The sequence below is a fragment of the Ictalurus furcatus genome, chromosome 7, assembly GCF_023375685.1.
Source record: "Ictalurus furcatus strain D&B chromosome 7, Billie_1.0, whole genome shotgun sequence".
NCBI classification, from domain to species: Eukaryota; Metazoa; Chordata; class Actinopteri; order Siluriformes; family Ictaluridae; genus Ictalurus; species Ictalurus furcatus.
In genome coordinates this window covers 20,109,106-20,251,575 of record NC_071261.1, presented here as the reverse complement: position 1 = coordinate 20,251,575, position 142,470 = coordinate 20,109,106, and the positions used below count along the sequence as shown (strand labels likewise).

At 39.8% G+C, this 142,470-nt stretch overlaps 4 protein-coding genes across 5 annotated transcripts in view; 1 reads left to right on the top strand and 3 right to left on the bottom strand.

Annotated features, from left to right (window-relative positions):
- stim2b (stromal interaction molecule 2b) overlaps positions 1-14,394 on the bottom strand; it is a 65,610-nt gene extending 51,216 nt beyond the window's left edge. The window contains exons 1-2 of one of the 2 annotated variants that reach the window (XM_053629231.1): positions 12,795-14,394; positions 3,227-3,319 (exon numbers count right to left, since the gene is read on the bottom strand). In XM_053629231.1, coding sequence (XP_053485206.1) covers positions 3,227-3,319; positions 12,795-12,921 — 220 coding nt within the window. In that variant the 5' untranslated portion in view covers positions 12,922-14,394. The remainder of the gene's footprint in view (positions 1-3,226; positions 3,320-12,794) is intronic. The other variant, XM_053629232.1, reaches the window with a different exon arrangement.
- A 7,499-nt stretch (positions 14,395-21,893) lies between these two features.
- Positions 21,894-58,418, bottom strand: tbc1d19 (TBC1 domain family, member 19). Its single transcript, XM_053629230.1, has 21 exons — positions 57,644-58,418; positions 57,431-57,503; positions 57,250-57,295; positions 48,324-48,399; positions 48,115-48,189; positions 47,215-47,278; positions 43,292-43,338; positions 41,161-41,271; positions 40,963-41,035; positions 40,320-40,358; positions 39,700-39,812; positions 34,997-35,071; positions 32,894-32,956; positions 31,496-31,580; positions 30,346-30,390; positions 30,158-30,190; positions 29,297-29,406; positions 29,109-29,200; positions 28,102-28,217; positions 27,764-27,834; positions 21,894-25,479 (listed from the first exon to the last, which is right to left on the bottom strand). The coding sequence occupies exons 1-21, from the start codon at positions 57,737-57,739 to the stop codon at positions 25,405-25,407; spliced, it is 1,578 nt and encodes a 525-aa protein (XP_053485205.1). The 5' UTR covers positions 57,740-58,418; the 3' UTR covers positions 21,894-25,404.
- Positions 58,419-68,219: 9,801 nt separating this feature from the next.
- Positions 68,220-78,407, top strand: cckar (cholecystokinin A receptor). Its single transcript, XM_053629229.1, has 5 exons — positions 68,220-69,238; positions 71,082-71,333; positions 73,136-73,397; positions 73,612-73,739; positions 75,746-78,407. The coding sequence occupies exons 1-5, from the start codon at positions 69,097-69,099 to the stop codon at positions 76,345-76,347; spliced, it is 1,386 nt and encodes a 461-aa protein (XP_053485204.1). The 5' UTR covers positions 68,220-69,096; the 3' UTR covers positions 76,348-78,407.
- A 4,845-nt stretch (positions 78,408-83,252) lies between these two features.
- rbpjb (recombination signal binding protein for immunoglobulin kappa J region b) lies at positions 83,253-130,145 on the bottom strand. The gene is made up of 11 exons (XM_053629228.1): positions 130,002-130,145; positions 107,132-107,170; positions 96,165-96,260; positions 93,080-93,245; positions 91,475-91,649; positions 90,512-90,649; positions 89,360-89,472; positions 87,526-87,666; positions 86,682-86,837; positions 85,090-85,193; positions 83,253-84,131 (listed from the first exon to the last, which is right to left on the bottom strand). The coding sequence occupies exons 1-11, from the start codon at positions 130,019-130,021 to the stop codon at positions 83,849-83,851; spliced, it is 1,431 nt and encodes a 476-aa protein (XP_053485203.1). The 5' UTR covers positions 130,022-130,145; the 3' UTR covers positions 83,253-83,848.
- Between the last annotated feature and the right edge of the window lie 12,325 nt (positions 130,146-142,470).

Here is a 142,470-nt window from a genome sequence, read left to right as displayed (position 1 = left end):
TACTCACAGCAGTGATGCTCATATGCTAGTGTACACTACGTGGCCAAAAGTTTGCGGACACTTGACCTTGTTGAACATCCCATTCCAGATTTAGGGCATTTTCACACCTGGGTCATTTGGAGCGTTTGTTTCGGAACCTGGGGTATTTTCTTCCTTGGTTCGGTTCAACACGACAATCTCGCTCAGATCCACACCAAAACAATTGCAAACAAACTCTGGGGCTTGTAGTGAGAAAGCAATCTGACCCAACGGACCAAGGAACCTACCTGTATAGCCATGCATGATGGAAACTGCGTTACTTACATAGGATGTTTGTTTTGCTAATGGCGCACAACATAAATCGCAGTTTAACTTGGACCAAAGTTAAAATTACCAGGTAAAATGCCTCCTTGAAATTTGGTCTGACGTACTTTCAAAAAACGCATAAAAACACAGAGGTTTACAAGGTGTTTAGCGGGCATCTCGAGGAGATGGGTTTTAATTAGAGATGCACCAATGTTTTTTTCACGCTATTGCAAAGGCAATTTTTCATGCTATTGGCCAATAGTTTAAAAACGTCCGATAATCAGGGCCGATTATATCCGGTCAATCAAAGCGGGCAGGAAAACACATGGATTTCGTGCTGTGTAAAGATGTCATCTCTTTTGTGGAATGACGACAAAACTGCAGTTTATTATCTCTGTAAGCTCTGCACTGCTAAAATTTTACACCAGAATTGAGCAGCAGTGAAGCGGGAGTTTCAGCGTCAAGTCAAATTATTATAATTTTTCCCCCGCGCTGCCCGCTCGCCCTCATGCTGAATTAAAGTGCCAGTACACCATTGAAAGATTTAAATGAGGATGAGTTGACAAAAAAGTATATATTGCACAGAAAAATTTGTTTGTAGAGTGGTATATTTCACATCCAGTTAATATCCAGTTTAAAAAAGTTTATATTACATATTACCAGTTTGATGTCAGTGATGAAGTAGAAATGCTTTTGTTTGTGGTGAGTGAATGTGAGACTAACAGGAGGTTTTTTAGAATTCAGTCAATGTTAATATGAATTAATAACATTCAATAAGTTAAGAAATCTTACTTTAATCTTCAGAATTTAGTTCATGTGTTAATGTTAATTTAAGTAATGTGTTTTCTGTTTATGAGACCAGTTACTGTGAAACAACTTGCTGAAATGGAGAGAATAAAGTTTTTATTTACATTTCTTTCAGAATCCTTTTAAATTAATTATTATTAATTTATAAGAAGGCATAAAAGACAGAACTATCTGTAACGGTATCGGCCAATATCACTCTGAATAATCGGTTATTGGTATCGGCTGAGAGATTTAGTATCGGTGCATCTCTAGTTTTAATCACACTGTGAAACATATACAGTCATGTGAAAAAAAGTACACCCCATGGAAATTGTTGGCTTGCTTTTTGTTTCTACCTAAAAGTTCCATCTGGGAATTTTCAACTTCAGACCTGCACAACTAGACAAGCTAAATAATAAATAATGACACACACTTTGCTAGGAGTTTGTTTTAACCAGAATTACAAATCATTATAAATAGTTTGTAATGAGTTTCTTTTAGTATCTCAGATATGGCTTATACATTTCTCGAAATCAAATTCTACCAAAGATAAAGCATGCGTTAAAAAGAATGTTAAACAAGCTGATTTTAAAAGCAGGAGAGCGCAGCATTTTATGGCCCGGGGTTTATGAAACCATTCAGTCATCATGTTTGTCAAACACTACACCAGTGTTAAGCATATGATAGTGTCTCCAAGCCAAAGTAACGAAACAGGCAGCAAGCAAACATGCGCTCCAGTCCTCTCCTCGCACTTTAGAGAAGAGTCAACATACACTGTGGCTGCACCAAATGTTGACTTTCCTGTTCAAATAGCCTCTCTTATTACTCTAAAGGCTCCTCTGACACGTAAACGCACATCTTGTGTTGGCAGATAAATAATAAATATCACGTATTCAATCCCTCCAGAATTTTGCGATCGCAGAAATTAACGCAAACTCAAGCAAACTCCACAATATTCAGAGAAGCTTGCAATTTTTCAAAATTTACCTCTGATTTTCCACAGATTTGGGCCAAGACACGTCATGTGACGTCATCACAACGCGCATTCAGCCAAAACCCTTCTTCAACTCACATGCCTCGAATATGAGTACAGCTAAAAGGTCTCATTTACCCACAAACATCACTGTGAAAGACCGTGCAAAACTATTTCGTGCGATTAAAAAAAATTATAAAAAGCACAAAAAACTCCACCATTGCATCGCAAATTTTTTAAAAAAAAAATGCAGCAAAATCAAGCATTTTTGGCCGCAACAATCACATAAAAAACGGTCAAAGAAATGCTGTACGGACTGTATAACATAATCATTCTAAACAGCATAATGCGTTGAAAAATGTTACTGGAGTCACTACATCACTGAGCATCCTGTGGTTAAAGATCTTTGTGTTTTTAGAATTAAAGGAAGGTTTTCCATGAAGGAAAACTCATCTGGGAGTTCAAATCTCACTGCTGGACCCTTGAGCAAAGCCTTTGGATAAAAATGAGCTGCAGAATTATGTTCTTCCTCGTGGGCTGCAAAGTAGGTGGTTACACACTTACAGCTCTACACTGCCTTAGGATCTATCTCCCTGACAATGTTTTTTTAAACTTACCATTGAAAATTAATACCATGATCATTTATAGAGTACTCTGCTCAGAACATAGGTTCAGCGGTTAAAAATAAAAATGATTAATTAATGATGAACCTGTTGAATTCACCTAAAACGAGTCATACATTTTTAAACAATCTTTCCATGAATCTGAAATGTGCCTGGGCTGACATGAGAAGAGGGGGAAGAAAAAGGGGAGAAAAAAAAAAAAGGCACGTAAATTTAGTGTTAATTTTGCTAAAGCAAACGGTCTCCTACCACATGCTGAATCGTTTAAGACTTGTTATAAGACTCGCAATCGTGAGTGTATGAAGTGGGGTCACGTTATAAGTGTTATAAGAGATGGAAGATAAAGACTCACCTCAACAGCATGCTTTAATAATGGGTAAACTGTTCGTTTAGTTTATGATTACAGGCAACTAAAGTGCCAAGATAATCATTTAATATAGGATCAGGATATAGGTTAGGACAAATGAGCTTCATACTTCAGACCAGTCAGACAAGTCAGTGAAACTAGAAAGTGGTTCTTAAGTATCAGTCTGAATCAGTCTTGACAATAAGACAATACCTGGCTTCTGCGGCACCTCCACTTCAACTGCTGCTTGACAAGAGAAAGCCGAGCCGCTCTGAAGGGGATGACGTTGCTCAAATGCCAGAGAGGCTATATATACAGAGTAAATAAAACGTGTCACAAGTTACAACAGGTTATGGGATAATATGGTAGAACTGAATGAAGGAAATCAGGGAACTGTAAATGTGAAACTCAATACACAATACAGACAAAAAATAAACAGATAAAAAAAAAATAAATAAAAAGTGTGTGTGTGTATAAAACCATCAGTACACCATAAATATGATATGAATCTGCCTTGTACATTAGAGCAACACAGTTGTCATGGATGAGAATTCCCAATTCCCAAAAAGGTAGAAGAAGAAATTGTAAAGGAATACAACCACTCTGAGCAATAGGCTCAGAGTGTTGTTTTTATTTCTTGCTTATATATATATATATATATATATATATATATATATATATATATATATATATATATATATATATATATATATATATATAAACATATGTTCTCTCTGCCTTTATGCAATAGAGTAGTAGTGTAGTGCTGCTGCTAATGTTTGCTCTGTCTACAATAAAATGATAGGCTCATTAATATTCCGATGCATTAGAATGCTAAATATTTTAAGTAAATAAATTCAAGGGATTTTAGGGTACTAGCTCACCATGTTCAATTTCTAACACTGTATTTTTATGGAATTAAATTTGTGCCAAAAGTATTGAAAGCAACTTTTCAAGAAACAAACAAAAATATACAATGAGAAGGAAGAAAAACTCTCTGAAACTGAAAACAGTGAACTCAGTGGCAAAACTGTAATATGGTCCTCAAATAAACAGAGTTCTTTGTTAACCGTTTTCTAAGCTTAGTTTGTGCTGATCATGGTTTATGAATGCGCTGCCAGAGTTTTCATTTACGCTTTCAAATTTTTTGTTTACGCCCCACAATTTACATTCGCCATTGAAACATCTCGTGTGGCGGGGCTTAACAGTGATTTACTCTCAATAACTGGTGGCATTTGGAAGGACAGCTCGAGTGTCCAGCTGAGGAGGAGGACGATGACGATGACAATGATGACGACAAGGGTGCTCTAAATGTTATCTAAAAAGAATAGTCATATGAGACTAACTAAACCTCAAATATCAATTTCGAACTAATATACTGGCTAAGTAAGCGAGTGAGTAAGTGAGTGAGTGAGTGAGTAATTTTCACTACAAAGTACAAACACTATAACTAGACAGTAAACCGCATCCAGAACTCTGTCCAGAATTCACAACACTGAAGTCGTCTCTACTTCCTGGTCAGGGAGCTGTTCATCCAAATCTCACTAGCTAATGAGAGTAAATCATTGTTAAGCCCCGCCCACAAGTGAGACTTGTGCCAGAATTGCGAAAGTAAATTGAGGGGCGTAAACGAAAACTCTAGCAGCGCATTCATAAACCATGATTAGCAAAAACGAAGCTTAGAAAACTGTTACAGAACGCTGTTTATTTCAGGACCACGTTACAGTTTTGCCACCGAGTTCATGCGCACTGTGATGTTTTGAGTTTTTCTTCTCTCATTGCATATTTTTGTTCGTTTCTTGAAAAGGTACGTTCAATACTTTTAGCAAAAATCTAATGCCATATATTTTTAGCATTTTTGTTTAAATGACTTCATTTTAAATACTGTAAGATGCTGCTGGTGAAAACTTTGAGTGACTCAAGAAATGAATTAAATGAGGCCAAAATTGTTACGATTCTAATGAGGCACATTGTGTTTTACTGTTAATACTAGCGGTCTAGGAGTATTTTATCTATAGACTTTAATAACTCTTATTAGGATCTCAAAGGCCACACACACTGACGTTTCACTCACAGCAGTCACTGTGATAGGCATCGAGAGCAGCACAGGAAATTCCATCAGTGCTCAGAATGCAACCGGGAGCCCTTTACTGACCAAGTTCCCTTATTTACATATATACAAACAGTCACTCTCACGTGTTCTCTCAATCAGCACATACCCACACACACTTTTGCTTTGTCCAGTTCTCATATACTCTAAACACGATTTCTTTTTTCTGAGGCATTAGCAAACACTGCAACACACACACACACACACAGTGGCACTCAGATGACCCTTGCAAAGTGCCGGATGGGAAATGGGTCATTTGGTGAGTCCCAGTAGGCCTGAAAAAAAAGGAAAAAAAAAAGACACATGCCCAAAGGGAAGTGTGTATCTCTCCGAGTCATAACACACACACACATACACACACACACACACACACACACACACACACACAGAGAGAGAGAGAGAGAGAGAGACCAGCATTCTACTAACAAGCATTAATACTAAAATTGACCAAAAATTCCCTGGCTGATGCACTGGGCTCATGCGGGAGCTGTAAACACACACAGAGTGTAAAATGACTGAGTAAACATGTCAAGTAATGAAGCCTGATAAAAGAGTGGGAATAAAACCACAGGGTTATACAACACATCTCCAGCCATTAACAGCCATTTCCATTCTAGCCCAAACCTCACAGGCAGCTCTGCTCTCAGACATAATGCTGCGATGCCTCAGGAATTCCCTATGATCTTTAAAAGGATATGTTAATCTTTGTTTTGACAAAAGGAGGCTTAACATTACTTCACACGTAACAACAAGGCCAGCCTGAATGCCTTTACACCTACTACTTGTTTGGCCCAATTTGGGTCTTTGAAAAAAGAGCGAGCAATACAAGCGCAACAACTATTTACTCACATACATAACAGCTTGATGACAAATCGCAAAAACATTCTCTCATCACTCTGTGCAATTTTTTTTCCTCCAACCATGCACGATGTCTTTTTGTATGGGTGAGCATGACCTTGAGCAAAAGTTCAACATGTATCTTCTCGTGCCAAAAAGCCAGAAAATAGATGAAATCCATCAGAAGATGCTAGAACGGACTTCAAAGGTTTCACTCAAGTAGAAAAGCTTACATTTACAGTACTTAAAGTATCGTGGCATCTTGGTGGTCTTGTGGTGGGGGAAGAAGGAAGGAAGAAGGCTGACCAGGAAGTAAAAACAATGCACTTGCTCTTTAATTGGCAAATGAACATTTAAAGCACAACAAAGCCTTGGTGTTTAGCCACAGAACTGCTAAGCTAGGGAAAAACGATTGGAGGTAATAAATGGTAAAAAATGATAAACCCCCCGTAGTATGGCTGGTGTAAACAAACACCAAAAAACAAGCTGGAGTAACACAGCCGGAACAGACATCCCGTAAACAGTAAACACTTAATCTAACAAACAGTGGAATAAACTACCACACTAACGGCAGCCACAGGGGCTTAGGGCTACGCAAATAAGCTCCCGCTTTGCAAAGGTGCGGCAACGCTACAGTGTGAAAGAATGAGAAAGTACATGTCGGCCTCAAATCGTACAATGATTGAAGTTACCAATAGTAAATTAGTGCCCATTTTACCAAGAACCAAGGAAAGTGGGAAAACACTAGCAAATGCTAACTAACAACAGCTTTATCGCTAATCTCTCGAGTGTTAACTAGCAATCACCAGGGTGTCCCAAAAGTCTCCATACACAGAGGACTGTGTTTGCCAGAATCACGCCGGTTGCGCCTTCATCAGTGGATGTTCGTGAATTTGTTAACAAGTTTGGCAGCGGAGTCATGTGTGATGCGCTTGCCATGTTTTACTGTTAAATCCATCGCAACCACGCGACAGCTTCCCAATCCAGCCATGAGAATGATTTCAATGTTCTTATTTTGTCAAAGGCATTCCTATAGACTATATGAAATTTATATATATATATATATATATATATATATATATATATATATATATATATATATATATACACACACACACACACACATATATATATATATATATATAAATAAAGACTAAATGTGATAAGTAAAAGTGAAAAGTAATGGATATTAAAAACTGAAGTGAAGTACAGATAGGTACAGTAATTAGTCATTAGGCTTGTGATTCCAATTAAAATAATCGACAATGAATTTCATTATGGATTAGTTGGTTTGTGACATCACTGGATAACCCAGTCAGTGGCGTCACTTACCAATGGTGAAAAACACATTTCTATGAATAAAACGCATGCCCACAACAGCGTGAGCTGCTGCGGGAAATGTGCACGATCCAGGTCGTCCAAAACATGAGAATGTTTTATATTAAGCGTTTCAAACAAACTCGTAAGTGTATTAACGTGGCTTGTCATGTCAGATGCTGCGACAGCTATTCAACGTGTTCCAGACATGTTTTCTTCAGTGCAGAAATGACATTTTTACCTTTATATCCTTATCTGTGAACGTTAGAAATTTACGCCAGTATTTCCATTTTACATGAAGACTCGTCCTGACGGCGAGTGAGTCTCTGTTAAACTTCTCTGAATGAGCGCGAGTCCACACACGCCCGTCAATCAAACAGCACGCAATAGAAAGGAAGCGCAATAACTCAAATATTTATTATTCATTATGAATATTTATTCATTATTCAAATATTCATTATGATTAAAATATTCATTTTGATCAAATATGTTGTTTGACGCAAAATTTAGAAACAAAAGTAATTGTGTTTTTATGAGAGCAGTAACTGTAATGGAGTTAGAACATGTAATTGTAAAGAAATGTAAGAAGTGTCGTACATTTACAGAATAAAGTAACATTACTGTGTTCAGATGAGAGAATGTGTGTGTTACTGCAGAATATTCAACCTCGTACCAGTTAACACTTTAGTTTGTGCTCTTGATTTTCTTTTCTTTTCTAATATAGCGATTTAACTTCTGCTTTAAAGCTTGTGGACAATCAATTGTGTTTTTGTTTCCAAAATCTAATGTTAATATTTTTACAAATCCTTTGCACAATGTATAGCATAGCCCACAATACTTAAAAGGCAACATTGCACAGAATGTGAAATAAGGTTTTTTTGGTGTGGGGTTTTTTTTTTGGGGGGGGGGACACGGGGGGACAGAAAATAAAAATTGCCCTTTTAATCCAACTAATCGATTAATCAACGAAATAATCAAGATTAATCGATTATCAAAACAATCGTTAGTTGCAGCCCTAATTCCCACCTCCACCATGCATGCATGGAGTTTGCATGTTCTCCCCGTACATTTACCTCTCTCCTCCCCCAGTCCAAAGACACGCGTTGTAGGCTGAATGACATTCTAAATTCTCTGTATAGTGTTAAGGTGTATGTGCGGTTGTGTCTTGCGATGGATTGGCACTCCATCCAGAGTGTCCCCCGTCTTGTGCCCCGAGTCCCCTGGGACAGGCTCCAGGCTCGCCTGTGACCCTGTGTAGGATAAGCGGTACACAAACTGGATAGATGGATGGATTCCATTATTTATCTGAAAGCATATTATTCAGTTACTACAATGAAACTATCAGGAAATGCAAATGCGAGTGAAGAATGCAAGTTTGGACGCACCAGCAGCGCCCGGGGAATTTAAGGGGTTGATGAAGGCATAGTGGTGACCTTTTCTTGGACATACATTTGAAAACTACAGTTTTTCTGAACTCTTTTGCATGTCTCTAGCACTACAAATTCTCGTTATCCCCAAAAGTGAAATCTCGAGGAAAAAAAAAAAAAAAAAAACTGCCACTGCGGTTCAGGAGTAGAACAGACATTATCTGATTACATTTCTTTTGGCTGTTCTCCAGAATTCTACCACAGCAACAACTGACCGGTTTACCTGCCTCACATACACTACAACCAGATTTATGATATTACAAATACCTGTGGCACAGATTCATTGGAATTTTCCTGTCCCAACCCGTATCTCCCATATGATTCTTTTTTTTTTGCATTCGTTCAAATTTCTGGTGAAGCTGAGTATCCCTGATTTAAGAGGTGCTGCTAGACAGCTCACAATCCAGGTGCATTAACCTGACTTAGGTTCTGACTTACTCATCACAATCACGCTACATCCATCACACTAAATGCTTTTAGCGAATACATAGGACTTTAACACCAAACGAGGATCAGACGAGCATTAAGGAGGTCATCTATAAAGTCAGAATAAGTCATTACACAAGCTACATTTTATCATTATTACTCATTTTAGTGTTTTTTTTAAAGCAGTTTTGGCTGCAGGTGCAGTCTGTGGTAGTCGTATAGACCAGTGGTTTTCAAAGTGGGGGCCAGGGGGCGCCCGGGGGACCTCAACAATTTGGTGTGAAAAATAAATAAATACATGATTTTCTCTTTCTTACTTTCAGACAATCACACACACACACACACACACACACACACACACACACACACTCAATTCCTAATCTAATGAAATGTAAAGATGAAAGATGTAATTATTAAGAAAAAAAAGTGGGGATATATTCAGAAGTCTGTATTTTTAATGTGTTTTAAAGACATCTTGCAAAAGGGGGGCCTCGGTTAAATGTTAATGCCATTCTGGGGGGCCTTGCCCTGGAAAAGTTTCGGAACCACTGGTATAGGCAATGGTGAACTATTCCTGTGCTGGAGATCGATTAGCACACCAACTGAAATCTAACAGTTTTGATAGTCAGGATTTAGATATAACCACCTATCTAGGGTGTGTACTTGGCAGGCTAGAGGGGGTTCCAGCTGGAGAGACAGCAATCTGTCAGGTCAGCCTGATCCGGGCCAGACAGCTAAAACGATACACTGTCATTAAATCCTGGCCCGGGATTGAGAAAACAGCTGTGTGTGACAGATCTAGCCAAGACTGTTGAGCTGAATCTGTGCCACGTACGTTCAGCCATGTTAGCCATGAATCTCACTGTCCTAATCACATTCACGCACTTCCAGCATGGCATACCCTCACTACACAGTGCTATAGTCAACGGATCACTCTGCAGTTACTGTCCTTCTTTAAATTACACCTGCATATGCTTTCCTTCAGTAATGTAGAAAGCACTGAGGGCTCCAGCATTCCTGCAATTAAAAATGATCTGGCTTTATGATTGATTTCTTTTAGCTTTTTATTTTGGGAATGTGTACCGAGTACATATTCTCACTTACAGGCTCCTGGAGTTGCAGCACCTCAAGAGAAACTTGGGCTTAAGTGTTTTAGTGCTACGTGTTACAGCAGAGATCGGAGCAGGAACATCAGAAATCAGCAGGCATTTCATGCCAAAGTCTGGATCCCCGACCTAAACAAATTTCAGAGCTGGAACCCTCCCTAACCCTTGTTTCATCTGGTCATGTTCCACAATCACAGAGTAATCAAGCCTGTATTTTAAGAAACGAAACACACACACACACATTTCAGTCGAGCTTTTGCTTTGAGAAAGTTAAAACCACAGAGAGTTTTTTTTTTGACACCCAGAGACAAGATGGGTGTCAAATGCTGCATGTTAAAGTTAATTCTGCACATACCGTTCTGTGCAAAAGTCTTAGGCACCATATTTGTTTTTAGTACAAACTTTGTTACAGATTTTTATTTTATGACTTCTACATTATCGAGTCAGTAGAAAAACATGTTAGATTCCCAAACATTAGTTTTCCAGCACAAAATGAAATGTAACAGAAAAATGTTTGTATGTCAGTAAAGAAAGCAGAATATTAAGTGGTAAGAGACACTTTTCAGACAAAAACAATGAAGGCTGCTGGGTTTTGCTGCAAAAATAAGAAGTAAGTGCGACAGTCAAAGTCTCCAGAAGAACCGTAGCTGGTTCTGCAAGATGCTCAATAAAACTTACAGCTCATTTCATTATAAACCTGCACTAATTCTACCCGAGACTACTTTATTTTTTTTAAACCAAAGGGTCATCACACCAAATATCGACTTTGTTTCATTTATTACTGCTTACTGCTCTTTATAGTGTTTTTTTAATTGGAGAAACATTTCAATTTCATTAAGTTTGAAGGCATCTTTGCTCTACAGCATTTCTTTGCATGTGCCTAAGACTACTGCACAGTACTGTATGTTATAAGACCGGAGATTTTACTGGATTTGGGTATTACTATATAACTCACGAAAACCAGAAAAGAACCCATGAAGCTCACAGTGGTAGACACAATTAGTATGTCAGCATGGACATAATTAATCCAGCATTAATTACGTGCATTTAATTAATGGGATAACATTCAGGTCTACATGACTACATCAATTATCAGATTCATTGTTAAATACATACTATACGCACCTTTATAGCGATGTTTACTGAACTACTTAGTGGTTTGTTTTACATAGAGTAACTTTATTGCTTTACTGGCAAATATTTATTTGATTTATTTACACTGCTCTGGGGAGGGGGGAATAGATCAAATTCAGGTGTCTTTGCTGATATGTGACACTGTAGTATGCAATTGCATAATCTGGTAACTGTCAAAATGAGATAATTATCATATTATTATTATTATTATGTTGTGTGTATGTAAGCACAGACAATAGCTATGTTTCCATCCATGTTGCTTAACTTAAGCAAACATTTGGAATATCACATAAATCATTTGCAAATAAAGCACCGTTTCCATCCCATGTGTTCAAGAGAACAAAATCGTCTCTTCCGGGGAAACTGCCGCATCTCACACTCTGCCATTTTTACTTTTCTGACCCAATTATCCAATCCCACGCTTTGCTAAGGCATAGTCACATGACTTTTTTGATTAGCATCGAGGAATTTATTCAGGACATGCGTTTCCATCATACTACACATGTATGTCTTCGTAGCAAATTAATAAAGAATCATTATCCGCCTCAATTCAGCACCTAAGTTTTTTTTTATGCGCACTTTGAAGATTTTATTCGCACCTGGTGTTTCCATCTGGCTGGTTTTTTTTTTTTTTGCAATATCCCAAAATTCACATAAAAAAATTAACATAGCTAATGTGATCTGACACAAGGCTTGAACTCCTACATATAGTCAACTCTTCCTCAACTCAAGGAAGAGTATTTCCTCCGGGTTCCCCGATTTGTTCTCAGCTCTCAGTAGCATGCCCTGTGTGAACGCAGTGTGGTGTGCATGGTGCCCTGTGATGGACTGCCATCACATCCGTACTGGATTCCCCCAACGTGCCCGTTGTTGCGGGGAGAGAATCCGGATCCGCCACGACCTTGACCGGGATAAAGTGGTTGACTGAAGATGACTGAATGGATCGGCAGAAGATGATGCAGCAGGACGCGTTTAGTGATTGGATGGAGGGGGTCTGCATATTGCAGCATTTTGTATTAGTGTTGCAAAGCTCCATCAGACAGTAGGCGGTGTGTGTGTGTGAGAGTGTGTATGAGAGAGAGAGAGGGGGAGGAATCCCCTGCACTGTGCTGGGAATCCTGAGGGAAGGATGGGGTTTACCTCATCACTCCTGCTCCTGAAAGAGCTAGACCCTTGTCAAAGCAATGACGGCGTGATTCAAAATAACAATTAAATTAGGGTCTACTATAAGATGTAATTAGTAGCTGATGGGAATCTCCTTTTTGTCTCTCTCTCGCTCACACACAGGTGATCCTAAACCACACCGAACCTCCTGCGGCGGAGCGATTTTCAGCTTGCACCCAGGACCGCATCTGGCCTTTTTTGAGCAGCATGGAGGAGTACAAATGTTTACAAAAATAGCCTTTTTGGAGGCTTTAACTTACCTGGAGTTGACACAATGGTGGTGTCCGGAGTAACCAGAGCTCCTGAGAAGCACAGCTCTAATCCCACAAGAGCACAGATGAGGAGTCCACGTAGCAATGCAAGCGCTAACCCAGACAAGTGAGACATGATGGACGACAAGCTTTCAATTCCTCCCACGGCAGGAAAGGACACACACACTCTCACTCTCTCTCTCTCTCTCTCTCTCTCACTCACTCTCTCTCAGAAAAAAAACACAAGTGAATTTTCTGGAAAAAGCACCAAAAAATAAAAATGTTTAAAAATGAAGCCAGCGTAGCGTCCAAAGTGTCAGGGAAAGTGTAGCCTTAATTCGGCAGACAGTAAGGCCAAACACGAGTAGACAGAATACCAGCGCATGTAATATTACACGCTAACGCACAGTATATCTCTCACCGACTTCTACTTGAAATAAATATGTCTCTGTTTCATACAAGTCTAGGCTATTAAAAATAAAAAACATTAAAAGAAGGTTTTTTTTAAAAAAAAAAAGCCAACGTCCGTCAGAAATGGTTCATACTGCCTGCTCCAGGCTGACTGAAACAAATCACCACATTAATGACTAACCGGATTAGAGGTTTATGTGCTAGTTCGATTTAAAAACAACAACAACAACAATAATAATAAAAGCCGGTCTCTTTACTAACACCTCAGTTACTTCCTAAGCCATGTCCAAAAAACCCAAAGACAACAGTGTGAACTGAGGAGGGACATCCCTTCCAACCAGGTGAGAGAGAGAAAAAAAAGAAAGAAAGAAAGAAAGAAAGAAAGAGGCTACAATCCCTCCCTCCCCAAATCAAAGCCGGGTAATTAATATGTATCCAGTGCGTGGAGTCAAACAGAATAATGTCTATAGTTCCACAGAGAGGAGGCGAACATCATGTGTAGTCCCTTCAGCATGACGAACTGAACACACAGTGTCAAGAAGATCCGCCTCCAGGAGTTACACTGTCACATCCCGTCCTCGGAGTCCATGCAAATCCAAACCGAACAGATCCGAATAATAATCACGGGCTCCTAGGACACATCTTGCACGGATCAGCAAGCTTGCGTGTCGGCTCGTGTGGCATCAGCGTGTGGCATCGTGTCACCTCCTCCAGCCAGTCGATGCAGAAGTGAAAGGCAGGGGCGGAAGTCCTTATGCAAATCGCTTCACAGGTTTTTTTCCGAGGCGCTGCGAAGCTGGAGCTGTGACGCCGAGATCAACACGAGACAGTGTGCCCTTTTACCCAGCACACATTTAAAGCGTAGAAAGACTTCTTCTCTAACTCATCCCCGCCAGAATGACCGCGCAGCGCGGCATGTAGATCTTTAAACTGATGTCTGGATGCGGTGAAGCATGACAGTGTCGGAATGGGAAAGAGAGGACGCGTCAGAAGTTGTGTGTTGTGGGAATCCTCCTCCTGGAACCCTGACACGGAAACACACCTCGCAGCGCTATTGTCCAACACTTCCCCTCCTTTATCGCTCTCGGAGGCAAACGTGCTGCGTGTTACATGCTTCAAGAACCAGCATGTTCGTTTCAGTCATGTTAGGATCAAATGCGACGCTTTTCGCTCCAATAAAACGGTCGGAACTTCGCCCCAGCATCTACACAATGCCGCTTGGCAAACCAGACAAGTTTTCCTCCATGAGGTGAGCTATGATTGGTCAAACTGTCCCAACATGGCAGGATCTGATTGGCTGCTGCTCGGAGACACACGAGCGCGTTCCAAATGCCGAACGCGGGAATATTAACGTCCGTTTTCATTGCAGTCCAGGTTTCATTTTGTTTTATTTTGTTTATTTATTTATTTATTTATTTATTTATTTTTACTGTTGAGCTATTCTTAAATAGGTTAAAGTGCACCTATTATGGTTTCAGATATTACCTTTCATGTAGTGTGTTATAGAGCTGTTTGTGAATGTAAAAACGTCTGCAAAGTTTCAAAAATCAAAGTGCACGACCAATGGAGTTGCAGTTATTGACTCCCAAAAGAAGGAACCGATTCTGAACAGCTGAAACGAGTCGTTAGTAATTCCAGACTTACTTCCTGTGCTAACCTATGTAGGTTTGCAATAAAAAAAAAACCCACCTATAGTCTTCATCTGAAACTCGTCATAATAGTGGGCGTTTCCTTTTAGACCCACGCCAACAGCGTAGGCCAATCACAACAGACTTTTAAAACAAAACTAGGCATGTTTCAAAACCATCATAGGTTTTCAAAACCATCATTTTAAAGTAGCATTTATATATTTTTTCTTTTAAAATCTCACACATGATGTATTGAGGTGTGTATATATATTAAACACAGCGTTGTACCTTGTTTTAGATCTACTGAGATATATCCGGCTTCAACACTGTAACTGCTTAATGAAAAACAAAAATGTCCAGACAGGGGTGTGGTCTCCACTTTTCAGGGGAAACTATAGCTAATCCACACTCAAACAGTTACTAGAAGTGGCCAGATGATGCCATTGACTAATTGCATATTCACTGAATCATCATGATCGTTTGCATATTTGAAAGTGTTATGTTAAGGAAGATTTTCTTAGTGGTTAGCATGTTTGTCTCACAATTCCAGGGCTGGGGGTTCGATTACCGCTGCTGTGTGTACGGAGTTTGCATGTTCTCCCCGTGCTGCGGGGTTTTCCTCCGGGTAGTCCGGTTTCCTCCCCAGTCCAAACACATGCATAGTCGTGTTGCACACGTTAAAACGAGTAATGCAAGTTTGGGGTAATGTAGCTTCTTTATTTGCTCACCATTGTCTTTATGTTCTGTAATTAATTACAAGACATATTAATCGTTAGAGACCATAACACGCTGCGCCAATAGTGTGTCAACACCCCGAGCAGTGATGTTTTAGCTCTGTGCGTTCGCGGGTGTTTTTCCCCTATCACTGGTCATCAGCGCCCTCTAATGGTATGAGTACCAAGTTCTTTCTGTCTCTCATCACGACTAATATTTAAACGGTAATTGTTCAATAATTATAACAACAAAAATTACAGGCCTCCAGTCTTACTGATCACTGCCAATACCAATAGCCAAAATAATAGGGGGGGTGTCTTCTTATTAACAGTTTCTGGGGGGTGTCTTCTTATTAACAGTTTCCTCACACCCTCACAATGTAATGGCAACCCGACATTCGGCACTTTCTGGACCATAATAGAAATCTTGCAGTATTACACCACAGAGGTATATACATAGACTATAACCAAGTAGGAGTCAGACCAACAATACTGTACTGTAACCAGTAACCCATATAGCATTTATCTCCTGTTCATGCCATAGGTACGTAGTAGCTGTCGTTGTGGACGATGACAATCCACCGCCTCCGCCTTTAGCGCGGGTATCTGTATCGTTACTGAGTAAGTTACTTTAACAACAGGATAGTCTACAATCTTCCTATTTATACTGTGAAGTAAACCCTGCTGATGTAAGCAAGTGTCAGGTGCCTACCGCTAAAAAAAAATATTAATTGTAACTTCTTCCCTTTACAGATAATAAACCCATTACGAACCTAACTTATTTATACAACATAAAGAACAAATACATATTTCCTATCGATCAGCCATCGTAGGCTGTCCCAATCTATGGTAAGTAAACAACTTCTTTTGTTTTCTTATTCTCAAAGGAATTTCAGAGAAATATTTTTTTCTTGGACAGGTGAATGGTCAGCCTCCTCTTGGTCACTGTCCCCAGATGGCTCATCTTCCGATTGAGGACCTAGTATTTCACTGTGCTGCTCCTGCCCACTCTCCTTTCCATCTGGTGGTACTACTTGTTCTGTGTACTTCTCCCCAATCAGATGCCCATCTCTAGCCACTCCATTGTCTGGATCCAACCGGGATGCTTGTGCACTCAAATGACCCTCGACCTCTTTGCTTGGCGTATGTCTGATGATACATCTCCAGTCGTCCTCATCTTCTGAGTTTTCTTCTTGTTCCTTGTCTTTTTGTTTTTGATGATTTGTCTTCCCTTTAACCTTTCTAGGTACAGTAGGTACCTTTTCCTTTTCTAAAGGTAGGAAGTCACATGGCAACAGCAAGTTCCAGTAGATTATTCTAATTCGTCCTTGGCCATTCTCAGTCTTCAGTTCATAGAACAGACTGTCAGGGTGTTTCCTCTTTGTTATATATACTTGTTATATATACACATATACTTGTTCTTCCCAGAATGATCTCAGCTTCCCTGGCCCTCCTTTCTCATTCATATTGCAAATTAACACTCTGCCTCCAGGTTCTAGGTCAACACCGTAGGCCTTCCTGTCATAGAGTGTTTTCCCTCGCACCCCTTCCTTGCAGGCAGATTCTGAGGCTAATCTGTATGCCTCCTCCATTCGGACTGTCCATTTCTCTGCATACTTTTGGTGGGAGGAGCTTTGATTTTTAGCTGTTAAACCAAACATAAGGTCAATCGGGAGTCTTGGGTTTCGACCAAACAACAGGAAGTAGGGAGCATAACCAGTAGCCTCACTGCGTGTACAGTTAAAAGCATGAACCACCTTGTTCAGGGAAGTCTTCCAGTCTGCTTTCGCTGAGTCCGTTAGGTTTCTGAGCATAGCCAGTAGCATCCTGTTGAAGCGCTCTACCTGCCCATTCCCCTGTGGGTGGTAGGGTGTAGTGCGGGACCCTGTGACTCCAGTATATTCTTCCAGCTTGGCGAACAGTTTGTTCTCAAACTCTCTCCCCTGGTCGTGATGGATTCTTGTGGGAAATCCAAATCTCAGAAAAAGGCTCCATATATCTTTTCAGCAGCCGTTTTTGCAGCCTTGTTCCTGCAGGGGTAGGCCTGGGCGAACCGTGTGAAATGGTTCATAATGACCAGAATATATTCATATCATCCCTTACACTTCTCCAAGTGCAAGAAGTCAATGGAGACCAGTTCAAATGGGTATGTGGTCAGAATATTAGTGAGCGGAGCTCTTGTTGGTTTATTTGGTCGATTATTTTTCAAACAGCTGCATACCTGGGTGATGTAGTGTTCTATGTCCCTTTGCATGTGAGGCCAGTAAAAGCGGTCCCTTATAAGATGCCCCATATCCTGATGTAGTTCCTTGTAAACCAGCTCATGGAACTTTGTTGGTAAGACCAGTTGAGATCTGTTTGCTGTTTTCCAATACAACAGTCCCTCCTCATCAACATGTAGTGTTTGCCTCTCTCTTATCAGTGCAGCTACCTCGTTGTTGCAAACTTGTTCTCCTCTTTTGGGCCACTGTTTTTTGGTCATGTGTTGCAGGACTTTATTGATCACTGGATCCTCTCTCTGGCTCTTCACGAATTCATGTCTGGGTATTTCTGCTACGGCTGGTTGCCACTCACTGTCGGTCAGCTTAGTCATCAGGGTGGATATGTTCACTGGACACAGCCATGGTTAACTTTCCTTCAATTGAACAGCCACAGCTTGAGTCATGTTGTTCATGACCTCACGTTGCAACCCTTCTAAGTAGGTCTGCATGTATATCTCCCTATCCATGGGCATGCTTGAAAGGCCATCTGTGTCGCCATTAACTTTACCAGGGCGATACTTGATTGTTAATTGGAAGTCAGATAGTTTGGCCATCCATCTATGTGTAGTTGCATTGAATTTGGCTGTGGTGAGCACATAAGGGGGTTGTTGTCTGTGTAGACAGTGAACGGTGGTGAATAATAGAGATAATCTCTCACATATTGCCCACGAGGAACTCCAGCTTTCCTGAATGGAGGTGGTAATTCTTCTCAGGTGCTGTCAGAGTTCTCGATCCATATGCAATCACAACCAACTTGTTGTTTTGCTTCTGATAGAGCACTGCACCAAGCCCTTCCTGTGAGGCATCACAGTGAAGGACAAATGGTTGTTCAAAGTCAGGATATACCAACACTGGTGGCTGAGAGAGACAGTCTATCAACTGACAGAGTACCTGATGCTGTTTTGTTGACCATGTGACTGGGTGTGATGATGGCAGTTGGTCTCTGCTTTTCTCTTTTCTTCTCTCAGTCCTTGGTCTTGGATCTCCTTTCACCGACTTATCCGAGGTAAGTACGTCATAGAGAGGCTTTGCTATTTTAGAAAAGTTAGGGATGAAGGGCCGGTAATATGACAGGAATCCCAGGACTTTCCTCAGCTCTCCAATGGTTGCAGGTTTCCTTTCTTTCAATACCTGGACCAGAGCGATGTCAGCCGGGTCCAGTGTATGTCCGTCCTTGGTTACAAACCTCCCTAGAAATCTCACCTCATTCTTAAAGATCTCACATTTCCTTGGCATCAGTTTAACACCATACCTCTGATAACGACGCAGTATAGCCTTTAAGTCCTTGAGATGGTTGCCGAACGTCTGGGAGTGTACCAGGTTGTCATCCAAGTAAGGCTGGCATACTTCGTCAAGGAGGCCGGCTAGACACTCTTCCATCGATCATTGAAACTCTGCAGGAGCAGATGATAATCCAAAGGGAATGCTCACCCACTCATATAATCCCCATGGCGTGATGAAGGCAGTGAGCGGGTGGCTTGACTCTTCCAGGAAGCCTTGGTGATATGCCTTTCCCTGATCTAGGACAGAAAACCAGTCACTTCCTTTCAGGCTGTCCAGCATATCCTGTATGCGTGGAATCGGGTGGCGGTCGGGGATGCACTTCCTGTTTAGGTCCCGATAATCACAGCACAGGTGGAGACTGCCATCCTTTTTCCGCATGCAAAAGATGGGACTGGAGTAGGGAGATTTAGATTTTTGAATCCAGCCCCTGTTCAGTAGGTCTTCAAGGTATTCTTTTACCTCTTTATGTAGCGGCTTTGGTACTGAGATATATGTTCGCCGGACAGGCGTGGAGTCATTGAGGCGAATCTTGAGCTGGAGCGATGGAATGCTCCCAACATCATTCCCATCCCTTGCAAAAGCACTACTCTATGCTCTCAGCAGCTGTTTTACTTGCTGTAGTTGCACTGATGGGAGGTGATCGAGGTTAACTGGGGGATCCCACAGGTCTTCCCTCCTTTGTTCTGGACTTGGAGTCGATATCTCCGCATGTTGTGCTCCCATTGGTTTAACAGCTGCAGGATATATGGCTTTGGCTCTCTGTGTTCTTCCCAAGACGGTTCGTGGAGGCAGTATGATATCATGAGCGGTGTTGTTTGTGACTGGGATGGCCAGGTGTGACCAAAAAGAAAGAGTGGTAGTAAGTAACTAGGAAATAGAAATAAAGAAAACTCTTACAGATGGAATACCACCCTTTTTATTACTTGTAAACATTGCAAAGAAAATAAACAATGGTGAACAGTTATTGGTTAATGGGGCAATAGTTATCAGTGATTGGATGTTGGGAACAATGATGATAGGTGATTGGTCATTGGGAACAATAATAATCAGTGATTGGTCTTTGGGAACCATGGTGATCAGTGATTGGTTGGAGTAATGGTTATCAGTGATTGGTCATTGGGAAAAATGGTGATACGTGCTCGGTCACTAGGAATGTAGGCTTGTGCAAGTGCAACTAGTGGTGAGTCAATAAACCCACAGTTTAGTCTCAACTCACAGAACCAGCAATAGGAATAGCTAGGAAGCTATATTGAGTGCAGGACAGACACCAACATCTGCTCAAAAAGTCACAAGATTTGTCACTTGGCTTTTTTCTTAAGGCTCTACAGATGGCAACACTGAACATGGTAGCACAGGATGGCTTGCAACTCTTGCAAGCCTTTCCATGTTAGTTGTTACCCAAAGTCTGACCTCAAATCACATCTCTGAGAGGTTTGTCTCACCATTTGCAAATCATGTACACAGTATATTTAGCTGGTGTTGATGTAATTCTGGTGTAATGCTGGATTATGGGGTGAATAATGTTGCCAGATTGGATGCTTTCCCCCAATCTTTCTTCACTTAATTTATGCTGGAAAACAAGCATCATTAGCATCATAAGCATCATATATTACCATGGGTGACCAATGATTGTATATAAGCATGGACATTGTAACAGGGGTTTAAGAATTAAGCCAAAATGTCTCTGAGGCACTCTAGTACAATTTCTAACCTCGTCCATTGCCATGTTAGTGAATGGAAGAGAAGAATAACTTACATTTTAAGTATTTAGGTTAAGTGTAAACGTTGACTGCTGTTTACCAGTATAGTTCAGCTGGTACATTAGTTACTTGTACTTACATTACTTTGATTAACATGATGATTTAGTGAGTGTCACCTAGCTAGCAAATGGTAGCTTTAAAATCTTTTTCTGACAATTGTAAAATCATACAGTTTAGCATTTTACATATCAATGAATAATGCTGTACTTACCGCATTCGATGCGCCATCTTACGTTGCATTTCAGGTAATAGCTCTCAAAGTGCATTTAATAGCTCACAAAATGCACTACCGGCATTAAGCAGGGGCGTGTCCACGACCAATATGGGGGGCGAGAAGTAGACGCATTGTCCATCCAGCCAAGATGGACTCGGACAACATGGCGACATTCAATTTGACCAAAAAAAGGCTTTAAAACTGCACAATGGGATTTAGTGGCTACAGAGTAAATCACCACATTGTAAACTATTATATAGAGTCATTGGAATGTAATCAATTTAATTTGGTTTACCCACAATCCAGTACATTTAAAAAATAACACTGTATTGCTTAACTATTCATCTTTAATAACAGAGCCCAGCTGACATCTTTCTGCACCTAATAGGCCTATTAGATTAAACCTTTGTCATTTTATTCACTTCTGGTGAGAGAGCGTATCACACCCACTAGAACTGTTTTTCAACATCCACATCCGGGTTTAATTTTAGTGACAGTGTTGTTTGTAACCTTTAATAGTATAAAAAGCTTAATTTATGGTTCTTAATTATGAAACTAAAATGAAAAACACAAGAAACACAGAAAAAATGTAAATGACTCTGATCTCATTTTGGACTCAAATTTGTTGTTGTTTTTTAGAACGATTTTGAATGGCGGGCTGAAAACTACCAAACCCTCTAGGCAACGCTAAGTGAAGTTCAATACAAGAATTACAGAGTTTTAAAAACTAGCAGGGATTCATAAGCGATAAGCAGGTCATGGCATGGGAAGCTGCACAAACAGGTGGCAGATGGGCCCAGAAACGCCACCTTGCAGAGCCTATGTGTATGTGTGTGTGTGAGGCACAGGGAGAGAGAAGCAGCTCAGAAAAATTGAAGACAGGCATAATTTGATATGAGCACACAGGCAGGAGCGAAGGAGGCAGACAGCCAAGCAGCTAGCAGGGGGATATAGACAGGCTAAGCACATGGCAAAGAAGTTAAGAGAGTGCTTTACTATAAGCCAGGGTGCCTTTCTGCTAAGTTAATGATGCTAACATTAACTAGGTCTAAACCTACAAACGAACTAATTAAATATTTTGTCAAAAAGGCCAACATAGGTATGTAAGCAATGGCTGATGTATTATTATTCATAGCATGCATAGTAATGTTTTCGGTCATAGCCAGTGTTAGCCAAATGTTGCATATTATTTTCTTCTATGAATTAGTATAGTATGAATGATTTTGGGCAGTCAGAGGCAGTTAAATAGGCTAATTATTTTTGAAATCCTAATTAGCATGAACATTGATAAATATATGATATGATAAATGCTAATGACAAATATAAGCAAATGTGCCATACAGAATTCTCGATTCTGACTGGTCAGAGGATGTTGATTCATTTTCTATAACAGTGACTCTGACAATAGTCCTGGCTCCAAGGTAAATTACAGGTTTATATTAATGTGATGATTTTAATACGTTAACATTTCGATAGTAACAGGTAATTCATAGGGATTTGTTTGGTGGACACACAAACAAGTAAAATTTAAAAACCCGTCACTGTTGATAGTGTAAAGTTTTCTGTGAGCAGACATTTATTTAGCATTTTTGGAACAAGAATCCAGTGTCAGAATTTTTAAGCATTTTTTACAAGACAGATCTTTGTGTTTTTTTCTTTTATTTCATTTTATTAAAGCCTTGTTAACTTGTTAAAAAAAAGGAACAGCTGTTTATCGCTGCTATAATGAACTGAAAACAGGAACTAACTTGTTCAGCAGATATTCCACAACATTAAACGTAACCATAAACAGATACATGTGTACAACGTGTCATTCCTAAACAGATTAAAAAAAATAATAATAATTTTGGCAAATTGCCGTGGTATAAGAGGAATAGAGCACTTGCAGATGTGCTTTTATCTGACAATAATAAACTATGGGGTGGTAACAGTAATGCTGCATCACGCCACCTCAATGTTGATTATTTTCCTATAACAGCATAATGTTTTATTCCGTACATATAATTTAAGCTTCTACAAGATAACAACAATAAAAAAGACACCAAACTGTCTAAATTACATTGTAATTGTAAATTAATAAACGTGTATGGATCTTTATAACAGCTTTCAAACGTGTCATTCTGCAATAGTCATTCTACAAACCTAAACTTAAAAGTCTGTTTAAAAATCGTATAAAGAATAAAAAGGCATTCTTCATTTGTTGAAGCTTGGAAAACAAATACTGAAGAATAATCAAAGTAGTAGTGTAGTTTCAATAAAACTTCAGAAATGTAATTATTGACATGTTGAACATATTGACATTGTGCAGCAATACAACATACAGTAGTAGGATCATTCCTGTTCTGAGAATATATGATGGGGGTTTTATGTAATGACCCAGTACAAGCGAAATCTGCATCATAGGCTTCAGGCAGATTTACATGTCACGTAATAACATGCTTGTTTTTCATAACTCATATAATAATGTGACTTTTTCAAGCATATGCATATGGCCCTTTGCTTACATATTGTGCATCACAAATAAAATAAAAAAAAAGGCCTAGATATGTAATAAAGAAGCTGTGAACACAATAAAAACAAAATGTTTGCACTTAAAACTGTAACTATGTACATACAGGCATTTAATAGAAAGCTTGTTTCATCTTAGGCACACGTCTAATCAGTGTATACCTTTAAAATGTCTGGCACTATATACCACAAGTGAGTTTATGGCGCTAATGAATTATCAGTGACATTATTTCCTAGTCTTCTGTATTACTGCATGGATTTTCTTCTTCCACTTCTGGAAACAGATTATAGCATACTTCATAAATGTTTGTAATACATTATTTAAGCCTATTATTATAAGCGTACTGTTATTTATAGTGCACCCTTCATAGAAATGAGGAAAATGAACAATATAAAATAAAGACAATACACAAAGATTCCACTCAAACAACTGATCTGATGAAAAACATTCCCATAGGAACTACTTTTTAAATGATAGTATTTCCTCTCATAAACGTGTGAAGGGGGGGAAATGGTGGCTTAGTGGTTAACATGCTTGCCTCGTACCTCTGGTGTTGGGGGTTCAAATCCCACCACCACCCTATGTGCATGGAGCCTGCATGTTCTCCCTGTACTGTAGGTACTCCAGTTTCCTCCCCCAGTACAAACACATGGTGGTTTGTATGAATGTGTATGCGATTGTGCCCTGTGATGGGTTGGCACCCCCATCCAGGGTGTCCCCCACCTTATGCCCTGGGTTTCCTGGGATAGGCTCCAGGCTCCCCTGTGACCCTGTGTAGGATAAGCGGTACAGAAAATGGATGGCTGGTAATAAGCTTTTTATTCTTGAAAAAAAAATTCATTCCTTGCTTCATATGCAGTAACCGCTTTATCCTTAAAATTGTCGTGCTGGAGCCTGACTGAGCGTGAGGTGGAGATACACCCTGGGTAGGAGGACATAAAGGAGGTCTGTTTACCTCGAACATAAAATATAAAACCATTCTGACATCCGTCAACAGGGATTACAGTCAGTGCTGTAATCAGTCTGTACAGGATTCAGCAGAGTTTTTTGTGATTGTTGTGGCCAAAAATGCTTGATTTTGCTGTGACTTATTTTTTTCAAAATTTGTGATACAACTTGCGGAGTTTTTTGTGCTTTATTTATATTTTTTGCAGAAAACTACTTGAATTGGTAAAATAGTTTTTCGCAGTGATGTTTGTTGGCAAACGAGACCTTTTAGCTGTACTCATGTTCGACGCACATGAATCGAAGAGGGCTTTGGCTGTACGTGTTTCGTGATGACGTCACATGACCCGTCTTGGCCCAAATCTGCGGAAAATTTGCGAGCTCCTCCGAATATCCTCTGAAGATCGCGAAATCCTGGAGGGACTGTGTAATAATTAAACCGCAAGTGTGCCACAATTTTGAAACAGTGTTTTGTTTTACTGAAAAAAAAAAAAAAATGCACTACTCATGAAAACTATATAGTATCCTGTATCACTTACTACATATATTAATTAAGCTCATTTTCCAGAAATAATTCTGAAGGGCACTGTAGATCAGTAATACATCTGTCACTGGTGAAAGCAGCTGTTATTCCCATACTTGTTACAAATACTATTAAGGATGTAATATGACACAATCCATCATGAAGGTATGTCAGTGTTAAATCCTGTAAAGCAGTATATTCACTATAGACCTGCTGGAACATGCAGACTGATTAAAAGCCAACCTTTTTGATTTCATGGCACGGAGAATTCATACACTGCCACTTCTACATCAACACGCTTGTCACTTGACTTGGTTGTCATGGACACAGCTGATCCCTTCGAGATGACACGCATCCACACAACATGCTCCTCAGATGCCTGTAGCAAAGAGGAATATCTGCAGGAGGGGCAGGACCTTAAGGGTAGAAAGGTCAGCAAGTACAGCCTGTGACAAAAAAGGACACGATAAATAACCAAAGGAGACGTTAAACCGCCATTTCAATGCAACATTTATGAACAAAACATTGATGTACAGTATGCCACAATGGGGTCAGGGCACACAGGGAAAGCTACTTTACACAAAAGCCATTTTATTCTTTATAATGAGGATCTTCAAAGCACATCACAACAGGATGTGTTAGGAATTGAACTGAGCCATGTTCAATTCATTGTATGAGTTTAAGCTGTTTGCGTTTACTCAATTCTAATGCTATGGGTGTGACACAAACCCCCTTAAAAAACTTCACGTCTATGAAATACTGTTATACCACCCTGCTGTCGAATTCCCAAATCAGAAGACAGTGATTCATTCTATATAAAAGAACGGCACTGACTACAGTTCTGGCGGTAACAAAAATGGCAGGTTTATATTAATGCGCTGTTATCGTTTCTACAATAACAGCTCATACACAGGGACTTGTATAGTGGACACTCCACGTAAACTAAGACTGATAATGTGTTTAAGAAAAATCTCGTTGCGTAACAAAGAAAAGTGCATAACTGTTGATATGGACAATTTCCGTTAGGAGACATTTCTGTAACATTTATGGAAGGAGTCTTCAGTGTCAGTGCTTTGTAACAATCGGTAAGTTTCCAAACATGGGGGAGGACAGAGTATCTTACTGTTCATTATGAATAAAACTATTCCTCTGTGGTGTAAGACACATTGGTATATGTGTCATTGGAAAATAATCCATTTCCAGAGGGTAGGGATGGGCGATATAGACTTAAAACTATATCACGATATTTCATGGCATATTTTGCAGTAACAAATATGAAGAAAGTAACATTCAACACTATTTTTTTGGCCACAAGTCACATGAGTATACAGTGGTCTGTGTTTTTGCTTGTAGGTCGTGGAACAAATTTGATGCGTTTCCACCCTTTGTTCATATGGGTTTTACAAATCACAGACGCACTTTACAAATCACAGACGTTTGATTCACATCTGAACTTCTGTATCCGAACCACTTCCATATTACAGAGGAAACTCCTTTTGGGGGGATTAATTCTTCATCCTCGTGTAGGGCTGGAACCTTGTCTTCCGCCATGCCTGTTCTCGTTCTATATGTGAAACGCCCACGTTGCGGCATGTAAACACGTCATCAACTATATCGACATTATCGCAAGATGACAAATTATTATCATGGGGAGGAACTGTACCAGTATATCATGGAGGATACGATACGGCCCAGCCCTACCAGGGGGTAACAGTGTTACACCACCCCGTCCTTGATCGTTTTCCTCAAACAGCACACCTGCTCATGTTTTACCCAAGATAATAAATGTTTTACTTAATTTATAATAAAGTGTTTTACTTAAATCACCTCAAAACCATGACGTTCTGTTTCTGCTTCAGAAAACGGTGTCCAGAGATGCCACCCTAAGAGGGCATAAATGAGTAGGCACTGCAGGCTCTGCAGACCCTGATGCTGAACAATGGAGGAAGGTGTGGAAGTGCAATCAATTCATCTACTTGCCATAAAGCCTAAAAGGCCAGAGCTTGAGAATGGGTTATGCATTCTACATTAGCATTCTCAAGCTCTGGCCTTTTAGGCATGGTGGCAAGTAAATTTAGAGGCTCCTATCATGTTTGCAGGCTTCTACAGTTTCAGACCCCAGGCCCTAGGTGCTAAAAATATTGTATATTATGATATGTTCTTCAGCAGGGCCAGGTGCTATGTGAGCAGGCAGATAGAGCGCAGCAGCATCTTCCCTTCTTCGCCTCAAGGCCGTGCGTCAGTGTGTTATGGCCACCGCCAGCGGCTCAGATGAAATTTTACTACAGCTGTCAATCCAACTGTCGCCTGAGACAGCAACAAATGATGCTGTTCTTAAAATGCTAGCTATTCATGTGACAGTCCACTATGTTAAAGTGTTACTAATTAAAAATATTGTAGGAATCTTTTTCGAGTCAATGGGAAAACACTATCCATACACACATGTGCATTCTACATTAGCAGCAAACTAAACATAATCCGTATAAGCCTCGGAAATAACATGTTAAAGAAACTTACTCTCTATAGAAAAACACACAAATCTGCTTTTTTGCAAGCAGTAATGCATTTGGATCTAGACACTTGGGGCCAGGAGGGAGGGTGGTCTGAATTTAAAAACGTCCAGGCCAGCGATTCTAAGACGTGCCTTAGGGAGACTGGGTTACTGATGCTGGCTGCGAGTCAACACGCTATTTCAGTACCTTTCGCCTTCTCTCATGCACACACGCTCACCTCCGCTGAGGCCAGTGACGTCACCTCCATCAGATTTTCAGCCCGGAACATGAAGACGGCAGCCGCCAGAACTAGAAAGGAAATGAGAAGGACAGCCAATCAAATGTTAGTGTACAAATGACAGGCTTCGTTTCTGTACCATTTATAAAAGGACAGCACATTGAAATTCAGGTTTTAAAAAAAAAACAAAAAAAGAAAAAACTGAAAGCTATACAAGAAAAACATTATGAATATATTTATTTATTTATTCAGAGTCTGTCAAGAAAAAAGTGTTAAAAGTGATCCGTATACAAGTTTAAGCAAATAGTTTCTGACTGTAAGTCAAAGGATTGACCCACCTGCTACTAACTCTAAGGACTCGTAGCCAAGGATACGGTCCCATAGCAACAAGAGTTGGTCAGTGGATAGATAGCCAGAGAAAGCCCGAACCATCCACTTAAAGGCGATACGCAATCTGAGGGGGAAAACTTAATTTATCACCAGTATGAAAGCTTAGATATTTTTTCAAAATGTCGCTTTTTCAAAGCTCTAATCCCAAGTGGCTTGATGGCAAAAGTGTTCACCCTATTGTCCAAAGATTGTGAGTTCTTCATGTGTGTCCCATGTTAGTGCCTAGGTCTGGAAATGCTGTGCAATAGTTTATAAAAAAAAATAATAAATTAAATAAATAAATTGCTGGTGGGACAAACACTAGAAGTAAACTGGGTAAAAATGCCCAAAACGTAATTTAAGAATTTCTGATATGTTTTTTTTTTTTTTTTTTAATGAGGCGGAGAGACTTGTATGTGCACGTCAAAAACACTAGATGGTGCCATTTGAATAGTGAATCCAAGAAGATGGTCTTTTGCTTCTGGGACTGATTGTATCTGACTAGCCAGAGTATGATGAAATATTAAAGCAATCTTTGCAGGTCATGTAATAATAAACAAACATATAAACATCAGACAGTACTATTACTCACAAAAGGTTTCTACTAATGGTCTCTAATGCAAATGTAAATCTAAATTGACTATCAATACACTGACCCAGTATTAGAGAAGAGAAAAGAAGAAGCCTTTATTTGTCACATATACATTCCAGCACAGTGAAATTCTGTGTTTCACATATCCCAGCTTGTTCGGAAGTTGGGGTCAGAGCGCAGGGTCAGCTATGATACAGCGCCCCTGGAGCAGAGAGGGTTAAGGGCCTTGCTCAAGAGCCCAACAGTGGCAGCTTGGGGGTGCTGGGGCTTGATCCCCTGACCTTCTGTTCAGTAACCCAGAACCTTAACCATTGCATAATATATTCAATGACCCACAAAATACTATACAACACATAAGGGGGATATACTGTGCTTCAGACTTACGGTTGGGCCCCGATCTCTTGTAAATGATAGAAGAGCTGGGGGAGATGGGTTTGGAGTAACCTCTCAAACTGCAGACAAAGAGAAACTATACCCTGTGCAACACACACACAAACACACACGAACATTTACAGACCTTGAAAAACACACCTACCAGCCACATAATGAGACGTTCTGTAACATGTGCTTACTGAGGGGGAGGAGGATATGGAGTGCAGTCTGAAGAAGTAGCGCACATACATCTCTCTGAATACGCTGTACAGCTTAGACGGCTCATTGTACAAGAAACACAGGGGAGCCACTGCATGACACACACACACACACACACACACACACACACACACAGAATATACTCAATGGTCAATTTAATAACACCTGTAATCTCTGCTCATTCATGCAGTCAGCCAATCAACCAATCATGTGGTAGCAGGGCAGTGAATAAAATCATGCAGATAAAAGAGCTTCAGTTCACATCAAATATCAGAATGGGGAGAAAATGGGATCTCAGTGACTTTGACCATTACACGATTGTTGGTACAACAGGATTGTTTGAGTATTTCAAAAAATCTCCTGGAATTTCCATTCACAACAGTCTCTAGAGTTTCAACAACAAGAAGTGATCAGCAGTTCTGTGGCAGGAAACGCTTTGCTGATGAAAGATCAGAGAAGAATAGCCAGACAGGTTTGAGCTTACAGAACAGCTACGGAAACTCAAATAACCACTCTGTACAACCATGGTGAGCATAAAAGCAGCTCAGAACACACAGCGTGTCGAACATCGAGGAGGAAGAGCTACAACATCGGATTCCATATCTGTCAGCCAAGAACAGGAATCTAAACGTACAGTTGGCACAGCATGACCGAAATTGGACAGTTGATGATTGGGGGAAAAAAACATCACCTGTTTTCTGGACTTTATCCAATCTTCAACTGTCCAGTTTCAGTGAGCACATGATTCCCTGATTGCGTAATTGCACAAATGAGCAGGTGTTCCAATTAAAGTAGCCAGGGACACAGGTTTAATGCACAGAATGAAATGTCTTCAAACTCACCATACATTGAGAAGCCATGGAATGGGATAACACCTAAAAGAAAACAGTTGAGAGAGTTGTTGCTGTTGAATAGCTGCTGCACTGTAGTTAAAGCGGCACTGAGTAGGAGTATGTATTATGGCTATGAGAGAAACCCATTACAGGTGAAACAGATATTTAAAGCAGGGAATAGATAACTTGAAAAGTACCATTTGGAGGATACACCACAGCAAACTCCTCTGCACCAGTCTTGCCTGAAGAAAACATATTGTTTTATTGATTAGGAGGATAACTGATACAAAAACAAAAGACACACAACACAAAGTACAGCACAGTGCTGGTGAGTTCTCAATTCTGATTGGTCCGAAGGTGGTGCTGATTAAATTTCTATTACAGCTCGACTCAGACACTTAATGCTGGCTGCAAATCACAGGATCTTATTAATGCACTAATTTCAATACATTATTGTTTGTATAGTGACAGCTAATTTTCCAGGAGCTAGTATGCTGGATTATTTTATAATCTCCAACATGACAAGCTGCATTTTTATGTCTTGTTAATTTCAAGCCAAAGTGAGGAGCTTCCATAATGTAGCTTCTATAATGTAAGTGATAATGTAAGTGATAACAGGACGTTTCTTGTTTTTTTTAACTACTAAGTTAAAAAAAAAAGAAAAAAGACATTCATCCATTCTCTGTACTGCCTATCCCTGGGCACAAGGCGGGGGACATCCTGGACAGGGTGCCAATCCGTCGCATGGCACAATCACACACACACACTCACACACTTCGGACAATTTATAGATGCCAATCAGCCTACAACACATGTCTTTGGACTGGGGAAGGAAACTGCAGTACCTGGAGGAAACCCCTGCACACAGGGTGGAGGAAGGACTCAAACCGCTAACCTGGAGATGCGAGATAAGTGTGCTAACCTCTAAGCCACAGTACTGGTGAAATGCATGACTTGTTAAAAATAGTAACTGTTGACGACCTGCTGCGGTATAAGAGGAGTAAAACACACCGAGATGTGCTGTTATAGTAAAAATAATAATCAAATAATAATAATAACGTTGGCATGGTAACACTAACTCAATGTCGCATTGCGCCACATCACAGCACCCAGTCGTGGATCGTTTTCCCATACTATAACAGTATGCTCATTTATGTTTTATTCCTTAATTAACACATTCTTTGTTGTAATACACTAACACAATAATCTAACATAATAATGTAACTAGGTAACTCACTGTGTTACTCTAATACAGGCAACGCACAACACCACACACTAATGCACTCTCTAATGCACATTCAAACACACACACTCAAATTGAGAGACATGCACTTATGAGGACATTACCCTGGATGTAGGATTTGGGAGGAGTGGCACTATTGTAGCTAAAATGCTCCAGAACTGCATTGTCTCGAGAAAAACAAAGGAGAACCTGTTAAAGAACACACAAATTGTCATGAATTACTATCATTATGGGTACATTTTGTCCTCACAAACCTGCATACACACACACACACACACACACACAGCCAAGTCTCATGGCTACTGAATTCTATTTTGAATGATTTCTTTTACATCTATGGCAAATTGCTCAGGTGCAATTTGAAGAGCGGTGTACTTAAGATCACATGCACAGCCTCCAGTAGCAGATGTCATTCATCATTTCCCAAGATCTCTAGTAATAGGAACAAAAGGAACAGAATTTTTTTTCCCAGGTGGTGCATTGCCGGTCATTTCAGTGCTTTTACTAATCAAATGCTTTAAGCACAGAAAGCCTATTGAAAAAGTTTGTAAATAAATAAATAAATAAATCTATAAATTATTTTAATTATAAGTGAAACACGTGTGCAACTCAACTGTTGAAATACTGGCTGTAAACAGCATTGCTATTACACAACATATCAAAAGACAACATGATTTTATCTATTCGGAAACTTCGTACAAAAATCAATATTTATGCTCAGCCTGCTGCTGTTAATCATTTCACACCTGTGGCCTGGGATGGATCTGCGCTTGCGACATTTCTCTATTTCTGTTCAGTGCTAAAGTTTCACTACACATTAGTACTTTTAAGTACCAGATTGATCTTTTGAGTTGGTTCTGCCATCAGCGCTGACAGAATTAATTACATACAGCTGAATTTGGGTCAGATATATTTAAGCCACCAAAAAAAAAAAAACAAAAAAAAAACACGAGTTTAACTATAGGTGAAACAATCCATGAAAATCCCAATGTCTGAGTCTTTATCTGTGACTGAATACATTTTAGGCTCATCCACTTTTTGGCATTGCGCAGGCCAGCATGTTCTGCGTATCATCATGAGGTAAGAAATGTGAGCTTGAATGGATGTCCTTTAGAAGTTAACATGACACACACATCTCTCTCTATGGCAAAAGAAAAGTTATGAAAAGAAATACAGTGTGCATGAACATAAATTTCATCAACTGTTTTATTAAAGCAATGTAAAAATATTGGTTACAATGATATATGAAGTCAAATACATCACTTGGAAGTAGTCTAAAAGTAATGTGATCATATTACTATTTGTTTTTTCCAGATATTATTTGTGTGTGTGTGTGTGTGTGTGTGTGTGTGTGTGTGTGTTTGGTAGGGGTGGGATAGGAATATCTGACAGTTTTGTCCTTGTCGGGACATTTGGTTGGTCCCCAGCCAGATTTTTTTTTAAACTGCAGGTTGTATTTATGTTGGGAAAAGACATGTGCTGTGAGTTCAACTAACTCTCACCTGATACAGAAAGTCTTCAAATACAAAGTAATAGTCATCATTACTTGCAGTCAGCTTCACATCCTTAGATCAACAGAAAAGAAGCACAATTGCATTGTATTTTATTTCATTAAGCATTATATTTAGCTCAATTATCAGGCTAATTATCAGTCATGATTTGATAATTGCCTAACAAATCTAAATCAAGATCACATCTGACTACCAACCACAGAGAATACTAATATTGAAGTAATAAAAAGTGATTTTAAATCTAGTAAAGTGATTTCTCTAATAGCTTCTATCACATACAGTATTGGCACCCTTGGTAAATATGAGCAAAGAAGGCTGTGAAAAATTGTCTTTATTGTATTCACAAAAATTCTCTGCTCTCATGGATATCAAACAATTTTATCAAACAGCTTTAACAAAAAATATATCTTTGTTAAATATATGTGTGCAACAATTATTCGCACTCTTTTAGTCAATAATTTGTGCTACCTCCCTTTGCCAAGATAACAGCTTGAGTCTTCTCCTATAATGCCCGATGAGGTTGGAGAATACATGGCAAGGGATATGAGCCCATTCCTCCATACAGAATCTCTCCAGATCCTTCAAATTTCAAGGTCCACGCTGGTGGACTCTCCTCTTCAGTTCACCCCACAGGTTTTCTATGGGTTTCTAGTCAGGGGACTGGAATGGCCATGGCAGGACCTTGATTTTGTGGTCAGTAAACCATTTTTGTGTTGATTTTGATGTATGTTTTGGATCACTGTCCTGCTGGAAGATCCAACCACGGCCCATTTTAAGCTTTCTCGCAGAGGCAGTCAGGTTTTCATTTAATATCTGTTCATATTTGATAGAGTCCATGATACCATGTATCCTAACAAAATGTCCAGGTGTTCTGGCAGAAAAACAGCCACAAAACATTAAAGAGCCACCATCATATTTAACTGTGGGCATGAGGTACTTTTCCATATGGCTACCTCTCTGTGTGCACCAAAACCACCTCTGGTGTTTATTGCCAAAAAGCTCTATTTTGGATTCATCTGACCATAGAACCCGATCCCATTTGAAGTTCCAGTAGTGTCTGGCAAACTGAAGATGCTCGAGTTGTCTGGATAAGAGTAGGGTTTTTTTCTTGAAACCCTTCCAAACAACATGTGGTGATGTAGGTGACTTCGGATTGTAGCTTTGGAGACTTTCTGATCCCAAGACGCAACTAACGTCAGCAATTCTCCAGCTGTGATCCTTGGAGATTTTTTGGCCACTCGAACCATCCTCTTCACAGTGCATTGAGACAATATAGACACACATTCCAAGTTGATTCATAACATTTCCAGTTGACTGGAACTTCTTAATTATTGCCCTGATGGTGGAAATGGGCATTTTCAATGTTTGTGCTATTTTCTAATAGACACTTCCCATTTTGTGAAGCTCAACAACCTTTTGCTGCACATCACAGCTATATTCATTGGTCTTACCCATTGTTATGAATGACTAAAGCAATTTGGCCTTTGTGTTACCTCATATTTATACCCCTGTGAAACAGGAAGTCATGGTTGAACAATTTCCTGTTCCTAGTCACCCAGGTGTACTAAAAAAAATGTTAACTATAAATGGGATTCTTCAAATATATTTTTTATATGAATTCATAGGGATGCCAATAATTGCCATACCTATATTTAACAAAGTTTTTTTTTGTGTGTATATTTGCAATTGTTGCAATGATATCCATGAGAGCAGAGAATTTTTGTGAATTTTTTTAACAAAAGATCAAAAGGTTAAACAATAAAGACAAATTTTCACAGCCTTCTATGCTCATATTTACCATGGGTGCCAATATTAGTGGAAGGCACTGTAACCTTTGTCCAGATCTAATCTGCGTTCATACGTTAAAAGAGCCATTTCAAGAAAACGTGACCTTGGAACAACAAATGACTCCAGACTTTGGTTGAACTATAAACCTAATAAAGAAACTTTAAAAGGCTTACTTTAAGCAAAGACAAAAAATATTACAATTCGCCTAAAACGTCATATAAATCAAGCAGCCACAAAATCTATTTTTACTGAATAAACTGCACCTTTTAAAACTTCTCAAACGTGTATGAGTGTCTGCATGTGTACCTTATATATTAGATTATCCACCAGCAGGTCATGGTGGATGACTGCTGCCTTCAGTTGCTCATAATGCATGATGTCCTAGCAAAAATAAAGAAAAGGCAGGTAATTGAATTGAACCTGAATGATGGAATACCATAAAGCTAAACCTGAAGATGCTGTGATTTGTCTTTTTAGAAAGAATTGTGAGGTCAGAAACTAAAGTGGCTGAAAGCATTACCCACAATTCCCTGACAAACATTACCACCTTTTAAAGCTGCCCCCTTTTTTTCCAAAAGCAATTCAAAACAAATAGAATAAACAACCAGAGTATTGTTATACACATTATAGAATCACCTATACATAACTGGACAACCTTTCCAATCACATACATGTAGAGGACTCAATATTAGATATGGAGGCCAACTTTATGATTAACATTAATTTTCTAACAAGTCAATGATATAATTGCAGATAATAGCACACTAAAAAGTCTTGCAACGTCAGGAGAATTACAGGTAATCAGGATATCTATTATCTTGGCCAAAGCATAAAAACAAACAGGGAGCAGGAAGTAACAAGAACATTTCCTGTTCTTCTTTGGCAGCAAATGAAGGATGAACATGAAAAAGCAAGATGTGGAAAACTGACGGTACAATTTGCTCATATCCAGACCTATAAATTACAGCCATCAAGTGTCTGGTTTATGTCAGAACAGCACAGTAATTCACCAAAGGAAAAAAACTTAAAAGTAGTTAACGGTTTTCGGAGTTCTCTCAAATACAGGTCTTGTCACCTGATGTGAAACAGTGCAAGAGGAAACCAGCCAGAGCATGTCAAACCAGGCTAAACATTCCTATAATTAACAGGAAATGTGTCAGATCACTGCACACTTGAATACAAGAATAGACAGGTTTGGATTTAGACTGTAAACTCAAAGATCTTAAGATATTAGGAAATGTCTTTTTTTGTGGAGCTTACAGTTAATTCAATGTGATGTACATTTAAAAGTTAATAAAACTCTGCTGTCACTGTTTCCATGTCTGAGAGCCATAGACATTAATGGTTTGTAGAGCTGCACGATTATGGCCAAAATGATAATCCCGATTATTTTGATCAGTATTGAGATCACGATTATTTATCACGATTATTCATTGATTTTAGGGACAACATATTTTTATTGCACTTTCACATTTAAATAAACAGACCGCTGCTTTCACCTCCATGTTTTGCTACATTCCTGCTAAAGTACAAATCTTGGCATCAAATTAGACTGATCCTTAAAGTGTAGCATCTCGTAGAAGCGAAATATAATTAAAATTTTACCCAAAATATAGGATGAGTAAAAATAAAAATGCCATCAACCAAATGAAAATATGCATCAAATATAACAATATGCAACCAAATGAAAACAATACAGACGTATGCAGAAAAGGCAATAACAGTGTTTACAGGAGGAGAGACGCAAGACAGTTTCTTTTAGGAGCACTTGTGCACCTAATTACAACAATTAGGAGCACAGTTGAAGTTTTTTTTTGTTTGTTTGTTTGTTTTTTTAGAGATGGTAACATTAATGTGCCACAATATAACACACAAGTAGGTATGAGAAAACTTGAGCTGGTCAATTATGACAGAATTTAGGAACATAGTGTGAGCCATGACACATTAATTTACCTTCTGATAAATTAAATGTAATATTTTCAGTTCATTTTACAGACTGTATGCAAAAAACAACCGTTAACCTGTTCCACCTTATAAACAAATACAATAAACATCAATGCTCAGTCTTTGAAGTCTGCTCCTCTTAAATATATTTAAAGCTACACTATTAGAAATTTTCCGCTGTCATGGTTCTTGGCTGGAGTCAGTTCTCCAACCGCTCTGTGTATTGTATATATCTGAATAATCTCATATAGGATGTGATTGGGTGAGTTCATTTACCCGTCAGATGCAAAGCGCTTTAGTTTAACGGTGTTCATTACTGATGCTCCAATCAGGATTTTTCGACCGAAACTGATCCAGATACCAGTCTTTTTTAAATTTAAGCTTTAATCAGGAGGTCTGTCATAAACAGTTAAATGTAAGCTCTCTGCTCATGGTCACTGTTAATTGAGTTAAAATAATAGCAATGAGAAATACTGTTGGTTAATTGATAAATAAACAAGCATGAAATATTTATTTTTAAATATCTTGAACAATAAAGAGTCCCAGTTAAAAGTAGATTAACACAAGCATGACCCATATTAGGAAAAAGGCTAAAAGCTTTCTAAAGAAATAGCTTACTAAGCGTAATGTCAAAATGATATTAAATGCAACCCATAGTAATTAAACATTATTTTATTTCTCATTTTATTTATATTTTATGAAGTTATTATAATATCTATTTTTTATATTAAATGATTTCTTTATAACTAAGCACATTTTCTTTCTTTACATTTTATTAGTTTTCTGTTTGTTTGTTTGTTTGTTTGTTTGTTTATCAGTTGTTCTTTTTAGATGGGTTCCCCCAGTACAATGTTGCCATGTCTGCTGATAATATTGTGTTTTGGGGGACTAAATCAAAACATGGAAACTGGAGCTGACTTTTCTAGTGATATCTGGCAATCCTGAGTTTAAATGAAGTGAATACGCTATGTATTTGAGTTACTGAAGAGCGTGAAGGAGAGCAGCAGCGTACTCCTTCCAAACAGTTGCTAATCTTGATTATGATTGGTGAGGAATTATTTAATAAAGAAGTTTGAATTAAACCCACCTTGTAGCGTTAGCATTATTATTAATTTACTCCGCCCGACGCCGCTGTGTCTACAGGAGCAGGTTAAAGTTCAGGTTATTTTGCGGGATCAATAAAAGATGGTGGTTATGAGATTGGGAATTTGAGAGAAGCAGATGATGTTCAGTGTTACTCGTCATCATAATGGCTTCTCTGCAGTATTTCCACACTTGTTTGGTTGACTGAGGAGATGAAAAGCAGTGTGAAAGTAACTGCTGCGCGGTGTAGATGCATTTTGGACTTCCTGTAGTTTTTATTCCGATTGTATTATACAACTCCGAACAGGTCACTCGCACCGGTGCGAATAAATATTTATTCACACTCACACAAAGTACTTTTCAGTCGCAAATGCGAGTGAAATGGTCGCACTGTAGAGCCCTGAGTTTATCTGTAAAGTTTGTTCCTGTTCAGCGTGATGACGTTTAATGTCCCAGACAACCTCTGTAGTGCAATTTAGCATCATGTTAATGTCATGATTTTCCCCTCGCAGATAAACTGGCAGCTCGAGCGCTAAAATGCTAAACCCGTTTATGGGTTTAGGCACTACAAAATGATGTCACCCCTTCGCCGCTCTATGTGATTAGCTGTAAGTGTAGGAAGCGCTTGATTTGATCTGCAGCGGAGTTTTCTATTAGCAGAGGACGAACTTTAAACGTTAATATCGCAGTCGATCATGTTCATTTAATCGTGGGCAGTCAACATCACAATCGCGATCGATATCCGATTAATTGTGCAGCCCTAATGGTTTGTTTTGTTTTCTTTTTAAAGCAGACATTTGTTGGTTGCATAAGTATTCAACACCGCCCCCCCCCCCTCCTCCAGTGTACCTGTTTTAAGGTGAACTGCTGCCACATATTCAAGTCTCTTGCAGACTGGAAAAGATTTTCTTCTAGCATGAACCTGTATTTGGCCCTCAACTCTGACCAGTTTCGCAGTCCAAGTTGATGAAAAGCATCCACACAACATGATGCTTCCAGCACCATGCTTCACTGTGGGGATGATGTTCTCATGGCCATGATCAGTGTTGGGATTCCACTAGAGATGGCATCGATCTGATACCCGTTATCAATATTGGACAAATACCAGCAAAAAATGGTGGATTGGAGATCAGAGAAAACACATTGAATATCGGATCCTGTAATAAATGGCATTTTGGAATCCAAAGATTGGAATGGAATTGGGAAAATAAATTCCTTTTTCAGAACAGGAAATGTTTACTGTGAAGATTGATTTGATTATTTTTATACTTTAAACTTTATTAATTATTATATATAGAATGTAAGTGATTTTTGTGAAGTGCATCAGTTTAAAAAAAAAAACTTTTTAAAGCTTTCCACCAAACATAGCATTTTGTGCTAAAAATGGGAAAAGTTCAGTTTTGATTCCACATGTTTGCTGAATCAGAAGTTTTAAAACACCTGGAATTTCTTTTGTTTTATTATAGTTTGGATCACTACTATTATCACAGACCATGACATGGAATAGTAATTAAAAGAAACTTAAATCTTTATGGAATTAACTGGTCATTCTCAGATCCTAATGGGACTCTTGTGCTTTATTAAACGCAAGCACTCTTTGTAAACTCAATAAACCTACAGATAAAAAGACAATAATAGATAGGACTCATGTCCTTTTCTGATTATATTAGATTCTAGATTGTTATATAAAAAAAAAGTAATTTCTAAAATTTCTCTTCAATAAGAAATTAGTAATAAACATTTACTGATTGACATAACTATTCCTTTTTTTAATTTTAGAGTATTTAAAATGATATTATTTAACCAACAATAAGCTATAGAGTATTCAAAAGTTTTTGACTGGCAGTGAATATACTTGTATATCTCCATACTACATATATCAAAGGCACTCTCTGTATTTTTTGTCAATGGTTACATTTGCTTAGATTATTAACTATAAGCTTAACTGCACAGGGAAACCTGTAGCAAGAAATATGTGTTACCTCTGGTTCATTAGTGGCATTGAGGATCAGAGCCCATAGCTGCGCTCGAAGGCCAGTGGGACATCCCTGTCTGCTGTAGTGCTGAGCGGCTATGCTGTCCTGTTCGCTCAACACTAACACACAGAAAAACACTCTCATACATACAGTCTTAAAAACGGTATGTGAGCGCTATAAAGTTAATCTATACACTTCACTTTCATGGACTGTATGAACAACAGGATGAACCAGTATAAACACACAGTCACTTTTCCTCCTCTCCTCTATATTATTAATAAGATGAGAGAGCTGAAGGTATGTGTATGTTGTTCTTGTGTATTTAAAAAATGGATGAATATGTTAGAGAAGTGAGAGAGAGAGTGTACGAGTGTGATGCACATGTGTATGTCTAAAGAGGATTGTGTATAAAAATAAAAAAATAAAATAAAAAAAGGCATCTCCGTTTGCTCTCTTTTCGAAATACCAGGTAACCAGCTGTGTCATGTATAGTTAAAACTGGGACGACAGACATTACACAAATACTCTCAGCAAAATACTGACATCCACCAGCTATTAAACAAAGATCCACTTAGGAACAGATTTATGTAATCCTTGTGCTTTGTTGTTGATTTTTTTTTTTTTACCTTTCTTTCCAATATGAAGGTGTTCATTTTCAAACAAATCTGTGTGAAGATGAGAAAAAAGAGTAAACAGTAAGCACTTTGTGTGACTGAGTAGAAATACTGTAGGCACTAATCATATAACTACTGTTATATACAAGAAGTGATCTTTTTGTTCATATGCAGTGCTTTTAATTTTTGGATAATCCCGCCAGGAATCAGTATAAAACTTGTAATACTGTCCATAGAAGTTTTTATTCTCTGACCTTTACTTGTAATTTCACAGAAATCATTTACTAAGGGTCACTGTTTGGTTTTTATACATAATATCATCATTTAAAGTCCTACAGTAACTACAGTCCAGCTACCAAATACTCACTATTTCTTTAGGTGTCCTATAAGAAACAGGGGATTTATAAAAATAACAAACAATCACTAGAATGAATTCCTGTTTTTGAAGTATTGATGAAGTCCTGGTAAATATAAGCTAAAAACAATGCATGCGGCATTTCGAAAGAGCAGAGAGACTGTTTTTCATTTTGTGCTGTGATCTCAAGGACATGCTTTAAATGACTACGCTGCACGAGACAAAGAACTGGATGGATTCAGGTCAAAAGAAGTTAGACGACAAGCCAGTCGCAGATGGATGGGCAGAATGACAGAGTACCTGGGGGGACATGCGCATGATCGTCTATTCCAAGTTGGCCGCAGTTCAGGCTCAGTTCTGGATAAGCCTCTCTCTAAAAACACATGCAGGACGTGAGTTTTCTGCTTTGTGCAGTTAAGGAAGATTTACTCTGATCACTGTGTGTAAAATGGGGAAGTTAGTAATTTGAAAGAAAAAGGAGGAGATAAAAACCCTCACCATCTGTAGGAGATCACGGACATTGAGGGAGATCTGAATAAGTCCCCAGTGGCTCCTGGCTGTGAGCACCTCGCTACAGTCGTGATTGGGGTTCTTCAGACTAATCAACATCTTCAAAAGAAGTCAATTGGGCATATACAGTCATGATAAAAAAAAATTAAATACACCCCATGGAAATTGTTGGATTTTTTATATATATATTTGGACAAGCAAACATTTGATCCTCTTTGAAACAGTGTCTATTAATGAAGTTGATATAACTGAACAAACCCACAAGGGAAATTAGCTTTTTTCAATTATTTATTCAATAGAAATATCAATAGATGTGATGTTCTTCTGTGGAAAAAGTAAGTATACCCTTGGCCTCAGAATCTAGTATTGCCCCCTTTAGCAGAAATAACTCCTTGTAGGCGTTTTGCATAATCGTCCAGGAGTCTCTGACATTGGCTTCCTGGAATTTTTGACCACTCTTCCATGCAATATTCTTTCATATTCTTTCAATATCCACCCCCCCCCCCCATCACCCCCCACCCCCCTACACACACACAACATTTCAATGGGATTCAAATCCGGGCTTTGACTAGGCCACTCCATAACCCTCCATTTCTTCTTTTTGAGCCATTCCTTGCTGGATTTTCTTGTGTGCTTAGGATCATTATCCTGTTTAACCTGCTTTGGGTTCAACTTCAACTTTCAGACAGATGGCCTCACATTTTCTTCAAGCACTTTTTCATATGATGCAGAATTCATAGTTGAATCAATAAATGCAAGCTGTCCAGTCACTGAGGCAGTGAAGCAACCCCAAACCATGACATTTCCACCACCGTGCTTCACCGTTGGTATGAGGTGCTTCTCCTGAAAAGCTGTCTTTGGTCTGTGGCCAAACAACTCCATCTTTGAGTTGTCTGGCCAGAGCACATTATTCCAGAAGGCCTGGTCTTCACCTATATGCTCATCAGCAAACTGTAGTCTTTAGACTGTAGAAAAAGCAAAGGCTTTTTTCCTGGCATGCCTCCCATGCAGGTCAAATTTGTGCAATCTCTATCTGATTGTAGAAGCATGCACTTCAGCTGCAAGACTTACTAGCAGATCCTGTGATGAAATTTTGGGGTTCTTGGAGCCTTCTTTTTGCATCAGACGGTCTGCTCTTAGGCTGAATTTGCTGGGACAGGCAGTGCTGGACAATCTGGCAGTTGTTTGAAATCTCTGCCATCTGTAGATTATTTTCCTTACAGTGGAGTGATGTATTTTAAATAATTTGGAGATCTTTTTAAATCTCTTGCCAGACTCATAGGCATCCACAACCTTTTTTCTGAAGGCCTTACAGAACTCTTTAGATCTTGGCATGATGACATCACACACCTCAATAGCAAAGGGAACACAAGACGCTAGATATGAGAGGGAAATAAATAAGACAGGTTGCACCTGCACTCCCTAAGCAGGTTCTAATCACTGGCACCCAATCGTGAACACCTGACTCTAATTTTATGGATTTGAAGATGTGATAAATGTAGGGGTGTACTTACTTTTTTTTCCATATGGCTGATCTGTTTTTTTTTTTTTGTTTTGTTAATTTAAATTATGAAAATTACTACAAAATGTAAATTTTATGTGTCATGTGATAGAGTGTATCACCTTTATTAAAAGGCACTGTTTCAAAGTGGATCAAATGTTTGCTTGTCCAAATATGTCAACAAAACCAACAATTTCCATGGGGTGTACTTATTTTTCACATGACTGTATTGTCCATTAACGAGCTACATTATTTATTTCACAAGATGCAACACATATTGCATTTAGCATGTGCAGTAATATAATAATATGATTTATTCTGTTTATTGGTTTACGGTCACATAATTTAAAGCGTTCCTTCATTCCTGCCTACACAACATTATGCTTTGACCATAGAAACAGTGTGCATGTAGATGTGGCACATTTATCACTGGTAATCATAAGGGAAGTGGGTTTGCATGAAGAAAACATCCTGTCATCAGGAAGCATGTATCTGTGCCTGTCAATCACAGACAGCATCTCTCAGGCTATTTCCTCCTGGAATCCAATCAGCAATTTCAAACCCATGTCCCCCAGTCTCTTTAACACTAGCAGATGTTCTTAATCAAAAGAAACTCACCTCTAGGAAATCTTTGGGTGCATATACAGGTCTGAACTTGCTTAGATCTGCAAATGGAGAACTGTAATGTTTAGACAATAATAACATATTTATTCTAAAAACAGGTTTGTATAAGAATAGGTTGTTTAAGCAATATATTTTACATGCTACACTACCTTAATACAATAAGTATTAAATAACTGATATGGTAATGATAAACCTAACTCAGTGTAAGGAATCTGTTCTCCAGTGGCCATGTTCTATTTTTTATATTCAAGACAAGATGAAAGAAAAACACAGAAAAAGAGAGAGAGAGAGAGGTAGGCAGTGGTTTTGGGAGGTGAGTGCTGCTTATCGGGACTCATTCCAACAGTCTGGATATACTCCGGTTTCACAAGCTAAGCTGTTTATGCCAGTGTGCAGCAGACAGCTGCAAATGTTATCGTACACGCAGTGGAGTGATAACACTGTTATATTCCACAAGAGAACTGTAAACAAGCAGAGGACGAAAAATAAACACAGGGGGATACAGTCATACACACATGGGGAGGTAGCAATACTAATGTGTGAAAGGAGTGTCAGAGACTCTGTTGGTGTAGAAAATGACCATCCTGATGCTACTACTGCATACTTAGCACAGTGCCAGAGCAAAGAACACACACTGCCTCTGGTGAATAGATGTTTAGTACATATAAAATTAGTTTCCATTACTCGAAATGGTCAAAACGCATTTTCTCAATATTAAAAATAAAAAGAATCATATTTTTACGTTTGTCAGAGATTATGTTCAGCTCATCATGTAAAAGCAACCCATTTTTCTAAATATGAAATAGAAAGGGGTTTTAATCCCTGTCACATCACCTCCGTTGATCATTTGCACTCACACACACTTCCATTAAGACCATTAGACACCAATGTCTAATAAACTGAATACTAAAATCATATTCCGATAAGAAAGACTTGACCTGGAGTAGCAGATCATTTGTTGCTAAGTAGTGAACATAAAAATCCTAAAAAGCACTTGAAAACATTCACATCCTTGGAGTTGAGTCCTCTTTGTCCTCAGCTCATATAGTTGCACGTTTATTATTTCAGTAGCACTGAATTCTGCATTATGGACTGTCAGACACATGGACAACACAATTAGCTTTAAATTAGGCTTTAAATCAATTTTCAGCAGTTTTTCAACAAATTTTAGGCGACCTTTCCAAAGGTAAACGATTCCAAAGGTATCCATTAAGTAGCTTATATCAGGCTCAAATAAAATCCTATTTGAAATGAACACTTATCAGATGGATAGCCACATCCAGAAGTGGAAAAATGCTTGTGTAATTGTACTTCATTACTAGGGTTAAATAATATTTTGGTGTGTTTATATTTTACTTGGGTTTTTCAGAAAAAAAAGTTATTGATGCTCATCAGGCTGGAAAAGCATACAAAACCATCTTTAAAGGGTTTGGACTCCACCAATCCACAGTCGGACAGATTTTGTACAAATGAAGGAAATTCAAGAGCACTGCTACCCTCCCCAGTAGTGGTCCACCAACAAAGATCACTCCAAGAGCAAGACGTGTAATAGTCTGCGAGGTCGCAAAGGAACCCCGGGGAACCCCGGGTGTCCTACATTGGCTAATGTTAATGTTCATAAGTCCACCATCAAGAGAAAACTAAACAACAATGGTATGCATAGCAGGGTTGCAAGTCACTGCTCTCCAAAAAGAACATTGCTGAACCTCTGTAGTTTGCTAAAGATCATGTGGCCAAGCCAGAAATCTACTGGAAAAATGTTTTGTAGGCAGATGAGGCTAAAATAGAACATTTTGGTTTAAATGAGAAGTGTTATATTTGGAGAAAGGAAAAAACTGCATTTCAGCATAAGACCCTTATCCCATCTGTGAAACATGGTGGTGGTAGTATCATGGTTTGAGCCTGTTTTCATATCACAGCAAACCAGTGACTACATTTCCCATCCTGCACTGTGGTCTACAAACATGGCCACCATGGACTGCAATTCCCAGAACACTCACATTCATTCTAATCACACACACCTGCATCAAATTCACAGCACTCACAACCACTGTATAAAGAGACTGCTTGAACACAATGGCTTTGCAAAGTATTAGTGTTATCACCATACCAAGCGATTATACTCTGTTCCTCGTTTTGTTTCATGTTCCTTGATCTTGTTCCTCGTTCTCGATTCTAGCCTTGCCCAGTTTATGCCTGTTTGCCAATCGCCTGACCCTTTGCCTGTTTCTTGGCCTCACTATTGTCTCGTGTATAAACGCTTATCTGCATTTACATCCGTCCTAACCTTCATTAGATGGATTACGTACACCTGTTTTGCTGCATCTGGCCAAGAACTGCATGCCATGCATTGCTGTACATGGGGGTCACACCAGATACCGAAAGCAAAGGTTCCCATACTTTTGCCACTCACAGATACATAATATTGGATAATTTTCCTCAACAAATAAATGATAATAATACCAGATTAGACTAGTATTGATTTCAGTAGCTAATGTAACTGGCTAGGTAGCAATTCAAATTCTAGCTAATGGCAAATAGTTATTTACAGGATATTTTACTTCTGATTAATTCCTAGCATTAGTCATGCATATGACCAACAAACTTACAGACATGGAATGATGTTTTCAGGCAAGACGGTACAGTTGCTTATAACAGTTATAGATAAGTAATAAAAGCTAGTTTTCATGTTAAAACTTGACATTACTATATTTCATCAGTTAAAAACATTTACTCTTTCCTTTAATACTTAAGAACATTTAAAAGCAATTTTTAGACTTTCACTTGAATACATTTTTGACACACTGATACATTATTTATACTTGAGTATCATTTCTCAGTATTTGGGGCGGCTGTGGCTCAGGTGGTAGAGCGGGTTGTCCATTAATCGTAGGGTTGGCGGTTCGATTCCACATGACTCCACATGCCAAAATGTTCTTGGGCAAGACACTGAACCCCAAGTCCAGATGGCAAACTAGTGCCTTGCATGGCAGCTCTGCTACCATTGGTGTGGGTGTGTGAACGGGTGAATGCGAACCAGTGTAAAGCGCTGTGTAGAACCGCTAAGGTTAAAAAACGAGCTATATAAGTGCAGACCATTTTCCATTTACCATTTGTCCAACCCTGACCACATCTGTAAATACAGATGGCATGGATTTAGGAAAAAGGTTTGCTTTATTTGCAAAAACTATCATTTACAGTAATATCAAATAGCAGCTGCAAATTAAACAGCCAATTGTGCAAATAACAAACAGTACTGTAATTCACCTAAACAAGAAGATTAGATTCAAACACAGGTTTGTTTTTTCTTTTTACAAGGGAAGACAGTCTCTAAAATTGTACTCATGCTTTATTTATTCAAGCGTTACCCCTCTGAAGTGTCCAAACTCTTTTACAACCGGGGTCTGGAAAACTCACTCCACTCTCCACACATCACCAAAAAAGACAGAACACAAATCTCGTGCCACAATGTACAGTGGCAGAATACACTACATTACACTGTAATAATCAAAAATCATATTCAAAATCAGAACTTTTGCATGACAGGTGGTGGGAATCTCAAAAATGTTTTGACAAATGGTTCACTTTGAACTTTATTATGTGCCTTTTATAGACCTCCTATAGACTTTGGAATCCTGTCACGACACACAAGAAACAGAACTCGGCATTCAAGTCATTCAGGGAAAAATGTTGAAAGCTGACTGTGGGTTTGGTGTCCAAATGTTTTGTCACATCCTTTTTGTGTTTGGTGATGCTTCTGTATACCATAACAATAAAAAAAAAAAAAAAAAACGTAAGATAAAGCGGTCACGTGTAAAGCTGTCATGTTTAAAAGTAGGGCTTTAGGATTGTCTAAGTGTTGCATTGATGTGCACTGATAAAAGCAAACTAAAAATGAGATCATATGTATGTGTTACCTGATTCATCTGTGCCCATCTCGTTCCATTTGTTTGTTAAATGTCTCTGTTCTGCAACAGGCCGCTGTGGAATAAATGTCATATATATTATTTATTTTATTTTTTTACTACTTTTATTCTTATTTTTCTATTCCTATTGTATATATTTTTTAGACATTTTTTTCAATTCTATTCCTATTTAATGTGTATTCTTTCCTATTTGTTTTTTGTGTAATTGAGCTGCTGTAACGAGGGAATTTCCCCAGAATGGGATCAATAAGTTTATCTTATCTTATAAACAACACACAACAGTTTTGATTCAGTAAGAAGTTAAAGCTAAGGTTCTACACTTATTGGGGGAAAAAACGTTCCATTAAGCAATTTCTATGGTTTGTCTTATTAAAAACCCTTACATGTTCTATGTAGAAACATACAATGAATGTATGAGCAGTTACAGATTATATAAGGATATGTACATAAGGTTACATTTATAATGTATACAAGTTAAAGCATTGGTTCTATGACTAGGTTGAACTTTAGTTTCTATGAAAAATCAAAGTTTTGGTTTTATAAGAAGTTAAACATATAGTTCTATGACAAGTTAGAACTTTGGCTTTATGAGAAGTCATAATTTTGGTTCTATGAGAAAGCAGAACTTTTGTTTTGTGAGACATGAGAACTTGCAAAGTTCTAATTTCTAAATTCTAACCATGTGAAGTTGCTTTGGGTTTATGAGAAGTTAAAGCTTTTGATCTGTAAGAACTTACATAGCTCTATGGGAAGTTAGAGGTTTGGTTATATAAAAAGTTAAAGTGATGGTCCTATGACAAGGTAGAGCTTTAGTTCTATAAGAATTTAAACATGGTTCCATGAGGAGTTAGAGCTGTAGTTCTAGCATGAGTATTTTTGTGTGGACTGTACCTTGCGGGCCAGTGGAACCCCCAACTCAGTACACATGCTGTTCAAACTCTTCAGGATCCTCTTCTCCCAGCATGCCTGTGAAAAACCCCACACGCAAACACACACAAGCACACACGCGAACACACAGTGGTGCAGATGTGAAGTGAGCACAGAGGGATTTGAAGAAGAAAAGAGGAGTGAATGTGGAGACTGATAGAGAAAGATTGTACCTGGGCTTTGCGCATGTATTCCAGTGGCTCTTTTGTGTGCTCAGGGGTAGCTGCAGGGTGAGCAGGTGGAGGCAAACTACACAACACACACAGACATGTCAAACTGAAAGTGTTCATGTTACCTAATAAATATTAGAAGCGTCTTGACTATTGGTTTTATACTTTGTAATTTTTGTTGATACTGCAATATTCAACATGTGCTACTGTTTATGGACAGCACATGCATACCTTGATAGAGTGGATATAAAAAGTCTACACACCCCTATTAAAATTGCAGGTTTATGTGATATAAAATGAAACCAAGATAAAGGTCGTTTTTCACCTTTAATGTGATATACCAACCAACAACATTTGGGTGAAAAACAAATAGAAACATTTCAGGGAAAAAAGAAAGAAAGAAAAAGAAAAAAACATCTTTATCCACTCACTAGTGCAACGACGGTATCCACTGACGTGGTAGAAGGATTCCTGCGTGTTTCTGTCTTTTTGAAGCGATGTGGATACATTTAGATGATTACATTTGTTACTCCAATTCTGTTTGACTCTCTCTTATATTAAATATGACTCCAATTCCAAAAACATCAAGGTTGTATTTATTTCCTAGTTATTTGTAGATCACGGATTTGATCTGGTACATTTGATTAATTGTGGTTTATTCTATACTTTACATTGTGCTCGTTCATTCGGATTCCATGTCGCTCAGAGTCTCGCGCCGGCAGTGTACATGGATCTCACGGTCACAAACTCGCCAGTCTTGTTCATTAGACAGAGGTAATTGACTAATACTATTTAGACGGCCGCCCATGCTTACCCTTTTATCTAAAAGGTACTTTGTTTTGTCCCCTTAGATAGTAACATTTAATTATAGTAACATTATTTCTACTCAGAGGTCATGATCGCTAAAATTTACAGAGATAGACCAACATTACCTACGTTAAAAATAGCTTTATATAATCATGCCATTGTTTCCTATGTACACTTAATTAGAAAAATATACAATAACCAGAGATTTCACCTTGTTTAGGTTGGTCAATCAACTTCATGTTGTCCTAAAAGGAAATTCCCTATCAAGCCTGTACACTCTAAGTATACTTAACTAAAACCAAGTTGTTAGCCTGGACTCTAAAATCTCAGTTGGCGTGCCCCAATGCTCCACCTAAACCTGGATTTTAGCCTGTACTAACCTGGTCACAGATCTGCGGTAACAAGGACTTAACGTAATCTACTAGAGCCAATAATTTCAGAATACATCAGAATATAATCAAGTATAATAATTTATTTAACCAGGTATGAAAAATCCAAATCCAATAATACTAATAATAATAAGAGGAAGAATTACATTCAGTATTACTCAACATTACCAATCAAATTCAAAACTTAATAATACAACATTAAGAAAGTCAAAACTTGCATACCTGCTAGAGAAAAACTACACACAGCAATTGGGCAGAAGATCTGTCTAGATTCCCTGAATCTTTGGCCAGTTCTCCCTAAATAACCAGATACTCTGCAGGTCAACCAAATAGTGTTGTTTGTGGTTAGAATTGGAATTTGGGCCTGTTGGCATTTTGGATTGATTGGATGTCTGAAGGATGCACCTTATTTACATACAGGAGGTAATTTTCTCCAGATCTTAATAGTGATTTGAACTGCTGCTGAGGGAATGAGACCATATTTCCAGATGCACTGAGACCTTTTGAATGATACAAATCATTTATACAGTGAGGGAAAAAAGTATTTGATCCCCTGCTGATTTTGTACATTTGCCCACTGACAAAGAAATGATCAGTCTATAATTTTAATGGTAGTTGTATTTGAACAGTGAGAGACAGAATAACAACAAAAAAATCCAGAAAAACGCATGTCAAGAGCTCTCCAAGGATGTCAGGGACAAGACTGTAGACCTACACAAGTCTGGAATGGGCTACAAGACCATTGCCAAGCAGCTTGGTGAGAAGGGGACAACAGTTGGTGCGATTATTCGCAAATGGAAGAAGCACAAAAGAACTGTCAATCTCCCTCGGCCTGGGGCTCCATGCAAGATCTCACCTCGTGGAGTTGCATTGATCATGAGAACAGTGAGGAATCAGCCCAGAACTACACGGGAGGATCTTGTCAATGATCTCAAGGCAGCTGGGACCATAGTCACCAAGAAAACAATTGGTAACACACTACGCCGTGAAGGACTGAAATCCTGCAGCGTGCGCAAGGTCCGCTGCTCAAGAAAACACATATACATGCCCGTCTGAAGTTTGCCAATGAACATCTGAATGATTCTGAGGACAACTGGGTGAAAGCGTTGAGGTCAGATGAGACCAAAATGGAGCTCTTTGGCATCAACTCAACTCGTCGTGTTTGGAGGAGGAGGAATGCTGCCTATGACCCCTGGAACACCATCCCCACCGTCAAACATGGAGGTGGAAACATTATGCTTTGGGGTTTTTTTTCTGCTAAGGGGACAGGACAACTTCACCACATCAAAGGGACGATGGACGGGGCCATGTACCGTCAAATCTTGGGTGAAAACCTCCTTCCCTCAGACAGGGCATTGAAAATGGGTCGTGGATGGATATTCCAGCATGACAATGACCCAAAACACATGGCCAAGGCAACAAAGGAGTGGCTCAAGAAGAAGCACATTAAGGTCCTGGAGTGACCTAGGCAGTCTCCAGACCTTAATCCCATAGAAAATCTGTGGAGAGAGCTGAAGGTTCGAGTTGCCAAACGTCAGCCTTGAAACCTTAATGACTTGGAGAAGATCTGCAAAGAGGAGTGGGACAAAATCCCTCCTGAGATGTGTGCAAACCTGGTGGCCAACTACAAGAAACGTCTGACCTCTGTGATTGCCAACAAGGGTTTTTAAACCAAGTACTAAGTCATGTTTTGCAGAGGGGTCAAATACTTATTTCCCTCATTAAAATGCAAATCAATTCATAACATTTTTGACATGAGTTTTTCTGGATTTTTTTGTTGTTATTCTGTCTCTCACTGTTCAAATAAATCTACCATTAAAGTTATAGACTGATCATTTCTTTGTCAGTGGGTAAACATACAAAATCAGCAGGGGATCAAATACTTTTTTCCCTCACTGTAGTCAACATCTTATTCACATTCAACATGTTATGTAATGCATATAGACCTAGCGTGTGTTTAATGTGATCTTAACACAGAGAGAGAGAGAGAAGGGTGTGAAGAGAGAGGAAGAGGGAAGCAATATAAGGTGTGATCTTCTCATCTCCACCCAGTGTGATGCTTTAGCTCGGGTGAGGATGCTAATTCTGTGGGACAGAGTTCGACTGTTAATTCCTGGAAGAGCCCTTTTTCCTCAGAGAGCAGTTCTCTCCAGGTTCAGATATCTTGGTGCCACCCTTACAGTGACAGTATGTGACTGTGCTCAGAATTAACCAATCACTTTCAAACTCATGTTCAAAAGTAATTATAGTACACAGTCATCAATGAAGTGATTAACCCCAAATAAAGATCAGCTGTTTCTGTAGGATCTTCTTGGTTTCATCCAACTGCTGAAGCCATGGTCCTCAAAAAGCTTAGAAAACATGTCCGGAACCTCATTGTTGAAAGGTGTCAATCAGAAGAGGGGTACGAACGCATTTCCAAAACATTAGATTGTACCATGGAACACCGTGAAGGCCATCATCAACAAACAGAAAATGGGGCACCACAGTGTCATCAATAAAATCTTAGAGAGGCTGCCAAGGGACCTACGGCAACATTAAAGGAGCTGCAGAAATATCTGGTAACTACTGGTCATTCCCTGCATGTGACAACAATCTCTCATATTCTTCACATTTGGGCTATGTAGTAGGGTGACTGTGATCTGTGATCCTTCACAAGACAAAAAAACATCCCAGCCAGACTACTTTTTTGCCAAACCATGTGGCAAAATGTGTCATGTTCTCATGAGACCAAGGTAGAACTTTTTGGGCATAATTCTAAAAGATATGTTTGGGGCAAAAACAACACTAAAGCCACAGTGAAGCATGGTGATGGCAGCATCATTCAATAGGGCTGCTTCTCTTCAGCTGGGAATGGGGATAGAGGGAATCATGGATAGTTCCAAATTCCAATTTATTTTGGCACAAAACCTGCAAGTCTTTCTTAGACAGCTGAAGATAAAGAAAAATTCTACCTAGTGACCCAAAATACAAATCCAAGTCAACAAAGAAATGTCTTCAGAAGAAGATGATCAATTTTGGAATGGCCCAGTAAGAGCCCAAATCTAAGTTCTATCAAATACCTGTGGAATGACTTGAAGAGGGCAGTGCATAGGAGATCCCCACGAAATATGATAGATATGGAACATTTTTGCAAGAAAGTGTGGAATAAAAATGACCAAATCAAAATGTGCTAAGTTCACAGAATCTTACCCAAAAAGACTGAGTGCTGTATTACAAGCAAAAGGTGCTTTTGTTAAGTGGTGTACAAACTTTTTTTTTTTTTAAAAAAACAAAACCTTATGTTTGTATACCCCAAAATATATATCTATTTGTTTTTACACTTGTATTTTGTTGGTTGCTATATCACATTAAAGGTGAATAAAGATCTGACAGGAGTTTTCTTGGTTTCCTTTTTTTTTTTTTTTACACATCACAAAAACTTGCAATTTTAACAGGGGTGTGTAGACTTTTTATATCCACTGTATATGTCCCACATATTAAACTTAAGTGCAATCAAACGATCAGGTATTAATCTCTGGTACTCCTGACTCGCTGTCATGCTATTGTACTATATATGTTTGGAATGACTTCTCCAACATGGCCTTGCAAGTCAATATGTGCTGCTTTTTAAATTCTATAAAATAATACAATCAAGTTGATTCTTGAGGAGAAGCCTGGTGGTTGCAATACAGAGTACAATCTGGCATAGGGACATGTTATAGTCTACCAGCCTGAGGTCACTGTCTTGGGGTGAGGGTTGCTGTTACTACTCAGGAAGAAAACAAGCTAAGGGGGAAATTTCCTTAGGTCCTATAAGGAAACCAGCAAAAAGTTCCTCTACACATTTATAGAACAACAGCTACATAGGAACCATCAATATTCTCCTGTTAACTATATGTGAAATCTCTAAGCCTGTGTGTTTATTTCCAGATGAGTGGTAGGGAAATACTGTAGGATAAGTATGTGATTTTGGGGGACTTGTGGGTGGTCACACCATTAGATTTATTAAGCCTAACTTACCACCTGTCAGGGAATAAACAAACCAGCTGCTAGATTCACAGCTATTTATGCTTCACTGGGGTAAAGAGTGGAGACCAACACCGTAGAGCCACAAGAAAATGAGCATGTAAATTGAGAAAGATATCCTAAAGAACAAGTACAGTTAACAAGAGAATACACACTTTCCCTTTCTAACTGCACCCAGACACACACGCACACCCAATCAACACACACACACCTAAATATGGATCAAAAGGGTTTTAAAACTATTATACTAAAACTTTTTATAAAGATATTCTAAAGATTCAGTTTTTATTTCGTTTACTGTAAACATATTTTTTAAGCATAATTGTACTGGAATCACAATCCTGTGATGGACTAATGTCCTATTCATTGCATGCATATTCCCACTTGTGCCCATGTTCCTGGGATAGACTCTGAATCCACCACAACCCTGGGAACTGAAGATGAATGAATGAATGTAATTCTAGCCAATTTTCAACAACATTTGTGCAGTAACACAAGAGAAAACCATGTCTTCATGGACCTTGCTTTGTGCACTGGGGCATTGTCATGCTGGAACAGGTTTGGCCCTCTTAGTTCCAGGGAAGGGAAATTGAAATTGTACAGAGCACAAAGACATTCTATACAAATGTGTGCTTCTAACTTTGTAATAACAGTTTGGGGAAGACCCAAATATGGGTGTGATGGCCAGGTGTCCACTTACTTTTGGCCATAGTGTATTAGAATGAGTACATATAATATAATTATAAAATAATTATCAAACTGATTTGCCTTACAGCCAACACCATTGTCAGAGCCATGCTGCTATAGAAAATCAATCATCACCTGAGCAATCAGATTCGAGAATTCAACAGCACCGCCATCAAAGAAATTATAAAGGGCTTTCTTTTATATAGGCGGCAACACGCCCCCGAGTACTGCTTAGAGATGTGATCGTCAGTGATTGCATTCCAGTGTGTCATTACTGCAATTGAAATGCAATGCAATGGGAAATGCATTCACACAAATTCAGCTTTTAAATTTTTAAAAAACAATACCCTGCTGATTGTTTTGCATTGTAAGATCAATGCTTTTCTGTGTAGCATGTTGTCCACATGACACAAATGAAAAGCAATACCATTTGGGTTTCATGTAATTCCACTGGTGTGATTGCTTTTCACGATTGGCATTCTCCACAGTCAGTATCAGCTATATGGAGTTATGCTGTTATAATAACCTCCACTCTTCTCTCTTTCCACTAGATTTGGAACGTGGCTCTGGGGATTTGCCCATTCAGCCACAAAAGTGTTAGTGAGGTATGTACAGGACATTTGAGTTCTTCCACACCAGCCTTAGCAAACCATGTCTTCTTGGAGCCCGCTTTGTGTACATGGGCATCGTCATGCTGGAACATGTTTTGGCCCCTTAGTTCCAGTGAAGGGAAATCTTAATTCTATAGCATACAAAGATATTCTAGACAATTGTGTGCTTCCAACAATGTGGTAACAGTTTGAGGAAGAACCACATGTGGGTGTAATGGTCAGGTGTCCACAAACTTTTGGGCACAGTGTAGTCGCTATACAAAAACTCAAAGTTTAGTCCTCTAAAAATCATCCACATTTTGATAGTTAGCAGGCAACTGGCATTTCCTGCAACGTACTGTAATTAAACAGAAATCAAATTACAATTAGTCTAATAATAATACTGCGTATTAGGTGTTTTATAGATGGATGATAAAAATATGTAAAAGGTGTGTCCCTGTTTTAAAAAAGCTCCTTTGCCGTGTGCGCAGACGAAAAAACTTGTCATCTCTTGTCATACTTAAACCCTCAGTGACAGTCCAGGAGTATAAACAGCCATAAATAAGCTACAGAAGGAGAACACTCAACATTTTTATATTGTGTGTGTTTCTAGGAAAATCTTAATTTTCCAAGAACAACTATCCTATCTTCTAAAAATCATGAACACTACACACTTTGGCTAGATAAGACATGATTCTGGCTGTTAATAACGTTAGGAAATGAACCATATTTATACATTATATATAAGGGGTTCATAGCTCCAGTTCCAGAAAGCCACTACCCTTTTTATTTTATACTTCATGATACTACACATGAAGACATAATAAGGTAATTTGCTGAATCAGAGAAGGCGAGAAAATGCAGGACTGCAGCTAGGAACCCCTTTGCAGTCAAGTGCAAAAGTTTGTATAACTATCCTGTTATCGACTAACATGGCTGGATGGAGACAGCACTCACCTTTTAATGTTTAAGCATTAGTGGTTAGTTTATCACAATAAATAAGATATCAATTCAGAGTGGTTATGCTTTGTTTAAGTTACCACCTCTGACTAGCACCACATAGATACAGCCTCTTTTACAAATGCCATGTTGCCAGTTCACTAATCAGACCAGAGAGAAAAAGAAAATAAAACCTTTAAATTGGTAAACTCTCCCCTTTCTGAACTAACGCCTCTAGCCCCATAGTTAGTCTCTGGTCCAATGAGTTGCCTTCAGTTAAATCATTTACATAAAGGCATGTGATTGACTGTTTCTTGACATTGAGGTGTATCAAGAAGAAGAAACTAGACATATATTATATGACCAAATGTTTGTGGACATCTGACCATCACACCCATATGTGGTTGTTGAACATCCCATTCCAGATTTAGCCCACCGTTGCTGTTATAATGACCTCCACTTTTCTGGGAAGGCTTTCCACTAGATTTTGGAGTATGGCCGTGGACATTTGCCCACTGTCCCACAAGAGCATTAGTGAAGTTAGGTACTGATGTTGGACGTGGAGGACATGGAGGACGTGCAGTCGGTGTTGCAGTTTGTCCCAAAGGTGTTCAGTGGGGTTGAGGTCAGGGCTCTGTGCAGGACACTCGCTCGAGTTCTTCCACTCCGAGTTTGGTAAACCATGTCTTCATGGACCTCACTTTGTGCACATGCTGAAACAGGTTTGGGCCTCTTAGTTGCAGTGAAGTGAAATCTTAATACTACAGCATACAAAGTCATGTTAAACAATTGTGTGCTTCCAAATTTGTGGTAACAGTTTAGGGATGAACCACATATAGGTGTGCCAATCAGATGTTCATTAACTTTTGGCCATAAAGTGTGTCTCATTCAACTAATCAGCGCTTCCTGTGTTCAAGTGCGTGTAATAAAAAAGTAAAATGTGCAGGACAGGGAGTGCACCTGCACCAGGGTTTTGATGAGACCATATTTCCAGATGCACTGAGACCTTTTGAATGATACAAATCATTTACAGTCAACATCTTATTCACATGAATCATGTTATGTAATGCATATTGACCTAAGGTGTGTTTAAGGTGATCTCAACACAGAGAGAGAGAAGGGTGTGAGGAGAGAGGAAGAGGGAAGCAATGTAAGGTATGATCTTCTTGTCTCCACCCAACGTGATGCGTTATCTTGGGTGAGGATGCTAATTCTGTGGGACAGAGTTCGACTGTTAATTCCTTTTTGATGCTGTGGTGCTACCATCAAGGGTACAACTTTTGTATCTTAAATGTGTATCCTTCCTGTGGAAAAATGAATAAAACCTACACCACATGCATCTTACCTAGATACACGACACATACTATGGTACATAAAGCTATCATATAGCTATGATGGTTCCACCCTAGCAACAAATAAAGGTTCAGTTTGTTTACTTTATTTCTGACAGTGTGTGGTGTAACTAATAATTCTTTTTTTTTTTTTTTTTTTAGATAGATTTCAACTTACATGTGCAATTCTCTATACACTGCATTTTGCAACTTCCTCTCCCAACCTAACACAGAGAGTGAAAAAGGATTAGCTTCATAAAGTAATTCTTTAGACAACGCAGGGAGGAAAAACCTCAGCGTCTCTCCATCATTCTTGGAGTGAGTGTCTCTGCAGAACCCGGATGATGAATCCGGCGTACCTGAGCCTCTTAGGAAATTCCGGACGTCTTCTTTTAAGGTTTCTAGCTTTACCTCCGGCCTGTGTAAACATTCCTGTCATAAATAAAAAGGAGGCATATTTCAGTGAATACGTCTATGTGTTGTACGACTGCTGACAGCTAGCTAGCAATAAACACTGGAGTGATGTAGGTAGTAGCACACAGCGGTCGGTCAGGCTAGGCTAGCCTACTCACTCTGGCTTGTTTCTCCAGCTGAGAGTGTAAATGAGTTCCTCTGAGCCGCTGGACAACTTGAGCGATGGTGACAGATACCTCTGTTCCTTCGTCCATCTTAATACATATTAATCGTCAGAAACGTCAGTGATTAGTTTAGCGTCATTCAGTAGTGCAGCATCTAAAGATGTGAAGCGCCGTATCTTAGCAACTGACGAGCGCACGCGAGGGGAAACAAGGACACCGAAACATGGTTCCTACCTCCAGCGTCTTTCATATACACACTCGTATCATTCAGAATGTAGCTCATTAATTACAACAACAACAATAATAATAAGCCTGTTCGTAGTGGTTAACATGTTCGCCTCACACCTCCAGGGTTGGGGGTTCGATTCCCGCTGCTGTGTGTGTGGAGTTTGCATGTTCTCCCAGTGTTGCGGGGGTTTCCTCCGGGTACTCCGGTTTCTTCCCCCAGTCCAAAGACATGCATGGTAGGCTGATTGGCGTGCCCAAAGTGTCCGTAGTGTATGAATGGGTGTGTGAATGTGTATGTGATTGAGCCCTGTGATGGAGTGTAACCCACAGTGTACCCTATGCTCCCTGGGATAGGCTCCAGGTTCCCCGAGACCCTGGTATAGAAAATGGATGGATGGATGAATAAGCCTGTTCATACTGACACATCATTTCTGTGAAATGAGTTAAAAATGATAAATAATATTTATTAGAAATATTATCAATATTACTTTGTAGGCTTGTCTGTATTCGCCTAATCATCGTTCTCAACCCTGTAAAATAAACCCCAGGCAGTACAGATTTATTTTATGAACGTTATTTAATTGTACAATCATATTTTTGTCTATTTATTGGAGACATAGAGATTTCTATTCCTGAGCGTTCCCCAACAGAGCACAGCAAGTACAAGTTGGCAATATTTATAGGCTATTTTATTTTGAGTTACTGAGGTTTGGATTAAACCCATTCAAATCAAGTGACTATTAAAACAACTATTGTAACTCTGTGATAAATATAATAACGTTTGTAATCATAGGTCATGTTTTCTACCCCTGGAACTACTAAAGTGAAAATCACAGACCTGGCTTTACTTCACACACCTCTCCACTTTTCTACTGTTATACTGTGCCACTTCAACTACAAGATTTACACTATTGTCACGAAAAAGTTTTATACAAATCTGGAAGTATAGTTTAGCCCACTAATGAGCAAGCCAAAGGTGATAGTGGCAAGGAAAAGCTCCCTGAGACAACACGAGGAACAAACCATGACAGAAACTAGACTCATAAGGGAACCTCTTCTGGATGTACACTCTGTGGGCATGTTATAATCCACCTTGTAGCTGCACTCATTGGCCATTTTATCAGATAAGTCTACAACGTATATACTGTAGAGACACGTTGTAGATATACAATTACTGACTGTAGCCCATCTGTTCTTATGCCCTGCTGTACCCCATTTATAACTACAATCTGATTACCACTGACCAGATATTATTTGAGTGCATCATTCTCAGCACCAGCACTGACATATTAGTGATGTTGGCACTGTTAATGTGGCACTGATGTGAATGTACAGCGGTGATTCCATGATTGAGGTGCCATTTGTGTCCCACTGCTATTACATATACAAATATGTATATAAAGTAAACGTAAAAGACAACAACAACCTATGTACAGTTTTGAGATAAATAACTTTAATAAACATTAATAAAAAAAAACCTATTAACAACCCTTAGAAAACAGCCTACTATAACTTCACTTCACCTTGAAATAGGCTATAAGAAGATATTAACATATTTAAAATGTTTATTGTTTTTTACATTAGTGTGTGAATCCATTTAACATCTCATTACTGAAACATTCTTTTCCATGTGTCATCCATTATAATTTATGAAAAATATCCCAAAGCTTTCAATCCTGGTACTGGAACGCATTTACCCTTATGAATAATTGGAATTTTCCATAAGTCAAATGTTTAACAGGAAGTTGTTTAATCCAAATATCCTGAAGCTCATGGGAAGAAGAAAATTGTTGGGTTTTTTTTATTTATATGTTTTTCATTATTTTCAATTATATTATGATATTGACTTACAGGGTCACTTTGAAAGTGTTACCCAAAAAAAATTAGTCATGTCACTTAGGAGTTGAGAACCAGTCCAAAAAATATCTAATGAAGGACTAGAGGACAATTAACACAAATTTGTTCAAGATGAGCTACAGTCTCTAGTTCCATCCAGTAGTTTAAAGCACATGCAAGACCTCAGAAATGACAAAAAAATACTCTGACTAACAAGAGAGAGGTGTGAAAGAGGTATGAAGCATGAAGTGAGTGCACTGGAGCTGCGGCAGGATATAGATGACAGAAAGAAAACAAATGACACCTATTAGCTGGAATCGGATTAATGACGTGTTTTTAAAGAACTTTTCTGTCACTGTCACTGACAAGTTCATTCCTGCTAGTATATTTGACAGAACACTGAGATCTGAGTCCATGCCAAAATGTCACTGGCACTTATTTAAATTATGACACTAATTGTGTTTTTATTCAGTCAGATCAATCTGTTCAGTCTCATGCTGGTTACACTACCCTGTATTAAACTTATCCTTTTTTTAATATTTTGAAACCTTCTTTGTATCAGGGCCGCCGGAGCAACGGGGGTGAGCTGGCATTTGACCCAGGACTTTTCAGACTACCGGGGAGGTGACCCAGCACTTTAGGCAATAACATACAGGCCTGAATCAGTTGAAAGGCCAATCAATTCAGCTGGGGGGGTGGGACATTTCTCCTAAAGGAGATCTCCTATGAGTGATAAAGTGTTAACTGCACTTTGGTGCTCACTACTGCTTAATAAAGGTGTGTTGAGTCAGTAACGCTAACGGTTCAAAATTTTAAGTGACATATGCACATATTTTGTATTCTGAATCCATTACAGGGACATTCCTCAAATTACATCCTTCACATAAAGTAAATAAGGCTTGCTGGGAAAATGTTTAGTGAAACAGACAGTCACAAACAGCCTATCGCAGAACATGAACATGTCTTTGATTTTTAAAACATATTTTAGAATTAGTGTTATCTTCTGACTTTGTTTATCTGACTTTGTGACCCTGGCTCCATAGCAATCAATCAATCTATATATATATTATATAGTTAGTCTGTATGTTTTTTATAGACAAATGACAGATGTGCCTCTTCTAGTACGAGTAGTGGTGCCTCTGCTTTGTAGATATTATTTATTGTAGGGCGTTGAATTAGCATCAGATGTCTGAATCATTGTCTGAACCTTAATGTATTTTTTTGGCAAAAATACTTGAGTGTGTTGTTGCCTCTCAACTCTGTACTCATCTTACAACCAATAACCTCTTTGAACCCCTTCAGTCAGGTTTTCGTAAATTTCACAGCACTGAAACGGCATTGGTCAAAGTCACCAATGACTTGTTGATGGCCTCTGATTCTGGAGCTACCTCACTTCTTATTCTTCTTGACCGTAGAGCCGCCTTCGATACTGTGGATCATGGTCTTTTAATTACCCGCCTTGAAAGTGTTTTTGGTGTGTCCGGGACAGTTTTAAACTGGTTTAAATCCTATTTTACTGACCGTTCCCAGTTTATTTCTATGTGTGGCTTTAGGTCTGACACTTGCTCGGTGCTCACTGGTGTTCCTCAGGGTTCAGTTCTAGGCCCTCTACTCTTCAATATTTATCTATCTCCACTTGGGCATCTGCTGCGATCGCTTGGCCTCCATTATCACTTTTATGCCGACGATACCCAAATCTACATTCACTCTAAATCTGGTGAAAACATTGATGCTTGTTATCTTTCTGACTGTATTTCTGTGATAAAAACATGGATGAACAATAACTTTCTGTGCCTGAACAGCGGGAAAACTGAGGTTATGCTTATAGGTTCCCGTCATCAAATTCGCAAAGCGGCTCCACTGTTTCTGTTTGTTGATGGCTCTGTTTTAGAGACCCAAAGTAAGATGAGGAACCTTGGTGTAATTTTTGAGGCCAGCCTCACTTTTGATTTTTTTGTTCAGGGCACTGTGAAGGCATCCTTTTTTCACCTCAGAAATATAGCCAGACTACGCCCAATGCTAAACTTATCTGTCGCTGAAAAGTTTATTAATTCATTTGTTGTCACACGGCTGGATTACTGTAATGCCATTTTAGCCGGAGTTTCTAAAACCGCAATAAACAAACTGCAATATGTATAGAACTCTGCCGCCCAGATCCTGATGGGAACCAGGAAATGTGACCATATTACTCCTGTTTTGAAGTCCTTACACTGGCTCCCGGTCAGGTTCCGTGTCGATTTCAGATCATGATGTTGACATACAAGGCATTACATGGATTGGCTCCGCAATACTTATCTGGTTTATTAATCCCTTACACCCCAAATCGCAGACTGCACTCCTCACAGTGTAATCTGTTAACTGTTCCACAAACACACCTAAAATCTATGGGTGACAGGGCTTTTTCTGTCTATGCTCCTTCACTTTGGAACTCTCTTCCTCCTGAACTCAGGGAAGCCCAGACTTTTGGCATTTTTAAAGCTCTTCTCAAGACACACTTTTTTAAACTTGCATTCGACTGCTGATGTCTTTTTAGATTGTTTTATAATTATTTTTATTATTAATGTTGTTGTTTTTGTTCTTATTAACTTTTATTTGTTTTATTTTTCTGTGGACTGTGAGTTTATGTACAGCGCTTTGAGAAGCTGCTTTAAAGGTGCTTTATAAAATAAAGTTTATTATTATTATTATTATTATTATTATTATTAATGTCATGTAATATCCGAAAAGGACTAGAAGTACGTTTCCCATCAGCCACTGCTCCATGTCACGTGTCTCTTTCACCTGTTTCACATTTAGCTCATTAACACTGGTGTGTATATATAGTCCGGTTCAGCACTGCACTGTTGTCTTGTGTTATTTACACAGTTCACGTGTATCATGTTACTCTCTGCCTTGTTTCATGTAAGTCTTGTGTGGTATTTTGTTTGCTAAGTTATTAAATATTTCACTGAAATTCTGCAATTGCATCTGCCTCTAAATCAAAATACGTGGCACTTAACTACCTATGCAGCCTCAAACAAGATTTAGGCTAAAACATTCTGATCCTCTGTTTTAGCCTTTTTAAAGTGATTCTTCAGAAACCAGGCTATTCTAGCCTAAAAAAGCTTTTTATTTAAGTATTCAGGATTTTGTATGCTTAGTTGAGACCAGGAAAACATTGATTTATTTATTATTTTTTCAACACGATATTAAAACGATCATGTTTCATAGACTATCTAAGAGCTAATAATATTACAATGATACTGGAAGCATAAAGGGTGGAAACTGTCTAATTAAAAGATTCGTCTGTCAAGGGATCCAATTGGATTTCAAGCTCATTTTCAAATTGCCTCATACAATTTCATTTCATATCATTAGAGCCGCCTGTTAGGAAATGGGTAACAAACACTGCATGCATTTTTGCAATGATCAGCCTTTTAATCTGTTTTATAATTTATACTAATTTTGACATATTTGGCATAGATTTAACCAACACGTGTTTATTGAGTAAACATAAAATCATTTCAACCTTGTGTGAAAACAATTACACAATAATTTTCCACTCTTTGTATGCAGAGTTGTTAATCTAAATATTTATAATGAAAGTATATTACTTAACCACTAAAATAATTAGGTAATACTGTAACTGGCTCAAAGGTAAAACACAAATCTGTACTTTCATTTGTTAATTGTGTCTTCTTCTTTAAGAATACTCTTCCTGGAATAATTTCTGTAATGTATTATGGCTTGGCACTTACAAGCTGGAAGCATTTTTGTTCCATTTTTCCACCTGTCAATTATCTGCGTCTCATTCTCCTGCCCAGGCTCTCATAACAGAGCTGCTTACTAAAATTCCTGCTAGCTTAAAGGGTATCTATATAGTTTGTTATGATTAAGTGTTTTGCAACACATAATGTAATTTTCAACTCATTCTCATGCATTAAAAAATTTTCCTGGCTGATTTCACAAATCATCAGCACTAGCTAGGAAACAGATAGGGAAAACTGCAGGCATTTAGAGAGGCACATTTGGATAATGTATCCTGGGAATGGATATAAGCCTATAACTGTATAATCTACAACCATATTAAATACATTCTTACACTGGGTTAAAAACAATCCAAATTTGGTTTGTTAACAGCTGAGTAAATATTGGAAATAACACATTTTGGGATAAACTAAAATGGGTTGTTTTTCAACCCAAAGGATGGTTTCATATTTAGAAAAATGCTGGGTTAATTTTTATCAGAAATGGGTTAATATTTTCAGAGTTATTTTTACCCTTTGAAAATGTCAAATATACCACATTACAAACAAATATGTCAACATAGTATCTCCTTTATTTATACACAAGAAGGTGTTCAGAAATGTATTGCTAGAGCTGCTAAAGTGGTGTTTATATATAGACTTTGAAGTCAATGACTCAAATAAGTCATATATTTAAGATGAAAACGTCAGATTTTGATCAAAAGAGACGTTTAAAACATAAAAAAAAACTCTGCGTAACCAACTTATGATCCAGTGGGCATTACAAACAAGTAAACCAAAGCTAATTGATTGCGGGGCATTTAATGCCATGTAAACTGGACTGTTATCGCACATTTTTGCTTTTTCTAGTGTACAGTAATGGTTTTATGGATAAATATATTGATACAAACATTGTTTCTTTAAATAAATCTTAGTCTATCCGTGTGAAAACCTCCACCTCCACCTGAGGTGAATTCAAACAGTCTGCACTGAGACTGGCGTAAAGTTGGCTTGATGTTGGAGATTCACAAATTATGTAAATGTAAAAATTGCCATGTATTTCACTACCGAATGGACTCATACACATAATAACATATGATACACTCAAAACATATGCAATAATTTAAAGCTCAATAGCATTGGAGAGAATGACTTACAGTCATAAAACCAACTGTAAAGTCTTCGTGTAGGTGTCAGCTATGATGCACACCTTTTAGATTTTTGATATTTAACCCTACAATGCATGAACCAAAAAACCTACACGAATGTGTAAAGGGGGTCAAAATGACCAGTATTGGAATTAATGGTGTAATTTAATGCGAGCTTTAAATTATGGCATATGTTGTGTATGAGCACATTCAGTAGTGAAATACATGCCAATATTTTACACATGATTTGACATTTTGTTTTAATAATTATCAAAAATCTAAAAGAGGTTTGTTATAGATGACACGTACATGAACACTTGGTGGAAACACAGTTGGTTTTGTGGCTGTAAGTCATTCCCTTCAAATGCTATTGAACTTTAAATTATGGTATATGTTGTGTATGAGCACATTCAGTAGTGAAATACATGACAAATTTTACATATGATTTGATAGTTTATTTGAATAAATATCAAAAATCTAAAAGGTGTGCATTATAGCTGACACCTAGATGAACACTTACAGTTGGTTTTATGACTGTAATTCATTCAAATGCGATTGAATTAGAAATGTCGGGGTGGGGGAGGGGCAGTGGTGCCAATTTGGGGATTTTGTCACAATTTTAGCAACTTTCTCATTGTTGCTGCAACTTCTATTAATGTTTTGCAACAGGAGCTACTTTGACTATGTTTAAATCGTATGTATGTATATATATATATATATATATATATATATATATATATATATATATATATATATATATATATGTATGTATATATATATATATATATATATATATATATATATATATATATATATATATATATATATATATATACAGTGAGGGAAAAAAGTATTTGATCCCCTGCTGATTTTGTATGTTTGCCCACTGACAAAGAAATGATCATTCTATAATTTTAATGGTAGATTTATTTGAACAGTGAGAGACAGAATAACAACAAAAAAATCCAGAAAAACTCATGTCAAAAATGTTATGAATTGATTTGCATTTTAATGAGGGAAATAAGTATTTGACCCCTCTGCAAAACATGACTTAGTACTTGGTGGCAAAACCCTTGTTAGCAATCACAGAGGTCAGACGTTTCTTGTAGTTGGCCACCAGGTTTGCACACATCTCAGGAGGGATTTTGTCCCACTCCTCTTTGCAGATCTTCTAAGTCATTAAGGTTTCGAGGCTGACGTTTGGCAACTCGAACCTTCAGCTCCCTCCACAGATTTTCTATGGGATTAAGGTCTGGAGACTGGCTAGGCCACTCCAGGACCTTAATGTGCTTCTTCTTGAGCCACTCCTTTCTTGCCTTGCCCATGTATTTTGGGTCATTGTCATGCTGGAATATCCATCCACGACCCATTTTCAATGCCCTGGCTGAGGGAAGGAGGTTCTCACCCAAGATTTGACGGTATATGGCCCGGTCCATCGTCCCTTTGATGCGGTGAAGATGTCCTGTCCCCTTAGCAGAAAAACACCCCCAAAGCATAATGTTTCCACCTCCATGTTTGACGGTGGGGATGGTGTTCTTGGGGTCATAGGCAGCATTCCTCCTCCTCCAAACATGGCGAGTTGAGTTGATGCCAAAGAGCTCCATTTTGGTCTCATCTGAGCACAACACTTTCACCCAGTTGTCCTCTGAATCATTCAGATGTTCATTGGCAAACTTCAGACGGGCATGTATATGTGCTTTCTTGAGCAGGGGGACCTTGCGGGCGCTGCAGGATTTCAGTCCTTCACGGCGTAATGTGTTACCAATTGTTTTCTTGGTGACTATGGTCCCAGCTGCCTTGAGATCATTGACAAGATCCTCCCGTGTAGTTCTGGGATGATTCCTCACTGTTCTCATGATCATTGCAACTCCATGAGGTGAGATCTTGCATGGAGCCCCAGGCCGAGGGAGATTGACAGTTCTTTTGTGTTTCTTCCATTTGCGAATAATCGCACCAACTGTTGTCACCTTCTCACCAAGCTGCTTGGCAATGGTCTTGTAGCCCATTCCAGACTTGTGTAGGTCTACAATCTTGTCCCTGACATCCTTGGAGAGCTCTTTGGTCTTGGCCATGGTGGAGAGTTTGGAATCTGATTGATTGATTGCTTCTGTGGACAGGTGTCTTTTATACAGGTAACAAGCTGAGATTAGGAGCACTCCCTTTAAGAGTGTGCTCCTAATCTCAGCTTGTTACCTGTATAAAAGACACCTGGGAGCCAGAAATCTTTCTGATTGAGAGGGGGTCAAATACTTATTTCCCTCATTAAAATGCAAATCAATTTATAACATTTTTGACATGAGTTTTTCTGGATTTTCTTGTTGTTATTCTGTCTCTCACTGTTCAAATAAATCTACCATTAAAATTATAGACTGATCATTTCTTTGTCAGTGGGCAAACGTACAAAATCAGCAGGGGATCAAATACTTTTTTCCCTCACTGTATATATATATATGCGATAAGTTGGGGCAATTAAATACTCGCACTGGTTGGCCACACACGTTCGCGAATTTATTGTCATCATTAGCATCAAGATGGCGGAGAAAAAAAATATGAGCAGCATTTCAGAAATGGTTGGTTGCAAGAACCTGCATTTAAAGACTGGCTTCAGCTTGTTATGGGAAATGCATCAAAAGCTTTTTGCAAATACTGCAAAGTCATACTTAATGCTAAGAAGTCAGATCTAAATAAACATTCACTGACCACCAAGCACATCACAAATGCAAGGCCTTTTTCCAGTCAGAGGCAGGTGCATATGGTCTCATTTGCATCACCTAGAAATCTCTCTGTTGCGGAAACTGAATGCCCCTTAGCACTTTACACTGAACATGGATCAATCAGCAGTGTTGACCACATCAGATTTATGCAGAGCACATTTTAAAGATGCTGCCGCCATCAGATTACACAGGACCAAATGTTCTGCCTTTATTAAAAAATGTGATTGCCCCCCACTTTATCAGTGAACTTGTCGCAGACCTTGGTGAAGGACCTTCAGTCTTTTAATAGACGAATCAAAAGACATTTCATACCATGACAATGGCATTGTGATCTACTGATAATCCCAATGAAGAACTTCTCGGACTGTTTTAGATAATGTAAGCACGCATTTACTTTTTACTATATACAGATATGCTATATGAGTGGGAATTTTTTTTATTATACATATATGCAGAACTGTATGTACTTTGTTTTCATATTTGGTGACTTTTTGTGAAAACTGGAGACTTTTGAGGGTAGTTCTAGAGATTTTCAGAGGGAGGAGTTTAGCAACACTGACACTGGAAACTGTATATAAACCTGTATAGAAACCTGTATAGAAACTGTATAGAAACTGTTTGGAAACTGTATATAAACCTGTATAGAAACCTGCATAGAAACTGTACAGAAACTGTATAGAAACCTGTATATAAACCTGTATAGAAACTGTATATAAACCTGTATAGAAACTGTATATAAACCTGTATATAAACCTGGATAGAAACCTGTATAGAAACTGTATAGAAACCTGTATAGAAACTGTATAGAAACTATAGAAACTGAGGGTATTTTGAAATGCTGTAGTAAACCAGATGGACAAGCCAAAAAAAAAAAAAAACCCTGCAAAGATTAGATTTTACCTTTTTTTTGGGGGGGGGGGGTTATTTAGTATCCCTGCTGTGAAATCCAGCTTAGTCAGATCCACTACCAGCTGTTTAAAAAACGACAACAAAGCTGTCAAGCTGGTAGACTTTTGATAACTTTGATCAGTTATTTTCCAGTTTACTTATTACTCAATGAAATTGATCAGCAAATGTTTGAGAATGTTTGAGATTTTCTAAATGCCAAGCTGTTATTTAGGCTCTGTAACACTGGTCATGGTAATTCAGGAACTGTTTCCTTTCTACCAGCATTTACCAGTTGCTCATGATGGTCTACCGGTTTGGGGTTTTGCTAGCTGCTCAGACCAATGACATTTTTTCCCCTTTTCTTTCTTTTTTTTTCTTTTTTTTTTGTAGATTTAGAGTTTGGATGTAGCCATTCATTGATACATTAATTGCTGTCTGTACCGGAGGCAGTAAAAGTCGAGGTAGATGAGCTTCATGCACAGAGGACTGGGAGGATTTCTTCAGTAAGGCGGGGTCTGTGGTGTCCCGCGTGCGCGCGCTGCTGAAGAGGGGAGATGCCGCTGAACACTACACCTCCACCACGTTCACTTCACTATACTCCTACACCTTCACATGCACATCTCTCTCCTGTGGACACAGCCTTCCTGCTTCGCTAATCCTCGATCAAACCATTTTCTTTATTATTATTATTATTATTATTATTATTATTATTTTGCTTGTAAGAAATGTTTTTGCTGTATTTCTTTTTTAAGAAATAAATGATGCCCTGACCCAGAATAGCTGCTGATGGAGAAATTATGGCACGTCAGCAGTCGCTGTTAGTCTGTTTTCCGTTTTCCAGTCGATGAAAAAGGAAACTGTGGGTTTTTACCCCTTCGAGATCTGGACAGACAAGAACCCAAGACAACATGGAGACATTCACTATACATGACATGCTCATTAACAGCACGGATATTTATAAAATATTGTGTGAATTCGCCTTCAGGAACATATCCGAGTGCGAGAACGCCAGCGACCCGGGGACACACGCGCTAACGCCGGAGCCTAAAGGTACAAATAAAGCTCGTTCTTTACTGTTCTTCACTGTTCAGGAGTCAATTTTGTGCTATAATATCATTTTAATCTTGTGTGTGACATAATCTTATTTCTAACTATGGAAAAGAATTACGCATCCATGTGCGAAATGATCGCGTCACCAAAATTACGCACAAATGTCCATTGCGCGCAATCGCAGGTCCCGAGCTACTGTAAAACTTAGGGATTTTTATATATATATATATATATATGTCAGCTGATTAACTTCTGCTTATATTTATATAGTTTTACACATACATTTATATCGAGATATATATATATATATATATATATATATATATATATATATATATATATATATCGAGATATATATATCGAGATATATATATATATATATATATATATATATATATATATATATATATATATATCGATATAAATGTATGTGTAAAACTATATAAATATAAGCAGAAGTTAATCAGCTGACACGACTCAATGGAATCATTCAAATATAAATCTATTCATAAAATGGCTAACTGAAATAAAATCTGTAACAGTTGTTCCAAATATTACTTGCTGACCAATAAGGTTTCAATAGCCGAGTTATGTGTTTATACTACGCATGGAAATCATTGTTTATTTAATAAATACCCTGCGCTCTTAAAAAAATTATCTAGAACCCTTAAGCATTCTCTGGTTTGTTTCCAGAGTTTCTATACAGGTTTCTATACAGTTTCTATACAGGTTTCTATACAGTTTCCATACAGTTTCTATACAGTTTCTATACAGGTTTCTATACAGTTTCCATACAGTTTCTATACAGGTTTCTATACAGGTTTCTATACAGTTTCTATACAGGTTTCCATACAGTTTCTATACAGGTTTCTATACAGGTTTCCATACAGTTTCTATACAGGTTTCTATACAGTTTCTATACAGTTTCCATACAGTTTCTATACAGGTTTCTATACAGTTTCCATACAGTTTCTATACAGGTTTCTATACAGGTTTATATACAGTTTCCATACAGGTTTCTATACAGGTTTATATACAGGTTATTATACAGTTTCCATACAGTTTCTATACAGGTTTCTATACAGTTTCCATACAGTTTCTATACAGTTTCCATACAGTTTCTATACAGTTTCTATACAGTTTCTATACAGTTTCCATACAGTTTCCATACAATTTCTATACAGGTTTCTATACGGGGTTCTCTAAAAGTTTCTATACAGGTTTCTATATAGGTTTCTATACAGCTTCTATAAAGTTTCTATACAGTTTTCTCAATCAGAGAGGGTTTCAAGTAGAACCAATTAAGCAAGCTAAGAACCCTAACTATAGAAAGAGCCCTTCAGGGTTCATATGTGTTTCTTGGTGTGCAGATAAAAATGATAAACTGTGCGTTTGATTAATAATGCCTTAAAAGAAAGCATATTTGATGAGTAGTGGTGTCAGTACCATATGGCCAGCAGATTTTACAAGCATTGGAGAAGGTTCCAAGTAAAAACCCTTTTATACAAGCCTAAAAAAAGAAAGAAAAAAAGAGCCTTTGAGCAAATGCTTTTCTTTGCATGCGGATAAAATGTGTAATCCCCTACAACAAAACATATGTGATGAGTAATGTATCGTTAGCATATGGCCACCCGATTTTACATGTGTTCATTTAAAACAAGCTTTTATAATTTATTTATTTTCATTGTTTAATTTTTTCACATGCCTGCGTAAAGAGTGCATATATTTAAACGTGGAGGGATGAAGTTGAGAAAACCTTGTGCCTCGTCTGCACCATAATAAACATAAACATAAACCTTCTTCAACAGTTCATATTTGTCCTTTCCCCTGTTTGGAATGACAGATATAAACCAGACGGTGCGGATCATTCTCTACTGTGTGATCTTCCTGCTGAGTGTTCTGGGGAATAGCCTGATCATCGCAGTCCTGGTGAGGAATCGGCGCATGCGAACCGTCACCAACCTCTTCCTGCTCTCTCTGGCAGTCAGTGACCTGATGCTGTGCATGTTCTGCATGCCCTTCACCCTCATTCCCAACCTGATGAAGAACTTCGTCTTCGGCAGCAGCATCTGTAAAGTGGCCACCTACTTCATGGGTAAGTAGCGCTTATGGATGTATTGGACACAGGTGTAATAAAGTATTCTGTATCCTTGGAGTAACTGCAGTGTAGAGTTACAGCAGTTGCTCTGGGAATAGTGGTGTTTGACAGGATGTATGAATCAAAGGTGGATGAAGAGTCTGTGGAAGGAGGAAATCTGCTGTATACAAAGTTTCTTGAGGAGGCCTTTGCACAGATGATGAAATATCTCTGTCATTATGTGTGCTGGCTTAGCAAGTGGAGTTAGAGGGGATTCTCAGGGGTCATAGCTAAGTAATAACAAATGATTGTCCTTTAGTACATTCTGTTCTTGCTCAGCATCTGTGTGGTCAGTTCCGTTCATGAATCTATTGATAAAGATCATGAGAATATATTGGTGAACTGGAAATGCAACACACTTCCGGTTTTGCCAGAACAGACTTGTTTGGAGATCGACAGCTGAACTATACGTACACGTAACAACTATCCTCATGCTTTATATGGTTAGAATACCCTAAAGTAGGATGCTAGCTTATGATAAAGCAGCCTGGATTTACCAGCCACAGTTTTAACCATGTGGGTCTGTCATGGCTGAGAGTTAACAGATCATTTTTTTGATCATTCATAAGAACAACAAGTTAGATCAGAGTCTGGCCAGTCCTGAACTAAGTAATGTCTAACATCAGAGGCTCTTAACATACCGAGTACAGCATATTTTTAACATCAGCTCATATGGTTATTATAACTTGCAGTGAAACACTCTGGTCTAAATATGTTCAGTGTAAAATCTGATCAGTCAGAATGTTTACATGGACAACAATAATCCGATATTAACCCGATTAAGACAATACTCAGATTAAGAATCTACCATGTAACCAGCGATTATTGATTACCTTAATCTGATTAAAGTCATACTCGAAGTAAACACAAATCAAATTAAGACATGTGGAGTATTCCTATTTTAGTCGCATTGTTGACGTGAGTTACAGACATGTAAACACCTTAATTACACTATTAACGTCGTGTGGGAGTTTTCACAGCATTCTGCGACAGGACACGTACACATATGGCAGCGCTCAACCGTTTTACGAAAAACAAGAGAGCACGGCTGCGTCCGAAACCGCGTATTTACCTACTATATAGTAGGCGAGATACAGGCATTTCTGCTACTATATAGTAGGTAGGTATTTGGTTTGGGACGCAGCCCACGGCTTCATGCAGTCGTCTATTTACACGTATAGCAGGATAAATAATTAACTGCACTCGAAGACTTTGTAAAATTAAAAATGAAACACCCAAAACTGTATACGGTCCCATAACGAAGACGAACTGTATGTTGATACGTGCAATTGTGGAGGGAACGTCGGACGGCGTGGCACGGTGACGTAATGACGTGTGCCATTAATCGATCTATGTTCTATAACATGTAAAACAGGAACATATAAGGAATATTCGAAAAGCAACTCACGTAAACACCTTAATCACAATATTGTCTTATTCAGAATCAGGTCAATAATTAGATTACTGCTGTCCATGTAAACATAGTCAATGTTGTTGTATTTATAAATGTTTTGTTTAGCCAGCTTTCCCAATAAAACAGCCTCTCAAATCGTATTCTTGCATTTACTCTCTTGGTGCTAAAGTTCACAAAGTGCATGAGCAGCATACCAGCATATCATTTTTTGTTTGTGTTGATATATTTAACAGTGAGATAGCTATGCTGGTTAAGATGCCTCAGTATTCCCATGCTCACTCACTGAATCTGAAATGAAGCAGGCTCAAATGACGGTGCCATTTCTTTACATTTTTAACACACTCAGGTATCTCAGTAAGCGTGTCCACCTTCAACCTGGTGGCCATCTCTCTGGAGCGCTACAGCGCCATCTGCAATCCACTAACGTCGCGCACATGGCAGACCAAATCTCACGCCGCCAAGGTGATCAGTGCCACATGGCTGCTATCCTTCCTGCTCATGGTGCCGTACCCAATCTCCAGCACGCTCGTGCCCTACCGCCGCACCAACAACAGCACGGGCAACATGTGCCGCCACATCTGGCCCAGCGACATCATCCAGCAGTCATGGTAACATTTACTGACAACTTCAGCGCTGATAGCGCAGGTTCTTGTGGGTTGATCTTGATATGAAGTTACAGAAGCTGCAGCCTCTATGCAGGGATCGTGCTGCTTGTATACTCTTTGTGTTGCAGATATAACATTAGGAACATTATCCTGTAGAAAGTGAAAGCGTATTGGAAAGTATTGATTCGCCGAGCTGTGCAACTTTCTTTTTTCTCAGGTATGTGTTCCTGTTATTGATCCTCATCCTGGTGCCAGGAATTGTGATGATGACAGCATATGGGCTAATCTCTGTCGAGCTGTACAGAGGAATCAAGTTTGAAATGGCTAACAGAAAGGCAAGCCAAGGTAAACATCTCTTTAATACACCCTTAATATACAAGCCTTTATTATACAGACTTTTCCACACCTTTTTTTTTTTTACATATCAGATGTCAAATTAAACTATAAACAATATATATAAGGATAAAATAATTTGAAAATAAAAGATAAGTAAATAAATAAATAAATAAATGCAAAATGGACTCCTAGCATGTTCTGACTGATCCTCACGGAATATGTGATATATTTTACACATTTCCCCCATTATATGTATATGTTAATATGTCATTTTAATGTGTATAATGTATAATAGTATACACTCACTGGGCACTTTATTAGGAACGCTATACTAATACTGGGTAGGGCTGCCCTTTGCTCTCAAAACAGCCTCAATTCTTCGTGACATGGACTCCACAAGATGTTGGAAACATATCTGTGAGATTCTGGTCCATGTTGACATGATTTTTCAGGTGCACTTTCATGCTGTGGATCTCCGACTCTACCTCATCCCAAAGTTCTTCTATTGGATTCAGATCCGGTGACTGGGAAGACCACTGAAGAACACTGAACTCATTGTCATGATCATGAAACCAGTTTGATTTGAAGGGACTCTTGCTACTGTATGTGACCTGGTGCATTATCATGCTGGAAGTAGCCATTAGAAGATGGGTTCTTGTTAACACAAGGTAGACTGGGTTCATGGATTCATGCTGTTGGTGCCAAATTCTGACCCTACCGTCTGTGTGCCTCAGAAATAATCGAGATTCATCAGACCAGGCTACGTTTTTCCAGTCTTAAACTGTCCAGTTTTGGGGAGTCTGTGCCCACTGCAGCCTCAGCTTTAATGCACCATTCTGAGTTAACTCTAGAGACTGTTGTGTGTGGAAATTCCAGGAAATCATCAGTTATAGAAATACACAAACAGCCCATCTGGCATCAACAATCATGCCACAGTCAAAATCACTGAGATCACATTTCCCCCCATTCTGATGGTTGATGTGAACATTACCCGAAGCTGCTGGCCCGTATCTGCGTGATTTAATGCACTGCACTGCTGCCACATGAATGGCTGACTAGATAATTGCAAGAATGCGTAGGCATACCAAGGTTACTATTAAACTCCTCAGTGAGTGTATATAAGTAATCTATCCTACACATTTTCATACACCTGCAGGTGTCATTTCTTTAATACATATAGTTTAATATTACATTTGATATACAGCATGCTATTCACATTGCTTTAACATTAGCAGTGTCATTTTTGTACATTGACATACACATTTTATTTTAGATATCAGTGTGAAACTAGAAATTGAAGTTTTTTTGTAGCCGGGGGTGAAAAGTTAAATTGTTGACAGGTTTTATTGCTAATTGTACCAGAGACTACCATTTTTATTTTTTTGTAGCACCAAATGTTGACTTTGTTTCATTTACTACTGCTCACTGCTCTTTACGTTTTTTTGTTGTTGTTTTTTTTTTAATGTAGAAACATTTCATTTCATTATGTTTGAAGGCATCTTTGCTCTACAGCATTTCTTTGCATGTGCCTAAAACTATTGCACAGTACTGTAGGTTTATTTATTTATTTATTTATTTAAAACAATAAGTCTTTGGCTTTTCTGAAATTAAATGAGACTAAAATTGTATTTGAAGTATATTTTGAAATATTTAACCAAAATTTCACTTAATGATGTTTTAAATATTTTTAGAAACAATCCAACAATCCACCCCCCGAACCCCCAACCCCCAACCCCCAATCCCCAGTATATCTATAAATAAATGTGTAGCATTTTCCAGAAAAGGGCAATAAGGATTTTGATCTCTTTTCTAGTATCCTTATTTTCTATATCCTTATTATAAGTATCCTTATCCTTATCTAGTATCTTTTCTTTGATCTCTTTTCTAGTATTTGCTAAAACCAAGCAATTTTTTTCAAATGATTTAATTTTACTTTTTCAACTGCCAAAAATATAGGCTTGTTTATAATGTGCAATATTAGCGGGTTTTTTGTACATCTCCTGTATGTTTCTCAGAGAGACAGACCAGCACAGGAAGCCTGAAGCCCAGCGAGTGTGACGGCTGCTATCTTCAACCCTCCAAGAAGAAGCGCTCAGATGCGTCCACCAATCAGCAATCGACACTACTTGCTTCCAGCAGCAAACCCAAGCTGAACCGTGTGTACAGCAACAGCCCTACAGCCAACCTGATGGCAAAAAAGCGCGTGATCCGCATGCTGTTGGTCATCGTGGTGCTCTTCTTCCTCTGCTGGACACCCGTGTTTGCGGCAAACGCCTGGCGGGCATTTGACAAGCGCTCAGCTGACCGCCTGCTCTCGGGAGCCCCCATCTCCTTCATCCACCTGCTCTCGTACACCTCAGCATGCGTCAACCCCATCATCTACTGCTTCATGAATAAGCGCTTTCGTCAAGGCATGCTAGCCACCTTCTCCTGCTGCACAGGGCACGTGGATAGAGAGGGCCGGGGCAGTGGGCGCCTCAGTGCCGGAGGAGGAGGAGGAGGCGGCGCACTTGGAACTCTGGGATGCGCTGGAGCAGGAGGGAAGGAGAACACGCAATCCAGCGGGACGCTCACCAGGTTGACGTACAGCAGCGTCCGAGGGTCAGCACAAGCATAGCAGAGTGAAAAGAAGTAGGTTTGTGCTTGTGGGTTCACTCGGAGAACTTTCAGACTGCTGGATTCCTTTCATAATCATCTGTGATGTTTCCTTCAAAGATTTGAAAAATTGGTACGTGAGGAAAAACAGTTGCCTACTTATTTATAATGTTTCTTAAGAGGAGCCTCTTTCTTTGTATTACTCTCAATCCAGGCAGCTCGTTTTCTAACTCCGGACTTTTCCTATGAGTATTAGCTGAAAACGAAACCGCTCACTGATATACGAGACATTAAGTCTGCATGCACTGGTGGGTGAGAATATTCAGAGACTCGTGTTAAAAGTGTTTAAATTCGAAATTCATGTCACTGGTGAGTAAACAGACACATCAAATGGAGCATGACTGTGCATGGCTTGAGAGTCGCTTTAGTCTGCATTAGGCCACTGACTCGTGTACGAGCCTTTAATGAAACACAGGAGTTCCTGGTCCATCTACAATCATACAGACGGAGAGAGAGAGAGAGAGAGAGAGAATGAGAGAGAGCAAGAGAGAGTGAGAGAGAGGGAAAGTGTGAGAGAAAGAGAGGGAGATAGGGGGATAGAGTGTGAGAGAGAGGGAGAGAGAGATGGGGAGAGAGGGAGAGAGTGTGTGAGAGAGAGAGAGAGAGAGAGAGAGAGGGAAAGAGTGTGAGAGAGAGGGAGATGGGGGAGAGAGTGTGAGAGAGATGGAGAGAAAGATAGGGGGACAGAGAGAGAGGGTATGAGAGGGGGAGAGAGAGTGAGAGAGAGAGGTTGTGAGAGAGTGAGAGAGAGAGGGTGTGAGAGAGTGAGAGGGTGTGAGAGAGAGGGAGAGAGAGAGTGAGAGAGGGTGAGAGAGAGAGAGTGAGAGTGAAAGAGAGAGAGGAGAAGAGGTTCATTAAGGAGCTCGTTTATCTGTTCATCAGTACGGTTTTATGCTCTGTGTAGTAGGATGCAGTATTGCACCTTATTGTGTTATGTTATGTGGAGAAAGTTATAATACTTTCCTCAGCTCCAGTGGATGAATAAACTAGATAAGTCTCTGATAAAGTAACTCCATGCCATACTCAGAGAGAGAAAAAAACAATACAGATGATTTCATCCGTGTTCAGGTGTAAAGAGTGCGTATTGCAGCTTTAAACTTTCCAACACTAGCTGTGTTTTTACATTTAGTGGCACACACCGGCTGAAAGGGACTGAGGTTATCCAGATGTTCAGAGAAAACTCACAGCTAATGCTTTCGGACATCGTACAGACCTCCAGCAGAGCCGAACCACGTGCAGTCCTTCAGCATGATGCCAAACAAACATACCCAGAAGTCAGCTTGAAGTTCTGTGTACATGATATTAGCCACATATTAATGACTCCTTTACGGCCATTTTTCAGATTGAGGAGGAAAAAAAAAGAAATCTGTGAATATGTAAATATACGGACTCATCCTGGCAAGCCTGTATACCTCCGTTGCTACAATCTATTGTCACTGCCACACAAATATGTAGAAATGTGTAAATACAGCTTCGGTCAATTTCACTGCTGACGGTCTTTGTTCTGTGTCGATGGAGTACATCAGTAAAAGCACCGCATCCAGAGTGTTTCTCTCCCAAAGGTACACGGGAGATTCTTTATCCAAATACTGGCTGTTCTTTCAACCTGTACAAATTGTACCGTTTATTTGATCTGCCGCCGTTTCTTATCTCCTCATGCGACTTTTCTCACCTGTGAAAAACACGAAAAGCATCAAGCCAAGGCCTGTCACTCACACCTGGGACTTTTCCTCCCAAAGGAAAATGTAGCACTTTGTATGATTTGCGTTTCTCAATGAAATACGTTCGATTTTCTTTGTTCACTAAATGTATGTTTGAAACACACCGCATTACTTCATGCACTCAACACAGTGGAATTGCTCATGTATGGTTCTTCCTGCTGACTGAACGCTGAATATAATAAAAGGTTGATTACACGTAAAGCCTGCCTCGGATATGTTTATCCAGCCCGAGCGTTCGAATACAAGGACCGTGCTTTCAAGATTCGCATATTTTTATTTCTTCCAAGCCAAGAAGACATAGCAGATGGACAGACTGTGTGACTGTGGACAGTTTGATCATGTCCACACCTTTAAAAATAGCCTGACTATAGTGTTAAAAGTGCATTTTATTTTGCAGAACTTCGCTACATTTAGTGAGAGAAAACCGAATTTACAGCCCGATATACAGTCCTTTCCAAAAGTATTGGAACAGCAAGGACAATTATTACGTCTTTGCTACAAACTGAAGGCATTTGGGTTCGAGCACGAAAGATGAACATCAGGCAGAGACAACAGATCAGAATTTCAGCTTTCATTTCCTGAAACTTGCATCTACAGTAGGTGTAGGGGAAGAAAGAAAAAAATCTGAATTAGTCTCGCTTTTCCAATACTTTCAGAGGGGATTGTATAACTTGTGATTTGTCAGTATGAGTTTTTTTCCTCCGATCTATCAACAGTAGATGCTGGAAAGTGAAATGGCTACCTACTGAAGGGCAAAGGATTAAATAAAGCTTTTAAGCGCTCTGAATTGGATGCTCTTGTGTACACACACACACACACAAGCACGCACGCACACAGACACACAGCAACCCAATAAAATGTTTGGGCAGCTAAATGGAAACGTCTCTGGGTGTCTGTGGAACGCTTAGTGCCGCTCATGTGCTTGTGTGGAATACTTTCCTTTGCACTGCAGTAATCAAAAGGAGCAAAATATGGCTTTTAATGGCCTTAGTGGAGAGGAGGTAAAGAGTAAAGGATTAGGATGGCACCCGGACAAGGCACCAGTGACATTACCCATGAGTCAGTGCACTGGTGAGGATAACAGCTTTTGTGTGTGTGTGTGTGTGTGTGGGGTATCCTGAGTAACTACCAGGCTGAAAACTATCTAAACAGATGTGGAATAAGCTGCAACGCGTGCCACTGTGGGGAATTCATCAGACGTAACATCTGGTTGAAGATGAACACTTTTTTTCAGAAATGTACAAATCAAGTAGAAAAAGGACTCATTCATAAAGCAAAGAAAATACAATATTAATATTTCTGGGTTTTTTTATTTCTTGATTTTGATGCCAATATTGCAAGTTGTTTTATTCCTTTAATGACATATGAAACTGAGCAGGTGCAATATGCACAAAAAAGAACAAACAGACAGACAGACAACTGAAACTAATGTTCTACATACAAAAATAAAGACTGCCCCATGATTCATGTTATTGCTAAAATATCACAGACGGCACAGGATCCTACTGGCAGGACTGATACCACTACCATACCGACACCTCGGCTTATTATCACTAGAACAACACACTCAGAGAGACGGGGCTTATAATCGTGGAAGAAGGTGAGTAATATGCAGACGTAAGCTAAGCTTTCGTACACGCGCACAGACACAACTGTAGAATCGGGTACACAACATTCAGCATGAAGGAACAAGAGAAATGAGATTCTCTGCAGGTACAATGAATAAGTGCAAAAGTATCATAGAGCAAACCCACAAAGAGATGAAGAAGGGAAACAAGGTGTGCAGTCTGTCCGTGGTCTATTCCGACTGAAAGGGGAGAGAGAGAGAGAGAGAGAGAGAGAGAGAGAGAGAGAAAGAGAGAGAGAGACACACGGGGAGGGAGGGAGCATGAGAGAGAGAGCCAGGTGGAGGGAGGGAGAGAGAGACAGGGGAGGGAGCACGAAAGAGACAGGGGAGGGAGCACGAGAAAGAGACAGGGGAGGGAGCACGAGAAAGAGACACAGAGAGAGAGAGAGAGAGAGAGAGAGAGAGAGACACCGAGAGAGAGAGAACAGGGGAAGGGAGGAAGCACAAGAGAGAGAGACAGGTGGAAGGGGGGAGAGAGAGAGAGACAGGGGGAGGGAGCACAAGAGAGAGACACAGAGAGAGACACAGAGAGAGAGAGAGAGAGAGAGAACAGGGGAGGGACAGAAAGAGAGGGGGGGAGAGACGGGGGAGGGAGCACAAGAGAGAGAGAGACAGATGGAGGGACAGAGAGAGTGGGGGGCACACACAGAGAGAGAGGGAGGGAGGGAGCACGAGAGAGACAGAGACAGGTGGAAAGAGAAAGAGAGAGAGAGAGAGAGAGAGGGAGAGAGAGAGAAAGAGAGCGAGAGAGAGTTCGCATGTTGGTTATCATTTAGAAATTGTAACGTTTTGTGCCACAAAGAAGCTCAACTTGCTTTTATAGCTCATCTTCTAACACAATGAAAGGGTTTGTTTTTTTTCTTAAAGCTGCCTCTGGTGCTATTTTTCTTGGGCAGTGCATGAAAGTCAAAGTTTTAAAAAAAGTCATTTGGCATATTAGAGGACAAACACACACGCACACATCCATCAGAGCTCATAAAAAAACAGCTGCATTTGGAAGAGCCAAAGAAAACATGGAACATGAAGTGAGATGACGTGAATAACGCTAGCACTGGACTATGAAGCATCAGAGACAGAAATAATAAACTGGGTGGTTATTCTGAGCTTGGTCACAGCCCGTGCTGAGGAAACGGAACTGAAGGTGGGATGAAATGGGGTTGGAACGTTGCACTGCGATGTTGTTAATCACACGTACGCGTGTATCCCTACACGTCCGAGCTCTCCGAGACACACAGATGCTACTTAATGGATAGAAGTAAAAGATGCGTTGCCAGATTATTCATTCTTCAACTTGGTAAGTAAGTAAAACACACCCAGATCAGCTGAAATCCTTTCTAGAAAATTCCTTCATTCTAAAAGCTCCGCAGCAAAGCAAAAAACAACGTAGTCAATGTAGAGTGTAAAAAAAAAAAAAAAACAGCTAGGATTGTCATATATACCTGTTTGTAGAGCAATAACAATTAAACTTGCTGCCACTGCTTCAGGTGAGCACTGCAAATCGAGACTTGGAGCGACATTCTCAAGCAGCTGAAAAACAAACAGGATCGACGGCCGTTTCTCATTTCTTATGTAAAATTTAAATACTATGGGGATTTTTTATTTTTTTTCCTTTTCACTTGGAAGCAAGCGGGCCTTAAAGCACTTCAACGGTGACGCCACACTAAACGAGGAGGCGAGTTCATTAATAATTTAAAAAAATACAATATTAGACTTTAAAGCTACTTTTCATATTAGTAAAAAAAAAAAAAGTCGATGGAAAAAGGGAAGAACGCTGGACAAACAGCACAACTGGCGAGCATTCTCTTTGCTAGTTCTAAACACAAACCTCTGAAAACATTTCTATTGGTTTTAAAGACCGTCCTTCAGCGTTCGCTAATCGAGCAGGGAAGTCGTTTTATTACTCTTTAAAGAAGGAAAAGAAAGAAAAAAAAATCACACTGCATATTAGTCTACAGTAATGTGATGGGCAAAGTGAAGTCCAGACGCGCGTGCTGTTGATCAGAACCACTCCAAGTGGATCAGGCTGGTGAAAATCAGTGCTTACTCCCACAGACCGAGACACAGAACCTATACAATATTGCTGTATGCATACATCTTTGAACAACAAAACGTACATCTAAAGGGCATTAAACTTCTACTGGACACTTCTCTAGTCTCTCGTCACCACACACTGGATCGCTGGGGAAACAGATAGGTCGCTAGGCTACGATGCGCAGACGCGGGCGCAATGAAATACAAACGCTTTTAGCAAAAGGAAGCATAGTGACGCTCCACGTAAGTTAATCTACTGTACAAAACTACTACAGCAGGCTGATTCGTTAGTTTCTCCTAGCTGGCATTAATAATCTTCAGATACATTAGTGTGTTAGCAAGGCCACGAGGAACACATCGATAAGTGACGAAAAAAGTAAAGCTTGACTTTTTTTTTTTTTTTTTTGGTGTACGAGAGGCCACGGCTGCCAACACACTCTTCCGTTTATTCCACACACGGAAATAACTACAACATCTTTGGGTATGTTAATGTGAGGGCATCGAAAAGTTTTGACCACATGCAGAAGTTAAGGGCGTCAAGTCTGAACTTTAAACAGCCTTGTTAATGAATAAAAAAAACAAAACAAAACAACACCACAAGGCTGAGCTCAAGAGTTTATAGTCACAGGCCACGGTCTTAAGGTGTGAACTGCACTTGAACTAAATGTGTTGTTACAGTAAGGCCACGTCTAATGGAAGAATATTAAATAATCCAGTTATTTTGTAAAAAAAAAAAAATAAAAAAAATAATAAAAATTATTCCAACATCCTATTAGCAAAATTAAAAAAAATTTAGGAAGACAAAGGAATTTTAAACGTTTTTAGGAGACACCATGATTTCAGAGCTCGACCCGAAAGATAATCTGTCCAGTCCAGACGCTCGGATGGCAACAGCGTCCAAACACAGCAGCGCTGCGTCCCATCGTCCTGCGCCGTGTGTGCGCTAGAAACGATCGGTATTGAACGGCGACGGTTTAGTGGACACGCCTCTGTATTGTGACCGGTGCGTTCTGGTTTCGCTGTTTTGAACAGGAGGAAGAGAGACGTCGCTGCTCCTCCTGTGATACCTAACACACTATTATAAAATCCTTAAAGGAAGCATATACACGCCATATTGCAGACAAGGCAGAGGCGTTGCTTAAAGCTTTTTTGTTCTTTTCAGAGAATTTGTGTAAAAAAAAAAAAAATCTAAATAATAATAATAATAAAAAAAATCAATAATAAAAATAGACCCTCTGAGTTTCTTCCCAAAGCAAAACAACTTCAAATAAAAAAAAGAAAGAAATTACAAGTCCCATATCAAAAATTGAGAAGTATCAAAAATGAAGTCCGAGCAAACGTGAACAGGAGATACGTATACACGTATCTATATGTATATAGGTGGGAAAAAAGCTATACACAAAAGCCAAGAGATGGCCACAGCACCCTGCTATGCCGCATCTCGAATGGAAAATAAAAGAAAGAAAATAACCAAAAATGTGTAAAAACTCAGAGTAGGAACAGAATCTATTTGGTAACAAAAGCATACTATATGTTTAGATACAAAAAAGAAATGTATGGAGGAAAATGTACCTTTACTAAAGCTTACGCAATAACCTTGGTCCATAAAAACTACGTTTCATTTACAAATTTAACGTGACCCTTGTCTCATAAGTCCAGACCGAGCCACAGGTGATAAGCCGTTGTACTCCTTCACACAAACACAATCCAGGAAAGTGTGGGGGGATAGATGGAATTCAAATAAAAGGTGGCGTAGAGACTTCTTGATTAAATGCATCATTGCTACGGTCAGATGTTCTCGTCTTCTGGATCTCGACAGGCGTGGGTGTTCTCAGCCGGTTCGGCCATGTCCGTCACCAAGCGCCAACTCTCTCGTCAACCTCCAATCCCGCTTCGCTTTCCCCCCTGTTCGGTTTTCCTCTCCGGACTCCTTGACTTTGTGTTTACATTGCCCAATAAATTGTTCAGTTTTGAAATCTATATGCAGCACTTTGTTGAAATGTACCTGTAGTTTTTTTTTGTTTTGTGTTTTTTTTGTTTTGTTTTGTTTTGTTTTTTAAAGTTCTCGAGTGCTATCACGTGTGTTATGAGACCACAGCGGCTGTGGCGTTGGAGGAGTTTGCCGTGACTGAATTCGGTGTGTCAGTGTTGGGGGTGTTGTTAGCGGAGCGCAGGATGGCTCCAGCTGCGCTGCAGTGAGGCCTGGGGCCCGGCTCCGGCGTGTATGTGAACGTCAGGGTGGTGGAGTAGATGATGCCGTCGTTCCGCACCAGTGTTACAGGAACCTGTACTGGCTGTCTCACCCACCGCCAACCCTCACGGAACGCCGAGATGTCCGGTACGACACACAGCATGCTTTCTCCACACCTGCATCACAAACAGGATTTAGCGTGATTAATATATTACACACTGCACGCACAAGTCAAAATATGGAATAAAATTTGTGAAGTCACTGAAGTCGTCTCTATTCCTGGTCAGGGAGCTGTCCATCCAAATCTCACAAGCCAATGAGAGAACAGCACTGTAAAGCCCTGCCCACATGAGAGACTTGCGCCAGAATGATGAATGCAAATTGCGAAGCGTAAACGAAAACTCTAACAGCGCATTCATAAACCATGATTAACGAAAACGAAGCTTAGGAAACTGTTACAGAACACTGTTTATTTCAGGACCGTATTACAGTTTTGCCACCGAGTTCATTTTCAGTTTTTCTTCTCTCTCATTGTATATTTCTGTTTGTTTCTTGAAAAGTTATGTTCAATACTTTTGGGACAAAGGACTGGCACCCTGTCCAGGGTGTACCCCGCCTTGTGCCCGATGCTTCCGGGGATAGGCTCCAGGTTCCCCCGCAACCCTGAAAAGGAGTAAGCTGTTGAAGATGGATGGATGGACTTTTGGGACAAATTTAATTCCATAGTGAAACAGCATTAAGTTTTACTTCATGGCTTAGTGTAATATGTGTGTGTGATAGTTTAATATACGATTAAAAAAAGAGATGGCCAGAGTTGAGGTCATTGAAAGAGTGTGCCATTCCTCCAAGTCTGCTCTCGTGGCTCCCAGCTACAAATGGCTGTGTCAGGATTTGAACTATTGCATTCTGGGGCCCTTTCATCAATTTTATAATGAAGATGAAACAACATGGCGGCTCATAATCATTTGCTAAGTCAAATATCTCTAAGTAACCGGCAAAGATCATGATATTTCACTCTCCCCTGCACAAAACACATTTTAAAAGCTTCATCTTCTCTAAACAGTCCAGACGTCGTTTAAAACAAGCGTGTGTGTGTGTGTATGAACTTTTCAGTACCATCAATAAAAATCTTACCTGTACATAGTCTCGGCTTCCACGTCCCCGAACCACACACGCAGGTTTGGAGCAAAGTTCTGCCCTGTTAGCTCTAGCATCGCTACGTCTCCTCCACCATTCAGCTGCGTGCATACACACACACACACACACACACACACACACACACTCCATTAGTTTATATAAAAAAATGTGTGTCCAATGATGCGTGGCTACTTGCAATTTCTCCTTGCCGCAGCCTATTCATTTCAGCTGAGAGCTCTGTCAGATCGGCGCGGTTAATGGCGGTTATGGAGATGTGAAATCTGGCACGCTGTGTGTAAATTCAGCTACATTTTAATTTAATACAAATTAGTGCATCTGTCTTTAGAGAAGTTTTACCCCCCAAATTCTCTAAATAGAACACAATGGAGCACTTCATTTTCACTGTACATACACTCACTGAGCACTTTATTAGGATCACTATTCTAATACTGGGTAGGGCCACCCTTTACTATCAAAACAGTCTCAATTCTTCGTGACATGGACTGTACAAAGAATTCCTGTGAGATTCTGGTCCATGTTGACATGATCACATCACACAGTTCCTGCAGATTTTTCAGGTGCACTTTCATGTGGTGAGTCTCTCGTTCTACCTCATCCCAAAGATCTTCTATTGGATTCAGATCCGGTGACTGGGAAGACCACTGAAGAAGACTGAGCTCATTGTCTTGATCATGAAACCACTGTAAAGCCCCGCCCACACGAGAGACTTGTGTCAGAATGGTGAATGCGTGAGACGAAAGAGTGTGGTGGATAAATGGTGAGATCCAGAATGTGCCAGAATGGTGAGACTATGTTTGCTTTGAGACATGGTGCATTAACATGCTGGAAGTAAATAGGTTGTGTCCATGGATTCATGCTGTTAGTGCCAAATTCTGACTCTACCATCTGTGTGCCTTAATAGAAATCAAGATTCAGTCCAGTCTTCAACTGTCCAGTTTTGGTGAGTCTGTGCCCACTGCAGCCTCAGCTCTCTGTTCTTGGCTTATAGAGGTGGAACCCAACGTGGTCTTCTGCTGTTGTAGCTCATCCAGCTCAAAGTTCGACGTGTTGTGCATTCTGAGATGCTTTTCTGTTCATCACAATTGAGTGTTTATCGGAGTTCCTGTAGCCTTTCAGTCAGTTCGAACCAGTCTGGCCGTTCTCCATTGACCTCTCTCATCAACAAGGAGTTTCCAACCGCAGAACTGCCGCTCACTGGATGTTTTTTCTTTAATGCACCACTCTGAGTAAACTCTGAGACTGTTGTATGTGAAAATCCCAGGAGATCAGCAGTTATAGAAATACTCAAACAAACTGTCTGGCATCAACAATCATGTCACGGTCAAAATCACTACATTTTTTCCCACCTTCAGATGGTTGATGTGAAGCTTCTGACCTGTATCTGCATAATGTTATGCACTGCACTGATTAGATAATTGCACGAATGGGTAGATGTACAGGTGTTGCTAAGTGCTCAGAATAAATAATAGCTAAGCAACATTTCTGTTGCTTTAATGAGGATGTCAGAGGTGGGTGTGTGTGTGTGTGTGTGTGTGTGTGTGTGTGTGTGTGTGTGTGTGTGTGTGTACCTGTAAGCTTTCAACAACAGGCACCGGTGTGACGGATGAGTGGACTGGACCCATTCCCTCATAGAAGGTGTATTCTGCTTTATCCGTGCTGATGATTGTCCAAGAGGCACCGTCATTGATCATCTCTTTATTTGGTTCTTTTGGGCATGGAGTGGCCTGAGAAACACACACACACACACACACGATAATGCAGCAAATGGGTGCATACATTATTAATAAAACAATTATGAATCTGAAATAGTCTTGTGCTTAGAGACAAGACAACCCAGTGTAGCCAACTTTAAAATGTATGAGCTGAAAAGCATTTCAGCGGAATAATGCAAACTGCATTCTCTAGATGCATGCGTGTGTGTGTACACATGGACCTTTTTTTTTTTTCTTCTGTGGCTTAATCTTAATGTGTGCTCTATTGGATATATAGTGCACTACATAGGTACTACAATGCCATTATGCCACACACACACACCTGAATAATAATGTGTATAAATACTACAGATGGCACTTTCTTTTCTAAGTATCAGTATCAGCAGTTCAACTAAGCCTAATTCAAAAATCACTTCCATTTTAAATATAATCAACTTAATAGATAGTATAAAGTATAAATATAATAAAATCAATTCTTACCAAAAAAAAAAAAAAAAAGTCAATTCTCTTCATAAGTTAACATTCTCAGTTCCAAAAATCCAAGCTGTTGTTACAGGATCCTATATCCGATATGTTGTCCAGATATCCGATCCACCATTTTAAACTGGTATAGGCTCGAGATACCAAGACTAGGTATTGGATAGGTGCAGTCTCTAATAAATAAATATTCTTTCTGGCACTACAGAATATGTGCTCTTACTTGAAACTGGATGATCCTCTCTTGGGAAAGGCACAGGTACATCCTCTCAGTATCCTTTAGGTAGAAGGCACACTTATGCAGCTGAGACACGGGGTCGTCTGCGTCCAACAAGGCCGTCTGCTTATCCACCTTCCGGATGATCTGTACGAAAATACATTCACCAAAAGATACAATAAACTGTTACACGATATTATAGGAATAATCCAGGGTTTCTTTAACCGAAACTCTGCACCATGTGGAAACTCGATCTGAATTGCCTCATGTAACTATATGAGGCAATTTTGTTCGAGTTTCCACACGAGACACTAGAGAATGTCAAAGAAAATTGTATCCAACATTCCAACACCGGGGCAAGACGGTTCAAACTAGTTCTGACTGCTTGCACTTTATTACTTTCCCTATAGGGGTATCGATGTGCACTCAGGGTCAAACTAATATGTGTAACAGGAAATCCAGTCGGGTTTGTGCAATCCACAAAACGCTGAAAAATTTAGCTGCGACCTGGACTGAGTCTGATCAAATAGATTCATGAAAGTATATTAAGTCGTAAATATATTTTAGCAAAATGATGTGGAAATTATTATCGCACCTCACTATCTAAGTGTGATTTTCTCACACATAAACGTCAGGCTTTGATCACACTGTTTGACAGCTACGTGCCACAGTGAAATGTACACAAGAGAAACGAATTCGGTTTGTAATCAGATACCGAATTTCAAATCGTCTGCGATGCACCTGCTTGTCGGCAACATACACACGTACATGATTACTTTCAGCTAGGATTGCTGTGTTGGGTAAAGCATCAGCACATAAACTACTCTGGGGGAAAAACAAAAAAAATAAAACAGCATCTCTAAAGGGAGCGTAATGTACAAATACCTTTGGCTGAAGAATTCATGAAAGCACTCTACAACAATGCTTAAACATCCATTAATGAGCGAGTTTTGAGCAAACAGGCTTTTATGTTCTTTTGCTCAGTACAGAGAAACACCTCAAAATGATTTGGTGCTACTACAGATGCGTTAGAAACAGAAAGGCTGGAAAACACTGGAGTATTCATTAAGACAGAGAGCAATTTAATGGCTTATTAGAAAGACAGACCAGAAGAAAATGGTTTAAAATTTGTGGAATAGTACATATTTTCTTAAGGAAAGGATGTCCATTATCCAGAAGTGCCAACATTACTGATCAGAAAATCCTAGCAGGCAGTGAGAGATGAAAAAAAAACTGCAATGTACAACAAACAAAACACTAAATGTTTCTTGGGGAACACGCTGGCTGTTTCTTTTCCCAGATGTGCACCAAGCAACAGAACAAAAACAGCAAGAGAAAAAAAAAGTCTGGTGTGATTGCTACTTAATAAGAAGCAGCTCTGCCATTCTGTTTATCAGCCAAAGACACCAGAGTCCCACCTTCTTGGTTTCTATAGGCTGACAAGTCAGAGGCTTCTGAATTCAGAGCTCAAAATATCACCTGGTTAAAGTTGGTGTGAAACGAATGTAAACTGCTAGTGGAAACGAAATGTGCGGTTTTAGCATCCTGTGTCCTTTCCCCTGCGGTGAACTGTCATTTCTGCCTTGCTCATTTTATTAGTGTTCAGTCTGGCCACTGTTTTATCTGAAAAGGCAGAAAAGCATAGTCTTCTCATAATTTTTTTATTTTTTTTTTTAAACCTTAAATGTTACAGCTAAAGCGTAAATGTTGGCACCTTTGCTTTATTAGTGGACAGACAAATTTTCCAGTCTCAACATTTACTACAAATTACAGACAGACCAACCGACCGACAGACAGACAGTCCGTGAGACAGACTAACAGACAGACAGTGAGACATTACCAGTCGTGGCAGGGCCATTCCTGTGACAGAGCAGACAAGTTTGACAGTTTGGCCGTAGTGAATGTAACCATCACGCACGGTGAATTCCTCTCCCTCGGATTCCTCATCATCCACTGCACACACACACACACACACACACACACACACACAGAGCAGAGAATCAGTTTGTGCATTCCTTAGCAGTTTGCTTCTTGTTTGTTTCTTTGGCCGTGCCAGCTGTATGATGAAGATGTTTATGATTGTGCGGGTTTGTATGTGTGTGTGACTGCGTCTGTCTCTGTGATGAAGTTCTGTTTATGCGTTGGAAAAAGGCCGCATAAAGCGCCCATGTCTTCGCTCGACCTTTTATATAGGTGTTTTACACTTGGCAATTAAAGGCATCTCCAAAGCCCAGTCACATCTGGTCCAGGTTGTGTAATCAAGTACTTGTAATTTTAGTGAGAATTGTGAAGACGTGCATAATTATTCTTAATTAAAGCCTTTTAAGCAGTGTGATCTCATGACTATAACCGAGACCACATAACTGACGCGGTGTTCTGCAGTATATCTAGTCATCTCAGTTAAGTGTTCCTAATAAATAATGACGGAACTGTTACCTAAATATAAATACAGATTGCTAGGTTTAGGAGACTTAACATTTATGGGATTTGGCAGACGCCCTTATCCAGCGCAACTTACATTTATCTCATTTATACAACTGAGCAGTTGAGGGTTAAGGGCCTTGCTCAAGGGTCCAACAGTGGTAGCTTGGCAGTGCTGAGGCTTGAACTCCTGACCTTCTGATCAGTAACCCAGAGCCTTTCACCACTGAGCCACCACTGCCCCATGCAACTTAGAAGACGATATACGGTATAAGATTTCTTTAAAGGGAACTGTGAATAACTACATGAGTTTGCTTTCTGCCAAGGTTACGTCCTGCAGCGTAAATAACTGGTACGTCCTTGTCTTTTTTTTAATCGTGAAGTATTTCATTCAATTTTAACGTAATACTGTAAACTGCCAGCATATCAAAATGTGCTCTTTTGTTCTAATGCATATGAAGTATCATGAAGTATCCTACGCAGAGGAATATGAAGCCAAATACACCAGTCAGGAGTAGTTCAAAAGTAATCTAATCATATTACATTATGTGTGTCTAAGTGTGAGACTTACAGAGGTGAATATAGAAGGCTCCCCACTGTTGTGAGCTGGCATGAAAGTTCCCGCCCTCCACATGGAGGTAGCGTGTACTGACCGTCTGAGAACGCAGTCTGTTAAACAGTGCCACTTTTGTTCCAGACGCTATACACACTATACACACCCAGAGAGAGAGAGAGAGAGAGAGAGAGAAGCAAGGAAGTCATAAAATGTTAGCTCGGCATTTTTAGACTTCATCAAATATTTACAGAGTTTAAGAGCCAGAGGGCCAACTATAAAATGGAGTTCTATTTGGTAGATGAAGGCGCACCAGAGCAAACAACACACTGCTCAGGGATCGATGTTAGGATCGCAGTCATTCTAATCTATGAAGCAGTAGTGCAAATATGTTGGCTCTGGCTCCCCCCAGTGGAGAAGGATGACAATCTTTAATCTAAACAAGTCTACAGTCTAAACTTTAGGTTGAAGTTTTCTTTCGTTCATCTTCAAAAGACACTTGGTCTTGGATTGCAGTGGGTCGCGGGTACACTAGGTGAGTGGTGGAAATACACCTTAGATGGGATGCCAGTCCATCTCAGGGAACTATTTCCACACGTTCACACCTAGAGAGTAGCTAGAGAATAGAGAGAATTTAGAGTAGCTAATTCCCCTACAGGCATGTTTTTGGTGGGAAACCAGAGAACCCAGTGGAAACCCACACAGACACAGCGAGAACATTACAGTACTCTGAGCTCAGGATCAAACTCAGCAGCCAGGGACTGTAAACTGGCAATGCTACTCGAAGCTCCAACAGACATCACTCTACTTTCTTTTTTATATAATTTATTTCCTCTCTGTCTTTATGTCATAAAAGACAAACAGAAAAAGAAAAAAAAAAATCAAAAGGCACACCTCAAATCCTTACAAGCTGAACACTAAGAAAGCAGCGAGATAGGATCAAGCAGTGCGTGTATATACACAGCTGTTTTTCACACTCACAGTCAGCGTTCTTGAGCGACTGCTTCTTTTTGGAAGGCTTCGAGATGACCTTGATGCGCTTGCTGAGGAAGACGCCGATGTTGGCGCTGTTGCCGTACAGCATGCGCACCGACAACATGAAGTGCTTGCGCTTGTCTGAGTCGGAGATGTACAACGTTTTGGCTGTGCAGTAATTCTGCAGTGGGGGAAGGAGAGAATGCTCAGAGTTAGAGATATATCAATTATATATTACAGGAATAAATACAACACATTAAGGATGTCATTACAAGTACACTGATGCTGCGGTTAGTCTTCTGTGACCAGTAAACCCCTGGAGCTGTGATGTATGCTATAAAATCTGCTTAGTTACAGCATTTATGCTATACAGTTTTTCCATTTAAACAACCAAAAATCTCCTCGCTTGCCCAGGCCATCAGAAATGCTTTGGCTGCCAGACTGTCATCATCCTGAAACCACTCCATTGCTTTTCAACCCCATAACTGACTACGTTTACATGGACAGCAGTAATCTAATTATTGACCTTATTCTGAATAAGACAACATTGTGATTAACGTGTTTACATGAGTCACTGTTAGAATACTCCTTTCATGTTCCCGTTTTACGTTATAGAACATAGATCAATTAATGGCACACGGCATTATGCCCCCATGCCACGCCATCCGACGTTCCCTCCAGAATTTCACATATCAACATACAGCTCATCTTCATTTTGGTACTGTATATAGTTTTGTGTGTTTTTATTTTTACGAAAGCTTAAAGTGCAGTTAATTATTTGTCATGCCATACGTGCAAATAGACGACTGCTTGAAGCCATGGGCTGCGTCCCAAACCGCATACTTACCTACATGTATTTAACCTACTATATAGTAGGTAAGTACGCGGTTTCGGATGCAGCCATGCTTCCTTGTTTGCCGTCAAACGGTTGAGCACTGCCGTGTGTGATCTTATCGTGTCACAAAATGCAGTGAAAAATCCCACACGACGTTAGTGTAATTAAGGTGTTTACATGTCTGTAATGCACTTCGATAATGCGACTAAAACAGGAGTACTCCACATGTCTTAACTCAATTTGTGTTTACTTCGAGTATGACTTTAGTCGGATTAAGGTAATCAATAATCTCTGTTTACATGTTAGTTTCTTAATCAGAGTATTGTTTTAATTGGGTTAATATCGGAATATTGCTGTCCATGTAAACGTACTGATTATCTACCTCATCTGTAGAGACACAATAAATTTGACAGTTTGTGTTTATATATAATAAATAAATGAATGAACAAATAAATAAATAAATAAATAAAAGTGGCTCTTCACACAGTCTAACATCAGGCACCGAGGAATCAATAAATGTTTGCGTTTCTGTGGAAAGCTGTCAGGAAATTGTCTTCAGAATGGATTGCCAAAAGTGGCACAGGTTTGAACAGATTTCAATATTTAAGGGTTTATTTCTTGCTGTATTTTCATCCATCATTCAGCTTATTCCAAACCCTTTACAGCAACAGTCCAATCAATATGTACAGTAAGACTGGGTCATTGACATGCCAGGCCCTGACTTTAGCACTTCCTGGCTAATACTCAGCTGTGCCATTTGTGCATGTGTATTGTACCTTCCCCTCCAGGTTGAGTTGCTGCATCTCTTGGTCACTGTTCCCGATGCCGATGAAGGCGCATGGCTGAGACTCCTGCTCCGAGCAGCCGTCTCTTTCCATCTGTTCCCTCTTTTTTTTCCAGCCGCAGCCCATCAGATACACACATGGAGGAGGGCAAAAGAACCTGCGCAATCACACAGAAATGACTTTGAGAATCTCATCACAAATCCTATTAATCCAGGTTCAAAATGTGTGCCCACACATTAGGTATTTTGCAATTGGCTTCCCATCTCCAGAAGATGGCAGCACTCGCCTGGATATCCGATCACATGGGCTAAACAAACTGTTTGTCCAGAATGCACAAAGGAAAAATATTCTGTTCATTTGCAAACAAACAAACAAACAAACAAATAAATAAATAAATCTGTCTCAGCAGTGCAGGGTTTCTTAAACTTTCTGCAGCTATTGTGGGGGGGGGATCCTCATACATACAGCACAGATTATATTAGTCATTAAAGCATAATAATTTTGAATATCAAAAATTAAACGAAATGATAAGTATCACACTACTCTCACGGCATTTTACAGCGGATCCCCTGACTACATTTTCTAGGTAGCACTAAACACCACTGGTGTAGGGTGTGTCAGCATTTACAAACTCCACTGAATGGACTATATACACTCACCAAGCACTTTAGTAGGAACTACACGTTCATGCAATTATCTAATCAAACAATCATGTGGCAGCAGTGCAGTGCATTAAATCATGCAGATACGGGCCAGCTGATTTGGGTAATGTTCACATCAACCATCAGAATGGGGGGAAAATGTGATCTCAGTGATTCTGACCGTGGCATGATTGTTTGCGCCAGTTGGACCGGTTTGAGTATTTCTATAACTGCTGATCTCCTGGGATTTTCACACACAACAGTGTCTAGAGTTTACTCAGAGTGGTGCATTAAAGAAAAAACATCCAGTGAGCTGCAGTTCTTCGGTTGGAAACTCCTTGTTTAATAGAGGTCAATGGAGAATAGCCAGAATGGTTCGAGCTGACAAACTCTGTACAATTCTGATGAACAAGAAATCATCTTAAAATGCATAAAACGTCAAACCTTGAGGCGGATGAGCTACAACAGCAGGAGACCACATCAGGTTCCACTTCTATAAGCCAAGAACAGAAATCTGAGGCTGCAGTGGGCACAGACTCACCAAAATGGAACAGTTGAAGACCGGAAAAAACGTAGCCTGGTCTGATGAATCTCGAGGCACACAGATGGTAGGGTCAGAATTTGACACCAACAGCATGAATCCATGGACCCAATCTGCCTTGTGTTAACAGTCCAGGCTGGTGGAGGTGGTGTAATGGTGTGGGGAATGTTTTCTTGGTACATTTTGGGCCCATTAATACCAATCAATCATCGCTTGAATGCCACAGTCTATTTGAGGATTGTTATTGACCATGTGCATCCCTTCATGGCCACATTTCACTCACCTTCTAATGGCTACTTCCAGCATGTTAATGCACCATGTCACGAAGCAAACATCATCTCAAGCTGGTTTCATGATCATGACAATGAGTTCAGTGTTCTTCAGTGGTCTTCCCAGTCACCAGATCTGAATCCAGTAGAAGATCTTTGGGATGTGGTAGAGTCGGAGATCCACAGCATGAAAACGCACCTGAAAAATCTGCAGGAATTGTGTGAAGCGATCATGTCAAAATGGACCAGAATCTCACAGGAATGTTTCCAACATCTTGTGGAGTCCATGTCATGAAGAATTGAGGCTGTTTTAAGAGCAAAAGGCAGCCCTACCCAGTATTAGAATAGTGTTCCTAATAAAGTGCTCAGTGAGTGTATATCCATGTAAGGATATAAAAATAAGATAAACAACAGAAATCTTAAACAATGTGAAGTGGTATTTTGTAATTAAAATAGTGTGCGAGAGTGTGAGCCCCTTCACATAACTAGAAGCTGATTGTGTATATACACACTCAGCACAGTTACCGAAAAAAATAAAAAATCATCATCATCATCATCATCTTACTGATCAAAAGCAAGGGGAAAGACTGCTGAGATGGCGTGTACATCTAAATAAACCCCCAAACAGCTTCAGTCAATATGAAACTGCCCATATACACAAAAGAAAGAAGGCACAAACAAATCATCAATGAGTCATAACAATGTCTGGGTCACAGACAGATGAGAGTATTGCATATTGATTTCAGACATTTTTTTGGTGAAAAAGTTATTTACTAGTCTAGCACACTGGTGTATGTTCCGCCTAAGAGTGTCTGCTTTCACATCCTGCTAGTGCGTAACACTTAAAACACTCATGACGCCGAGTGTGTTCTGTTAAAAACCTGACTGCAAACCAAGTTTCACATGTTTCTAAAACAGGCTGCATTTAGAAAAGAGAGAGAGTCAGGTGATCACACACCCATACACTTGAGCTTCCCTTATCTACTTCCATGGTTCTGGCTGCTAACTATTCCCGTCACACACAGGGTCAAAAGTTTAAATGAAAGTATATTAACTAAAGTTAAGCCAATTCATACACACTTGCACTGAACATCCTGCAAGTTCCTCCCATCCCAGTCAATCCCTTGGTGTGTAACTAATTTAACGGATAACATTTCACAGCAGGTTTAAGAGTTTGGTCTGTCTCCTTTCTGTTCTCTCCTTCTCTCAGCTGTTTCTCGGCCTGGCTGCGAGTTTTGGATTAACAGTCAGGCACTTCTGGTGTGATCACAAGGGAAACACTTTCCCAGCCAAGAGAACTGAGCCAAGATCTAACCATGACAGAAGCTCCCCAGACAATGACTCTTCCTCGCTATGATCAAGCTGTCCACACCTTTCCGCCTCCCCACATTTCCTTTATTTTCTCCTTTACGCTTCCTGTCTACGATTTCTCGTCTCCGCTCACTTCCAGGGCTCTTCTTTTCCCTTTTCTCCGAAATGCACTGTGGACAAAAGGACAACCTCGTTTGCTCCACTGCTTCATATGGGAGACAGGGAGCAAGAGGTGAAAAAGCATAACACTAAACATCCTTGTTGAAGTTCGGTCACAGCGCTCGTGGGCAGGAGCAGGCGTAGGTGTGCGTTACCTTTTTTCATTGCCGTAGGATTTCTGTGCAACTTTAGCATGGAGGATCAGAACGGTTTGGTCTCCTCGCTCTTTCAGATAGTTTCTCATCGCTTCTCTGGAGAGAGAGAGAGAGAGAGAGAGAGAGAGAGAGAGAGAGAGAGAGAGAGAGAGAGAGAGAGAGAAAATGAACATAATGGGGTTTCACAGAATGCAAGAACAAAAAGACAGATTAAATGTGCAGATTTTTTTTGTCATGAAAAATCTAAGTACAACATTAAAACGTCCAGTCCAGGGCAACGTTTGCTAACTGATAAAAAGGCAAATTCATTGTAACTTATGAAATGACAACTCCAGCTTGAAAACAAAAATCAACTCAGAATTTCATTACAAAAGAAATCTTTGTTAACACCACTGAAGAGCGTGTTAATTATGTTAAGTTTAAAATGTTAAGTTTTAAAGTCATCCAGGGTGGATTTTTCCTTTAAAGCACACCTATTGTGGTTTTAAAACATGCCTCATTTTGTTTTAAAGGTCTCACACAGTAGATTGACATGCATCCAAGGTCAATAAACCCTTTAATGTGATCATAATTTAAACTGCAGCATTACCCTTTTCCCCCCCAGTGTCATGCCTCGTTAAATGATCCGTTCTAAAGGATTCGTTCTAAACTCCTCCTTTCAGAGAACATACTCTGCTCTGATTGGTCAGATGCCCCAATCTGTTGTCAGCGTGTGTCTAAAAGGAAACGCCCACTACTATAACAAGTTTCAGATGAAGACTATAGTTGGGTTTTTTGTTACAAACCTACATAGGTTAGTACAGGAAGTAAGTCTGGAATCACTAACGACTCGTTTCAGCTGTTCAGAATCAGTTCCTTCTTTTGGGAGTCAATAACTGCAACTCCATTGGTCGTGCACTTTGATTTTAGAAACTTTGCAGACGTTTTTACATTCACAAACAGCTCTATAACACACTACATGAAAGGTCATATCTGATAAACCATAATATGTGCACATTAAAAGAACAAGTCAGGACTAAATCAGTATCGTTTGAGGACTTATTTACATTTGAGGACTTTTCCACCGTTCATTAAGCATGACGTTTTTATGTTTATCAGCTGAAATGAAAGCTGTTGTTACATTTGAAGGTATTTTGAGATATTATCTGTTCATCAGACTGACTTTCAGCAACTTACGTTTTGTAATGGCTGTTAAACACATCCTTGACTAATGCTGTAATTATCTCATCGTTCCATAAAGAGACATTTCATTGTTTTCAAATAAACCATAGCAAATGAACTTATCGCTTATAAAAAATAAAATTAAATAATAATTTTAAAAAAACTTTCGGTTCAATTACCATCATTCATGCACACAGCCTTGTATAAGACGTGTTGTGTTCCTTCTGTTGTTCTGGGCCTGTGTGTATATATTTAAAGAGAAATCCTGCAGAAAGGTCGCATGCGCTTTATAGCCCAAACCTCAAGAGCTTGACTGGAAACACAAGCCCAACTTTGATTAGCCAATTCTCTGGTGAGCACAAATATGTGTTGCTTGCTGAGAGCATACGAGCAGCATGGCCAAAAACCTCAAGCTCCACAGCTAGGGGGTCTTTATGAAAGAAGGGGGGGGGGGAATGTGTGCACATGTTTCAGGGGGGGTAATGAAGGGGGCAAAAGGACAAATGAAAGTTCCTTCACGAGTGGGTGTGTGTGTGTGTGTGTGTGTGTGTGTGGAAAGAACAGCGGGGAAAACACAAAAAAGGGAAGATTGGAAAGAAATGAAGAATATTAAACCTCATGACTGAAGAATTCGGATTTCCAATTACTTCAGCTAACCGACCCGAAAACGGCCCTGCACGAGCACACTTCTAATCTCTCGTAATGCGCAGCCTCTGGATGTACACGTACAAAGCATTTTTACAAAAACGCCCTACACCACACCGTATCTCTGCTTCAATCGGCTGGAAATGAAAGAATATTGAAGTCACGGGGAAATGATTCATGCGCTTTTCATGATGCGCATGATGTCAAATGTACTAAAACGACGCACACCTAAAACATCGTTTGCACAGATGTTAGTGACACCTGACGCCAGAGTGCCCGAAGACACACAGAGGCAGAGTAATGGTGCAATAGTGGGGGCAGGTCACACATGCGCACACACACACACACACACACACACACACAAAATCCGTTTCCCCTCCGCCATGCAAACGTCTTCCGCACGCTGCTCACATTCGACAGGCCTTTGTTATGGAAAGCATGGGGGCCCCTGAGACGTAGAACAGAGAGAGAGAGAGAGAGATGTAGGGGGCGAGATGGAGAGGTGCAGGATCCCATCACAACAGTAACTCTTACTGGACTAACCTGGGGTGACATCCAAGCACAAACAAACAAACAAACCCAACTGGCCTACACACTTCATCTCAGTGCACAGTGCAGACTGATGAGCTCGTCTCCAACCCATCACTCATCCAACAAAACACTCGCAGACAAAACAATCTCCTATTTCAAATGCTCTTGGAGTTTGACATAGCCAAACGGCACAGCTCTGAAATACAAACCGAGTTATTTATATAACACAATTTTCTCACTCCCTTAAATGAGACAGAACTCGTACTCTAATGGAGCGAATCCTGAACCCTGAGGAGCGCCACCCGGCCTGGTGGGAGAAACGGATCTAACCGATTCCTGAAGTTTCACGGTGTCGTCATCCTGCTGCAGCCCGTGTCATCCGATATCTCTGATACGTTGTATGACCTGTCTTGTGTGCACGAATGGTGCGTGGGTGAGAGACAGAGAGAGAGAGAGAGAGAGAGAGAGAGAGAGAGCGCGCGCAAGATGCTGCTAATAGCTTTCTCATAAATGCTCTGAATTGTTCATTGTGCATCTTCTGGCAGCCCGTGTCACCTAGTAAGGAAAGCTAGACATCATCTCACTGGTGACCTGAAGTAAAAGTCACACGTACATCTACATGTTTCAGATCAGTCGGAGTCTGAAAATCAAAAAGCCAGGACACTGCTAGGTACAGACGTCAGTGCTAGTAATGAGTCTTTACAGGTCACATACAGTATATAGATTACAGCACAGTGAAATTCTGTTCTTTGCATAATCCAGCATGCTAGGAAGTTGGGGTCAGAGTGCAGGGTCAGCTATGATACAGCGCCCCTGGAGCAGAGAGGGTTAAGGGCCCTGCTCAAGGGCCCCAACAGAGCTTGAACCCTGACCTTCCGATAAGTAACCACTAAGCCACCTCTGCCCCAGTACAGGAAAGTCTTCATGTTTGTCTTCCTTGAGGTTTGAGGGGCAGCAGATAAACCCGAACTGTACATTTTGCTGAAAGGGTTCGAGGTACAGCACGGTACACGTGCTGTGTTGGTAAATCTAATCATCACGTCTCTGCAGTTGATTTGATGGAAGTTAATTATGTTTGAAATACATTCAGTCTCCCGGAAAAATTCAAGTGCAGCTAACTGATTCGTCCCAAAGATGGACACAAAAGGACACGACTACAGTGCATGTCTGCTTGGACATTGAGGCTAGGTGAATAAAAGTCTGCTGGAATAAACTGCGCAGACACTAAAGCCAGTTTAAGACGCCATAGTAAACTGGCTTTTTGTGATTGCCACACTGTATGAGATGATCCAGACAAAATTGTGTACAAATTCTATAATTACATAATGAAGATCCTCTAATGATAGTTCTGCAATTCATAAAAATGATTATGCTGTGCTTACTTCATCATCAGCACACTCGGAGCTAATGTATAATAGTAGCAAGGTTCTGCCTAGAGAAAATACATTTTAAAAAAGGCAAAGAAGAGAAACTTGGAGCTGTTTGTGGTTGGGTAAAAGAGGACAGCATGAACTGGCCATTATTCAAAGTGAGCTTGAGGTAAGAAGAATATTATTTCTGCTCACTGTATGAGGTGCCAAACATCTCGATAGGTAAAGTTCTATTAACTAACGATCACAAAGATTTTAATTCAAATACGTATATTGTATGGCCAAAAGTATATGGACACCCGACTTGATCGCTCGCGTGTGCTTGTTGAACATCCCCTTCCAGATTTAGACCTCCCTCTGCTGTTATAATAACAGGCTTTCCACTAGATTTTGTGGTGTGGGATTTGTGCTCATTCAGCCATAAGAGCATTATTGAGGTCAGGCACTGATGTGGGGCGAGGAGGCCTGGGGTGCAGTCGGTGTTCCAGTTCATCCCAAATGTATTCAGTGGGGTTGAGGTCAGGGCTCTCTCAAGTTCTTCCAGTCCAACCTTGGCAAAACCATGTCTTCATGGATCTCGCTTTTTTTTTTGCAGAGAGGAATTGTCACACTGGAACGTGTTTGGGCCTCTTAGTTCCAGTGAAGGGAAATTCTAATGCTACAGCATGCAAAGACGGCCGGTGTAATTGTGTGCTTCAGCACAGAGCATTGTGGAGCAGAACAGTTTGGGGAAGATCGACATATGGGTGCGACAGTCAGGTATCCACATACGTCTGGCCATATAGTGTAGGACATTGACCCCCAATCTCTCAACTTGTGACTAAACTCTCTTTGTTTCTCTGAGTTTTCTCTGTAACAGCAAAATCACATTGAAAACCGTAGCATAAACCCATCTTAAGACAAAAACTCATTTATAAGCCTTCATTATTCAGTCCAACAGAAGAGGCCACAGCTATCACACTCTCACTCAACTGCACAAAGAACTTGTATTCAAATTACACGCTAGATCACGGTGTACTATTTAAATACACTGTAGGTACAGTTGAACAATTTTTGGTTCCCCTGTAGGTAACCCGAGGCTTTTGTTTTTACACATTGCTATACTTGTGACTCATAAAAACGGCCCACTAGTGAAACGTGAATTTGTCCTCTCTGTTTCAAGCAATTCCAGTTACACAAGCCAAAAGCTTGGATTAAATTAATCATTGTATCAGTCGCTTACGTTGCTCTTTATAGAGCACTAATAGTGCCCAGCTGCAGAACTGTTACACCATATGGTCACAAATGATGCCAAACCGTGCTGCATGCAAGGAAGGCTCAGAAGCACTGGGCAGTTGCGGTGGTGTGCGAATGGATGCACCAGATCACCAAAGACTGCACGCTTATAGGAGCTGATGTGGTCATTATGGATGCTGTATCCTCTCATTAATCTTCCCATTAATTAAAGCTTTTGCACAATGCCACGTGGACTATTGCAAGTGGTGTATCGCTCCTTAGGTTCGGTTCTGTGGCTTTACCCCATGCACATGCACACACTGCTTGCACGCAAAGGGAAAGCCGCGGCAGCACGTGACCGTGTGCGCTGTAGACAAAAACCACATGCACTGGGCTGAGCTAAGTGCTCCCTAACGGAATAGGGACGCACGCCAACCTGCACCCACATACAAGAAACCTTCTGTTCCTGGAACCATCGTTTTCGATTTCTCCCAGTTCAGAGATGAGTAAGAAAATAAAAAAAAAAGTAAAGTAACAAATAAAATACAATAAAAACCTCCGAGCAGACAGAAGTGCAAAGGCACACAAGAAAAGTGGTTAAAGTGTCCTTGGTGAGTCATAAATTTTCAGAAAGGATATGACAGACACGGGCACTTCCACAGGAAGACTCTGACACACAAACTCTAAACACGCAACAGCACATGCATTCATTTAACCAGGGGAAAAACATAATGTACAGTATATAATGCCCGGACATGGAGAATTCGAATTAAGATACATCGCTATTGACTCACAAATAAAGTGAAAACTCAGCACTCATACAGAGTTAAAGCACGTCTTTCTCTTTAACACTGAAAACAACAGATTCGTTTTAGTCATAAACTGCTTCGCGTATTATTGCTTATTTGCGTATATCCTTTATTCGTGTTTAATGTTACAAAAGTCTTGAGAAATTATCTCCGATATCACTCTTTTCACCTTTCCACAAGCAGCAGCCAAGCTTTATAACTAACCTGGCAACTTCGTATGTAAAGAATAAAGAAGAACCAAACACGGCAGGTGCGCTTATAGGAAAACAATCAACACACCGCATCCGACCGTTATTTTCCTATAAGCGCACATACCAAGTTTTATTCCTCTCACGCCACAGAAATGTGCCCATGGATTCATTCACTTATTAAAGAACACAACACATGGCACTTTTCATCCATTTATAGTCACACTCAATATTGCAGAACATCTGTGAAAGTTAGTTCCTGGTATCGCTTTCATTATAACAGCATTAAAAGTCATTCACGCACCAGTCTCTCTTAATTCTCCCGAAATGAATAACACAAAAAAAACCCACCACCACACGTTGTCATGGTACTGACAAACCGCAACCCTTCGTCCTCAAGATTCTCTCATGTCAGAAAAACTATAGTTACACTCTGACCTTTGACTGTTGTAAAACACCGACAGTGGAGACTCCTTCCAAAAGTGCTAAATAAACGTCTCTTCGCAGAACACTTCAACCATATCGACAACTAGACCGATTTCTTTTATGTCAAGTGTGCTGTGCATCTTATTACAGAAACGATCACGTATTATGGTATAAAATAAAGATAACACAGAGGATATTCATGGTTTATTGTGGATTATCGACATGTTTGTGAAAACACAAAAGCAGGCTACGCACACAAGCGCCCTGTTTTAAAACATACTGTACTGTCTATTCAAATCAAGACACCGCACTAATTCATTACTAATGCATGCTTCCTTTCTGCTTCGAGTATGACTAATATTTGTGAACTCTGAAGGAAATGCAGTGTAAAAAGCTAGACTGGCTAAAATTTTCAAAGTGAAATCACAGGGAAAATCCTAAATGGCTTTGTACTGGTCATATAGTGTACATAGTGTGTGTAATAGCCATCCTTTTCTGCCCTACAGTGGGTAGAATAAGTACTGGATGCGTCAGCATTTTTTTCAGTAAATATATTTCCTACGTGGTTATTCACATGAAATTTTCACCAGAAATCAGTATTAACTCAAGAAATCTGGAAATACAAAGAATTCACAACATTAAAGTCCATAAATAAAGTTGTGTGTAATAAAGTGGAATGACACAGGAACAAAGTATTGAACACGCTAAGAAAAAGCAGTTCTCCAAGGCAAGGTAAAGCAAGAAACCAGCTGAAATCTGTAAGTAATTATACCTCGTACCTGTGCAAATTAATATCAGCTGGGTTGGTAAATTGATGGTCTATAAAAAGGCTTTTCATGACCAAGGTGTCACAAAAGAAACATCTCATTATGGGTAAAAGCAAAGAGCTCTCCCAAGACCTTCGCAACCTCATTGTTGTGAAACATATTGATGGAATCGGATACAGACGTATTTCAGAACTTCTGAATCCTCCAGTAAGCACCATTGGGGCCATTATCCACAAATGGAAAAAACATCACTCCGTCATCAACCGGCCCTACACAGGAGCTCCTCGCAAGATTTCTGACCAGGGAGTCAGAAGAACAGTCAGAAGTGTAGCCCAAGAGCCAAGGACCACTCGGAAAGAGCTCCAGAAACACTTGGAGGCATCAGGTACTATCGTCACAGAGAAAACAATAGGCAATGCACTCCACTGCTCACGCTCACCCCGCAAGACTCCATTACTATAGAAAAGGCATGTTGAAGCTTGTTTAAAGTTTGCTACAACTCATTTGGACAAGCCTATGAAACACTGGGAGAGTGTAGTCTGGTCAGACGAGAGCAAAATTTTACTTTTTGTCTGTCATACTACACACCATGTTTGGAGAAGAAATGGAACTGCACATCACCCTAAAAACACTACACCAACAGTGAAGTTTGGAGGTGGAGGCATCATGGTGTGGGGCTGTTTTTCATCGCATGGTACTGGAAGACTTCATATAAATGAAGGAATGATGAATGGAGCCCTTTAACGGGAGATTCTTGAGAAGAATCTGCTGCCATCCACCAGGATGATGAGGAGGAGACGTGGGTGGACCTTCCAGCAGGACAACGATCCAAAGCATACAGCAAAGGAAACTCTCAATTGGTTTCAGAGAAAATAAATCAAGGTGTTAGAATGGCCCAGTCAATCACCTGACTTGAATCCAATTGAACAAGGTTTAAAGACAATATGTTTAGAAGAATGGGCCAAAAATCACACCTGAATACTGTATTAATTTCTTCATACAGGAAGTGTCTTGAAGCTGTCATTACTACCAAAGACTTCTCCACTAAGCATTAATTACATTTCAGTTAGCGTGTTCAATACTTTGTTCCTGTGTCATTCCTCTTTATTACACATGACCTCATTTGTGGACTTTAAAGTTGTGAATTCTTTATAGTTCCAGATTTCTTGAGTTAATACTAATGTCTGGTGAAAATGTCATGTGAATAGCCTGATTGGAAATATATTTACTGAAAAAAAATGCTGACGCGTCCAATATTTATTTCCCCCACTGTATGTAGCACAAGTATAGGGGATTCACGTTACAGAGTTATGGAGAAACAAGCAGTAGTTGCAGCAACCTGAAAAAGAATAGATAGGTTTATGTGTTATACCAGACAAAATACAAAAATGTATTTTGAAGAAATAAAATCTACACACATTTATCTTTTATGCCGACGAGAATGATCACTCAAACATTTCAGCTTTAAGTGTCAGTATGTAGTACGTCACACTTTCCTTTTCTTTTTTTAGAAGACCATGTGACAGCAAAAACCACCTAGATTTCAAACACTACTCTTCATTCCATTCATCATTTACAACAACAGATCCAAAGACAAAACACAACTATAATTACACAGTGTGTTCCAACCTTCTTATTCGCAGTCAATTCCACCTTATCTGCATTAAATAATGTGATTGTTCCCATTGACATAATCTGACCTTGTACATTAACCAGTTCCTGCACCTATAGAAGTATTAAACCTGTTCTCGCATGTTAATGTGATTTCGATTGCACGTGTGAAACATCATCTTTCCTGGAAGAGCGGCCAACATGGCAGCCGAGAGCACAGATTTTACTATAAGGACTTTGAGATCAGAGTTAGGGTGACAATAATGATGATGGCAAGACTTAGTTCGCGGGGTCACCTTCCTGTATCAAGTGTATAAAGTGACTACACCACTGCGTGTGCAACATACTCACACTTCACTATAAAATCCAGTGACAGAAAGGGAAAAAAAAAAACACTCACCCACAGAGCGGACATTACATTTGGGTCTGATTACAACACAATCGGATTGAAGATGTAGAACTAATCTGTTCTGCTCAGAATCCTGCTCTATTGTTTCTCTTTTGTGTAAAAAGACCTGAGAAACTACCCAAGGTTTTTCTGACTACGGAGAACACCCACGTACAGGCACGTTTTCACACCTTTACACGCATTCAAATCAAGACTTAAATGCATGAATTAGGCATGATTCAGAAAGATCTAGATCAGGGGTGTCCAGTCTTTTCCGCAAAGGGCCGGTGTGGATGCAGGTTTTCATTCCAACCAACCAGGAGGCACACCTGATTCCACCTGTTTAATCAGTTGATCTTGGCTTTCAATAGACTCAGGTGTGGCTTCTGATTGGTTGGAATGAAACCCTGCACTGACACCGGTTCAGTCTTATCAGGGGATAAGATTGGACACACCTGATCTAAAGGATTAGTATATTAAGCATACGTTTCAGCGGGTAGTACGTCGTAACTTGCTAACTCAGCCAACAATGGCTCATTTTAACATACAGCTTTTCACTTCTGCAGTCAACACTGGTAGTCGCATTGCTCACGTCTGTTATCAGTCTCGTGTTTTCCCCTTCAGTTCCACGGTGCATGATGTAGGGTTTCATTTGTTTGGGAAAATACAGTAAATCATCTGTCCTATGCTTGTTGTGCTAACTCGACAGTTAATGCCTAGTAAACTTGTTACAAAAATCCGAACTGAGACACGACTTTCATCTGCAATAAAAAAAACTTGAGTCACACAGAATCCCTACAGGAAAGTCGTCAGGACGCACGAAGCGTGCACTCTGCCTCGGGTGCCCTTTAGCCACAAGGTGAACTTACTGAGAAGTAATTATGAGGAAGAGACAGTGTGCCTCTTCAGGCATGTATTCTGAGTCAGCTGCTGACTGTCCTGACTAACTGCTCTCGATTCCGCTTCCCTTCATTTTTACACCATCATTTTCGTCTCAGGGTGGCACAGTGGTAGAGCTGCCACCTTAAAAGCTCCTGGATTTCTGGTTTGATCCTAAACTCCAGTTACTTCCTGTGTGGAGTTTCACATGTTCTCTCCGTCTCGATGTGGGTTTCTTCTGGGTTCTCTGGTTTCCTCCTTCCTCCCAAAAACGTGTCAGTACATGGATTGGGTGCTCTGAATTCCACCCTAGATGTTAATGAGTGTGTGGAACTTTGTGTTCTCCCGTGATGGACAGCGATGTGCTGCAGGGTGTGTTTCGGCCTCACGCCTAGTGTCCCCGTGACATGCTTCCGAGAGCCAACGTGAAGCAGAACGAATGAACGGATTTTCCATGTCACTCGCTTCATTCCAGTCCAGACCCCAAACAAGAACTAAACTCTAGACTGAATTCATAACGTTGCGCCTCTGCAAAAGGTTCTTGCTCAACCTCCCATTTCCTCTTTAAAGAAGAAATAAAAATATAGAAAAACAGAAAACGAGAGTGCTGCACTGGCTAAATACAGGCCTTTAGCCAAAAGCGCTTTTATTTTCAGACTAGCCGTTAACTGCAATGACATGACCACAACACGGACGTCGTAAATCACAACGAGCCACTGATCCGCAACTACCACTTCTTTTTTTTTTTTTTTTTTTTTTTAAGCAAGCACACGCCACAAAAACAAGTCATTTGCGCTGCATGGGACACCATGAGGCATCACGTCTCACACAGACCTGTAAACGTTTCAGGGGTCATTAGTCTTCCTGAGTGTAAGTGTGCTTAACTGTTTAACCTTTCAATACCAAAGTGTGCGGATCAGACAGACTGCTTTCTCTTTGCTCGTGTGTGTGTTGTCAGGTGGTGTCGGTTTGCTTACCTCGTCAGGCGCTGTGGTTGAGGGCGCTCCCCGAACTTCCTGTAACGAGAGGACAGGAGACAGAAAACATGTGAGATACCTAAAACTGATACTTAAACCGCAGAAATAAACACAAACAATATGCGATTGTGTGCAAAACAGCTGAGAAACCGCTCGAGTCCTGGAGCACATTTGCACACAGTACAAATAAACTTTTTTTTTCCCTTACGCAGATCATTGTGACTGACAGACTCGTAAAGTATCCTCATTGTGAGTGGCAAACACATGCGTATACACACACGCATGCACACGGGCTACAGCTGTTATGGCGACCTTGGGACCGTTTGGTCATGTGACTGTGTACAAACACTAACAGGTGGCTCTGACTGCTCAATCCTCTCATTACTCTTCCACAGACGGCAGCACTGTCAAGCGACCGTCCACTCGTGAGCAGTTCGTGCCAAACTTCACATCTCAATACGTCCAGTAGTTTGCTTTGTACGTCTCCTCACATCTGCAGTGTGATCACAGAATATAAGGTGGGATTCTGACATAAACAAAGATTTGTGACTTAGACAACAAGCAGCTCCTATGAAGAATATTCCAATTTTTGACATATCTGATTTGAGAAGGAAACATTTTCTCCTCCTAGAGGAAGACTAATGAAATCGGACTTTTCCCTCCCGCTCGGATCCAAGCCGGCTTTTTTCCCCACCCATATTTCTTACTTCTAAAGTCTGAACAAACCTGATTTGGCCCCTAGGGCTGGGCAATGTGAAAACATTACACTGTGACCGTAATACACTCACTGGCCACTTTAAAAGGAACACCTGCACCTCTGCGCAGTCATTATTTAAAAATCAGCCAATCATGTGGCAGCAGCACAGTGCATAAAATCATGCAGATACAGCTCAAGGGCTTCAGGTAATGTTCTCATCGTACACCAGAATTTGGGGGGGGGGGGGGGGGGGTGATCTCGGTGACTTCAGTGATTTTCATACCCAACAAGGTATGGAAGGACAGGAAGGCTATGGCAATTCAACTAACCACTCTTTACAAGTGTGGTGAGAAGAAAACCATCTCTGAACACACAGAACCTTGAAGCAGAGGAGTTCCAGTCAGTCAAGAACAGGAATCTGAGGTTACAGTGGGCGTCGAAATGCACTGAAACTGGACAGTGGAAGAATGGAGGCCAAAAAAAAAAAAAAACAGGCAATGAAAATGACCCAGTTTCATTGAGTATACGAAACGGTTAAGACGATTCCATTTACCAGCACGATCTACACCAATAATACCAATGAAATAAAGTGATAAATTATTGTATTTATAGAACCATACATTCTAACCATGCTGTTTAACACCACAATGATGATGAAAACAAGAGGACCCGTGAAGAGCACCCACGGAAAACCCCAGGCACCGGAACAGATATACCTTCGCACGACTGTAATATTTAAGAACGCCAAACTCTGGCCCAGATACACCTGGGGTTTCTTTCTTTGAAACCTATGAGTAAATCTTGAAACCAAAGATCATCAAAGCAAAGTAATTTATAGGAAATGCTGTCATCATTTTAGTCATATTGCAGTCGAACCACTCACGACATCGTCTGTTTGAAACGTAGGTTTGTGATGGTCTCGAAGCTGGAGTTAACTATAGCATAAAGCCATTTCGGAATTAGCATTAGATGGCAAGATGTGCTACAGACATTCTACGGTGAATAAAACACAAACAGAATTGAACTTTGGGACTAATTACTACTATTACTATAGCATGTTATGTTTACATTAAAACCATTTTTAAGTTATATTGTTACTCCTTGGCACCTATCTTCTGCACTACCTGTTATATTAGACACTTCCACACTAAAACTGTGTAGTGTTCAGCGCTACACTATCACTTACTGTGTCTATTGTCCTGTTTTAGTAGTACTGTACTGTCCAGTGTTTTTAGCACACGTCTGTACGTGCACTCTATGTAGAAATGTGTAGGTGTTATTTAGTTCTGTGTCGTCTCACGTGGTTAGCGTGTTGTTTTATGTAGCACCATGGTCCTGGAGGAACGTTGTTTCATTTCACTGAGTACTGTACCAGCTGTATATGGTTGAAGTGACAATAAAACCACTTGAACTTGAACTACTGCAGTAATTAGTAGAATTACATTATAGTAGTATATATCTACTTGACCGACCACACAAGACAGTGTGAATAATGTTTTTTTCGGATGTCAATCTTTTACTACAGTAAAGCTCAGGAACTGGCATGAAAGTAATGTCGACCTAAAACTAGGAAAAGTACTGTTTATATGATAAAAATGTAATGTACATAGAGGAACTGGTCCATTTGGTGGCACATATTTATATAACATGGCTGATATCTGAATAATTAAATAATACAGATTTTTTTTTTAATGAAAAGGGGGGGTCTCTGAATGAAAGCGTTTGAGCTCTGTTTTTGTGTATGTATATTATTGTGTAATTATTATATTGCTTGTATACAAGCTCTTGCGACGTCTTTCTGCATCTTGTATATAATTCGAACGCGGTATAAATACTGAATGTCCGCTACATTCTGCTGGTTAAGTAATCCAGTGTGCATACTCAGGTCTGAAGGTAACACTGTACGTTGGTCCTGTGATGACTAACTGACAGCGACTGTGACTCTTGAGAGGTGGTGGCTGGCTGGAAGACAGAAGGAGACTCTGGAGGATTTCAAATAGAAGAGAGGGGAAAGAAATCAATGACTGAATCTTGCTGGGCTGCAGGGACTCAGACAGACAGTCTGAGGGTCATGATGAGAAGCGGTAAAAGACAGGGACAAAGGCACCGCAGTAGGAGGGAGGATCGGGCATGCGTGGAGGAGAATAAGAGGGAGATAAGAGGAAAAAAAAAAAGGCAATTAAAGGGGGGAAAAAGGAGAGGAGAACGAAGCTAGACTGAGAGCAAAGAGCTACACAGAAGAGGACTGTGAGACAGAGTGAGGGAGTGAGAGGGAGACGGAGCAAGAGACAGAAGAAGGACAATGTGTGTTAGATGGTGTGTAAGTCGAATAATTATAGAGCCCGAGATCAATACGGTTCCCACAGTGAAACACTGATGTTTGAGTGGATAATGGATTCCAGCCGGTTCCAGACAAACACTGCTGCCCACATTTCAGCCCTCCAAATTGTAACACAGACAAAACAAATCCAATAAGAACCTACGGCAAGGCGTGCAAAAACATGCGCATGTGTCCAAAATCTGAAAGTAACTTGCATGGATAGACAGATCATGAATTTCTAAGGAGATGGGGGGAAAAAAACCTCAATTTTGTGCTCTCCAATTAATTCAGCTCCATGCTACGTGGATTTTGACGAAGTTGCAGCAGTCCAAAAAAAAAATATTTTAAAATAAATTAAGAAAAAGATCTTTCCGGGATAGGGATAAAATACAGGCAAATGCTACCAATAAATAAATAAATAAGACTTAGTGTTACCACAGAGTAGCTCAGCTGAGTGACAGATACAGGTTGTGGGGTCCAGTGACAGCAATAACCCCATTAACTCTGACATTACTAAATCCCAATCAGAAATACAGTTGCACCATTGTTAGATATTAGTAGTATTATTACTGTTATTAGATATATGTCAATATAATCATTGCAATAAATAATCTCATGATTTGTTTTTCTGAAAGTATCACGGGGCAGTGCAACATCCTCCTCTGTTTCAACTCCTATTCCTTTTGAAATGAACTGTTCAATTTTTGTTTTATTTTCAAAGAATTAGATATAGATAGGGAGGTACAGTGGCTCAGTGGTTAGCACGTTTGCCTCGCACCTCAAAAGTTGGGGGTTTGAGCCAAGCCTCTGCCCTGTGTGTGTGCGCAGAGTTTACATGTTCTCCCTGTGCTTCAGGGGCTTCCTCCGGGTACTCCAGTTTCCTCCCCCAGTCCAAAGACACGCGTTGAAGGCTGATAGGCATTTCCAAATTGTCCGTAGTGTGTGAATGGTTGTACTAGAGTGTGTGTGTGCGCGTGCGCAATTGAGCCTCGCGATGAGTTGGCACCCCGCCCAGGGTGTCTCCCACCTTGTGCACGGAGTCCCCTGGGACAGGCTCCAGGCTCCACGCCTGTGTAAGATAAGCGGTACGGAAAATAAATGGATGGATATAGATATGTTGACCTACCATTTAAGCTATTGCAGTACAAAATGTACCTGTAAAGCAAACAAGCAGTTAATCACAAACATCCACTAGGAAAAATGTAGCTACAATGACCTACTACAGTAATGTAAGACTTTAATAAACGTACATATTGCTCCTTAACAAACTGGTCAAAAAAATCACGAGTGCAAAACCTGCACCTCTTACGAAACTTGTATTTAGAGCCGTACTTGGACCTAAAATAATAATAATAATAATAATAAAATAAAATAAAGAAAGAAAGATACACACATCAGAAAAACGTGAAATTAGTCTCTTCAGTTCGAAGGTTCTTCCCTGGCCAAGCAAAATGTCTCACGGAAGCTAGATATGAAGTCTGAGCAAAAAGCTTCTGTCTTAAATGGTCAGAACATGATGATGCTGTACATCTACAGCCACACCGGTGAAGAGCAAGACAGACCCAAGCTCCCTTTATCTAGACATGTTTACTTGGTTGAAAGTCTCCCAATTCCCCCCCAACAAATAAATAAATAAATAAACACAAGGATGCTGAAGTCATTAACGAGCTAAAATTTAATTACCACTGCATGATGAGGTGTTAGCATCTTATTAAATTGTGCGAGGAAAGAGTGTGTGCTCTTGTTAGCATGCTGAGTGCCATGAAAGATCTTACAAACACAAAATGTCAGGGGGGTAAAAATGCACTGCACATTTTTCCTCTTCTGGAGAAAACGTTTTTTTCGCTCGGAATGAAGCTATTTGGAGAAATTAGTTCTCGGTTCATTTGAGCTTGCAGGGACAAACAGTCCTTTCCCCTCACATACACATGCTGATTAGAAAGTGTCAAAAAAATAGAGGAAAAATTACTCTTTTTAAAAAAAAAAAAAAAAGTGCAAAGATGGCAGCCGGGGCCATTTCCTGTTAGTTCAGGGAGATCATACGTTGGAGATGTCCTGTCCGTCTCCCCTCACGACCAACCTGCAGGAAACTTTAACTTAAAGCTTAACGCACGTATCAGGGAGAAAGCACAGCCGGCACATGGCGTTCCGAAAGATCTCGCTTCTCAGGAGAGAACACCAGAGAGAATTCAGTCGCGCTCTCGACACAAAGGCCACGGCAGTAATGAATGTAACTGCGAGGAAAGTTGAGAGGGAAAGGGGGAGAAAAGGAAAAACAAAACATACGGCTAGATGAATGGCAGCTGGCAACATTTCCCCCGGTGAACACTTACGAGAGGAGCTCAATAGAGGAAAGGGAAGTTCTGTCGGAATTGTGTTTTAATCTGTTTTTCTGCACATTATCCATTTTTGCTTCCTTCCCTCCGGTTCTACTTTATCCCACAGCGCCAAGAAGTAAAAGTCCCAGTCACAGAGTCGTCTGCTAGATTCGAGACAAATGAATAAAGATTTAGTATCTTGTTTTTAGGTGGGAGCCATGATTTTTTTTCCCCTTTTTGAAATTATTTTATAACTTATTATATTTATGACCGAGTTCTTATGGTTATGACGGGTCACTTGAATCGAACGGGTTTTAATCCAAACCCAAACCAGAGAATAAATTATAACTAATAATAAATCAACAAATCAATAAATGCTCTGCCAAAATATTATTCCATGCCTCATCAGAAGAATTTTTATGTTCATGAATTAAACCTCTCCTGGGATATGATATTTATTTATTTATTTATTTATTTATTGAATCGAGTTGAAGGGTACAAAAAAGTTGAAGTTGAAGGTTGAGAAGTGCTGGTTTGGGTTAACGAGCTTCAGGAAAGTTTCAGTTCTTCATCAGCATCCACTGAGCATGTATGTGTGTTTTGGACATGTACACATTGTGCAATGTGTCCATCTTAGAAAATACCCACATACACAACAAACCGATTCCAACTGTGTCACACTCTCGCTGACGTAACCTTCATCCACTCCCGCTGGAGGCAAGAGGATATATAACCCGAGGTCATTACACTAACACAAGCTTTACAGTCATTATGGGTGTTGACGAGCTAAGTGTCTATATTAAGTGATAATAGGGGTTTCCCTCTCCCTTTTCCAAAAGGAAGCAAGAGTGATGTAATGCCAACACAAGCCAAAACACTAGCAGGATGAGCATGTCCTACATCAGCACCGAGATCACGTCGCATCGTAAATCACTTCTCAACAGGATCATGTGACTGGAACGTTACAGAGCTGAAGAATTACAAATGGAAATGACAATATATCAGCCTCCTAGAACATGAATTTCTTAAGAGTTCAGATATGATGTAATCACTCTTCATAAAGTCCCATCAGCTCCATTTTGGACTCTTTGGAATACATTTCAAAACAACTGCAACTGGGTCTTGATGAATTCACGACACTGGTTCTGTGCTGTTAAGAAGTTCTTAGTGAATTAGTGAGTGTAGCATGTCGCCGTAGGTTTAAAAGAATCCAGCAAGTCAAGTTAAACAGCCCCATTATATATGTATATATAGCGCCATTTCTTCACTTCTGTTCACAGTGTCTCCTGAAGTTATACTGCATACTGTTTTTAACATCACTTCAAGTTTACTCGAAACCAAATTGGGAAATTTGTTTATTTAGTGTATTTATTCCACAGCAAGAACAGTATAGGAATACAATCTACATGTTCTGTAGAAGTCACCGCATCAAAGTGTGTTTTAAAACACACTTTAAGCAGTGACTCAGTCTAATGCACAATATCACCAGTGTGTGTGAGGAGAAGCCTTTTTTTTTTTTTTTTTTTTAACATCTTCGATCACTAACAAAACATTCACTGGAACTAGTTTAAGAATGTTTGCAGGCAGGTCCATTTTTATTCAAGATGACTTCACACGTATGAATAAAAACGTGATCGTTTTATTCCTCTTAAACCACAGCGATTTGTAATTTATCAATGAACAACAAGTAATTATACTTCAACTGTTTACAGTTACAGCAGCTATAAACAGTTCGTCCTTCACCAGCCTCTCTTTTCTCTTTCTTCATCAACAGTGGATTTTTCTTTGTTAAATAAGAATTTTTTTTATGTGTTTATTATTCAGTCTCTACAGGATTTCGCTGAGTGTTTTGGGGATTGCTTGATTTTGCTGCAGCTTTTTTTTTTTTTTAAATTTGATTTGATTTATTTTTTTTGAAGATTTGCAGTCTTTCGCAGTGATGTTTGTTGGTAAATGAGACCTTTAAGCTGTACTCACGTTCAACGCACTTGAATCGAACCGGGATTTGGTTGAATGCGCATTGTGATGACGTCACATGACACGTCTTGGCCCAAATAGACGGAAAATCTGCGGTAACTTTGAAAAATTGCAAGCTCCGCCAAATATTGAGGAGTTTGAAAAATCCTGGCAGGGATTAGCTGAGACACACGTCAGCCACATCTACAGCTTATATCGGTAAAAGTGTCAAGTGAAATCAAATCAAAATCTTATAGGAGGCTGAGAAATGCACTGCCCCAGAGCAAAAACCATCAAATAAGGTTTGGTGATGATGGTATTAACGTACAGAGGAATTTGACTGAAAAGTGACACGTTTATGTGTCATGATGATGTTCTTTTCTGTGATCACCTAGCTTCGATTTACCGCAGGACAAAAGTGTGGAAAAAGGCGAAGAGCCCGGCCTACGAGTGCGTTTTTAGATACGAGCCCGTCTAAAGAATTGAGGGCGATAATGTGAGATTTACCCCCTTTACAATTCTGTATCGAATCTGTAACGAATCCAGACGTCACTGCTGATTTTTTTAACAGCTTACACTGATGCACTAATTAATATTTTGACTCGCAATGTTGCAAAAATTGTCTGTTTTACCCAGACAACTCTGTAGCTGTATTTTTTTTTGCCTTAAACACTACCAAAAAAAAGGGGGAACTGAAAACACTTGACCAACTGAAATTGGCAAGCAGAGGAACGTTTAAAACTCACACACACACAAACAAACACAACAGCCCATCAGGCTCGAGGTTCGTGTTTTAACACTGGTACTTTGACACCACTCTGAGACACATGTTTCTGAGAAATACTAAAGCAGAAGGATCAAGCAAAGAATGTTGACCGTGTTATCGAGTAAACTGATCTAACCTGGCTTTCTCTCTCGTTCTGTCTGCTGCATCACTCCCCACAATAGCCCATGGAAGTATATGATTACACTTCAGATATACTTCCTGCAATGATACGGAAATCAACACTAGAGCAAAATCTACGACTTTTTCCTGACGAAAACCCTGTAACGTTCTCTCGTCGCTTTCTGCACGGAGATTCGCATTCGTGCCCGAGAGAAATATTCCGGACTGTAATTCGATCGCCTTCTAATATCGGATTTTAAAAGAAAGAGAGCTTTTGCCTTTCACTACCTCGTGGCTCTCTTCTCGCGTCCTGCTTTCACCCGTGAAGGCAAACAGCAATCTGGTACTCTTCAAGAAATGCACAATGGACATGAAGGAAAACATCTGCACTCTCTGGTGCACATTCACCCATCGTTCAACATCGCTATTGAACACCGGTCTGTGCAGCTTGCCCTGGGATTTAAATCAGCTACGTTATTACACACAGACAGTGTGGCTTTAAAGTAGGGATAGCATTTCAGGGCCTCGGGGATTGTCCTCACTACTTACACAACCGTCATTATTACTACTACTGCTGCAGGATGTGTGTATGTAGTGTGTGGCTTAAAGGAAAAAGTCAATGTGGGCAGAGAAAATGTAGCCGTGTGTGTGTGTGTGTGTGGGTCTTTGGTGTGCAAGTGTGAATTACACTGTAGTGGTGGGCAGTAAATTAGAAGCATATCCTGCCTGTCAGGTGCCTGCAGGCAGAAAGATAAATTTCTAAGAGCTAACCGCTGTGACTACATGTTCAGTGGTGCCTCATTGAGAAATACCATCTTCCTGATGTCACTCAGCGATACGAGCTGAACCTGCCACCAGAAGCAGTTACGCATGTCAACAGCACGCTGTCATCTCGCAGTAGAGTTCATCAAACCTTCACAAAACTCCAAAACTAAACGGGTTAAATAGGTGACTGATTAAATTAAATACCATGAAATATAGGTTAAGAACTAGTTTTTTTTTTTTTTAATGGGGTTTTTTTTTGGCGGGGGGATAAAAATTTTGAACAGGATGGTCAAAAAGCTTTTGAAGGGCAGTCTTAAACGGGGGGAAAAAACAAGATCTTTAAACAAAATAAGAATTTACACCGATCATCCTGTTCAAAAGTTTATACCCCCTTAATGCATTGTGTGGCCTTCTTGAGCATCAGTGAATGTTTGCACCTTATGTAATAGTTGTGTACGAGTCCCTCAGTGTGAAAAGATGGATCTCAACATCATATAGCCACTGCTGGAAAAGGGGTCAAATATGCAGAAGATTCTGGAAAAGCAAAGAATGTGCAGGACCTGGAGGATTTTGTCTGAAGAACAGTGGGCAGTTTAACTGCTCAGGACAAACAAGGGACTCATGAACAATCTCACAAAACAAACACAGTTGTTGATCATCCAGGTAACGAATGGACTGGTTCATTTGTGTAAATTCAGCTATTACTGTGTGCAAACATCTGAAATAGCTTATTCAGGGCAGCACTAAATAATAAATAAATAAATAAATAAATAAATAAATAAATAAATAAATAAATGCACTTTTTAAATTATTGCCATTTTGCAGATTCTGCAAATCGTATGTACACTTATGACCTCAACTGTATGTGCTTTTTTTTATAACACAAAAAAAAAGTCTCATTTTAAAAAGATTTTTTTTTAAGTCTAAATAATAGGTATTCTCTTCAAAATATATGTGCCAAAACTGACACCTCATCAAACTTGTTCTCACTCTGCAGGAACTCTAGAGCTGCCTGGGGGTATGAATATGAGGTGGCACACATCTAAAATCATTTGGTTATCTATTAACATGGGGGGGGGGGGGGGGGGGCAAAGAACTTTCACAAAAGAGAAAGTTGTTGACTTGTACAAATCAAGTTATGTATATTAAAAACACAGTTAAAAATACCATTAAGGAAAATTAAGGACAAAAGGTTTCACATGTCAGGAACTGCATGAGCCTACTGCCTTCCCCCTCACCCCCCACCCCCTCACACAGTGAAGAAAATGGTGAAGGAAGGGGAAAAAGAGCCCGGTTTCCCTCAGAACCACAATACTAGAGTTTGTCAAGTTGCAGATTCAACTGCTAAATGCCACCGTCATAACTGCACCCGGTTTAGAAGCAGTGCAAGAAACAAGCCCTTACTGCGAGCATGTCACAAAATGCAGAACCTGAACTTAATCAAGCATCATTAGAATTACAATTGGCATTGTGCGTTGTGGTCAGATGAGACCAGAATCAAACGTTTCAATCATGGAAACCATCAGCATGTTTCCGTCACCAGAAGCGGACTACACACAGGAAAAAGCACCTCTCAGAGCCACTGAAAATCATGGCGGTGGATCAATAATGTTCCGAGGATGTTTTGTGGCTGGTGGTTCAGTGGTTCTGCGAAGATTCATGAAATCATGATTTCTGCTAAGTACCAGGATATTTCAGCAGAAAACCCTGTTGCATCTGACAGCAGGTTTCGATTTTCGCCATAGTTACAGCTTTCAACAAGATTCTTTAACCAGAAAAGTTTTGCAATGAGTCTTCTGAGGCACGAACGTAAGAAAAGAAATGGAGGTTAAAACGTTCTGCATAGAGCAATTGACTGAGATCCCTCTACAGGCATTGGTGGTGGACATTACATGAAGAGCCTCAGTGCTGTTAGTCTCTCCAGTAGAATATTCACTGTAATGGTGCATACAATTTCCCAGCTCAAAATATCACTTTGTGTGTGTATATTGTTTTACTTAACGGGTGCTAACACTACTCCTGACTTTTGAAAAAGATCTGGTGGTCCACCACAACCACCACGACACTCGGACACTACGAGATAGTCTGTTCAGATATTTAACGGCAAAACCCCAAGTCGTTCCTGTAGTCGCTGACTTACACTAATGTCACAATACTCCTAGAAAACCGCTGTTAACCAGCTACTTTGGTTAAAACAAAACTGCGTTTTAAGTTCCTTTATTAGTCAACAATTCAAAAAGTACAATGGACCAATTCCATGTAGCTCATGTGGTGAAACCTTGCAGGAAGGAAATGTGTTGGTGTGTGCCAGCACTGTGCCACCGTGCCAACATGGTCAAGGAGCCAACAGAATCACTGCTAAGCGTGAGCCGTGCCATACAAGCATGCCCTCGTTCGACTACCTCCAGAGAAATCTCGATGGCACAAAAGGATCGAACATGATCTGAAGATACGGGGTATGTACGAGGGAAACGGGCAGGAAAGGAACTTGAGACGTAATTAGGGTAAACTTGTTCCACGCACTGGGTGACTAAACCAAACTAAGCCAAAACGTGCCATATGCCTTTTCCTGGGTTCACCACATGCTCATGTGTAAACGGCTTTTAGGAACAGACTTGGCTCATTTGTTTTTTGATGAATTAAACCGGGCCATCTGATGCACAGCCATCCTAGAAATACAGGTTGCCCATGGTTTGTCTTTACTGTACAGCTGCTCTAAAACTGCCAGCATATTTAAAGTGCACCAGTTCCATAGCTTTGTATACATATCCCTTAGTGTTATGATAGTTTGGGAAATATTCTAGTTTTCATTCTACAGTTAGTCACTTCTGGGAAAACAATTACCATTTATATATATATATATATATATATATTTTTTTTTTTTTTTATCAGTCATCCTGTACTGATCCCGGGTTCATCCGACTAAATGAATATGTCCCGCCCCCGAAGGCGGGTCATGCTCTTGCTGTTTTTGGCTGTGCATCATCTCACACACTAATTCCTTTTCCATCGTCCCTTTGGTTGGAGAAAAAAAATGGTTGGAGTTTATTCATTTCAAACAGGGTGGAATTTGTTCGAGTTGTTAAACTCGGTTAAAGCTGGTTAGTCGATGTGTGCGTGCGAAAGCGGTGGTGACGAATCCTCCACATTCTCCATATTCATCTACTTTGCTACGGTACTGTCAAGTTTTGTTTAGATTTCTCAGGGGTGCGGTGTATCTCAAATGCTACTGGTTGTTCGAATCAGTCAAGCACTTCAATATGTCATCACTCATTCCTCATTGTCATCAGGTCTTCCTGTTTCTAAAGAAGAAGAAAAAAAATACATTAAAAATTTTTTTCTTTCAGGACAATTCCTTTGGTTGTCTCCATTTCAAACCATACCACACCCTCGAGGGAGTAAGAGACATAAAGTGCCCTATTTTGGGGAGTAAAGGGATTACTGAGATGAGACACAAATTTCTGCCTTTAAATACCCTGACTAATGACACAAGGGTGGAGCGCGTTGGAAAAGCAAGGCTCGGCATGGCTGGTTCTGTTTTGGCTCGGCCATAGTGGGTCGCTTCAGGCTAGGCACATATGGTTGAGCCCACAGCACCAGCTCCTTGTTGTCAAGAGGACATTTTAATGACAGGGAAGAGTCAAAGAAAACTCTCTCTCTCTCTCTCTCTCTCACCACTTCCAACATCAAGCAGAGCCCATAGATGTTCCATATGGGTCTTTCTGAGCCATTTTGCTGTTGGCTGCTTGCCTAAAACAATCATACACACACACACACACACACACACACACCCTATGTGTGCACTTTCAGACTGCTCTAGACAAACAAGGAAACATTCCTTTGGATGTTTGGCAGTCTTTTTAACTAGTCTGCCTCGGGCTCCAATTAAAAATAAAATGACACTTTTATCCTACTGGATTTGAAGCTTCCTATAGGCCGATACGTACATTAAAGCTTGTACTGGATTCAGTAGGGGTGGCCAGCACATGCAAACTTCATTTATGCACTAAGTGGGAAGAAAAAAGCACCACCGTGTTTACACCACCACCTTTATACTTAATTACCGCTTCTTCTTCTTCTTCTTCTTCTTCTAAGTCCTAGCTGGACAAAATTCAAAAGACAACGGGAAGAAAACAAAAACCAAAACCCTAGGCCTTTTTTTTTGATGATTTAATTACCTTTTTAAACAACATTGGTTAAATTTACATCCTACATTTTAGGCTTTGAATAAAAAACTATTTTGGGGGGGGCGCAACACTACTAAAACGGCTCCTGTCAAATTTTAAATATAGTGTGGATCAGTTATTAGCGGTAAACATGTGATGCACCTGATGTGGGCAATGCCTTGCATACAAGTTCATGCTTGCCAGATTGGATGCAGTGACCAGGTAGCCCTGATACGTAATGATGAATCAACATTGTTTTCGTTTCACAGTTATTAAAAACAGCCTGATCGTGCGGCACAATCCCAGTCTTGTGCATTCGTACTGAATATCTGGAATCAATGCAGGACAGCAAAAAAAAAAAAAAAACAGCGCTTCCCCCCCCCCCCCCATTTCTAATTCTCGGTATGATTGGTTTTGTTGAAGTGTTATGCTTTGTATTTTTTTAAAAAAAAACTGCACCACATTCCAGTCATAATTTTCAGCAATTTATTCTTTCTCGAAATCCCTTTTTTCATTGGCCAGAATTTCAGAGCTATTTCATACTTTTATTAGTTCCGTTTTATTGTGCTTTCTTACATTATTGTGTATTTTTATGATATACTGCTTTCATTTGTTCTTTCCATATTTATCCCACTTCTATTTACTTTGTTTTACCAGCTGGTTCATTGGAGAATTTTTTTTTTTTTTAAAGCACACTGCAAATCCTAATCTGGACCTCGAGCCTAAGCCACAGAGTGTAACTGAATGGCCTACCTGCAGCAGAGAAACTTGCTGTTGAATTACATGCTCCTAATGAAGGCTACAAGGGTTTCTTACAGAGACAGACCAGAGTAAACACAATCCTCATCAAATAGAATACGACTGGAAACGTTTGCCCTCGCTGTGACCCAGCGCTTCTTGCAGTAGTTGGTAAAAATATGACTCACGCACACTAGAGGAAAAGAAACAGAAAACAGCAAAGGGTGCTGTGAGGTCTGTCATCCAACAGCATCGCCATGCTGTCTGTCTCACCATTAATAATCATCCCCAACACACAACCTTGTTAAGAATATAGAACGAAACTAAAGAGTTAAAAAAGCAAAAAGGTTTCTGAAGAGAGAAGAGAAGAAGAAAGCAGTCAGCCATTTCGAAAAGTGTCCTCTGACCTTTAACCCCCTTGTGGTCCTTAGCAGGGGAAGAGAAGGGGAGGGAAAATGTGAGAGACAGAAGGTGTTAGTGATACACTGTCTGTGTTGCATCCTCACTTGCCATCTGCTTACTACGTGCTGCTGTAAATGAGGCAAGAATATAAATAAATAACACACACACACACACACACACACACACACACACACACACACAAAAACCAATCCACGCGCTTTCATTGCAGTTCCCTGATCACCTTTATGCTTACTGGCTTGCTTTGCTCTCGGTTCGGAGTTCTGAGATGAGAAGAGATGCGGTGAGGGGAGAGTCCCATCTCTTTCGCTTTGATGCTTCTTAAAGAAACTCCCTTCCTACTTCGCGGCTATCTCAGCCTACTGCCTGAACACATGACGCAACGTAACCCAGATATGCTCTCCGATATCAGGCCTGCAACCGCGTACCCACATATGTTCATTCGTGAGTTCCACTGAGGCTTGCGCATTCTCGCTAAACGTGTCGGACGGAAAAACTATTTAAAATATGGCGTCGAAAATTCGAAAACGTTGTGAAGAACCAATCGGATTCTAGACTTGATTGCATGGTGTACCGAACCGTTTAAGATATTCATGTGCAAATGAATGCAGATGGAGTTGAAGCCACATTTCCTTAAAGATGAGCCAATATGGCTGGAAATAACAAACGAAAACGAGTTCTCATAGTGGAGCGTATAACCTGGAGTGGGGCTCCCTGATTTTTGTGACAGCGTTGGTGGAAATCACCTGCAGTTATCAAAGTCATTACATGTGTTATGGTTTTATAGGTTAAAAAGTGTTTACACCAAAGGCACATTAACTCAATAGCAACTTGGTGTGTGTAAATAACGTCAACTTGAAGCTAATGGCAATTTGAATAAAAACGTGTTCTGTAAGTGGAGTACCTCCTACACACAGTCAAAATATTACTGTGCACATTTACATAATGAGCATAATATCTGAATAGTTGGACTGTGTTCTTTATGCGTGTTATAAAGCTGTATTCAGGAGGTCCTTGTAAAAAAAAAATAATAATAATAATAATAATAATAATAATAAAATAATTTACAGTTAATTAGGTCCCTGTTTGAGAACCTCTTTTCTAGACTGAAATTAAAAAAATAATAATAATAATTTTTTAAAAAAATACATAAATAAAAAGTCACCTGAGTTCAAAGTGGTGTTGGGAAAAATAAAAATAATAAAAACTATTCTGACCTTTCGAGACACCGGAACAAGGAACTTAAACAACACTGCTAAAATAAACACAAAGGTTTGGGGAGGTGAATAGAAAGAATGTCCTTTTATTTTATCATAACCATGAAGCGTGAAACATTACGAAAGAAAGAACCCGATCATTCAGACCTCCGCTTACGATGCCTCTGAGGAGATGATCAACCACTTTAAACTCTTTGTGACACCGGACAATATTTATTCCTCAAATACCTGCGAGCACTGCATAATCTCCAACATGATTAACAGCATTACACACAGCACTCTGCAAACGTCCTAGGCGCTGGATATATTTTTTTTTTTGTTATAGATTTTTAATTGATGAATTCTGCATTATTGAGTCAGTACGAAAACATTTTTGATTTCTAAACAATACTTTGCCAAAAAATAACATTACAGAAAAACGTCAGTAAACAAAGCAGGATATTACGTAAGAGACCATAATGAAGGCTCCTTAGTTTCGCATACGAAAAAGTGTCCCAGTCGAACCCTGCGTCCCAACCGGCCTCTACTACCCATCCGAAACGGTGTCCGAGATTAGAATTAGCATGTCCCGAATCGTAGTAATATGTTGAAACGAGCATCCCAAAGCTACCTCTACTATGTCCGGAAGATTTTTGAAGTATGGCTCTATTGCCCACAACAACTTGGCAGGGAGGAGGAGTTTTGTGACGGTTTGCTTCGCCGATTTCAAGGATGCATTTTAGAGACGTGTAAATAAAAAATGTGGAAAAATGAATCGCAATTTGTGAATGATGAAACAGTATAAATTATATAAGGAATAATGAATGAAGAAAAGCATTCTCTTCTGTTACATGATGTTAGTGTGTACTTGCATACTCTTACTACACGCTCAAAAGTATGTACTTTTTCTTCACACATCGGCTGTGGCTCAGGTGGTAGAGCAGGTTGTCCACTAATCGTAGGGTTGGCAGTTCGATTCCCGGCCCACATGAGTTCACATGCTGAAGTGTCCTTGGGCAAGACACTGAACCCCAAGTTGCACCCGATGGCAAGCTAGCACCTTGCCTGGCAACTCTGCTACCATTGGTGTTTGAATGAGAATGTGTAAAGGGCTTTGTAGAACTGCGCTATATAAGTGCAGACCATTTACACAAAAAATAAAAATACATACTTTTAGTTCATTGTATAAGTATGCCAAATGGGATGCAGGGAAAGTCTCCAGAAAAATTGTACTAGTATTTAAGCGAGAGGGAAAAAAAAAAGCAAAGGGTAATATTGAGTAAATATTGAGTTTATACTGCACACTGTAGTACTTTTAAGTAGAAAGATTTAAATTTCATTATTTTTAAAGTCATCTTTACTTTATATTTAATAAACGTGCCTCAGTGACGGTTATAGATGGGAATAGAGCAGTGCATGAATGTAAACAAGGGCTGGGACGTTTGGCCGTTGTTTAGTTGGGTGTTGTAATGAGCGTTCCTACAAGACATGCCACTATAGTTTTGCTTTCCCCTGCCTCGGCACATTAAAGCAAGCCAGCCTGTCATGGCACAAAAGTAAAATGTCACTGTTTCCAGTTACTAGGCAAACTCGTATAAACAGCGACGCAGAAGCAAACCCCTTCACGTCCTCCAGCACCGGAGAGTATTCGCCGTCACTCGGTCGCTGCGCAGCACCGAGGCCTTCGTCTCCAGCCAACACAAACAACTCGTCAGCGAGAGCCGTTTGCTGTCCCACACAATCACACAATGAGCGTGTCACTGCTCTGCTTTCTGTTTGAGCCAGACTCGCTCCACTTGTGAGGCCCACGCGTACGTTCACGCTTATCTAACGGGCAAATAATCCCAACTGGAAAAGTCTGATCGTATCTGATAAAGTATGATCTGATTAGGATGTTACTTGTTTAACATGCTGGAAAATAAAAATGGACTATGGGTAGGTTAACGTTCTTCATATCTTTCTAATTATCAGTAGAAAAAAAAGAAATGAACACAGTAAAAATAATAAAGTTTGAGGGGAATCACTTCATGTTTTCTGAATGAAACATCCTGGATGTTAAAAATCCAGAACTGCTGACTCTGAAGAAAGTAAAAGTTCCCTTCGCTGGGCTGTAAACGTAACCAACAGGCTGGAGCAAGAATCAGGAAACTCTGAAAGTAAAGGGCACTGTAAACACTGCTCTTCTCCCAAGCTTGGTTTTTATTCCCCCCCCTCTCTTCTTATCCATGAGCCAAGCCAAAGCAAACACAATGGAGGAACTGCTGGGATTTCTGTCCAGTCGCCCCAGAGTTTCAGAAAACTGCACTTCCCTCATCTTAACCCTGCTTTTGGGCTGCATTCAATAAATACATCCTGATCCCTTACGATAACGTGAACGCTATCCGAAACATACCGAGTAAACAGTGCGCTTCGTTTTCTTGGCGTGAAGGCCTGGACCTCACGTTTGGCACAGAAACTGGCTACTTCACACACAAGTTAGTCAAACATCAATACACAGAGAGGATAATTAATCAAACCGGAGCGGGCTTTTACAGGTTCTTAACACGTTTTCACGGTTGAATCTGACACGCAGACATCCGCTTACATCACAGCTGTGAGCACTGGCGTTCCTGCTCGAATATACACGGTAACTACGAGGAGGAAAAGCACGATGTGCGTGTGGCGAGGGACCAAACTTTACTTTACGCCGGATGTCAAGCTGAAATCCTAAAAGACGTGCTTCTGGTGTGTCTGGCACCAAAAACCATCATCATATTTCAAAATGTCCATGACCTAATGAAGGCTTCGCTGGATTTCCCCTTCAAACAACTCGTATTAACACTTAATTAAAGGCTTTAATCCCTTCTGTAACATCGCATGTATGCACACCAGTGCTTCTTTCTAGCTGAAAATAGACACAGCTGATGCAACTTACAGCTTTGGTACACGGCTTCCGTTTTTTTTCCCCCTCCCGACCAACAGTTTTGTCACTGCTGACATACTGAGTGGCCAAACAAAGAGACGTGTCAAACAAAACAAGAATCCTGTAACCTTACATCGCTCACATTTGCTCAGGTAACTGGGGGGGGGGGGCAGAGGTCACACTCGCTTGCTTGCTAACACACACACCAAAACACTCAATCTCTTTCTCTTCCACAGCTCTCTCTCTGTCTCTTTCCATGTCGCTCTGTGTGTGTCTCTCTCTCTCTGGGTCTCTCTCTCGATAATGGGCATTAGGGAAGGGTAGAGGCCCTGTGGGAACAGTTCTCTTTTAAACACAACTCACCTCTCTTTTACAAGGACAGACCCCCAGCTATACACACACACACACACACACACACACACACACACACACACACACACACAAAACTAAAGGGGATAAACTTCCACTGAACAGCACACCCTGAAAACGAAAACAACAAAAAACGTGTTCAATCAAATCGTTAAGTCGAATCCTGTTCCCTCGGGGCATGTCGTGCTGGAACAGGTAATTAACACTCTCGTGATTCCACATGATGCAGAGATTACTATCCAAAACAGGTCGTCTTTCACTGCTGCGTATATCAAATGACACAATAGGTATCTATGGGTATAACGAAGATTAGAGTTTTCTTTCAGCAGAAAAAAAGTGCACTAGTGTATTCCAGAAATACACACTACCGGTCAAAAGTCTGTGGGCACTTGACTGAAATGTTTCTCATGATCTTAAAAATCTTTTGATCTGAAGGTGTATGATTAAATATTTGAAATCGGTGTTGTAGACAAAAATATAATCGTGCCAACGTATTCATTAGAAAACTAACATTTCATTTACAAGAAAATATGCAATTTTAAACGGATGACTCAGAGCGAAATATTCCGAAAAGCAGCCAATAAGTGTGCAGCATAGGTGTGAACTCCTTTAATACTGTTTACAAAGCATCTCAGGGAAATTCCTCAAGAAACTTGTTGAGAAAATGCCAAGAATACATTTCTGGAAATTCGAGGCAAAAAGGGGGTCTACTTTGATGATGCTAAAATACTACATTATTTTGATTTATTTTGGATTTTTTAAAGAACAACATAATGCCCATAGTTCCATTTGTGTTACTCCAGAGTTTTGATGACCTTATTATTATTCTAAAATGTGGAGAGAGAAAAAAAACTATGCGTTTGACTAACACATAAAATGAAGGAAAAGACATTCAGGTGAAAAAGCACGCTCAAATTATGCACATGGGTAATTTAAGCTTTGTATATGCTAATAATAATCCGGATAAATTTGAAAACGCCCCCCCCGCCCCCCTTTTTGGCCTTCCCTCCACACGGACACAGCATTTTTGTCAAGCGAAAACGGAGCTTATCGAAAATGTTTTATTTATTCGAAAGTGGCGCTTTCATGTTATAGCTTGGACCGATGAAACTGAGATATTCAAGAGCGATGACGTATTTTTAGTCACGTGAAGCATTCAACTCAAAACAAACGAGACGGTGGACGATGCTGTACTGCAGCTGTTGTGCCTGCGATCCAGGTTGATAGCTTTGTTAAAGTTTAATGTCAGTTTTAGAACCGTCATATTGCGTTTTTAAATAAACGCCTGATGGAAATGACACGGACCAGAGCTTCTTACGGTTTTTACAGGGATGTAAACGTTTTCAGCAGTTTCAGGGTGGACGAGCAGTTTTTGGAAAACGTTTGAAAACGCCAGGGCAGACGGAAACCTTTTTAAAATGAAAAATACCGTTTTCAAATCTATGCAGATTAATATAGACGTGCGAGCGTTTGAGTAAAACACTGTGTACTAGTACACAAAGCAACGGGGAATATTGTGAATCTTTCATATGGACTTTCACTAATAAAATAGTCATTTAACACAACACATGGGAAGAGTGAGTCCACTACCAAGAATTTCAAAACAGTTAAACAAAATTGCATGAACTCCTCATAACTGATCAAATAATTATTAGTAGTGAGCTTGAAAACCTCAATTCGATGTGGTCAGGAGATACAAATGCACTATGACACAAACCCTCCCCACACTTCAGCCGGCCCCTTTCTAACCAACCCCTGCAAAATAAAGAGAGTCACTATTGTGGCACACTTCTTCTCCCTTGAGCTTTTTCAACCAGGGGAACAGGTGGAAGAACTGACCCTTCGTTTAAAAAAAAAAAAAAAAAAAAAAAGACAAAGGGGCAGCCGAACACTCATCTCCAGCCGTTTACACATCAATATCCTGTGTCATGCTAATAAAGCCTCCTTATGGCCCTTTAATTACATTTTTGCCCCCACCCCCAAAAAAAAATCAGTATATGACCCCTCGTCTTTCCTCGTGTTCAGAGACAGGCCTTGGTGGATAAAATCAGACAGACAGGTGGCCGTTCAGCCAGTTGCTGGCTTCTCTGAGCAAACAGAGGCAGTTCAGGTCTGCTGGAAAGCCCCCATACAGCCAGCCCCCTCTACGCTGCTTTACACACACACACACACACACACACACACACACAGTCGGTCACCTACTGAGCTGCCTAAAGGATTATAAAAGGGAAGCAAAGAGCTGATTTAAAAGAACGCTGTGCAGAAGAGAAAAATGAGACTTTATGTTTGATGCATTAAATGCGATGTGATCTTGCCTTCTTCCGTCCACAAATAACTCAAAGCTACACGGTCTTGCACTGTTTTACATGCAATAAATTAACTAAAATACTGCTCCATTACATAATCTACTAATAAAATACAGTTGACAATGATTCTGGAAATGCTCCAAATTTCTTTCTGGAGGAAAAAAAATATATACGCTTTAGTGATTTGTATGTATAAAATAAAATGTATGTTAGTTTTTTGTTTATTTTTTTTTAAAAGGCTGGCGCTCTATATAGTCTGTAGGCACTATATAGTCAATGCTCCAAGTGTGAAAATGTGCAAAAAACAAATAATATACAGCTGCAAATGAGAATTAAAAAAAAAAAGTCTATATGTCAAATTTTACATATGATTAGCCTGATGAAAGGCTTACCGGATGTATTCGTATGCATTATGATAAGGATAGGATTTATATAAACATTGTACTCAATCAAATCAATAAGTACTGCAAAAGCATATACTTCAGACGCACATATCTTTACTGGAGGTCATATTTCAGCCATCTTTCAAACATCCAGCTAAATTATATATGATATACTTTAACGAATTTATGTAATGAATTCACTGTTTACTACTGAATGTACAGACTACAGCTACTCCATAGTCGCTACACTATTGAGGTGATATTCTGTCAAGAACAAATTGTGTGTATTTAGGAATGTTTATATAAGAGAAAACTTCATTATAACTTCTGTATGCAAGTGTCCTGTGAAGAAGGAAGAAAATATGCCAATTATGTTCATATAAGCGACACTAGAGAGTGAAAAGGACATATATATATATATATATATATATATATATATATATATATATATATATATATATGTGTGTGTGTGTGTGTGTGTGTGTGTGTGTGTAGTAGGAGAACAAGCAGAAGAAAAAGCGTCGTTTCCCAACACAATTCACATCACAGTCCAGCTTTTTCTATGCGAGTGACCTGTTTTAGTGGAGTAACCAAACAAGACGCCGTACACTCGCTTTGGAAATACGTAAAAATAAATAAATACTATTAAATAAAAATAATTTTAAAAAACACTGGTTTTATTAGAGACGATAAAGCTGGGTTTGGAGCTAGTGTTTAACGTCCTCAGTTGCACTCGACAGAGCGGCGCGACCTCGAGTCACTGTGATAGCAGCAGTGGAGCTGTTTGGTAAACAACACTCAAGCCGAGAGCACACGCACACACACACACACACACACACATACACCAGGTTTCCCCTCACACGCATCTCAACTGTAGAAGTAACTTACAACACCAGTTACAGAGCATAAAAATACCGCCAATTTAAGGCGAAGGCGCAACTGGAGACGGGGCTCCCCGAAACAAAGCCAGTGCCCCTGAGCTGCACATCCAGCAGATATCATTTCAACACCCCGTGTGTGCTGCGAGTTTCCCCCTCAGAAAATACACGGCTTTTCACACTCACCACGTCTGTGAACTAGATTTTTATTACGCAGTTATTTCTAAAGTATAAACCAACCACAAAGGGTTCTTTTTAATGGCTAACGGTTAGCTGGTTAGCCCTGAACTCGCATGCAGGCTGAGCCTACAGCGCTGGTCCAATACAAATACACAGCCCATAATAATACAGCACGGGGTAGCAACAGTCACTACACACGGGACAGCAAAAAAAAATGCATACACATAAACACGCGCTTTACAAAGCCAAGAAATAGAATGAAAGTATCAGTAAATAAGCGTGTAGAAATATCCGGCAGCTGAGGTATGCCACATTGTTTCATATCACAGTAACCTACTTATGAAACAGTTTGGCTCCAGTCTCAGCACCAGCGCTGAATCTCGGACTTACCCTGTCACAACAGGCGCCATCTTCCACAAACTCTCACCAAAACTCCAACACTCGCGAGATCCGCTCTCCCACACCGACCAGCCGCCGAGACAACACAAGCGGACTGGAGATGAAGGGACGATGGAGACTGAGAGAAAGGGGGCGGGCGGCGAGGAGGGACGGAGGAAGGAGGAGGAGGAGGAGAGGGGGGACAAGGGAGAGTGAGAGAAAAGGGCAGACGCCACAACAACAGGCGTGGGAAACTTCTCACATCTCGCGAGAGTAAGAAAACTCTCACAATAGAGTAGCGTGGAGCTGAGCTTATGTTATCGCGAGAGTTGCCACGGCGCGCCTCGCCTGGATGCTTGGGTTACACCAGGCTGTTGAAGGGAAGCTAGCTCGTTTCTCACGAGGAGGCACGCAAACTTCAACGGGATAATTGTTTTACAACTTTAAAACACGCCAGCTAAAATATGGCTTTGTTCAATAATTCTCTGAATTTTAAAATCCCGTGGAACTGCTTACACACCATGTAATATAAAGATTATCCCCTCCTCCCATAGAGTTCCATAATAACCCTGTTGGGGAAAAAAACGACAACAGAATCCATCACAGAAATTCTAATGGTTTCCACTACAAATACCATTAGAAACCATCAGCTAACCATTAAAACCATTATCATAATTGGTCCTTAATGGTATCCACTAGACATAACATGCCACCAATAGAAGGCAACAAATTACCTGTAGAAACCCACAGGGACCATTAGATACAATTCCCATTATAAAAAATACAATACAGTTCCCATTATAACCATTAAAACCATTACAAATGCTATGAGGGTTTCTGTTGGGGTTTTTTTTTCCAGCAGAGAAGTATTCACACAGCATGAAATAGTGAAATGAACTACATTTAATGCAATTTGAATAGTTTACATAAATACTGAGTGATACTATTAAAACAATACTTTTGCATGTTATATAAATTTGAATTCCTATCCCACTTGCATCTAAGGACTTTTTCATATTTTTCATGCTTTGCTTTGGATTTGTGAAAGGTCGATATTTTCTGTTTTAGGTCTTGTAGAAGCTGTTTTCCTGAGCTCATTAACTCTTCACATTTTCACAGATTATTTATAACTGCACAGCATTCTAAGTCATTAGACATCTTAATGGAGTACATCGAATGAATTGCATAAATTAATTTATCTTCAGTAACTGCTGTTGCTCAGGGTTGTGGTGGATTTGAACCCTATCCCAGGAACAGTGGGTGTGAGGTGGGATTTTGCACACCTGGTCCACTTACCTGCATGCTTATTTGGACAATGGGAGGAAACAGGAGAATATGGAGGAAACCCCCATGAGCATGAAGAGAACATGGAAAACCCCACACAGACAGGGAACCTAAGCTCAGGATCGAACCGGGACCCCTGGTGCTATGAGTAGGGATGTAAAAATGAATAAATGAAATTTAACTATTTAAATCAAGAGTATGTCAATGGGGATGACTTTTGAGCTTGCTAGTAAAGCTGCTTTAAAATGTTCACCACCATGTTTTCAATGGGAAAACGTCAATAAATTAATATGAAATTCTGTTTTCTAGATAAAAATAGAGGTGCTTTTTAATTTTGCATAGAATCCAAAAGGCATGCAAATTTAATTATAAACATTGCAGACTAAGCCATCCATGCTCAAATATAAAATGATCTATTAATTCATAAAATGCCATGGAAATTGTCATAATCTTCTTCAAACACACTCGATGATGCAGCTGTCACTGTGACTAAGCTCTGCTGTGTGTTTGTTTGATGCTATGATCCAGTTTTGGAAAATTTACTGGCAGCCTGACTGCTGATTTCAAAACGCCGTTCCTGATATCCACAGGACTCCAATACAGATGGGACACGACCAGGCGCATCAGACATAAATCCTCACGTCTCTGATCTGGAGCTGCATTATTCATTTTTTATTACTGCTCTATAAGTCTGCCAGAGCTAGGAATGGAGGGAGAGGGGAGGAGAAGTTGACATAGATATAGGCCGGAGTGACAGAGAGTGAAAGTGAGTGCTACAGGAAAAGGCAGAGAGTGATAGAGAGTGGAGAGAAACTGGAACTGGGTGGAGATTCAGAGACCCCAAAGTCTGGAAGAAGAGAACCTCAACCCCTTGAAACAACTTTTCCATTCTTTTTTCCCCCCTCTGTTTTATTACAATCTGAGGAAGACCTCCAGTCTTTTGCAGTTTTATAGGAAACATAAAATTTCCACAGATGAAACCAGTAAAAGACCATTCGAGTACATTTACTACACAGAACCCCAAATGGAATCTCAAATACTGCAGCATTTGCATATGTGCAGTTCAGAATTTAGTCTTTGAAAAACTAATAAAATTATTATGAATATTCACATACACAATTTTAAGTTTCCTACAGAGGACATCTGGTATTCAGGCATATGAAAACATGAGCTATTCGTGTGTATTAAGTATTGCTTTAGCCAGACATCTGAAGAACAACAGTTACTGGTGACACCATAATATATTTACTTTTGACATATTTTACTCAAAGTGACTTTTTAAAGAATCCACTCTCTGGGCATATCATATTTGCTAACATATATTTATTATCTGTCTCTCTCTCTCTTTCCCATATACACTTGTCCCTCTCTCTGGTAAAAAAGCTGTTTTTAATGGAAGAGTCCCATCTCAGGAGCTCCATAAATGCAACGTGCACCGCCAACTCAAGCAATCACGACTAACCCTTGAGTGTGCCGCCTGTAAATCCAGTGCCGTCTACTCCTTATGTGTCTCGGCCAAAGAAAAGACTGGGTTTGATTCTCCCGTTATGATTCGACATCCAACCAGATGTGGTTTTGTCTCTCCGACCCACCTTAACATGAGCATTGAGCTATGGCTTGCCACTTATGATACGCTAGCTGCCTGTCATAATTTTTAATAAGGCTGTTCGCCTCATTTATTACATATTAAACATAATGTAAACAGGCCTCTGGATAGTCAATGAGAATAGGGGAAAATGGAGGAGTGAGGAAAAACCAGTGTTTCCAAAGAGAATAATATAGTCATTTAAGAAAGTTCTCTTTACCACAGAAAGGAGCTTGAAAGTTATAGTATCATACTTGGGGCTGTGTACTGGAAAGTGTCCAAGAGTAGTCATTTTTATCTGCAGACATTCTCTAAGAGTGCAAAAATTAAGTACAAAAATTTCATGGAAAATATGATTACGTCCTGCTTGAAGTGTATGGTTTATGTCAGTGGTTCTCGAAACGAGGCCAAGGACACCAAAGGGTCTATGGCTTTCAAAAGAAATTTCTTTTACAGTAGTGGAAATCACATCCCAACATTATCAAAGTTATAATGTATATATTTTGGATAGTGTCACTTGGATTGATTGTGTTCTGTTGGTAGTGAATGAAAAAGCGCTTAATAAATAGATAATAGATTAAATAAGAAATAAATATTTGCAAATGGGGTCTGTGGAATTTAAAGCTAAATGGGTCCAATAAATAGCCATCATTTTATTGGGCTCATTTAGATGATGAGCATGAGGATAATATTTGTATAGTTGGATTATGTTCCTAAAATTAAACTGTACTGAGGGATTCTGTGGAATTTATTTTACAGTTCAAGTGGTCCCTGGTTCCAAAAACATTGAGAACCACTGATTCATGTTGACGATATTTGAATGAAGTTTCGAAATATAACACAGCAAATGAAAGTTTTGATAGAATGACTGTATTGTCTGTACAAACACGAACCCTAATATCAGATCACACTTTTATCTGAGAATCGGTGCCTCCTGGCAACACTAGAAGCCACTGACATTTTGTCAGTTTGAAGTAAGTAGAATTGTAGGTGGGTAAGTGTGTGTGTGTGGGTGTGTGTGTGTGGGGGGGGGGGGGGGGGTTACCCGATGAATTGGAGTTTGATACAGTTTGACTGCTATTAAAAAAAATGGGATTAAGGATGATCTGACTTGAAAAGGCTGGACATGACTGCTGACTGATATTACAGTTAAGTAGTAATGTTTTCTGGTTCTTGTTTTTTAATTAATAAGTCTCCCTATGTTCTCAGAAATCAAAATCTATCTGAGTCCATCACCATCTTTGAGTCTTTGGCAGTTATATGTGAAAGTGGAACTATGTCAACTTCTGGATTCTGTTCTGTTCTGTCTGTGGGATCCCGTTTTCATCATTAACACACCATGTAAAACAGTACTTGTTGAAAATACGCTCAAAATGCCTCAGAATGTAATAGAAACATGTACATATAACCCAGTGAATCAATCATGTGGAAATATCATTCCTTATTTCAAACCAAAGTAGTGGGTTTCTCATCCTTCTCCTGCTTAGAGAGGATGAAACCAAATTCAGTCACAGAGGTTTTAATCATAGTTAGTTTTTGGAGACAGTGGTCTGCAGCTTTCTATGAGGAAAACAGTTGAATAAAAGTATTAGTGTGGTCTGGGCGTCTCTCTCTCTCAACCCCCCCCCCCCCCCCCCCCCACCTACTGCAGCACAGTTCAACCCCAGCCCTGGGCGGCCAACGTTGATGCAAAAAGCAGCACTTCAAAATGAGATGCCCAAAAATAATGAAGCAAATCACAGATTTGCAGTCGGATATTCTGTGCTTGGTTATGAGGAGAAGTCAATAAGGAAGATGTTTTTTGCTGAAAGGGGGGAAGAAATCCAGTGATTTATTCATAACGGTAGCTAACAATGATCAAATATGAGCTCAGAAAATTTCACAATTGCATACAAAACCTTATATATATCTTATATATGATGACACACACATTAAAAGAGTGTTGGGACTGTGTTGGAATAAGAATAAGAAGTGATAGTCAAAAACAGTTATTGTTTATTGTATCAATGATAAGGCATAGAAAACTGCGTTAGTTGTTCAAATAACATTATTAGTTATTCCACAATGCTGTTGAATTCTTGATTCCGATTGGTCAGAACGTGGTGGTTTATTTTGTACAACAAAGTCAGAGGTAAAACTGTTCCTTTAAGTTTTCTACATAAATCCTTTAAGTTTGGTAAACAACTTAGAGAAAAAAAAGGAGGCTATGTGATATCCCCGGCCTGGCTTGAGTGTGAAGCAACAGCTACTGCGCAGTCTGCGGGGGGAATGAAGCTCAAGGCAGAGCCCAAGGGGGGAGCCACGTTCACCATGAAGCTAGATGGGGGAGCGACGCTCTTTGCTAGGTCAGAGGGCGGAGCAAAGTTCTCCCCAAGGCCAGAGGGGGGAGCAAAGTTCTCTACAAGGCCAGAGGGGGGGAGTGATGCTCTCCACAAAGCATGAGGGGGGAGCGATGTCCTCCATGGGGCAGGAAGAGTGAGCGACATACGGCGCGAAGCAAAGAAAAGGAGCGACGTCTTCAGCGGTGTATGGAGTTAGAATGACATCCTCAGTGGAGCAGAATGGCAGACCGACGTCCTCAACCGAGCAGGATGGCAGAGCGACGGCCTCAACTGAGCAGATAGGTGGAGCGACGGCCTCAGTCAAGCAAGAAGACGGAGCGACGGCCTCAGCCGACCAGGAAGGTGGAGCGACGTCCGAAGAGGAGCCTTTTTCACTGACGTCCAAGGTGGAGCAGGGAAATAAAGTGGAGCGCTTGGCCGCACCTGGAGTTGGAACGTCCTCAGCTCAACAGGGGTACTGAGCGGCGTCCTCAGTCAAGCAGGGAGGTTGAACGACGTTCTCTGTTGATTCGGCAAGCTGGACGAGATCCACAGTAGGGGAGGGAGGCAGATCGATGTCCTTAGTGGGGCAGGGAGCGTGGGAGATGGTTTCAGCCTGTCTGGAAGGCTCCTTCTTGAGATACAGCCTGAGCCATTCCCGATTGGTCTTGATCAGGGAGATCCTTCTCCCACTGCGGTCTTTCCCTTTCAAAAAGGGCCTCTTGCACAATGAAAAAATCTGCTGCATCCATTTATTCAGTCTTGAGTTCTGTCACGTTATTAATTTAGAGGAGGATGCAAATGCACAATATGAGTGAAACGTTTAATAAAGTATCCAACAAAGTACAAAATAAGACTTACATGGAACAAAGATGAGCATAACGTGACACATGAACACTAAAGAAGTAACGCAAGAGAACTCACGTAGTGCTGAACGTGACTAAATATACACACCAGTGCTAATGATCTAAACATGAAACAGGTGAAATGAGACATGTGACATGGTGCAATGGCTGATGGGAAACATAGATTCTAGTCTTTCTCCGATATTACATGACAGTGATAACAGGAACTATCTTGTTTCACGGACATTCTACAACATTAAATAAAACTATAAATGGTTAAAAAGTATGATGTGTTGTCCATTAATATATGAAAAATTGCAATCATTGGCAAATTTCTGTGGTATAAGAGGAAGAAAACAATTCAGAATGTGCAGTTTTTGGAAAATAAGCAATTTCAGGGTGGTAACAGATCACATCATCTCATCATGCCTGGACGTGTTTCTTTTCCTGTATAAAAAAAACACACACTAGAGGTAACAGATAGAACCATCTGTATAGGATTTAGCACCTGAAGGCTCATCAGCTCACCATCTCATGATTTACATCTTGCTATCTGTTCTCTGTTCTATTGGCAGCTTTCTACAGTTGAATTTGAACTCAGTTTTAAATCAGTTTTAAATTACAGGACATGCAGCGGTGCCAAAACTGATATTGATAGCACACTGTTTCTGGTTCTTGTTGCAGAATTTTCCATGAGCAGCTGTAAAGTGATTGATTTTCTTTCTAGATAAAAAAAAAAAGTGTGTTATAATAGCCTGAGGCACACCATAAACGTATGAGTCAACATCCCAGCAGCTCAACATGTTAAGGCTAAGTAACGCTGTGTTTTTTGAGAACTAAAGCTGTCTAAAGAACTCTAGTGTGTGATTTAAAGGAGAGGTCAGAGTGACAAGTTTGTCTTACTTACTAGAATTTATTTCGAATCTCTAGATAGAATTTCTAGAGACTGGGGTAAACAAGTTGTTATTTCTGATCATTAAAGCAGGAGGGGGATTTGTTTTCACCCTTTACAATATTAGGGTCTGTTAGAGAGGAGTTAGTGCTATGGGTTGGTACAACAACAAAAACAGTCAAGGCTTTTTTATTTTTCAAGTTAGTGATTAAATTTACTAAGTATCCACCCTGTGTGCGTGTTCTCCCTGTGCTTCGAGGGTTTCCTCCCCAGTCCAAAGACATGACTGAGACACAAGACTGAGAGATTAAATGCTCAGGAATCCTTTGCAGGTGTTTTGATTTAATTCGCTGTTTAGAGCTCTTTTCAGGTCGACATTTCTGTATTATAAATTCTTTATTCTAATATTTTGAGATACTGGATTTTTTATTTCCATGAGCTGTAAGCTGTAATCATCAAGATTACAACAAAAAAAGGCTTGAAACATTTCACTTTATGTGTAATGAATCTAAAATATATAAAAGTTACACTTTTTGAATTAAATTACGATATTCAAATTTTTTAGATGCAACTATATATATATATATATATATATATATATATATATATATATATATATATATATATATATATATATGTAAAGATATATATGTAAAGATTTTTTTTTAGTTTTTCATACTTGAACAAACTAATAACAAACTGCTGAGTCCAACTGTTAAAAACAGCCCAGTTCCTGTTTTAAAGGACACTGTGTCAAGTGTCATTTATTGCTTAATAAATCCAAAAGTGCAAGAGGTAACTTATTCTTCATAAGAGTCTCCCCTCACACGATTCAGCATGTTCGCTCAGTCTGACCTCATGTCATAGTAATGTTAATTGTCTGAAGAGAAAAAAAAAATCTTTGCAGTCATTGCAGAGAATTTTGTGGCTCAACATGGGGATCTGAATTACAAATCAGAGGCAATCTATGTGCTATGCTTTTCTGTCTAACTAGACATTTTGTATTTTCTTTTCTTCTTTTAAAGTCTCCTGCGTACTGTAACACAGTTCCAAAGTACAGCTCAAAGTGGTCAGTGGTCAGTTCAATGCATGCACATTAATGACAAATGTAATCATTACACACACACACACACACACACACGCACACACACACACAAACCACAGAATTCTTTGGTCAGTACATTGTTTTTTTCTTTTTAGTTCTAATGTTTCTAGCAAACATGTAGATTCGTGGCCTAAAACAGTGCAGGAGACTTGAACCAAATTGCATGTGGCAGCTTGTACGACCAGACTCATCTTTTGTAACATTATCTTCCTGATGCATTTGCATTTAACGATCTCAGTATATACCCCAATGCTTCCAATCAGAGGGGTTTAATTCTTGAAGCTAAACCTAATTTTGTTTGTCATCGGGATGCGGTCGGAACATCAGCATTCGGATTTCAAGACCTCAAGCGGCATTGTGGTCAGTGCAGCTCACATTCATGTCTTTGTATGGACGTGTTTGAGGGAAGCTTGCTACTTGAAAAATACAAAGGGAACAGCAAAGCAGTGCGCTGCCAAATCCTTTCCCAGAAAATGCAACCCTTCGTGGTGCAATGAGATATTTATTATTAGAATACCGCAGCACTGTTGAATTCTCGACTCTGATCGGTCAGAAGGTGTTGATTAACTTTCTATAACAGCATGACTCTGACAATAGTGCTGGCTGTATTTCATATCACAGGTTTATATTAATGCACTCAAGTATAATGTGTTATTGTTTCTGGGACAGACATTCCGTATAATCTAAGACAAGTAAAAAATAGATTAAAAACACGCTATTATTTAACAAAGAAAACATACTTAATTGTTGATATGGTTAAGCTTTCCGTAAGGACATGTTTATTTAATATTTATGGAATGACTCTCACGTGTCAGGAACAGTTACTACACTTTCTGCCACAGAAGTCTCAGTAGCATGACTAACTACTTTTTTGTCTTATTAACTAAGAGAGGTAACTAACTTGTCTTGCAGATGTTCCATAATATTAAATGTAACTGTAAAAAAAAAAAGTTTAAAAAAATGTGTTGTTCATTCATTCATATATGCATTTTCCAAACCACTTGTCATACACAGGGTCAGGGGGAGCCTGGAGGCTATCTCAGAACTCAGGGCACAAGGCGGAGGACACTCTGGACGAGGTACCAAACCATTGCGGGGCACAATCGTACACACACTCACACACTACGGACAATTTGGAAATGCTAATCAGCCTACAATGCATGTCTGGGGGAGGAAACTGGAGTAACCTGAGGAAACCCCCGAAGCCCTCGGAGAACATGCAGCCTCCGCACACACAGGGAGGAGGAGGGATTCGAACCCCCAACCCTGGAAATGCGAGGCAAATGACTAAGCCACTGTGCCCCCATTGTTCATTCATAAAGTAGCAATTGTAGTCATTGGCAAATCACTGTGGTATAAGAGGAATAAAACACTTATTCCGCTTCACACCACCCCATCATGGATTATTTTCCTATAACGTCCTGCCCTGCCATCTTTTATTCCTTACCAAACTGTTTAGTTTCTAATCCTACTGAGTAATCAAACCCTGTGTTTCAGACATAAGAAGTTGACAGCAAGTTGTTATGCTAGTCATTTCTGCTTGCTGAAATGTTTTAAATGCCATTGGGTGGAAATGGGGGAGGATCAGTGAAAGAAGAGTTCACAATCCTGAGCTATCTTGTTCTGTATTTGTGTCAGAATTTACTCCTATCGTTTCACCCTTCTGCAAAATTTCAGCAGGATGTATTTGAGCATTGCACCACACTCCATTCCCTGCCATTTCGTTTGCTTTGGAGTGTTTGGGGAATTTGATGTGAGGCCCATTTAAGTGTCACACCATGCTGTGCAGCACACGGCTGGCTTTAACAGCACCCTGACAGCATAATCACAGAGTCTGCAAAAGGGATGGGACTGAAGTTTTATGAGCCGTCATTAAAAATATGCACCATCCGATGTTTTTTTTATTCTCTGTCATAAAGCTGACTGACTTTTCCATCAATGGAAAGGGCCACTTTGAAACGGTGTGTAAAGGCATTCACAAAGCACTGTAATTGAATCTCAAATAAAATAAAAAAATGGTTTGCCTTAAAAACAAACCACCAAACTACAATTTGCAATCAACAGCTGGAGTTCACACCTTAATACAGTTTCATTGCTTGGTTTCTCAAAAATGTCACATATATATATATATATATATATATATATATATATATATATATATATATATATATATATACACACTCATATACATGTCCTGTCACATTCAACTGCTTTTATTTCCAGCGAATTTCTTAACATGTGTAAATATTCGTATTAACATAAAAACATTCAACAACCGAGACATAAACTGAACAAGTTTCACAGACATTTGATGAACAGAAATGGAATAATGAATCCCTGAACAAGGGGGGGGGGGGTGTCAATATTAAAAGTAGCAGTCAGTATCTGGTGTCCTCCAGTTGCTTTAAGTACTCCAGTGGATCTCATCCTCATGGACTGCAGAAGATTGGTCAGTTCTTGCTGTGAGATGTTACTCCACTCTTCCACCAAGACATTTGCAAGTCCTCGATCACGTCTTGAGGGACCCATGTTTACATGTAATTTTCCACTGCTAGGACAGTCAGCTGTCTTTCCTGTGAGCAGGAACCCTAGGCATCTTTCTTCTGGTGTTTTTCAGAGTCAGTAGAAAGGTCTCTTTAGTGTCCTTAAGTTATTGTAACTGTTACCTTAATTACCTACCGCCTGTAAACTGTTCGTGTCTTAAGGACTGTTCCACAGGTGCATGTGCAATAATTGTTTATGGTTCATTGTTTAAACACTTGTAAAAACATTGTGTAAACACTTTCCAATAAAGATCTGTAAAGATCTTTTTGATTATTTGGATTTTACAAAATTATCTTAAAAATACAGTCTCCTGAAAAAGGGAAGTTTCCTTTTTTTCTGAATATGTATATATATATATATATATATATATATATATATATATATATATATATATATATATATACACTGCTTTATGCAGTGAGAGTATGGTGCTAATTTCTGATTGCAAATCCCAGAAAATGTGTCAGTTAGCAGAATTTCTTCATACAGGATGCAATATGGGAAACTTAAGGTGAAAACCTTAATCCTGATCCGTTCTTCCTAACCTTCCCACACACACACACATGGATCTAAAACGTCTTACTTGTTCACTACAGTGCAGAGACACTCTCTGGTACACAGTCATGCTCACACACAGACTATTCTGACAATGCTGAGATCATGACCTTACTTTTGGACAGGAAGAGTGCTGGTGATTATGAGGAGGCCTCAGGCTCTGACCTGCTCTTGCAGCTTTTGGCAGCAGCTCGACTGATCCTAAGGAGGCCCCGGAAATGTCTCCCAACCACTCGACGCATCACACCCCCAGCAGTGGTTGAGGGGGGAAAGGGCAAGAATGCGAAATGTCTGAAAAATGTGCGTAAATCTACATCTCTGAATTTGCGTTCAGATCTTTTCTTCTGAATATTGCTATATTTGGAGAAAAGTACTTAGTGGTTTATACATAGATGACACACCACCTATTAGCCAAGACCAAGACCAAGGTTGTGCAAACAGAGAGAGAGAGAGAGAGAGTGAATAATCAGCATGGGGGAATGGATAAAGAGCGAGCACAGCATTTTCCCCCCTTCTTTTTATATTCGTCAGGCCCGTCTCAGACAATATGACATGGCACACGTTATTAATTCTGGCTGAGTGGAGAGCCTGCCCCGCCATCTGCTTAGGTCACTGCTGTTCACTGAGGTCGGCGTTGTTCCTCTGTCCCCCCCCTCCTTTCTCTCTCCTCACCACCTCCCCCCACCCCCACCCCCCCTTCTCCAACAGACACCCGGCCTGCGCTGCCTGCCTGCTCTCAGACAATGCAGCCAACCTGCTACGAGGAAGCAGGGACAGGAGGGAAGAAAAGAGGGAAGGGTGGCTGGCGGGGCTTGGAGAACAATGTCAGGTGATTGCGTGGCACAAGTTGATATACATTACAAAAGACTCTCCAGCTTCTTTGTGCAACACGCACACACACACACACACACACACACACACACACACACACACGCATTTACTTAACTGCCTTTGCGTTTGAGCTTGGCGTTATGGACTTGCACTGCCCCACCCCTTGACACACACAAAAAGCTTTTCGCGTGGCAAGGCGTGTGTGTGGGTGGGAAGGGGGAGCTGAGGGGTGAAGAGAGGTTCTGTGTGTGTGTGTGTGTGTGTGTGTGTGTGTGTGTGTGCAAAGAGAGCATCATCTGTTATTCTCCTTCCTTTTAAAATCACTATTGATTGATGATAATGTTTGGGTGTCTAGCTTCGCAAATTGATGGTATAATTTGTCCTTTCAGAAGGTTCTTTTTGAAAGTCGGATAAAACTAATTCTAAGCCCTTTACTGTTAATAGTTAATAGTTACATTACATAATAACATATTTCACACATGTATTGACAGAATGAAATGACTGCCCTTAGGTTTCCAT

Bases quoted from the DNA above. Each gene is read 5' to 3' on its own strand.
- tbc1d19 (XM_053629230.1), bottom strand. From the start codon at position 57,739: ATGGACGAAGGAACAGAGGTATCTGTCACCATCGCTCAAGTTGTCCAG. The intron at 57,296-57,430 runs GTACGCCGGATT...TCTCTGTGTTAG, and splicing joins GAATTTCCTAAGAGGCTCAG to GTTGGGAGAGGAAGTTGCAA. The intron at 31,581-32,893 runs GTGAGAGTTAGT...GTTCTTTAACAG, and splicing joins TTGAAGACTTTCTGTATCAG to GTTCTCCTTTGTTTTTCTCG.
- cckar (XM_053629229.1), top strand. From the start codon at position 69,097: ATGGAGACATTCACTATACATGACATGCTCATTAACAGCACGGATATT. The intron at 69,239-71,081 runs GTACAAATAAAG...TTGGAATGACAG, and splicing joins GCTAACGCCGGAGCCTAAAG to ATATAAACCAGACGGTGCGG. The intron at 73,398-73,611 runs GTAACATTTACT...CTTTTTTCTCAG, and splicing joins GACATCATCCAGCAGTCATG to GTATGTGTTCCTGTTATTGA.
- rbpjb (XM_053629228.1), bottom strand. From the start codon at position 130,021: ATGGCGCCTGTTGTGACAGG. The intron at 91,650-93,079 runs GTACAATACACA...CCCCCACTGCAG, and splicing joins AACTCAACCTGGAGGGGAAG to AATTACTGCACAGCCAAAAC. The intron at 84,132-85,089 runs GTAAGATTTTTA...TTTGTGATGCAG, and splicing joins GAAGCCGAGACTATGTACAG to GTGTGGAGAAAGCATGCTGT.